At 36.1% G+C, this 140,940-nt stretch overlaps 5 protein-coding genes across 5 annotated transcripts; 2 read left to right on the forward strand and 3 right to left on the reverse strand.

Annotated features, from left to right (window-relative positions):
• Nucleotides 1-23,082: 23,082 nt before the first annotated feature.
• On the forward strand, nt 23,083-50,485 carry LOC137400343 (regulator of G-protein signaling 7-like). The gene is made up of 11 exons (XM_068086672.1): nt 23,083-23,212; nt 30,525-30,624; nt 33,000-33,209; nt 34,683-34,824; nt 37,645-37,726; nt 39,425-39,487; nt 43,228-43,349; nt 44,035-44,178; nt 46,299-46,469; nt 47,457-47,571; nt 49,884-50,485. Exons 1-11 carry the CDS (start codon nt 23,183-23,185, stop codon nt 50,055-50,057), a joined length of 1,353 nt encoding a protein of 450 aa, XP_067942773.1. The 5' UTR covers nt 23,083-23,182; the 3' UTR covers nt 50,058-50,485.
• On the reverse strand, nt 23,328-23,927 carry LOC137399622 (guanine nucleotide exchange factor subunit RIC1-like). The gene has a single exon (XM_068085803.1). It carries the CDS (start codon nt 23,925-23,927, stop codon nt 23,328-23,330), a length of 600 nt encoding a protein of 199 aa, XP_067941904.1.
• A 2,605-nt stretch (nt 50,486-53,090) lies between the features above and the next one.
• On the reverse strand, nt 53,091-103,248 carry LOC137400342 (tetratricopeptide repeat protein 27-like). Its single transcript, XM_068086671.1, has 15 exons — nt 103,197-103,248; nt 95,423-95,618; nt 93,799-93,925; nt 93,557-93,700; nt 88,167-88,305; nt 87,249-87,377; nt 85,388-85,676; nt 83,067-83,136; nt 77,850-78,059; nt 77,312-77,434; nt 72,487-72,660; nt 72,167-72,372; nt 58,067-58,232; nt 55,953-56,150; nt 53,091-53,821 (listed from the first exon to the last, which is right to left on the reverse strand). Exons 2-15 carry the CDS (start codon nt 95,569-95,571, stop codon nt 53,525-53,527), a joined length of 2,421 nt encoding a protein of 806 aa, XP_067942772.1. The 5' UTR covers nt 95,572-95,618; nt 103,197-103,248; the 3' UTR covers nt 53,091-53,524.
• On the reverse strand, nt 78,215-81,465 carry LOC137399623 (tigger transposable element-derived protein 6-like). The gene is made up of 5 exons (XM_068085804.1): nt 81,452-81,465; nt 81,053-81,257; nt 80,292-80,796; nt 79,956-80,138; nt 78,215-78,252 (listed from the first exon to the last, which is right to left on the reverse strand). The coding sequence occupies exons 1-5, from the start codon at nt 81,463-81,465 to the stop codon at nt 78,215-78,217; spliced, it is 945 nt and encodes a 314-aa protein (XP_067941905.1).
• Nucleotides 103,249-103,395: 147 nt separating the features above from the next.
• Nucleotides 103,396-118,988, forward strand: LOC137399554 (prolyl hydroxylase EGLN3-like). The gene is made up of 7 exons (XM_068085726.1): nt 103,396-103,614; nt 104,341-104,564; nt 106,237-106,442; nt 108,995-109,231; nt 109,848-109,967; nt 111,657-111,793; nt 118,363-118,988. Exons 2-7 carry the CDS (start codon nt 104,354-104,356, stop codon nt 118,454-118,456), a joined length of 1,005 nt encoding a protein of 334 aa, XP_067941827.1. The 5' UTR covers nt 103,396-103,614; nt 104,341-104,353; the 3' UTR covers nt 118,457-118,988.
• The last annotated feature ends 21,952 nt before the right edge of the window (nt 118,989-140,940 follow it).

The raw sequence follows: 140,940 nt of genomic DNA on the forward strand, positions 1-140,940 counted from the left end.
GAGATTATCAGTAGATCAGAGTGGCATCAGTAAGACAGCGTGCTTAGAGTTTGTTGTGCTATTGATCAGGTACATGTATGAGGGCATTGTCAAATGGCTGCTACTTGCTTATATATGTTTCATAATGATAGATTACTAAAGGGTGTTATTGTACGCATAGAAGTAAACTCTATTTTATGATATGAGCCTTAGAAGCATGTATTGGTGGATAGAAACAAGCGGATGAATGTTGACTTAGGCCCTTACAGGTCACGAGATAGAAGGAGGGGAGCTAGGCATTGTTACTAATTGTTCAAGTTGAAATGTTTACAGTCAAAAAAAGTTTTGCGACTAAATTTTCGTCACATGTATTTTGTAGGAGTTTTTAAAGTAGAAACATCACTCATGGGTTTATTGATGATGGTGCAAATGAGTCAGAGACTTACTGTCAGCGCTGACACTAGGAGTTCTTGAAGAGAAAAGTTCACTGCCAGTTTGTACCTTCAGGTGAAGCTAATGTTAATGCAGCACATATGTTAAACTCAAGATAACAATTCTAAAGAAAGATAGCAATGTTTGTACCTGTATATATAAATAATATAATATATATAAAATAATATAATAATATAAATTTATATATATAAATCTATAATATAAATCTATAATATAAATCTATAATATAAATCTATAATATAAATCTATAATATAAATCTATATATATAAATCTCTATGTCTGTTGTTCGGTCTGATCAGCTATAGCTATTAAAATATAGAAATGAAAGATCCGATCCGTGCTGGATTTGACTTTAGAACCTCCCGTTCACTAGGCAATAACCTAACCAATTAAGCTACACAAGGTGCAAAAGATTCATGAGTCGCTATCCCGGTTAAATTATGCATAAAACTCTGCATTACGCAATCTTACTAAAGCTTGCTCTCACGGCTCTTATTAGTAAGTTTAGCAATACGGATACAGTAGACGCTCCTATAACATATACCCTTATAACGTAAATTCCAAATAACGTAGAAAATTTTGCAACATTTTTCTTCATACTACGTAAAAAATTCCATATAACGTAAAGTGTCAAGTAAGGGCAACTTATCAAATTGTATTTGAATGGTAACATATCTCGCCACATTTGTGAGAAAAAATGACGCAGGTACAGTTATATATCTACTATATATGCAGCTTTCATGCCATTTTAGTTTATCGTGGTAGATCATCAGATGTGTCGACAAAACAGAGAATAGGTAGCTGCACAATTGTTCATAAATACTTAAAAGCGATGGATTGGTACAGGTGTTACAGTGTCGGTTTACTAATCTGCATGTCACAAGTTGAAAAAATCATTCAAGGTTTTCTTTCATCCTAACCTTGACCCTTTGGATACAGATTAACGGCGAACAGTTAGACATCGCTCTTTTTATAGTAAACAATTTTTTGTTTTGTCTTATTTTTGGAGTATAAAATATTTGTTACTAGTTTTACTTTCCAGAACAGACTTTGCTGTCTAGAAAAATGAACAATGCTGAAAAATTACCGCAATCAGTCTATAAAATCAGTGTAATTGATTAGAAAAAGGAAAAACATTTTCGATGCTAACTAAGAATACTGCAGTTACAGTGCAATCAACAAACTAAAAACTCAAATCATTTTTTTTGTATCGCCAAAGGGGTGGCTTTGGAAAAATCTTAGACCGGATTAGGTAATTTACATGTATTTTACTGTTTTTATAACGTAAATTCCCTACAACATAAACGTTCCTGGAACAGAGTACTTACGTTGTAGGCGCATACTGTACTAGCTTACTCAAATTAACCATTGGCAATGTGCCAGGGTAATAGCAAGTAGCAGGCACCTACGTTACCTGCCACTGCTTATAAGCTGTTTTTAATAGCCGCGCAACGCTGGACTCCGGCTTTTCTCTCTACAAAGCTGAAGTCTAACGCTTCGATGTCTCCAATTGCATATTTAGTCTTCAGCTGAAACCAAGTATTACCAATATAGAAAGGAGCTTTGAACTGTAAACGAGCAACAGAAGAATATTTTACTAAATGATGTCATATCTACATGAGTTAAGCCTTAAAGGTCAAAATCAACAAGCTTACTAATTCAAGTTTTTGATGTTTCCAATCGAGATTCTAATCTTCAGTGTAAAACAAGCGCTAACAATGCAGGAAACATCACTGAGCTATAAAATAACTATATATTGCTAAACTCAAAGCAATATCAGTATCTTGAAAAACTTAATGTTTAAGAGTTTTTACAAAACATTCCAACCAGTTCATCATCCATAAATTATTGAGCTGGGAACATTTATACTTTTCTAGGTAGTGTGCTGTTTCTGCTAGTATGAGCATTAATACCGTTTCAAATACTGTACTTGAGGGCTATACCTTCTACACATGACATTGTAATCTGAAGAGGAATATTCCATATCATTGCCATTTTGATAATTTTGAATTATAGAGAAACGACAGAAATGATGTTAGATTAATGATTTACAGTTAACTGCTTTTGTCAAATATTTAAATCAACCTTTATACACGAATTGAGTATATTTGAAATGAAAGGCATCATTGTGAAGGAGAATGACAGCAAACGATTTGATTAACTTGTTTACATTTAAATTAAGAGTTGTCTTTTTTTATATTTAAAGAGAAGACAAATCTTTTGAACATCGCTACAAGAATTTCTGAGGGTTTAAAAAAGTTATCAACCAATCTGCTCATTTATAGTTTTATCTATTCACCCCTTTTAAACCCAAAATACTCTTACTCAAGTGTTTCTAACAGATTTTAATAAAAATACATGTCTAAATGATCATATTACAATGTATATCTTTACAGCCACCAGATTATGATAATTTCGACAATCACAAATACGTCTACGCTATTTCTGCTTAACAGAAAATTAAAGATACACTCAGACAAATTTTTTCAGAATATTCATGTATTTGTACTGCTAAAGCCAAGTATTTTAAAAATGAAAAATGTTGTTTTGCAATTGTCTCTGGCCAACTTTCATTTTAATCTAAAGTTTGTACACCAGATACAATTTTTATTAAATATTTTTGGTAATAATATGCGTTTATTTCCATCAGTAAGATTTCTGAACACTAGATTCTTAAATCTTTTATGGAGCAAACTTTAAATTCTTGAACTGTATTATATGTATTATGTATTATATCTTGGTTGAATAAATTCCATCAGATTTTTCATATGGTTTTTTGTACTGTTGAGAGCTGTATTTCTTTACACGCAGGTTTATGCTATGTTTTTATAATGTTTTTTTGTCAATATGTTTATATTTATGCTAGTGCATTTTATAGGGAGTTTTTTAAAAAGCTAATCCATCATTTGCATAATCATGTGGCTTGTGTAGCGGTAAAGTTTTTTTTATTTTTAAAATTAGAATTCATAAGGAAAAATAAAAAAGTGTAACTAACTGTAAACGTGGAAACATGAATACGTGTTTTTTGTACTAGATATTCGACGGTACAAAAAATAATTATTTGTTAATTGGCTTATGACTGTTTGTAAGTTTTTTCCATTTTTTAATTAGTTGTTGCAAAATTACAGTTTCCCCGAATGTCATTTTTTTCGTGTCTTCAGTTTTTGCTTTTTTCTCTTCAGCTACATCTGCAGCTTTGGGTCGCAAGTTCGCTTGCTCCAAAATAGTCCTTCCTTCACTTCCATAGTCGACCATTGTGAGGATTGCTTCATTTGCTAGTTTCAACAGCTCTTTCCGTTCAGCCAAATTCTCCTGCCATACAATAAAAAGTGTCGTAAAAAATAAAGCGTTAACAAGAAATGGTTGTTGGGAAAAGATGCTATCTAGTATGAAGAATTTAAAAAGATCTTGAGAGTTGTAGCAGTTTTATCACTCTGAAATGACATGGCAAGAAGCCAAAACCTTACAGACAAAAGTGCAAACCATATATGTCAATGGCTACATAAATGGCAACTAAATTCTCCTAAACAACAGTTTGCTTTTCAGTGGTAGCATAAAACTCACATTGATTATATTGACTTTCATTCCAGCTTATTGAACAAAGCATTATAGGTTAGAGAAAAGGGTTGAAAGTGGTGATTCCCATTTATGTTCATCACTGAACCCCCTATAACTGACGAAGGTCTATGACTGACTCCCTATGACGACCCCCTATGACTGATGAAGGACTATGACTGACTCCCTATGAACCACTTGTTTTGGATGAAACAAAAAGGCTCAAAAAAATGAAAAACAGACATGGTCGCAAAGAAACATATTTGGAATATATGAAAACAATATGTTATTGAAGGGGTTGTTGATTCTAAGCAGAGTCTCACATTTTTGCACAGCAGCAAAATTGGAAAATAACACAGTTTACAATCTTAGATTTTTTTTACTTCTTCGACATTATCAAAATGTGTTTTTTTACCTGGTGAGTGAAATGCAGAGGTCATTTTCAGAATTATTGCATTGCAATAATTCTTTTTGATATACAAAAGGAATAAAAATCTAAATTCACATAAGCAAGTTGTTGCAATGACAAATACACTTTTTCGCTCTCATCGCAGCTAGCACCTTCACGAACAATAGCTCCGCGCCGCTCAGGTGTGCAATCAGGAAGAGCTGAAATAACGGTAAAATTTAAAAACACCTGCCTGTAGGTGCTCCAGGGCTATAAGATACTGGAAGTAACTATCTGCAGGCCAGTTGGTTGTCGATCCCAGCTCAGTCAGGTGCTGATATAGCAGTTTTACATCCTGGTGCCATCTCCAAGCATCCTTCAATTAAAACATCAGCTATCCATTACAAGCCAATAGAATAAATTGAAATACAGCTAAAATTTGTTAACTTTTAAAATTGGATTTTGGTTAAAAGTTTTACATTCTAAAACAAGTTTCTGAACACTTTTTGAATTTTTTTTAAATGACTTCTACAGAGTATATGACAAAATTTAGTCACAAACTAAAAAAATCTACCGGCTTATTATAGCTGATAAGTTTATGAGAAAGCTGCCTAGAGCTAAAGTCTGCAGACTTTGAAGTAATGGAGTACGGAAGCAGTTGTGGTTGGATACCTTCCCAACACCACCAATGGTTTTTGTGTGCCTCGTACCATCAACCTACTGATCGTGATTCAGCCCCTATCTTACTAAACCACAGTTGCCCCTTTTCAACCAAAAGTTTAAAAAGAATTATTTTAAACGTTTTAATTCACAAATGCTCACGTATTCGTCTTTGCTTTTTTTTTGATCTCTCTCATCATGAACACTGTTGGAGTCACCTGCCCTCTCCATCTCATCTTCTTTGATTAGACCTGTAAAATCAGAAAATGCAATCACATTTGGTGGTGCACCTGTGGACAGTTAAAGCTTTGGTTTGTTACACAAGTTAGCAGTAAGATATAGAATTAAAAAGCAATCACTTTATGTGCAATTTAAAATGTAGACAACACGTTATTCAGTGGTTAAGGAGATTCCGATCACTAGTTGTTACCTCTTAAGGTGATTGTAGATTTTGCTTTCACCGATGTTCCTTTATCAAAAGTTTCCAATCTCGGGTAGACAGAATTGCGAGATAGGTTGAACAAAGCACTTTTCTGCTTGTGGTAAGGTTTAGTTTTCTCCTGAAGTGAATATCTGTTACTACGAGTTCTGGTAAACCCATTTTGGTCACTTTTACTTTTTCCAAATCTACCCATAGCTAGTTGGTTCAGGTTTAATCCACCTTGCACCAAAACCTTTTCTCTGTCGGTGTCACTTTTCTTGATGTGATTCTTTCGAGTTTTTCTCTTGTCATGCTCATCAACTTTGTCGATTCCATGTATATCAATTCCATCTAAGTCAATGACAAGCCTCTCACTTCCACCCATGCCAGTTACCTTTTTGTTAGCACTAACTTTCCCATTTGCCCCTTTGTCAGCACTCACCGTGTTAGACTCGTCCTGTTCCGTTTCTATGGTAACTCGGATTCCATTAAACATGCCACCTGGAGGTAACTGTGTCTCATTTTCTATGTTTTCCTTCTCACTGCCTTGGGTTATAGCTTCGTCAACATCAAAATAAGTTTCTTGGATTTCTGATGTTTTCTTATCCGCTGGAGGCTCCACAGCATTTGTTGAATGGTTGTAGTCAACCAGACTGATCTCTCGTAGTTGCAGCTTTGACCCTGCTTCTATTAAAACTAAAAAAATGCATTTTATATATTGACTGTTGAAGCTTTTATTATTTATAACTCACAAATTTAATTATAATTTTGTTACCCAACATAGACCGAAGTTGGTGAAATCCAAGATGTTCCTGACGGCTCATGATGCATTATGTTATTTGATGGATGAAAAAATTTTATGATAAGACGTTGTATAGTTTTACATTGCAGGCCTCTTCAAATGAATTGTTTCATTATGATTTTTGAAAAAAATGATGACATTTCTGTTTGCTAAGAAATTTTAGTTGGTTAATAATTTTGTAGCTTTTAATAGGCTCTGGTAAAGTCCAATTTAAACTTAGCTTCAGTTTTCAAACTTTCATTTCAAACAAAAAGGTTTAAAGGTTTACTTGCAACAAAATTCACATTACAGTTATTTGGTATCAAAAGATTCACCATGTCTTACTCTGCTGTGTTGTAGGTGTGAAATATGTGGAAATGTGATTACAAGCTCTTAAAAGCTAAAAAACGAACAGTTAATCGCAGCCACACGAGACCGCCGTAGTTTGGATTCTCTTTCCAAAACGGCTCAAATGGGACGTAGTTATTACAGAATGGTTTCTGTTTACACTTTCATGCAATCTCAATCGTCGAAATATTTTCACAAATATACTTCATGCGTTCAATAAAACCATGTCTATTGTCCTTACGTGTCTGTTTAATCATTATTGTAATGCTGTCACTTTTAGCACTGATATCTTATAACTTACCGTAAAAATTCATTTAATTTTTTAACCTTACATCGAAGGAGTACATATCATTGTCTGATAATTAAGATGAGCCTGTTGGTCACCTGTGATAATCGAAAAGTGCTGCAAAAATTATTTGCAAAGTATTGGGTATTGTAAAGTAGCGAGCATCTATATTTGATACGGGCTTTTCGGTAAAACCCAAAGTGTTTATCATAAACTCGTGCTACGAGACATTTTAAATTGAGCCTTTTATTGGGCCTTTTATTTCGTTTTTGAGCTTTTAAGAGCTTGTAATCACATTTCTACATATTTGGCACCTACAACACAACAGAGTAAGACATGGTGATTCTTTTGATACCGAATAACTGTAATGTGAATTTTGGTGCAAGTCAACCTTTAATGAAAGCATGAACTTTTACGTCAGGCTAAGCTTTTAAGCAGATTATATTCAGCGATTTATATTTCTATAGTATAACATATGTGAGCGTATATTGTAGTAATTTATACTTTTATATGTGAGCGTATATTGTAGTAATTTATACTCCTATATGTGAACGTATATTGTAGTAATTTATACTTTTATATGTGAGCGTATATTGTAGTAATTTATACTTTTATATGTGAGCGTATATTGTAGTAATTTATGCTTCTATATGTGAGCGTATATTGTAGCAATTTATACTTCTATATGTGAGCATATATTGTAGCATATTATGCTTCTATATGTGAGCGTATATTGTAGTAATTTATACTCCTATATGTGAGCGTATATTGTAGCAATTTGTACTTCTATATGTGAGCGTATATTGTAGTAATTTATGCTTCTATATGTGAGCGTATATTGTAGCAATTTATACTTCTATACGTGAGCATATATTGTAGCATATTATGCTTCTATATGTGAGCGTATATTGTAGCAATTTATACTTCTATATGTGAGCGTATATTGTAGTAATTTATGTTTCTATATGTGAGCATATATTGTAGCAATTTATGCTTCTATATGTGAGCGTATATTGTAGTAATTTATACTCCTATATGTGAGCGTATATTGTAGCAATTTGTACTTCTATATGTGAGCGTATATTGTAGTAATTTATGTTTCTATATGTGAGCGTATATTGTAGCAATTTATGCTTCTATATGTGAGCATATATTGTAGCAATTTATGCTTCTATATGTGAGCGTATATTGTAGCAATTTGTACTTCTATATGTGAGCGTATATTGTAGTAATTTATGTTTCTATATGTGAGCGTATATTGTAGCAATTTATACTTCTATATGTGAGCATATATTGTAGCAATTTATGCTTCTATATGTGAGCGTATATTGTAGCAATTTATACTTCTACATGTGAGCGTATATTGTAGTAATTTTTACTCCTATATGTGAGCGAATATTGTAGCAATTTATGAACTTTTTGTGTTTAATTCCTCATTTAGATGTTTTCCTTGCTTTATAACAACAACAATAATAATAGTAATAAAACTGAACGCAGGTAGAATGTTTTCGAAAGCTATGGTTATGCAGAAGCCATTAATTTGTATATATCTATTACCAACCTGGTTTTCTCATTACTTTGGTCAGCCCGTCTTTTGGAATTCTTGCGTAGATCTTTTTGTGGTCCAATTTCCTTTTATCTTCTTTTTTTGGCTTACTTTTTTTTAGAGATTTTCTTTTCACCAGCTGTAATTTGTTTCCTTTTTTGGCTTTGCCTGCCGTTTGATTTTGTTTATGTTTTTTTCTATCGTCGTAAGTTACTGCTATCGCTTTCGGTGCTTGATGTTGTCTCTCCTAAAACACATTATTTTTTATTTTATTAACACTTTTGGAAATATATTTCTACACACCGGTTCGATGCTAAATTCAAGAAAAAAAGAAATTTGTACCGCATTGGATTTAGGAATAAAAAGTAAAACCTAAGTTCTTTGGTTTTAATATGATACTATGAACTTACCTTGCAAGCAATATCTTTTTGATTTTGCATGAATGTATTGACAAGAACGCTGATGAACATATTTCCTATGATAAAAGAAGACAGAACGATCCATCCAATGATGTAAAGTACAACTTCATATTCTTCTACAACCTGAAAATGATTCGACTTTCAAAACATCTCTGTAGTTTTATATTCAGAATTGTATCGTCACATCAGATTAACATTTCAACTTGTATTCATCAATTTAATTTATGCATACTTAAAAATTAACTATTAAGTTACCGTTTAAAGTCAGTCTATTAGTGATTATCTTACCTTGGTCATATCTTTATATATATTTAGCCAGCCATCAAGAAGGAACAGGCGAAATAGAAGGATTAATACTGACCCAAAGTTTTTAAACATGTGGTTGTACTTGAGGTCTTCTCTCATTGAAAGAGCATAGGTCTAAAATATTTGATTGTATTTTAAGTACTCTCTCATTGACAATACATAGGTCAAAAACATGTTTAAAAATCGAAACCTTCAGACCTGCAAACAGGCGAGTCAACCCATTAGACTATGTGTTCATCTGGCCATATCAATTAATAATAGTGCAAATATTTGTTACATTGGTGAAAATAGGCACGCATAAAACGCTTGGGAAAATACTATTGGCTATTAACTAGCACGCTTGGTCATTACGCGTAGCGTAACGATTATTAAGCTGGCTTCACACACAGCTGTTACCATAGTAAATATTTTTTTTAGATTACATTACTAGCTTACTAGGTAAGTTACTCAAATTTATTGGGTAATTATTTTATTACTCTTGCAATGCCAGGCATTCAGCTAGTTAAAAAATAAACATACATGTATAACAACTTAACACCAAAGCGAAATAAGTAGTAAAATAATATCATTTGTTTTCGTACCTCAAATAAGCTGATGCCAATGACTGCTGTAACAATAGTAGTGATTAGGAATAGCAGAGAAACCATAGCCAGAGCTCCGGCAGCATTAGCTATCACTTGGAGAGGCTGCCGTATCTTCACCACTCTAAAGCAGAAAGATAGTAGATATTGGCATTAATAATTATGATTAGACTAATATTGTTAACACTCCAAGGTGTGCCGGGGTATTTTAATAGTCCGTAGTACCTGTATAGTAGTTTAATAGTCCATAGTACTTTTATAGTATTTTGATAGTCTATAGTACCTTTATAGTATTAGAATTTGTAACTCATAATGTTAAAATAGGAAGCTTTTACTAATAAAGTTCTCTAAAATACAGTTATTTTATTTTATTTCTTACTTTTCAACTTTTTTATTTTGAAATTACCACTAAAAGTTAACAAAATTATTAATTGTGGAAACCAGCATTTGCAATCGAGCAACACATGTTAAACTTGGCATACATAAAGACGTTGTTTCATTTAAAAGGTGCATCTTTTGTAGTGTTCATATGCAAACATGAATTTGGATTTACCTAATAATTTGGATTTCGTTCAGCCGTACCTTTGTGTCTACTTCTAGCAGAGACGTTAGTTTCTCAAGTGTCTCATGTATTGAGAAGAATGAGAGCTGTTATATAGATACTTACCGTGTGCAGAGCTTCATGCAGACAAAGACCCGGAGTATAAAAAGTGTGTGCTGAAAGCTGACATTTGGTGGAATGTAAAAACCACCCATGGCAAGCACAAGACTCGGAACAATGGAAACTAATGTCACCACAAAATCGACAATATTCCATACGCTCCTCCAGAATTCCTGCAACAATTTGCTGATGCTGTATTAAAGATTACAACACAGTGTGATAATCTAACCTGAATATTATGTCTTTGTTGAGACTACTGCATTCCTTGGTTATAGTACTGGTTTACGAGTTGAACTTGGTTTTCAAGGTCAGACAACTCCAGTTTTCAAAATGCCTAAGCTCACAAATGTGTAGCTCTAGGAGACTACATGTATATAAGATGATGTTTATGCGCTAATCCTTTTTTCAAACTAAGTGAAAGTGTATGATTGTATTAAAGAAGTATATTTTTCTATATATCTATATTTCTATTTACATTGTATTCATCTATCTATTTATCTATCTACATGTATCTATTTATCTATTCATCTATCTATTTTGAGTTAAGCTAACAGAGATGGGCAAAAGGTAAAGCATGCTATGGTCTTTATGTGTAGCTATAGCATAAAGACTATAGCTACACCAGTAGGCTGTAGATTACATACAATTATAGCATGAAGGCTATGGCTGCACATGAAAAATGTATATTCATGTGTAGCTATAGCCCGATGGCTATAGCTACACATAAAGACTATACATGTAGATTCATGTGTAGCTATTGCACAATAACTATAGCTACACATGAAAGCTCAAGATTTATGCTTAGCCTTCATGAATTTATAATTTAAATTAGAAATTTAAGGCAAAACTAAAACAAAAGTAGTGTGATATTACGTCTAATTCAAATATTTTCAAAAATGTTGTCCCAAAATTTAAAACCTAGCAAACTCAATAACCTGAACTACTACATAGCACAAAAGGTCGGCAGCATAATGCTTTATAATGGCTTCACAAATAAACTATATCTAGTCTGGTATGAGCCTTGAATACCTAGTCAACTTATAATAACTGACTATATTAATACAATGATTAGCTTTAGTTCCAATGTTTGACAAAGCGTATAAATGGTAGTCACCTTGAAATTATCAAGCCAATTGATGACAAGGTTGAAGATGAGGAATACACAGACAGCGCTGTCTAGAATAATTAAGATAAAGCGTATACCTCCATCAATCTTTGTTTGGTTGGGGAGGGTTTCCCCAAAATCTGTAACGTGGTTGAGAGAGTGGGAAGATGAGAAATGCAACTGCGACATCTCTTTAGAATGAATAGTTGTATTTTTAAAAGACTTGTTTGAATCCATTTCATCGAACCAGAGTGATGTTACGTGTAAAATTACCCTCATCAGAAGCAAGTAAAAACTTTATAGTAAAGATATGAGGTGTTGGAAAGGCAAATTAAATTACAACTGCTAATAAATTTGACAAATCAAAATTTTTCTTTACATCATGCATTTACTCTGATTGGTTTTTTCCCATTATTGACAGTCTGATTACAAATTGTCTTTTAATCATAAAGTAGAGCTAATTCTAACTTAATAGAGCCAACTTGTCCAATCCATAGAGTTATCTGTGCTTCCTGTTTGTTTATGGGCACAAGTATTCATTTTAAAGGTTGACTTGCAACAAAATTTACATTACAGTTATTTGGTATCAAAAGATTCACCATGTTTTACTCTGTTGTGTTGTAGGTGCCAAATATGTGGAAAGGTGGTTGCAAGCTCTTAAAAGCTCAAAACGAAAAGCTGCCGTAGATTGGAAGCTGTTTATTTATCTGGCGTAGTCATGAAATTTGGTTATCGTCTTGTCACGTGATGTTCTCACGTGAATTGAAAGGCCAATAAAAAGCTCAATATAAAACTTATCGTAGCACTAGTTTATGACAAACACTTCGGGTTTTACCGAAGACCCCGTATCAAATATAGATGCTCGCTACTTTACAGTTTTGTTTCGGCATTATCTAATTGTGAAGTCGTAACCTGATCATGTGACCCAATACTTCGCAAATAATTTCTGCAGCAATTTTTGATTATCACAGGTAACCAACAGGCTCGTCATGATTATCAGACAATGATATGTACTCCTTCGAGCTAAGATTAAAAAGTTTAACGAATTTTTACGGTAAGTTATAAGATATCACTGCTAAAAGTGACAGCATTATGATGACGATAAAACAGACGCGTAAGAACAATAGACATGGTTTTATTGAATGCGTGAAGTATATTTGTGAAAATATTTCGACGAATGAGGTTGCATGAAAGTGTAAACAGAAACCATCCTGTAATAACTTTGTCTCATTTGAGCCGGTTTGGAAAGCGAATCCAAACTACGGCGGTCTCATGTGGCTGCGATTTTCTGTTCATTTTTTAGCTTTTAAGAGCTTGTAATCACATTCCCATATATTTTGCACCTACAACACAGCAGAGTAAAACATGGTGAATCTTATGATACCAAATAACTGTAATGTGAATTTTGTTGCAAGTCAACCTTTAGGTTTTTTGTTGAGCAAATACTTTAACTCTATGATTTTTTTAGAAATTGTAATTATCAGTAAATTTCTCTTACTAGCCTGTTTGCGCAAGCAGCTCAAAACTTTCATTTCTAAAATTTACATAATGATTTATATAATTAGTAACTAGTTATTTATCTCAGCGCACATGCACACACACGCACACACCCACACACGCGCACACGCGCATGCACACACACGTGCACGCAGATGTAAGGCCAAAAAATGACACTTACCTAAGTGCACTCCAATAATCGCAGCATTCAGGGCAACAGAGAGAATAGTAAGGGTGGCAAACAGGCGACTCTGCGCTACCCAGTGTGCCCAGCGGTTTAATGGCGTTCTCACAAAATGGCGATTTTTCATCTTTGCCTCTCGTCTCAGTTGCTTTTGATGATGCACAGAAAGCTTTCCTTCTCGCAAAAGTTTACGAGTGCTAAAAAAATGTAGTAAAGTGTAAATGAGAGCTAGCCTAATCTCAAAATTTTTTATTACCTAAAGAAGCCTGTTGAGTTTTTATCTAACCAAATGATACTTTGAACAAATTTTTGATATACATGGATTCTGAATGTTGACTCTTCATGTGTATAAGAAATAGTTATGGTCTGAAATACAGTTTTTCAGTTATTTGTGGACAAACAACTAAAATTACAGGTGTTGATATTATTATCACTCTCTTCTACTAGGTATAGAAAACATCAGTTTTCAGTCCGTTTATCTGTCTGTCTGCTTATTTATTTATTTGTTTGTCTGACTTTCAGCTTCCATGTCTATCAGTCTGTTAGCATTTCTGAATGCTATCCCACCTGCTGTTCATCTGTTAGCCTTTTTGCCTATTTGTGTAATATATAAAACTATCTAAAAGTATGGAGACAGAGGCTAACCCTGCCTGTCTGCTTATTCGTATATCATTTGATCATTTGTTCAGCCAATTAGTTGGACTGCCTAGTTTTCTGTCTGTTTGTTTGCCTGACTGACTGCCTGTCTGTTTGTGCATCTAATTGCCTGCCTGCCTGTCTGTCTGTCTGTCCATCTGTATGTCTGGTTGACTGCGTGTTTGGTTGTATGTCTGTTTGTCTGTCTTCTTTGTCAGTTTGCTTGTATGTTTGTTTGTCTGTTTCTCTGTATGTCTGGTTGATTGTCTGTCTGGCCACTTGTCGGTCTGCTTGGTTGTTTGTCTATATGTTTGGGTGTCGTTCTGTCTGTGTGCCATTTTGTATGTCTGTTTGTCTATTTGTTTGCCTGCCTGTCTGTCTGGTTGTCTCTTTATATGTCTAATTATTTGTCTGTTTTTCCGTCTATATGTATGTCTGGCGGTCTGTTTATCTTTTATCGTCAAACTGTTATGCGGAAACTCAGTTTTCAGCGTTTTAGATGCCACAATATTACTGCTACAATATCATTTTAATGTGTGTACTGATTAACATTACTATTTTAAATCTCTTCAAACTTGAAGCCATAAAAATACGCTTGATTTTTAAATAGAGCAATTACTTGTTTAACTTTGAAGAGTCAAACGCAACAGGCATGTTGGGATATTGCCTGAAGAGCTGTTGTTCGTCATCATGATATACATCATTAGCAAATATCTTCTTCAATAGTAGCCGCTGATCTATATTCGTGAGCTTGAAATCTTCGATGAGTTTCACGCGAAAAGATAACCCTGAAAATTAAGAAAATATAAGTTATCTAGCGTTTAAACATATATCATTTAAACATTACAGAACCGTGGGTGAGAAAAAAAAATAAATGCCTGAAGTAGATTTGAACTAAACTTGTCTTCAATCAAAATCTGATCATAACAAAATTGAACTACAAATATTACAAATTTATACAGTTATAGTAAACATGGAAACGTAAAATTTTATATAAAAGTAAATATTTATGTTAATAAACCCCATTTAATATTTGTGTGTCTGTTAGTCCACTTAACCATTATGCATTTTTATACTTTTGGCCAGTTTCTTCCAAACTTCACTCCCTGCATTTCGCCAGGTCAGTAAAAAGATGTGGTTTTAAAATTTCATCTGATTCTTGAGAACCTGTAAGCGACCTGTAAGCTATCAGATTGCAAATGAAATGAATCTCAGACAATGCCGGGCTTTCTGCCAGTACATGTACAGCAAAAAAGTGAGTTAATGTTTTTTTAAAGAATATTTAGCAGTTGGTTTGTAAAAATATTTAGCCTATTTTAATAATAGGTAGTAGTTGGTAGTAGTCATAATGTAATAATGGTTATTATCATTGATCATCAGTTTCCTATTAGAAGTGACTGACTTTTATGAACATTACACTATTGCTTGCTAGCAGTGATACTTTGCAATCAATCAACAGACTTACTGTCAGTTTTCAATAATTTAAAATTTTTAAAAATTAATAATTTAATTAATTAATAGTGATTTAATAATTAACTCACACGATGTTCACTATAGACATAGTGCAGCAGCAAACATCTGTCACTGCCTTTATGCTGTTTGTTTGTATTCAGTACTAAGTACACAATTTATTATTTTTGGATAGGAGTTGTCTGGTGGATTCATAGGTCACAAACAAGAGAAGACAACCTTGATAACAATCACTACTTATTTCACTGAGGAACAGACTGAACTAGCCAGACTGGGAGACTGTTGAGATGACCACTCTCCCAACAGCTTACTGTTGGTAGAGGAATGGATACTACGAAGTGACAAAAAGTATGGAATATCTAGAATAATATCAACAATAGCTGCTACATTAGCCAACCAGAGATTAGATATACAAAACTAATAATAAAATATTATTATTAAAATGTTTAAAAATTCTCCAAATAAAATAATATAATAAAAAAACACAAACATCGACATTGCTTTGCAAACTTTATCTTCTGTACTCCAACGATGTTCTCACTATTTGATGATCAAATGATCAATTTCCTATTACAGAGACTGTGGAGTTATTTTTAAGCGCATCTCCTGTAGCGGTCATGTAACTTTTAATCTGATGCAATCATCTACTAGTGCATGATTACATCGTCTGCTAGATTATATGAGGCTTATAGCTTACAGACACACATAGATACATATGAGTCACTATACCACAGCATCTTTAGATATTTAAAAAAGCAACAGCCATTAGTTTACCAACCGTGTTCTGATAAGAGTCCTAGTTGCTGACTTTCAGTAAACACTTTCCCATCCCAGTCTTTGTGATCCACCATTCTTCTAGCTGAGTTTAATTCTTTGTTCCTTTTCTGAAAGTTACGCTTAGCGCAATGCTCAACACGACGACGACGTGTTGTTTGGGTAGCAACTGTATGGTCAGACATTATTATGTGTCAGGCGTTACTAGTGACTAGTTTTCTTGGCAGTCTAGTGTACTGTGAGAGATTGTCAGACAAGCCTATAAAAACAGAGAATAATTATGAGCGTAACTATTCTAAATTGAATGAAGGTGAATGGTTAATGCAGGTGGTAGTGTGCCGGGCTGGTAAGTTAAAAGTTGTGTGTTTGAACCCTTTATCCGGCAAATGGGTGGACATTTTGAGTTAAAGATTATCGTTGCCATGCCACTCATAGCTCTGTACTGACTCTAACTTTTAAATTAAAATCAAAATACAGCTCCACGATGTCACCATAGGTAAGTATTGCTGTTTGCAATATATCACCTAAACTATAAGTTTTATATATGAAACTTTTGATGTGTATTTCACTTTGGTTTTAACATGCTAATTTATTCATGATTTCTAAAAAAACTGGCTTATTGACTGATGGTTAGCATAAGTACTTTCAGAGCCCGGAGACAGATAGACTGCCTGTGGGTATGTCTGCCTAATTAGGTTTTTATTAGTTCACCTAGACCGCTTGTACTGGAAGCAATAAGTAACTTTAAATACTGGCTGTTAAAATAATTTTATATTTTATTATGAATGCCAAAAAAGAACTGTTTTTCCCGGTGTAAGTTCTACTCAAATAATGTAAGATATCAACAACATAAAAGGGCAAATTAAGGATGTAAGGTTTGTATATAATATTGCATGTTGTCATTCTCACTGGGTGCCTTTATACCACCTTCTGCCTAATTCAATCCAATTTTAATGTACTTTATTTTATTGAAAATAACTTTATTTCAAACTGAAATGTATACCAAATTATGCCACTTAAAAATTTAAAAAAATGGCAACGCCTAGTCAGCTTCCTAAAATGAAAATGTGCAATATTTGTCAGCAGTTATATGACAGTCCCGTACATGATATAGGAGTCAACCTATAATACACTGATAAAACTGTGAAGTCTTGTGTACCAAACACGACCATTTAGCAATTAGCAACAAGTGGAAACAAAGTTAAAAATTAAAGCTCCAAAATTTGATGGAATGAAAGAATAATAATTTTACCAAAAACAGTTTTATACATAAAAAATGTCTCACTTATTGTAGACTTTTTTTTATAAAATTTCCGTCTGCTTGAAGTTCGAGCTTTCTGTTCATCAGAGTTATTAACAAAATGATTTAAGTTCTGTCATAGCTTCTTGATATGAAAATAATTCATAACACTGTTCACCAAACATTCAAACAATTATTGTAAAACTTCCATTTTACAAATGTGTAAAATTTTACAATTGTACAAACTTTACAATTATGTGAAACCAATGATATAAAACCTCCCCACAGTGGGGGTTTATATCATTGGTAAAACTGCTATTTTGCAAAAGCATTTACATAATTTCACGGAACCCTTTTTTCAATTTAAAGATTACCTCATAAAATTTTTTAATAAATTCTGTCAAAAAGTATTGGTATTTTTTATCATCTGCAATTGTTTTTGATGTTTGAGGTTGTCTGATTGCCAGGATGTTTAAAGGTTGACTTGCAACAAAATTCACATTACAGTTATTTGGTATCAAAAGATTCACCATGTCTTACTCTGTTGTGTTGTAAGTGCCAAATATGTGGAAATGTGATTACAAGCTCTTAAAAGCTCAAAAACGAAAAGCCGCTGTAGATTGGAATCTCTTTATTTCGATGACGTAGCCACGAAATTTGGTTATCATCTTGTCATGTATGTTCTCACGTAAATTAAAATTCCAATACAAAGCTCAATATAAAACTTATCGTAGTACTGGTTTATGACAAACACTTCGGGTTTCACCGAAGACTCCGTATCAAATATAGATGCTCGCGACTTTAAAGTTTTGTTTCGGCATTATTCAATCGTCAAGTCGTAATCTGATCATGTGACCCAATACTTCGCAAATAATTTCTGCAGCACTTTTCGATTATCACAGGTGACCAACAGGCTCGTCATGATTATCAGACAATGATATGTACTCCTTCGAGCTAAGGTTAACAAGTTTAACGCTTTTTACGGTAAGTTATAAGATATCAGTGCTAAAAGTGAAAGCATGACAATGACGATAAAACAGTCGCGTAAGAAAAATAGCATAGTTTTATTGAATGCGTGAAGTATATTTGTGAAAATATTTCGACGAATAAGGTTGCAAGAAAGTGTAAACAGAAACCATCTCTCACAACTACATCACATTTGAGCCGTTTTGGAAAGGGAATCCAAACTACGGCGGTCTCATGTGGCTGCGATTTTCTGTTCGTTTTGAGCTTTCAAGAGCTTGTAATCACCTTTCTACATATTTTGCTCCTACAACACAACAGAGTAAGACATGGTGAGTCTTTTCATATCAAATAACGGTAATGTGAATTTTGTTGCAAGTTAACCTTTAAGCTAGGTTACTAATAAACCTGTTTTTTTAAACCTTTAAAGATTAAAATCGATAAACTTGATCGCGATTAAAACATCCAGATCAAGTGAAAGTGTGATTATAACATCTGTAGTAGCAAAGAGACTGACAGAATAGAAACGCGTAATGCTTCTACTTGAACACAATTAGCGATATCAACTATAGCAACATCAACTACTGCAACTACTGCAACTAATGATGTCAATTCCCACAAACTTTTTTCTGGATGCTTTAACCGCAATCAAGTTTTGCCGATTTTAATCTTGAAACATCCTGGCTGTCAGATCACTTCAAACATCAAAATCAATCGCAAATGATAGAAAAAAGTGATAGTTTTTGATCAAATCTGCTAAAATTTTGTGTAGGTTCATCTTCAAATAAATCACCGCTTTATAAAGAGTTGTCTGCTCTATTTGACCTTCGACTTAAACACAAGTTGATGTTGATTAGTTGAGTCAAGGCTGTTGATGCATTCAACTCTCTCTGTAGTCTATTTATCGGTCAGCGCTGCCTCTTACTTCATTTCCTGCATCAATAAATATCAATACTAGCTGGCAGAAGTAATATGAGAGTGTGTTTGTAGAGTTAGGACTACCGGTAAAGATTTTTAGTTTAGTTTCTTCTTACAGAAATGGTACAAATGCAACCCAATACTAACATGCAATTTATCTGCATGGTTTTTATGTTTATACATTGTTATAAAACTGTTGAATACTTTTTTGGTGTTGGCAGCATAAATGATCCACCATCTTGGATTCAATCTACCAGAATATTGACAATATCAGTCATGAGACTCTTGGCAGCGAATAAAACAACAAAACAACCAGCAGGTCCAACCGTTCTCTTAGCTCAGAGACTATACTTGTTTTCACATTGATATGACTCAAAAGTTTGGTGAGGCTTTATCAAAAATTTGACAAAAAAGCACGTATATGGTAATATATCAACTACAACAGATACAATAGGTATACATATGATTCCTCAAACAAGGTTGAAATATATTGTCTTCATCTATATATATATATATATTTCTCAAAGTATGTCTGTGGATCTGTAGATCTGTCATTCCAGCTATAGCGCACGCTGATTATTTTACTGATGCGGCCATGCGTTACGACGCCCCTGTTGTGAAATATTTTTTATAAGGTTCGGTTACTATATCTGGGGTCAAGGCTAATTCTTCTCGCGCGAACAATTATATTTTCCCCGTACCGTCGTATTCAAAGTTTTAATGGATAGCTTCTGCTGGAACAGTAACCTTTTTCATACACACACACTTCTATGCAAGAATTGCTATTATTAATTCAACATATTCAGGATTTTTATTTTGTTTTCTCATTTTGTATTAACCGTATCATTACTGAATCATCTTTTATTGTAATAGTAGCAAAACTGACTTAATTTAACTATTACTTGCTAATTATTTCAGATTTACATCTAAACCTTTTTATAATCATTTTATTTTTTTTAATTTACTTGACTTGCATGAAACATTTTCCTCATGATATGAAGTTTAAAAGTTAGAATGGCAAGTGTTGTTATTTGTTAAATACAAATATACTTGCTGACCATAGACTTTTTATTACCCGGCAACGCCGGGTAGCACAGCTAGTCGTTTTATATTGCTACAATAACTACACAATACTCCCTACTTTCAGTCTTACTAATACACTAGCAGTTCCATGGGAACTTTAGAGATCGTCATGGGTAACCACTACATTCATAACTATTTTGCCATGCAGAAAGGTGATTGAGCCGCGTACTGGTAGTATACTTGACTTTGAATCTGAAGCCCTCGGTTGGAATCCTTCACAAGACAATGTTTTTACCACTCTTAGTATGGCTTTGGACAGACAGTGTGGCTTCGGACAGGGCTCTTATTATAGTAAATACTAGCCAAATGCTCGGCATTGCACGGGTATTAAAAACAGCCTATAAACAATGGCGGGTAATGTAGTTGCGTGCTATTAGCCTGGCACAATGCCAATGGTTAATTTGAGTAAGCTAGTATCCGTATTGCTAAACTTACTAATAAGAGCAGTGAGAGCAAGCTTTAGTAATGTTGCGTGTAAAGTAACACAAAGTCACTATGCGTATTTTAACCCAGATAGTGACCCATATCGCCCAATGAATCCATTGCGTCTCGCATAGCTCAATGGGTTAGGTTATCGCCTGATGAGTGGTAGGCTACAAGATAAAATATTCTGCAATACAGATTCTTCACTGCTAGATATTCATCGCTATAGCTGGACAGGCTGAACAGGCTGAACAACAACAAAGGTTTATAGGTTTGAGGTTTATAGTTATAGGTTGATAGTACCTATAGATGCCGGTTCAAACAGAAAATCAAAGATGTTACATGATAACCGTATAAACACTCTGGAAAGAACAAAGAACATACCAATAAAGTTCATAACACAAATGTTGTACTGTTATGATAATGTTGTACTGTTATGCGATATAACAAGTAGTTCACTATCGGTACAATTGACGTAGATTCTTCATATACAACCTATCAAATTTTAGCTAACATTTTATAGGTTTGAAAATGTTAAAGAATTGAAGGTATTGTAAAACTTTAATAATTTTCAAGAATATAATTTTTATATTTTTACAGAATATAAAACTCAACACTGTTGCATCGAAAAAACCGTAAACGGTTCTCAAACAAATTCTGATGATATTTCGTTAGATAGTCATGTTCATTGCACTTATAATCACCTGCTTATATATTATCACTTATATATCAACTGCTAATTGCTTTACAAAAGGAGTAAATGCTGCTTCTGATTTGCTCATGGTATTTTGACTTACCTTGAAGTATTAGCTTAGAGTAGACCAATTGGCTACCTTCAAAAATGAATTTACACAGAATTTTAGTACATTCTATTAGAAAGAATCAGTATTTTTGCATCATTTGCGATCATTTTTGATGTCTGAGGTGATCTGATAAAGATCTGATAAAGATCACCTCAAATGTTGGGATCCTGTCAGGACGTTTTAAAATTAAAATTGACAAAACTTGATCGCGATTAAAACGCCCAAAAGAAAAATCGGGGCCAAAATGATGTCACTAGTTGGGTGACTGCTCACCTCTCCCGTTGTTGATATCTCCCGTTGTGGATATCGACTATTGCATTCAAGTAGCAGCACTACGGATCTCTATTCTGTTAGTCTCTTTGCCAAAGTGCAACTTAGTCGTCATAATTGCACTTAGGCTATAATATGAGCGTTCCAAGCAAGGATCTCATTCAAACTATTATATCTCTAGACTGGGATGGTCTACAAAGACAAACATCACATCAATATAAAGCTTGTTTTAGCTTTATATTGATATGATGTTCACATGCATCACTGCAACGATGTATGTTCACCTTTAACAACAACAACTTCAACATAAATCTCTACAAGAGCAAGCCACAAGTCCCAATTATTATGATTTTGAAATTCTTAGTATTTGAGGAAAAAAACAGCTAGCAAATTGTCTTATATTATTCAAAATCAACCCTCAATGAATTTTTACAAGTCTGTCATTTTTAGATCTGAAAAGTTCATTTTAGACCATGAAGTTAATACGATCCAACAAAAACTGAAGGTCACACAACTCCACAGTAAATACTTTTGTGGCTTGTTCGGTACTGTAGAATGGGGTAACTTTGGCCATTTCGGGCTATATTCTTCTTTATATCTTCAGTTGTTTTGACTCTAATATTTAACTTTATTTTGTAAATGAAAGTTGTCTGTCAGGGAACAGCATGCAAAAATAAATCAAAAGCTAATTTATATTTCTTTCTTTGTTTTAAAAAAAAAATAGAGGACAGCTAAAGTTACCCTGGATGCGGGGGTAACCTTGACCGGCAAGCTGTTTAACCCACCGGCCAATCCGATTGTGTGAAAAAAGACTACTTTGGCCGCCACCAAAGTTTTTAAAAATGATTGAAACTGTTGAACATGTACTTGTACTAAATATTTATGTGAAATAAGGCAAAATGACATACGACGCACTGCAATATAAATACACAACTAATATCATTGGTATATAATACCAGCGCTTGCATTACACAATATAATCACTATAGATTTAGTGTCAACAAACTCAACAAACGTCATGAGCTTATGTCTAAACCGCCTAGCCTGACATGACAACAATTATATAACGTGCGGGCTCAGTTAATTGGTATTCTCTAGGCTTCCTGTTATAGAAACAACAAGAAAAGCCAACAGTCCTAATAGCTGAAATAGAACGCGTGAAATCGTTATCTACCGACTTCTACACAAAGAGAAATAACCCATTAGTGCTCAGAGCTGAGGTTCAATCAATGCGCAATTAATTATTGTATCTGAGTCGTCATGGGGATGGATTAGTAAAAGCAGTGACTTCAGTCATGAGTGGATGGATTCTGCTCAGTAAGATAAGAAGTGAGGATACCTCTTTACATCTGATAGTACAGCGCTGCCTGCGAAGGGAGAACAAAGATATAGTTAATCTACATCAAGAGAACTGGAGGTACCTGCCATAAGATGTCATGCCTTCCTTACAACTCTGATAAGGTATGGTCTTTAGCTAGTAGAAAATGATAAGGAGTGTTCAAGGTTAAGCATGGATTGTGGTAGCTTAGGCAAAAGAGTTCTTCACATATAATGTTTCTAGATCATGAATTCTTTACTACATCTGAAGACAGGCTTTAGCTGATTTAGCAGCTTCTGGTAAGGTATGCAAAATCTTTGCTATACGTACATGCGTATAGATAGCTGGGCAGATAGAGAGATAGACAGATATACAGATAGGCAGATAGACAGATAGGCAATTAGACAGATATGCAGTTAGACAAATAAACCGATAGGCAGATAGACAGATTGACAGATAGAGGGATAGACGGATAGATGGATAGACAGATAGACAGTTAGACAGATAGACAGATAGGCAGATAGATAGATAGATATACAAATAGACAGATAGGCAGATAGACAGATAGACAGATAGACAGATAGACAGATAGACAGTTAGGCAGATAGACAGATAGACAGATAGACAGATAGGCAGATAGGCAGATAGACAAATAGAGAGATAGACAGGTAGACAGATAGACAGATAGACAGATAGGCAGATAGAGAGATAGACAGATAGACAGATAGACAGAGAGATAGACAGATAGATAGCCAGATAGACAGATAGGCAGATACATAAATACTTAGATACATATATGGATAGATGGATAGGTAGATACATGCAGGTATGAACTTTATTTTCGCTGGTCAATGCCATTTAAAACGAGCTAGATGATGATACAGAAAAACAAAGAATAGTCAGATAGTATAAAAACAGTTGACATTCAATGTCGTGGAGCTACATAATGCTCACAAAATTTTAGTGTAGATATTGAACTTAAGCACTGTAATAGAGGTTTTTAAGTGAGCCTGGGATTCTACGAATGCATTTGAGTTAGAAGTCACTGGCATACCATACATAACAGTTAATTTGTTTTATATGTACTAAAGATGTTTAAGAGCGTATGATTCGACATGCAGCTAGAAAATAAGTTGCTTAAAGCCTGAAACTCTACCATGTAGCTTCATGTGACTGCTGCTAGACACGCTACAAATCTGTAGATGCAAGACTATCCAGTCGGCCCTCGTCTGTTTGAACAAACATCAACTTAGCCACCTCCGGACAATAAAAAAGTCCGGACATTGAAAATTGAGTACTTTGCTGTACATTAGACATCCTGTATTGTCCCGTACACATGCTCTCAGGCTACAATATGGTACAATATGCATATACAGTATACGTGAGAGAGTAAATTATAGTTATATTTGCAATTGGGTTATAATATCAATAGCAGTAATCATAAGAAACAAAACATACAGTACAATACTCGCTCGGGTGTCTGTGTTGCTCGGGTCATCTGTCGCGAGAGCCACTTATCGGTCAAGGTTGACATTCTTTGGACAGACAATAGCCTCGTGAAGCCATTGTCCAGACTACAGATGTTGACTGGACAATTGAAAGTGAAGAGAATTAAAGGCCAAAGAAGCGGGTGTCGACTGTAATGCCAGTTTCATTGACTAATCATGGTAAAAGCCAACAATCTAATTTTTTTAACAAATAATTTCAGAGCCTGAGCTTAATGTCTATGCTGTATTTGCATTTAAACTTTTCTAAGCAAGCCAAACTCCAAAAAGGCATGATTAGTTTTTTAAATATCCTTCATTCTTTAAATTATTGTTTTTCCAAAGCTAAATGAAAATAATAACAAATTGCACTATCTTGTTTGTAAGTTCTATTTTAGCTTAGCACAGGGGTTCCCAACCTTTTTCATTCAGTTCCCCGTAAGCCTTTTCATAAATTTAATTCCCCTCGCACTTTTAACTCACATGACTAAAAACAATCGATACAATTTATAATTCCATTTTATTGTACATATCTAAACATATAACAACATATTATTAATTTTTATACAGCATGCATACAACACACAACAATAGATGACCTTCGGCATGACGATGAATTGGTTGATGACTAGATTAACTTACTATCCAATCAAAATCTGGATGGATGTGTTCACATATATTTGGGTTCTGACTAGTAGCTCATTATTAGCAACTATAGTGTTATAGATAAAACCAAAATGTTAAATGATGATACCCAAACTCACACGGCACTGCAGGACATAAATTAAAAATTTATCAAATCAGACACCTCTCTGGTCCCCCTTGTATATTCAAAATTCCCCTCTAGGGAAAATTCCTGTCTGGTTGGGAACCCCTGGGTTGGCAAATGGGCCAAAGTCTGTATTCATATTTTTGAAAAAGGTTTGCACAATATCTCATTATTATTGGCCAAAAATGACCTTAGAATAAACATAGATACGTGGATATTAACTTTGTTTATACTAGACAATGACACTTAAAGCAAACTAGACCATGAAATAAAAATAGTAAAGTAAATATAAAAAAAACAAAAACAAAAAATAGTAAAGTAAATTATGTGTATTGAAAGAAAAAGCTATTTAATATTTAAAAATATTTAAAAACTAGAATTTTATATTTTGATCATAAAATTTATGGTTTGTCGCAGTACAATATATTTTTTGTATTATAGTAGCTTAATGTATAAAGCTTTTATTACATATCTGTTTGTGGGTTAGCTAAGATCCTTGCTTTAACGGAAAAAACAGGAATTTTTTGTTCGACTTTAGCTTCTTAAGTAGCTCTCTATTGTGTACGAACTGGTCAAAGAAAGGATAATAAACCTCAACACAAAAAACTTTAAGATACTGAACCAAGATTCTCATCAAAATAGCAAAAAAATATAACAGCAAGCAAAAACTGTAAAAATGAACAAAAAAATTTATTGTCAAGGAACTATTTTACGCTGTTTTACAATTGGTCACTTAGAAGAGTGAAGAAAATGTAGTGTTTCTATGAACATAATGTACATATGCTTTAAATAAGAAACAGAAATATTTCAGTTATTCTACCTTTTTTAATAATCTTCCACCTAATATCCGTTCTCTTAACAGACAAAATGTTTTGAACACTATATGTAAAATGTTATATGTCAAAACATTTATTTGATATTATTAACTAACTATTGCCCTTTTCTATGATTTTTGTATGACATAACTTTAAAATGTTTCTGTTTAAACTGAAATTATTGCCAATAAAGTAATAAAAATAGATAAAGTATGTGTAATAATACATATATAGATTATTTTCGGTATATGTATAAAATTACTGATTAAAGAAAAATATGTATGTATGTAGTTACATCAACACACAGGCATTTGATAGAAATTATATGCAACAAACTTCCTCCTAAAAATAATAACAAATTTTTACTATAATAAGAGTCATGGCTATTTGTCTGTCCAAAGCCACAATAAAGCCTGGTTCCCATATACGCCGCAAAACACCGGCGACAGCACCGCTGGATATTACGGTGAAATGTGAACCTACACGGCGAGTATCACCAGTAGTTGCCGGCGGTCAACGCAAGAGTTTAGTGCTGATCAAATCTTGCGAAAAGCCGCAGGCAAAACCTTCTCAAAATGCACTGTACAGGTGAAGGTCACCATTGTCGAAATGGCATGACGAGCGAACATTTTCCTGCGGTTGTTAGCAATGAAGCTTTATGGGAACAGAAGCCGCCGATCCTAGTGTCGATCCTAGTGTCGCAAGCGTTTTGCTGCGCAAGATTACCGCGGGGTCTTGCAATCGATATGGGACCCAGCCTTAGTAAACAAGGTTGCCTGCCACAGTAATTGAACCTGGATATTTTGATTAAAAGTCAACCACTCCACCACTGAGCCACTAAATTACCGTTCCAAACTCATAGATAATCTGCACATAATAATTACACATGGTGACCTATCACATCGCATGGGACTGCCAGCGTAGTAGTAATAATAACTATAATATATATGAATCTCAGTATTTGTCTGTCATCTGTCTGTCGTTCAGCTGTCCAAATATAGTGATAAAGTTAAAGCCGCGGAAAATCACCTTTGTAGTGCATTTGAACTGGTGACATTCAAATTTCAAGTCTGCTGACAAGCGCGGGTAACCACAAGGCTAAACCATTCTTATTGTTTTCATCACTCTTACCATATAATGGATATCCTTTTTTAGATATTCTAAAGGTTGCACTAGAGTATTTTGTAACCAAGCCAGAGTTCTGGTATCACCAGAGGAATGTTCATGGTTCGGCACAGTATATGCTAAATAGAGACTTGCAACTGGTAAACCAAGATAATAATTTTTGAAAAAGGAAGTCCACTGAATTATAATTAGATGTTAAAATGCATTTCCTAGCCCTAGGAGTTTATTCATCTAAGGGGAAGTCTGTACAGCGAGCAACAGTTAGAGAGCTCATACATTGGAACTATGGAGGCTAAAATAGACAGTGTTTGCTTGTTCAACTCAGAATCAGTTTGTTCATCTCTTGTGTTGTGAATACGAGTTAGAAACCTGTCAGTGTCTATGGTTAAGAATGTATAGCTTGCTGATTTCTTTCTCAATTCAATTCGAAAGGGATGTACCCATTTTGCATGTTTTTTTTCCAGAGCATTTTAACTGCGATCAAGTTTTTTTCATTTTAATTTTGAAACATCCAACCGTCAGATCATCTCCAACATCTAAAAGAATTGCAAATAAAAAAAGTATCAATATTTTTTGATAAAATATACTAAAGTTTTGTGAAGGTTCATCTTTAACTTTTTTTTTTAAATACACTAATCATGTTGACAGCACGGCTGGTGGTCCCATCACCTTATAAAATCGTGTTAATCAGGTTTCTATTGGGTGTTCCCTCAAGCTTCTGAAAGACTTTTTTAGAGTAAAAACTTGGATGAAAAAATATAACTAGTTTTCACGCATAAACAACATTACCAATTCAAAAAGCTCTCTGTATATATTTGAGTAGAGCTCTGATAGGTTAACTGTTTTGAGATAAGTTCAACATAGAAATGACGATTTGAGTCTAAAATACCAAATTATCAAGATGTTTCTAAGTTAATCTTCGCAGATCCTAGGTCCTTCATATTAAACAGGCACACATATGTTCCATACGTCTACATAGAAATATATCTAAAGCCGTATTTCTTATTGATTGAGTGAGATGCCAAGTGGCCATTGGCACTCCAGAAACATCCATACGACGCCGTCATACGTGTGTGATATTGATCTTCTAAGCATCTGGATTGGCAATGACCTTCAATGTAGAGGTCATGTGGAATGCTGTATCGGTGTATGGTATTACGAAAACTCACACAAGCTAAATGTTATAATTATATGTACTTACTAAAGCATTAATAGTACCTACCTTAAGAATACATCACTGATGTAACGGTATGCAGAGAGCTTGCATAAGCTGGTCAAACTGAAAGCAGACATATCATCATTATTAACACTTATACATGTTTATGTTCCATTATCCATCAATCAGTCGATTTTAGCTTCTAAGCAATTTGTTAGCAGAGCAAAACTTTTACGTGTTGCTATTTAGAATACTTTTCCCAGAAATAATGCTGAACTTTTTAGCCACATGCGCGCTTAAGGCAATATTTATCCTTAAATTTCCATCATAAATGTTGAGCGGTTTGTCATATACATCGAAGTATCAAGACTGCTTTAAACTGCATGAAACAACTGCTAGCCTGATACAGTTATTAACTATTTCCGTGGTGCTGCTTCCAAAGTTTTAATGAAAAACTATAATGCTTTGGAGTTAGAAAATGGACTTTGATATGAACAGCAACGACGAAAGAATTAATTGTTATTGATGTAATCAAATCATTGTTAGTACCATTTTATGGACAATGTTTTACTGATCACTTATGGGTTCGAGAAGGTTAAAGAATGTCAAAGTGGTGCTCAAATAAAGGTGGTGTTCAAATAAAGGGTGGCACTCAATTTTTCAAACCTTCTGCTATAGTGGCGTTCAAATAGAGGTGGCATTCAAATAAGGTGGCGTTCAAATAGAGGTTTTACAGTATGTTTATCCACTGCGGCATTGAGAAGGTTTTTAATCTGTTATTCTTATACCATAACCCTCTGGCCAGTCTAATAGCTGTATCATAACATTTGAAAAAATTGTGAAATTTTAGTAGCTTTAATATACAATGTAGCTAAAAGAGAGATGACCGAAGAAGATGAACAAATGTTGACAGAGTTATGTGAATCCTTGAAGCACATAACTTCACAAGCTACTCTATCTGGTATTTTAGGAATTCATATAAATCATTATAGATTAATTCATCTGCAGTTTTGGAACAAATAACATCAAAAACACAGGATTTTTTAACTTTACACATTTCTGCTAGAGAGTTGAAAAGTGTTTCAAGTCCAAAAATAAACATCCTTTACTACAGTAGAGAATAACCTTGATTTACCTAATTCGAATATGGTAGAAATAACTCTCTGTATTCACCTTACTCAAATATTGTAGATACAACTCTCTGCATCCACCTTACTCCAATATTGTAAAGACAACTCTCTGTATTTATCTTTTTCAGACATTCTGGAGACAACTCTTTGTATTTACCTTATTCAAATATTCTAAAAACAACTTTGTATTTATCTTATTAAAACATTGCAGAAATAACTCTCTGTATTTACCTTACTCAAACATTATAAATACAACTCTCTGTATGTACCTTATTCAAACATTAAAGACAACTCTCTGTATTTGTTCTCAATTACGCAGTTTAGCAGTTTAGGTTGTCATGTAAGAGCCTCATAACCTTTACCCATAATTGCCAAGATATAGTGGTGAAGATTTATGGAGATGTGTTTTCAAGGAAAATTGCCTTGTATTCTTGACTTAATTACTTTCTTTAGCGCAATTCATCTGGAGGTTGATAAAAAGAGTTTTTTTAGCTGTGGGCTAGTGGACTTGTGGTTTAAAACGCCTGACTTGTAAACAAAAGGTCAAGGTTCAAAGCCCAAAAAGGCTACTGGTGGTGACAGGAATAACATCCAACATTAATTTGCTCTCCCAATTTGGGCATGTCTCCTGTCATGGAGGTTCCCTTGCTACTGAACTCAGAGCCGTTGTTTGTGCAATAATACTTTTGAAGAAATGAACATCTTCTGCAAACATCTTACTCATTCTTCAAGAGATTGATTCATAGCCATATCAGCAGAAAGAATGAGCATAAATGTCAAACCAGCTGAATGACAAATACATCTATTATATAGTATCATGGTGTTCATGCTCAGCCATAACCAGCAAAAGTCTATATATACACAAAAATTCAAGTTTTCTTATGTGGTCTTATTTTAAGATCTCTTTCTAATTTCTTAGCTACAAGACTAAGCTCTGTTTTTGATATATATTTAGTAACTTAAAGTCCTGTTCTAGATGACGCAGTTGATGATGATGATGCAAGAGAAGGAGACAGGCATTTCCATACGTAATGAGAAAAGCCGGTTTACAACAAATTCACCTTCCGTTTTTACAGGTAGGCAGTGTAATATTAATAGCATTCTTTTAAATGGCTTCCTTTCATCTTGTAATGAAGTTGAGGGTCTCATCGCCGCCAAGTTCAGGATCCTGTTTACCCTCAAACTGATCAAGATAGATTCTGTTATGACCTTTAAATGAAATTAGACCCGCTATTCATGGCTTCAAAATTTCACAAATAATTGTCAATGCTCTACAATAATAATTTTTGTTGCTACTTGCTGGTTGAATTCCTGCGGTTACTTAATTTGCATAGTATAAGTCAAAAACGCCTAAACCTAGCGGTGCTTTTGCTAATGATAAAATGCTCTATGAGTGTTACACCTGGCTGCACATGCAGTTTTATATGTCTTTGCTAAATGGAAATGTTTGTAAATTGTTAAAAGAGTCTCCAAATCATGTCAGCTCTGATTGAAGCGAACAAAAATCAAAACAACTTTTTAAAACTCACATCTTCAATGATATGTATGACAGTGTGTTGGTATCAGCTTCAGCTCTGCCAATCGAAGAGCCACATTGTATCAGACTAAAATATTTTACACGCAAAGTCCATGTGTGAAGAGTAAATTACATGTATATGCTTTATTTGTGACGTGTATAGTAAGCTTATATGAAAAGATCTGTGAGCGATAAACATCTATCTCTTCTTTGGCAGTTTTAGCAAATTTTGCAGATTTAAACGGGATGTACCGATTTGTTCATAGAACAATCCACAGAGACTTTTGTAATAGAGCAGTAGTCTCCTTCCATTGTAGCAGCGAGGACTGGCTAGCTGATCTCTTCTTGCCAACTGCTGTAATATCATTCAATTGTGCTCTGTGCTTTCGTAAATAATAATAATGTTGTTGGATAAAAATTTTTGCAGTAAAGTATTTTCAACATTTTTTCTTGTGTTGTTGAATACTACACACGGTTGAGGTTGTTTAAGATGATAATAGAATTAGTTAAAAAGTTAGAAAAAAGTTAATTTTACATTATTTCTATTTCATAGAAAACACAGACACGCTTAAATCAATTTTTGATATCTGTTCTGTTAACAATTAATTTACCTATTAGTCAATTGAACTGTTATATCACTACCAGGTCATCAACTATCCTATACTAGTACCCTGGTAGTCCGGTGTACTGTGGGAGATTGGCAGGTGTGTCAATACAGCATAAACAATAAATATTATGTACATTATATCTACAGCAAACTAGGGTTGGTGCAGGGGTTAGCTAGTTCATCTACCAAGCTGATGAATGCAAGTTCATATCCTGTACGATGCAGTTGTTTTCCCATTTCGCATAACTAATATCAACCTTTACTTTGAAAGACACAGGTCTTATTATAGTAAAGATATAGTAAAGATTAACATTCGTAAACTAACCTATATATATCTTTCTATGTAATGGTAAACGAGATGAAAAGTTATGGTGACAAACATAAAACTACTCTAAAATACCTTTCTATTTAGCTTTGGCTCAGAAGAAAAATCAATAAATGATGCAAAATATTTTCTTGTTTGAATTTTCTACCTGATATCTGTTTTCTTAACAGAAAAAGTTTTTTTACACCCTATATGTCGAATCATTGATTTTGTTGACAAACTGTTGCCCTTTTTAGGACTTCGCATCGCATACTTAAAAAACTTTTCTGTTTGAAATGAAATTATATCGAATAAAATATTGCCGTAAAAAAGGTGTTATCTCCATCTCCTCCAAGAGTAAAGTTAGAGTGTGAGACAAGTACTAGGATCTCTTCAGTTCTTTTCTCCATAAAATCTTCTAATGATATTTAAAACTTATAAAGATTTTCTACTTGTTTTAAAAGTTTTGTTGAATTTCTATTCAGATGTTGTACACAAATAAGGCATAGTCGAAGTAAAGCAAATTATATTACATGTGCGAGCAGTTATGAGTCGGTGGTTAAGGGTGCTGACTTGTAATCAGAAGGATATTGGTTCAAATCACACCTTTGGTGGTGTTAAGAGAGGCATCCAATCGCTACTGCACTACATCAGTTCAAAGTCTGTCGACTCCCTCAAAAAATTCCCAGGTGGCTTTGTTACAGTGTATTGCATTATAAGTATTTCCTGTTTTTTTACATGTAAGAAAAAAAATCTCATTTATTTCAATCTTACTCAGAACAAAATATTTTACAAATTTTATGAAATCCTTGTTCCTAAGTCCTAAGAACTAGCTACAAAAAGGTAATTTTAGTAAAAAAGGTCATGATACCGAAATATCCAATATTATCAACTCCTGTCTTTTTACCGTATCATATGTAAGAGAAAAGTATTAACTGGGTACACTGATTGCTCTAGCGTAAAGGAATGGAATATTAGAACCTATGTTGTACATTTTTATGCACACAAACTGATATTATTACAGGTGCGGAGGTGATCAAATGGTTAATAGACAATCTAGAAGTGGCTGACGTGAGGGAATGCTTACACATAGCCCATCATATATCTGCCAATGGTTATATCTTCCCTATTGATGATCACATTCTTACAGTCAAAAATGATTCAACATTTTATAGATTTCAAACAAAATGTTATTGGCAGAGCCGGTGTCACAAGGTCGAAGAGAGTCATTATGGTAAGTGTTTGATATTTACCAGTAGGTACATTCCTCATGGTGTATCACTCTATGGGATATAAGTTGACTCCGACAATTGGTTAGCTGTGAGAACAATCTAGATAAGAGGTGGTAAAAGATTATACTGTGGTAGATGCATGCTGATAAATACACGCTTGGACAATATCCGCTCTAAAACACCTTGGAAAGTACAACTAGTATGCAAATTAAGATGACAATGGAACACAATGGTAAAAAGTCAAAAAACTAATTTGAATAAATGAAGATGAACTTTATTTACAAGCTGTGCATGAAGCCAACAAGGTCAGGGAAATTATGATAAAATAATAAAGATGTACCAATTAATGCTTAAAACTCATATTTGGCCATTTTTTGAAAGTTTTATAGTAAAAAGGGATTTTTCCAAGTCAATAAGTTAAAATTTTGCTTTTTAACAATTGATTTCTAGAAAAAAAGTGAATCTATAGTTTTTTATTCTTAGCTTGTTAAGAACAAAAAGTATTCTGCTTGTGCTTTTATTCTATTTATATTTATTTATTTTTATTTTATTTCTTGATTTATTCACCTTTTTTCACCTAGTAATTCTATAATAATCCCTAACAACAGGAATCTTTCCGATCAAAATGTCGATAAGGACATTTTTGTAAAGTGTAATGCTATGAACTCTGATGGATATTTCCCATACATATCTGCCTTCATGTTGGTCTTTAGGCCAATATACGGAAAAAATAAGCTATTTTTTGGTCAAAAAGTAAATTTTTATATCAAAATTAACAAGTCTTCAAATCAAAATGTGAATTTCACTATTGATGGTCTATGGCAACTATATTTTGAAAGAGTTATGTTCTAGCTAATATTTAGCATAAGAAATCTGTAGTAAGTTCCTTTTCATAGTTAGACTACAAGGGTTAAACTATTCCAGTACGCCATGGTGAATACTCCTGCAGCGCAAGCATTCTTTTGTCAAAGAAGGATTCGCCTTGGAAAGCGCAGGGGTGACTTTACCGTGGGCGTCGTGTGGAGCGCAGAGGTACTGCTGAGTTTTCTGGCATGTGCCCAAACATACTTGGGTGATTCACCAGCGAGTGGTAAAGCAGGCACATTCACAAACAGCCAATAATATTATGGATAATCAGTTTTTTCGGAGATGTTAATAAATAAATACCGGTATAAGTAAATATGGTGCCTTCTAGACAACGACATTAACAACTTTAGCAGTGCAGTGCATTCTGGAGAAAAACAACCAATAAACATTCATCACACATGTGATAGAGATCTGATTGAGCATGTCTAGCGTATCGCTCAGCATCAACTTGCCCCGATCAGATTGGCACCACGGTGGCACGATATCGCGCTACATATCGCCTAGCGTGTTTGCAGTTTAGCTGTTTCATGCTTTGTTTCATTCCATCTCAAACAGTGAAGTTATATCATGTTCATATATGTAACATATTTATGGTTGATTTGATACAGCAACGTACTTATGCAAACGGTTATTGAAGAAAAAAGACCGCCTCAGATTAGCTCCTTACGAGGCTGAAACCCTTCGTGAACTGCAAGAGAAGTTTGCAGACACTTGGCAGTTTATATACACTCGAGCAGAAATTGAATCCAAGTAAGTATTTTCCAGAAAACTAAAAATAGTTATTATAAGTTTTTATACAGATAGTGTAGCGACACCTGGGTGCACCATTGCCGAAGTGCTATGCTGGACCGACAAGCAGATCATGCTTTCATAGGGTGCTGTCGTAGAGCGATAGGGTGTCAGGGTGGCCTAGTGGTATCATCTTTGACCGCCAACTAAGAGGTTGGTGGTTAGAGTCTTGCTTAATGCCGATCTGACAAAACTCTCTCAGCAAGCTTTCAACTCTAAATTGTTGAGTCTTTTGTATCTAGACCATAACTTGGAGCTCCCTTGTATCACACTGACATTGTGGGCAAGTTAAAGATCCACTTCTGTCCTTCACACATCGGGCAAGTTAAATTGCTACCTGGCTCTGTCAGACTGGACGTTTTGCGAAATGCATCTTTTCAGGTTAATCTGACAGTTCCAGAAGTGGTAGATACTGATAACAGGGTCACCTTTACTTTACCATACTGCTGAACCCAAGCATGCATCACTAAGATGCAAGTTCTTGTCGATTTTGAGAGACTGACAGAAAAGAAATAGCAGAGCGATGGTTGTGTAAATCCTTATGTCAAGGCATATGTCTGCATATAAAACAACAGGAAAGCAAGAGCTATGCGCACACACAGGTGTGACATTATTGGTCACTAATGTCGCTTCTATGGCACAAAGATGGTGCATCGTCCTTGTGTTTCGCTTCCAAACACTTACATTAAATTCCGACAGACTGATTGCAACACGGCTGTTTTCATGATGTCATTGCACCGCCATATGGAGGTGTGTCGATATGCTATCGCTCTATGGAAACTTAGCAATTGTCATACCATCAATAAAAGGTATCTAGTTCCTTATCTCTCAGCTTACTACATGCCAGTAGAGACATGGGAGGTGAGGGACATCCCTTAAAGATTGACTTGCAACAAAATTCACATTACAGTTATTTGGTATCAAAAGATTCACCATGTCTTACTCTGCGGTTTTGCAGGTGAAAAATATGTGGAAATGTGATCACAAGCTCTTAAAAGCTCAAAAACGAACAGTTAATTGGGGCCATCACAAAACGGCCGTAGATTAGACTCCCTTTCCAAAACGGCTCAAATGGGACGTACTTGAACGAGATGGCTTCTGTTTAAACTTTCATGCAACCTCATTCGTCGGAATATTTTCACAAGTATACTTCACACATTCAATAAAACCATATCTATTGTTCTTATGCGTCTATTTCATCATCATTGTAATGCTGTCATTTTGAGCACTGATATCTCAAAACTAACCGTAAAAATTTGTTTAATTTTTCAACTTTAGCTTGAAGGAGTGCATATCATCCTCTGATAAACAGGACGAGCCTGTTGATCACCTGTGATAGTAGAAAAATGCTGCAGAAATCATTTGCGCTGTTTGACAGAAAGTATAGGTCACATGATCAGATTACGACTAGATGATTAGACCAAGCCGAAACAAAACTGTAAACTAGTGAACATCTATATTTGATATGGGCTCTTCGGTAAAACCCGAAGTGTTTGTCATAAACTAGTGCTACGATAAGTTTTATATTAAGCTTTTTATTGGCCTTTCAATTCACGTGAGAACATTACGTGTCAAAACAATAACCAAATGGATTGATTACGTCAGAGAAATAAACTAATTACGATCTATGGCGGTTTCGTGATGGCAGAGATTAACAGTTCGTTTTTGAGCTTTTATGAGCTTGTAACCATATTTCCACATATTTTGCACCCACAACACAGCAGAGTAAGACATGGTGAATCGTTTGATACCGAATAACTGCATGTGAATTTTGTTGCGAGTTAACTTTTAAGATAATTACTGTTATTAGAGCAACAAGAAGTAGCAACCATCTCTCAAGGTCAACAGAGGGCAGTGCAACTGATTATGTTACATTTCATGTATATACATACTCTTCTAATAGAGTGATGCTGGAAAGGGGCCAAAAACGTAATTGCTAAAATCCCGTATTAAAAAATGATCTAGATTTGGGTCTACAAATCTCATTTGCCGGTTCGGCTGATTGTTCATGGCGTAAGAAAAGTTTTACTTTTGTATTTCTCCACACCATTCAGAGGTTAATTACTCCCAGTTTTTCAACAAAAAGAGCAGGAGGGCACCAGATTACTAACTGCTGGGTCAAAAAGGTGCTCAAAGCGTTAAGCTACCATAGACCCCATTCTCTGCCACATGTTGACACAACAATAGTGTGTGGCACCCAGGTTATAAAGCCTGCTCACTAAGTGCACCAAAGGTTATTTGTGCTCACTGTAAAGACCACCATTGTTCATCTACAAACCGCCCACAACTCTTTCTGTTCCAATAGCCAGTGAAATCTTCTTTGCGTATATGTTACCTTATTTAGGCTTTGTTGCTGGACTCCTCTTTGAAACACTGGTCAAAAATCTGCATTTAGGTTTGATGAAAAGAAGGTACATTGATGCTCTAAGCTCAATTTGAGTTTCTAGACTTGGTTTTTTCAAGTTCTACTGTGAGTTCTAACCATTGAAGTCTTCGCTGCCATATCTTTTGCTGACTTGTAACTTAGCAGGTCTGAGTTGGGAATGGAAAGATGAACACATAGTCAGTAAGACACCAACAGTTCATGCCTACAGCAACATAGTAATAGTACAAGCTGTAGCGGTGTTAGTTACAGAAATCAATTACTAGATAATAGTGTCACCCTCTAGACATGAATTCGAGTTTTGTAGCCACTAGGGATGTACTGAGTCACAAGCTGAACTCATTCTCATACTGATATGAATCTGTACATTTTTCGCTTACATGTTCAAACCTTTGTAGATTAGACAAAAAGCGGCCAAAAAGTGAACAAAAGATCTTGGAAAGTCAAGAAAGGGCATTCTGGGATGTGCACTACCCAGCGGTACGTGTGTTAAAAACATTATCCTAACTGTTTAAAATGTACATCCGTTACAGAGATCCGTGGTCTTATCAACATTTCCTAGAGCCATGTCCACCATCTGTAGCCACGCTTAAAGGTTAGGTAAAAAGATTGCTTTCAATGAGTTTGAAGCTCTTGAATTTCAGCTTACTAGATTGACACTCTACCACCTACACCAAACAGCCACTTTGCTGCACTTGGGAATAATTGTGAAGTTAGTTATTGCACCTGATTATCTCTCGCAGTACAACAGACTGCCAGAGTACCAGTAACAATAACAGCTGATTCACCAGCACAGGTGTAGGATATAGCGCAACTTGGTGTTATTGAGTGTAATTTTCTTGGTTTGTAACATAGGCTTTTTCATACCTACACCACAAGTATTGCATGTAATTATTATATGTATTATTTTATATGCTTATATGCTTTATTTTTTATTTAATTATTATATGTATTATATGTAATTATTATATGTATTATTGTATGTATTACTTATTATTATATATATGTTATTGCTATACCATGGCTATATGTTTATATCCTATTGCTTACTATTATCTACAATACTTACTAGCTGAATCCCCGATGTTACACAGGCAATTAAATAGTTAACCACAGAACTTGAGTAACTCACTTCGTAAGCAGTAGTTTAAATCTTTACTAAAACAATCGCTGGTTAATAATCGTCTTATTGCATAACGTGCAATAATCATCATGTCCAAGCCCTTCGAATGTGAGTATTTTAATTTATGTAATAATGTCATCACAGTTACGCCACTTGGGTTTCATAGTGTAGTGAAATAGATTTATGATTTAAAGACTGGGAAGTTCTGGGATCAAATCCTCTGTGATGTGAATTTTCCATCCTAGATTTTAATCAACTATAACTGAACAGACACACAGACTGAGATGTATGTATATAGACAATGTGTGTTTGCGTTTACTCAGTTGAAACGCAGTGCTAGAATGAAAAAAGATTTAACTCTATTACAACATACCAAATTTGTAAACATTGTTTTTAAAAAGATAGTAAGATCATTCATACTTCGTAGTATTAGAAAAGTACTATTTTATAATATACAATAATTATTTGTAGAGCTTCTATTTCTACATCTTGTGATGTTTATTTTCTAAGTTAAGTTTAAGTTAATTTATTTGATGTATATATTTTAATTATTAAATATAGTATACAACTATACAAACAATATATATAGCATACAAATATGCACATATTATATACACAAATATTGCATATATACAAATATACCATTATTTTAACCGGTAATACTGTACATATAATATTGTAATATATAGATATTACTTTTATTGGGCAGTGCATTATCATTTTTATAAAACGAATTTTTAGTGTATGGTACCACAAAGCGTCAATAAATAAAAAGGTATTAGCGTGCAGTATTATGAACGCAATACCAAAAATTTACACAAAGAAGATTCAAAACTATTAAGTTTATTTATACATCTTGACTCTTTTGACAAAATATTAAAAGAATTATCAATACAATGGTTCAGTGCATCGCTGGGTAAGTACAAAATAAGAACATTTACAGGGTGAATATATGGTCCTTGAGCATCGAAAATATAATCTAGTTTATCTCCAATTTCAATTTTAATCCACTGAGTTAAACTGAATTTAGCATTTATACCTAAACTCTGTTACAGCCAGGATGCATGAATACAACACAGCCAGACTTGCAAAAGGAAGGTCGAATCAGCAGCCCTTCTGTATGTATCAACATCTTCTATATATATTTCTCAACGTATGTTTGTGTTCTGTCTGCATTCCGGCTATAGATACTAAAATCTTGATATTAATGTTCTGATGGATTTGAACTCACAACAAATGCATCAATAAGTTTCTCTTCAGAACACTCTATCACTGAGCCATACCAGCCGTACAAATTACATACGTTTTCCTATGCACTATAACGTATGCTATAACACGCTAATTATTTTATCACGGCGCCCACGCCTTATGATGTCCCTGTTAAGAAATTTTTTGGGACCCAAATATACTCAACACGATGCTTTTTCATATTTTTTTGTTAGGGCAAATTTGTTCAGCCCCACGGTAATATTTTATCTCAAACCTAAAACTTGGCGATTTGTGTAGTGATCATATAAAGTACGTTATTAAAAGATATACGTCGCTGAACTTGCCATGGTGATTTATCGTATCCGTTATACAGTGTATCCGGTATCCGTAATAATAAAAACCCTTCACAAACAGATTAATAAAATTTATGTTAAAAGTTTGAAGTTCACTAAAATGCATACTAAAACCTCCTTCATGTATGTGTTTAATAAACTAAATTCATTTTAGTTAGATTCAGTGTTTATGTTACACGTCTGTCTCGAAAGTAAGAACTCTCTACGTAGTACATTGTAATGTTATATTATCTTGCAGATCATAACCACAAAGTGCACTAAGGTCATTGTAGATACCTTTAGTTACTAAGTTTAACATAGTATTTTGGTACTATTTTTAATGATGATGATTTTTACCAAGAGGTGGTTGCATTAGATAATGACTACCCCTCTATGTACGTCTATAGCCTATGATATCTTTGCGTGCCAAAACTGAAATGAACTGAAATAATAATTGTATACTAAATAATTTTTTATTGTAATTGTAGCGAAATAGACTACATGTACATTTAGCCATTATTTGACAATGATTTTACAGTTAAACGCCTTAACATTTTTATTTTTCCTTCTAATTTATTTCAACGAAACACTTCTTTCAAGTTACAAAATTTCAAACTTACAGTTGCTTAAAAACCTTTACAGTTGTTTTATTTAATTTTAATTTAGTTATCCGGCACAAAACCTTTTCCTCGTGATATGAAGTTCAAAAGTTACAGCTGTTTGACAAGGTTTGAAAACCTTTACAGTTGTTGTATTTATTTTGAATGAACTTGTACAAGTGTACAGTTGAATAGAAGAAGTCAAGCTGTGCCATCTTCAATATATGTAGATATAAACAAGCATGTATACTCTTTCATTATACTACCAAAGGTCTTCAATATTATAATAATATAACATGTCACTTTCAAAGCATTCAAATTATGCCGCTTTTGTAAGGAAAGCTGAACAGTTGCATTAAATTAAAAATAAAACATAAATAGCACAAAAATACTAGACATTATATAATCCAAGGCAGTTTAAACTTTATCTATAATATAATTATAATATTATTATAATTATAATACCTTTAGTATAATATAAAACGAGTCACATTGCGTACCCCCATTACATCTACCTCAAAACCTCTAAATTGCCAAATTTGCATTTCTATTTTCATGATGTATAGTGAAGTATTGATGAAAACTTATTTTATTTTAGTTAGATAAGTTGGATACGTGATCTAGTGGATAGAATGCCTGTCTGCAGACCTGGAGGGTCTGAGCTCATATCCAGCGCAAAGTGGATTTTTTTGTTCCTAAAACTTCATCGTTATAACTGGACAGGCAAATAACAGAGAAACATACACTAAGATTTATATATTTATAAATAGATACTTATTAAAATAATTTTAATCTTTATATAATTTAGTTGCGAAAATTTACTCTTTTTACTTCTATATATATATATATATAAAATGCACTAAAATGCATGTAAAATGCATGTAAAATCTATATATATATATAGTTATATATATATATATATATATATATATATATATATATATATATATATATATATATATATATATATATATATATATATAGTTATATATATATATATATACATGTATATATATATCTCAAAGTTTGTGCATATGTATGTGTCCAGCTAGAGCTATTGAAATCTTAGAATAATGAATCCATATTGCAGAAGATTTGATCTCGGACCCTCCCATTCACCAGTCCGATGCCCTACTAAGTTAGCTTGATAGATTCGCTAGGCGATATAGGTATGTCGCTATATGGGTGCAAATACTCTACCGCTTTAGGTCACGACCCAGGGTGATTGCTTAACGTCACGAGAAGCGGGTAGCTTTTATTAGTAAGCTTACTCAAATTTTTCATTGGCAACCTGCCAGGCTAATAGCAAGTAGCAGGCAACTATCATTACCTCTCATTGTTTATAAGCTGATTTGTTATACCAGGGCAACGCCGGGTAGCACAGCTAGTAGATGTATATAATACTCAGTGTTTGTCTGTTGGTCACTTGTCAATCGTGTGTTCAGTTATAACGATAAAATTTAGGGAGCGAAATATCTGGTTCGCACTGGATTTAGGCCAAACAGCTACATTGCCATAGAATAGAATAATTGTGGTCATATTCATTATATTGGTTAAAATACACATACTTGAAGCGCATGAGAAATTACTATTGGTTGATACTAGCCTGCTTTAAGATCATGATTACAAGAGAGATTATTAAACTGGCATCAGACATGGCTATTATTATAGTAAAGATTTAGACTAGCTTAAGTTACTAGCTTAAGTTATTCAAATCCATTAGGTAATTATTTCAATACTTGTGTAACACGGGGCTTTGCCTGCGTAGTTCAGTCAGTCAGAGATTAATATCCATATGATTGAGATCTAATACATATACAATTATATGGCTGTACTCGATGGTTTGCAGACTGTCCTATATCATTAATAAAAGAACTTGTGCAAGTGCTCAGTTGAATAGAAGAAGTCAAACGGTGCCCTCTTCAATATACGTAGACATAAACAAGCGTCAGTGCCTTTTCACTATCATATTCACTAACAAATTTTCACAATGTGACAAAATGCTTGTGTAAATATTTGCCCCCGACATCCAAAGTAATTTCCGGTACACGATACGTTTTGGGAATCCCGCAGTTTTGTTAATCAGTGCATCAGTACTCAGTTCTTCACATAGTTTGGATCTTCAGTCGATAAACACATTTAGCCCTACCTTCCTTTTATAAGTTTAAAAACATGATCCCGAAAAGACAGGCTTGAGCGGTATTATTGGAAAAATGGTGTTATGTAGAGCTAAAACTAGAACTCATTGATTAACATGAGCAAACATTTTAAAAAATCTAAGTAATTTTTATATAATACAATTGTTTTAACCCTTTGCATATTTACCTGAAGTATTTGTAATTGAATTTTAGGGCAGTAAAACAATTACATAGAATACGGTGTGTGCTTGCTGGATTATACGCTCGAACATATGGCAGTTTTTTACATATATGTAAAAAAAATGTAATATTTTATACTTTATATTTTATGAGGACCGCTTTATATATAGAGCGGTCCTCAGAGCTAATTAACATTTTTGTTGTTTGACTGTCTAGACAGTTGGATGTACATGTAGGTCTCTATGAAACTGTAGATGTCTATTTATAAATGTAGTTATTTCTAGAGCTATCACACTGAGGTATGGGGTGAATTTAAAAGCAGTAAGTGAACTTTATGTATTTTTTTTTATTTATGTATTTGTGTTGTATTTGCACATCTTTATATTTTTATTGATGACAGGTTGTAATAAAAGGCTGTCCTCGCACTAAACAAAGGCTAGGAGATATTCTTTTGGAACAGAAAACATTTCTTCAAAAACAGGTTGCAAAGAGAAGACAAAAAGTTTCCAAGGTTTCTGAATCGTAAGTGCAAACATATTTAGCAATAAAGTTCAGCTCAGAAAAATAAGTGTAACACCACAGACTTATTGCTTCTTGACCGGAGCCATATATTGTCCATTCTGTCATAAGCTGCTTCCAGCTGGTATCTCTGTATATCAAAGATTGATAAAAAATTAAAATACGTTAAAATTTAGAGCCTTCAAAAAACATTTTAGATTTATGCTACCTGATATGGACATCTTTTAAATACTCTTAATGCTGATGAGCTAACTGCTTTATTAGATATTTACTGTTTAAAATGCTCATATCACATCTCCAATCTGCTTGACCATCCACTGCATTTCTACCTCCTAAGAAAATCCACTACACTTTATACCAAACACCACAACTTTGCCAATTCACATTATAGAGCAGTGATATGCAAAAAAAAATTTTTCAATGCACAATTATATTTTGCTTTTTTTTGTGTTTGCTTTTTTGTTTCATTGCGTAATTTGCTTCAAATAGCATTGGTCGGTAGTAATAGTTCATATCTACCTAAAGCACAGAAATTAATAAGTAAGTTAATTAAGATAAAATAAGATATTAATTAGTTGTGTTATCATTTCTTGTTTTTCTTTTTCTACTTAATAGTTTATACTTGCTTATGTTTTTATGACGCCAAAAAACCACATCAGTCAATTTTAGTTGCAATCATTTTATTTAGACTGATTTCCCATTGGAAGATGCACTCTCAGTTCGATGTTCTCGCATCCTCCCCAGAATCTGGCAGTGTATGGCACAAAGAGAACACAGACTATTGGGACTCTGAAACGCCAATTTCTAGCATAGACCGGTACAGCTATAAGAGGTAAGTGGTGTCACAGCAGTCCCACTTTCAACTATTTAGGCACTATTTTGAGGTTGGTATTTATTAATTTTTCTTTCAGCTGCAAAAATGAGCTGCATGAGCTACAAATATGGCTTGCAAAAAATACTATTTTTAGAGAAAACTTTTTTACAAATTTAATTTATATCAAAATTCTCTGTTATTAGAATTTCTATCTTAATGTCATCAGGAGTTGTTTTCACAATTAAAACTATCAAAGCAGTCAAACATTTGTAATATTATAGTGCCCGACAATTTTCTATATATTTATGTATCTAACGCTTGCTTTGGTTTGTCAAATCTCTATAATGACTGTCCAGGATTGTAGTTAGTCAAATATTTTATTGTTTAATTGGGCTTCCTATTTATTAATTAATATTCAGTAAGTGATATAACTCATATATTGGAATCCTAACATCTGCCGTATCAGCCGTATCAACCAAATCAGCCACATCAGCCGGCAAATACAGCTGAGTTCATTTCTTGATGACACAGGATAGTCTGCAAACCATGGAGTACAACCATATAATTGTATATGTATTAGATCTCAATCATATGGATACTAATCTCTGACTGATTCTACTTCCGCTTCTCCTCTAAAATTGGGGCTTCCTTATATATCATAAAAAACGACAGATGCCAGCCGATATTGGCAGATCAGCCGATATCTGATATCTGAGAAGGGCTGATCTGCCGACATTGACAGGCTACCGTTTTTATAATATATAAGGAAGCCCTAATTTTAGAGGAGAGGAGAATTGGTAGTAGAGTCAGTCAGAAATTAGTATCCATATGATTGAGATCTGATACATATACAATTGTATGGTTGTACTCCATGGTTTGGAGACTGACCTATATCATCAATAAAAGAACTTGTACAAGTGCACAGTTGAATAGAATAGAGGTGGAACGAGACACGAGACATCTCGAGTATCGACCTGTCTCGTCCCGGATCGATCTCGTCTCGACCTAACTATTGCCAAACTCGAGACAGGAAATAGAACTGAAGCACCTGCGCACGGCTGTTAAAATATGGCTGCAGAAGAAGGAAAATAAAGTATCAGGAAACAAAGTAAGACCTATTCAATAGATGGTAGAAATATACATGTACAAAGCAATATGTTTATAATAATTATTATCAATCAAGCTCAAAATTCTTAGAAATATATGGCTTCGCTATTTTAGAGCGGTTTGTATCACTTTTGTTTACAAAAAATACATGCATATTGCTATTAAAATGTTGTATTCAAATTGTTTACACCAAGAGAAAATTCAATTTAAAAAGGGGTTTATCAATTTCATATATCAAGTGCGCTAGTCATTGTGTAGTGAAATCATCACCAAATACTCATTAGTTTACTGTCTTGTGTCTCGAGTCTCGAATTTTTACAAGACAGTGTCTCGAACTTAAAACACCTGTCTCGTTCCACCTCTAAAATAGAAGAAGTCAAGCTGTGCCATCTTCAATATAAATATAAACAAGCGTTAGTACCTTTTCACTATCATATCCAGTAACAAATTTTCAAAATGTGACAAATTGCTTGTGTAAATATTTGTCCCGACATCCAAAGTATTTTCCGATACAAGATACATTTTGGGAACCCCGCGGTTTTGTTAATCAACGCATCAGTACTCAGTTCTTCACATAGTTTGGCTCTTCAGTGGATAAATACATTTAGTCCTACCTTCCTTTTATGAGTTTAAAAACGTGGATTCCGAGAAAACAGGTTTGAGTGGTATCATTGGGAAAATGGTGTCATGCAGAGCTAAAGCAAGAAATTATGGATTAACACGAGGAAAATTTTTTAGAAAATGTTTTAATTTAAGCTGCCTCATGGTGAACAATGGGAAGTGAAACTAAAACTAGTAAAATTAAAGGAAATTAAAAATGGCGACTTTTACAGCAAAATAAATAAAATCTACTAAGGACAAAAATATACAATACATTTACTACTCTTACCTAAAGCAATTTTACCAGTTTTTTTACAACTTGAATGTCAATTTTTCAGCAAAACAAGCAAATTTTCCATGAAATTAAATTTGTTGTTTAAGAAGTTAAACAGCAAATCTGTTTCAAAACAACCAAATATTGTATTTTGAAGGTGGGAGTTTAGTGTCCTTGACCTGCTCAAAGATCCAACAGGCAGAGAAGAATTTCGCAAATTTCTCCAAAAAGAATTCAGCTCAGAGAATTTGGAGTTTTGGCTCGCCTGCCGAGACCTAAAATCGAAACCAACTCGAGAAGTAAAGACAACAGTAGCAGAAATCTATGTGTGAGTTAATCTAATAACAACCATATAATTGTTTATGCATGCCTATGCATGCCTATGCATGTCTATGCATGTCTATGCATGTCAAAGCATGTCTAGATGTGTCTAGGCATGTCTAGGCATGTCCAAACATGTCTGAGCATGTCTAGGTTTTTCTAGGCATGTCTAAGCATGTCAAAGCACGTCCTAGCATGTCTAGACATGCCTAGACATTCTATGCATGTCCACACATGTCTAAGCCTGTCTAAGCATGTCCTAGCATGTCTAGACAAGCCTAGCATGTCTAGACTTGTCAACACATGTTTAAGCATGGCTAGACTTGTCTACACAAGCCTAAGCATACATAAGTTGGCTGCACAACTGAGAGCTTATTAAGTATAGATAGTCTCTGTTAGAAAACCATGTACTGTAGGTAGTGAGTATTTGTTACCAGACTTATCTACATAAATTGAATATGACTTACAGCTTTTAGAATTATTGGGCAGCGTTCTTGTATGCAAGCAATATGTAAGTCAATTGTTATGAATCGAACCTCAATCAACTCTCATAAAAATCAGTTCTAATAGAATGTAATGCTGAGGTCTACTAGCTTCATTGTACATGTCTATAAGCATGTATGAATCTATTGAGGATCAATTCTTTACTAAAATATTTGCATAATTGCACTAGATCGAGTCTAGAGTATGAGCACCTCTAACGTACTATTAGAAACTCAAGCTATGAAATGCTGAGGGAAGCTCATGTCCAATATGGAAGATATATTAGAAGTTCATCTGCTAATCTACACTGCCATTATAGCCTTTTCTCTGTGACTCACTAATCCAGTTGTGACAACCTTGAATCCCTGATAGCTTCAGAAAAACCTATGAACTACGGATTAGTAAACATGATTTGACAACTCTTAAATCCCAATTTCCTAGTAAAATCTGTGGTTAGGAGACGATTAAAATTAGGCAGCAGTAAAATACAACAGCATTGCTTGATTGACAGAGATTATCTTGGTGAAGGTGCCAAAAATGCTATCAATGTAGACGCCAGGGTTGCAGACATTGTAAAAGAAAAGGTTGTCACAAATCCGTCCCGCTACACATTCGACTCCGCTGAGGTAAGGCTATAATTATTTCAGTCTCCTTTTCTCAATATTAATATTAGCATCTAAAAGCTGAGATTTATGATGTTTGAGAACAAATACAGTAGACGATCATATAACCTAAATACCTAATCGATACGTTTTACGTTATAGAGATTTTACGCTATATAAACAGTTAAGTAGATGTAAAATATCTAATCAGTTTCAAGATCTTACCAAACTCACTCTTTTGGCCTTTCAAAATGAAAAAAACTAAACTTGACTACTTAATTTAATAACTGCACATTAACTGTGGTAGTATTGGTTTGTATCGACAACTTTTTTGTTTTTTTTTATCACTTTTCCTTGGTTAGAGCCCATGATTACTGTAATTTTACATTAACTTCAATGGAGTGCTCAGCTTCGAAATCATTTTAAATTGACTTTTTTACTTTTTTTGCACGACAAGGTTTATGCTGCAAATAAAAATGATTGCATATTTTTAAAATAAGGTAAAGCAAAAATATATTTTTACTATAATAAGAGCGATGTCTGTCTGTCCATCTTTTCCAAGCTAGGGTTAAAGGTTAAGATAAAACATTTATTTCAATGAAACTCCAACTCGTGACATTCACCTTAATAGACCGACACTCTAACACCTGCACAAATCGTCCGCCTTTATGTATTACTGAATAATTGTGCAGTTATTAGCTGCGCTTTATCGACAAACCTGACAATTTCTTACGATATACTAGGCTATCAGAGTACTAGCATATATAATCGAGATATCCCTATATATTGCTTTCTTTCTTAAATGCAGCAAGTGAAAAAACTAAATTTTAAGGCTAACTAAGAGGCTCGTTATTTGAATCGAATTTGAAAACTTTCCTTATTTGACTCTTTACGTTATATGAAACTTTTTTACATATTACAAAGCAAAAACTTTACATAAATCTTTTACATTAAGGTGAATAAACGTAAAAAGAGGTTTACGTTATATGGGTGTCTACCGTAAACAGGTTTACGTTACATGGGTGTCTACTGTAAACAGGTTTACGTTATATGGGTGTCTACTGTAAACAGGTTTATGTTTTATGGGTTTCTACTGTAAACAGGTTTACGTTATATGGGTGTCTACTGTAAACAGGTTTACGTTATATGGGTGTCTACTGTAAACAGGTTTACGTTATATGGGTGTCTACTGTAAACAGGTTTACGTTATATGGGTGTCTACTGTAAACAGGTTTATGTTTTATGGGTGTCTACTGTAAACAGGTTTATGTTTTATGGGTGTCTACTGTAAACAGGTTTTTAAGCTCTTATACAAACATTTCTAGCAATCAAACCTGCTGCATTTCATTAAATAAGATGGGTCAGCACTCGACAGACTAAGTTAACCGAATTGGCAGTTAGATAAATTTAGTAATATTTTATTAGCACTATATAAATAGTAAATTAGAGTTGTCTTTTCTTATCTTTTCATAACTCACTAGATTGATTATGCAATTCTAATAGCGGAAAAAGAAAAATCCTAAAAGAAACTTCATCCTCGATGAGTTTGATGGTTGCTATATAGAAACAAATCACTAAAGTTTTAAGCAATATCACGGTATCCTCTATCCATCAGTCATCTTTATTTTAACATGTAACGAAAAACATCCTTTTATTGATGACTAGCGGAATGCCCGGCTTTGCACGGGTATTAAAAACAGCTTATGAACAGTTGCCTGCCACAAGCCATTAACCTGGCACATTGCCATTGGTTAATTTGGGCAAGCTAGTATCTGCATTGCTAAACTTACTAATAAGAGCCGTGAGAGCAAGCTTTAGTAATGCTGCGCTGTAATGTAATGTAGAATCACTATGCGTATTTCAGCCCTGATAATGACTCATATCGCTTGACTCATCTCGTGTAGCTCAATTGGTTAGGTAGTGACCAGATGATCGGGAGGTTCCGAGATCAAATCCTCTGTGTTATGGATTTATCCATGTACCAATCGCTATAGCTGAACAGACTGAAGCACAGAAACCACACAAAACACTGAGATTTATATATATAGATTAATATCTTTGTTTTTACTATAATAAAAACCCTGTCTGTTCATTCAAAGCCACGTTAAGAACATTAGAGGAAAGGGCATTGGATTTGAACCCAGATATTTGAATTATCAGCCCAGTACGCTACCATCTACACCTTTATACATCTAAGAATAGCTGTGCACATAGTTATTACACACGAAGATCTCTCAGGTGCATAGACCTGCTAACGTACTAGTACTAACAAAAGGTTATACACACATGCATGTCTCTGGGGCAAGTAATTGCATATCACATTGTTGTTGCACTAGGAGCACATATTTCAACTCATGAAAAGTGACAGCTATCCAAGGTTCCTTCGGTCGGACCAATACAAACAGTATGTCAGAGGAATGACGGAGAAGAGATCCTTTTCAACTAAACTTAACTTATTCGGAGCGATCCAGCTGCTGGCGAGTCCGGAGAAAGAGCATAAGCAGGAATAAGGTCGAAAGCCTAGTTCATAATACCTCATTGAACTGCTAGTAGAGTTAACTGTGGTAACATCATAATGTATACAGTGGTTCCAGCGAGGCCTGACGTAATGCTTGATTCACTTCCTTTCATTACCCATCTGACTTATGATGATTGATTTTCTATATTGCATACAAAGGTATGTGAAAGAGTCTATGTATGATGGAGTCTTATCCTTCCTACCATCAACCAACTGTACCAGTTTTAATTTTCGATGCTCTGAGAAATTTGCTTTGCGAACATTCCTATTCAGTTTAATTATTTCCAAATCTGAATTTGTTAGCATCAGTATCTTTAATCAACCATTGTCAGCCAAAAGGCAGCTTTAGTCTGTTTTGGATACAGATATACATGTATATATATATATATTTCTTCAACTGTGGCAATCATCACAATATTGTACTGCTGATCACTGTTAATATATGGTTCGGTTGTGACTATGAAAGGTTACAATGTACCAAGTTTAACAGTATGTACTATAATAAGAGCCTTGTCGTGTCACTACGAGTGGATTTAAAAAAAATGATTGGATTACCCAGGCCTTGAACTCTAACATGCAGCTTAGCAGTCAGTAAAGCTACCATCTGTCCAACTCAATCACCTGCTATATTTAGGAATAATAGGACAATGTTATGTCTAATATGAAAATAACTAGGTGAATTCCTAGCGTTGCACGGGTATTAAAAACAGCTTATAAACAGTGGCAGGTAATGTCATCGCCATTGGCTAATTTGAGTACAATTATAGTATACTGCTAAACTTACTAATAAAAGTTGTGAGAGCAAACTTTAGTGATGTTGGGCATAACACAGCACCGTTATGCGTATTTTAATCGATGTAATGACAATCTGGCCAATGTATCAAGGCTAGCTTAATGGGGTTAGACTGTTGCCTTGTGGACGACCAGTTTGAAGTTCAAATTCAGTGTGATGCAGATTATTTGTTACTAGATTTCAACTGCTATCGCTGGTCATATGCACAACACACAGACTTTGTAATTTGTATATATATAGATACATGCAATAAGGCAATACATGTACTTAATTAATTTGTATTGTTTAATGTATGAATGCAATATGAATTTGCATTGTATGAGACCAGAGACTATGAAAATTTGTATTGTGTGATGCGTGTGAGGCACCATTGTGGTAATTTAAATTAAATAATACGTGTGAGGCAATACTATGTAAGGTTGTATTGTGTAATGAATAAAAGGCAATATTTTGGTAATTTTTATTGCGTAATGCATATAATAAGGCATTATTATATAAATGTGTATTTGTGTTATGCATGTAAGGCAATACTATGTGATTTGTATAATAGATATAAGACAATACTACATTAACCTAAATTGTATTATGCATATGAAACAATATTACGTTAACTTGTATTGTGAAATGCATAAAAGGCAATGCTACGTTAATACGTTTACATATTACACAATACATTAATTTGTATTGTGTAATGCATGTAACAAAACAATATTTTGTAAACTTGTATTGTGTAATGCATACGAGGCAATACTTTATTACGTATTAAGAATTCATTAGTGATTATTTAGTGATTACAATTAGCCAATGACAGAGTGAGAGAAACAACACAAGTTGAGAACTCGCAGCAAAATGGGAAAACTTGTTCCATCATTGTATCCAACCAATGTTTTCTTTTTTTCTTATTGATATCATCATATCTAATGCCAACACCAAGACCAAAAGCTAAAGGATATTTTTCTGTGTTTGTTTAGAAAAGTTATCTTCCTCGTTCTATTTCTGACCAGATTATCAATTGTATTTATCGTAAAACCTCTATTTCAACTCCGCGACGCTCTATTTTTCAACAGATCCCCTATAGCGGTGTTTAATTAAAGGTGGTGTTTAATTAGAGGTAGCGCTGAAACAAAAGGTGGAACTTTATTTTTCGACTAGCTCATAAGATTGTTGGGAAGATAAATTTAACTCTTTTACGGGCGAAGCTAATGTTGCCTATATTTTTCATTCTCCTTCGGGCGGATCAACATTAATGCCATCAGCCTCACCATTTTTGCTATGCAGTTTTCATATACGTCGAAGTATCAGGCCGAGTTGAACAAGGGACTACTTTGAATACAATAGATTAGTGATAGTGTTATTATTTCGATGGTGCTTCAAAGTTTAAAAGAAAACCGAAAAGCTTTGGAGTTAGAAAACAGACATTACGTTTTCAATTTTTAAAGACATTTTCAACGTCTTAATGTCAGAATACACCATAACAATGGCGGCTATTACATCGTACAATGTAAGTCCTTAAATCGTAAAATTAGTCTTCAGGAAAGATTGTAAACTCCATTATGGACGAATCTTAAAACAATGGATATGATTTAGACTTTGGTGACTTCATATCAGAGTGTAGTTCTGATGATTGTGTCGATTGATCTTCTCAGATACACTGTCACTAAAACCATGGAACCACTACAGCAACAACGGAAAAATTAATTGTTATTGATGTAACTGAGTTATTATTAGCAATATTTTCTGGACACTTTTCTACTGATCACTTTCTATTATGGGTTCGCAAAAGTTAAAGAATGTCAAATTGGCGGGCAAATAGAGGTGGTGTTCAACTAAAGGGTGGCACTTTGTTTTTTAACCCTTCTTCAATAGTGGCGCTTCATTAGAGACGCCTATTACGGTATTAGTATCATAGAGCTGCCCATCACAGACATCCAATTCCGCTAACAAGAGTGACTGACGGTGAATACGTATTTTTATGCTATAATCACAGCATATTAATATTAAGCAGAATAGCTGAAATTTTCAAGTCAACTTTTTGATTAGGTTCAACATTTTAAGCTTTAAACTCCTTAAAAGGTTATAGTTGACACCCTGGCCACTTGGCACATCTTGTCACTTTAGTATACTTTTGGACAGACCTAGTGCTGAGAGTGCATTAGTCAATCAAACACGTGAGGCTCCTAACATATCTCAATCTGACGAGATAACCAAAGTAAGCAGCCTAGAAAGTGCTGCTGAAGACATCATCAGTTGCTGTATGTACATTGAACGAAAGAAACCAGCCACAAATGCAAACATCAATAAATTCAATCAATACATCAATACATTCCTTGTAAAACTAATTTTTCAAAATTATGGAAAACATATTTAATGGTTTGCCTAAAAAGACAATATAATTTACATATTCGCTAGACAGCAAGAGCCAAAACTAATTCAATTTTTGGTGCAAGAATGACACATATATTGCTTCACAGCAGTGCTCCTCTGTGTACATGAATATGCTATGTACAAAGTCTCCTTCCTTTTACCGATATGACCGCAGCTAGTCATATCATTAGAAATCATTGTTAGACATACATATGTATTCCTCATTACAGTCTTGAACTATCACAAAAGAGGTGTGTATGCTGTAAAGAAACAATTTGACCTACATATTAACTTAATGTACATCATGACAGCGCCCCACTGAGTGTTAACAGGCTCGCGTTGAGAGCCTTCAACAGGTTTGACACATTTTCGTTGGTAACCTCCTTAGTAACAGGATCAGTGTAAGACTTGACAAGCCTACTTATATGAGACTTGACCTGCAGTCTGCCAGTGGACAAATACTTCTTATTATCCAACAGCATGTACGAGTCTATCAACTCTAAAAGCACATCCGTAGCTACGACACATTTCTCCTCACTCTTCTCCCAGTTGGCACCATTGATGGAGCATCGATAAGCCTTCTGCAGACACTGGATCCCCTGCAACAACACCAGTACATCTCAGCATATGAAACATTACAAAGTGTTTAGTGCTGGATAAGTTATCCAGATGTCAAGCAGCCAGCTAAGGTTCAAACCCTGGTGACTACGAATCGACAGAAAAAGCATATTCTATGGCTATCAACAACAGTAACAGGTGGCTCGGCAACAGTAAAGGACATCCAGGTGGTAGCCATTATGTCAAACTATGAAACTATAAGACCATAAAGTCTTGTAGCCCTGATTAGCCCTTGAGCTCTACCTGGGATTAGCTCAGGTTTTAAAAGGGAGTTTAACGAGCATGCAATAGGATAGGTTTCAGTTTACCTCTCGCACCAACTTAGGATCCAAGGCCTTCATTCCTATATGCTAGAAGGATTAATGACTAGTTTATGAAATGCTTTGTTAGTAAGCTTAAGGAACAGTTTGGCGAATGGGTGGTGAATATGTATTGAATAATTTTAGCACAATGAATGCAGAGTAGGAATTGCTTTCCTATTCATTCTGATTCACACGGAGAAAAAAAGCATACAACTCCTCATACCACGTGATGATATTTCATTGATGTTTAGCGAGCTTATGGAAATTACTGTTCAAGCAAATATCTTGAAAATTGTTCAGCTCGTTATTTCAGTAAAAACATGTGACATTTTTCCTTAATAGTACCTTAAAGGTTGACTTGCAACAAAATTCACATTACAGTTATTTGATATGAAAAGATTCACCTTGTCTTACTCTGTTGTGTTGTAGGTGCAAAATATGTGGGAATGTGATTACAAGCTCTTAAAAGCTCAAAAACGAACAGTTAATCGCAGCCACACGAGACCACCGTAGTTTGGATTCTCTTTCCAAAATGGCTCAAATGTGACGTAGCTGTGTTAGATGGTTTCTGTTTACAATTTCATGCAATCTTATTCGTCGAAATATTTCACAAATATACTTCACGCATTCAATAAAACCATGTCTATTGTTCTTACGCGTCGGTTTTATCGTCATTTTAATGCTGTCACTTTTAGCAGTGATATCTTATAACTTACCGTAAAAATTCATTAATTTTTTAACCTTAGCTCGAAGGAGTACTTATCATTGTCTGATAATCATGACGAGCCTGTTGGTCATTTGTGATAATCGAAAAGTGCTGCAAAAATTATTTGCGAAGTATTGGGTCACATGATCAGATTATGACTTGCTGATAAGACCAAACCGAAACAAAACTGTAAAGTAACGAGCATCTATATTTGATACGGGGTCTTCGGTAAAACCCGAAGTGTTTGTCATAAACTAGTGCTACGATAAGTTTTATATTGAGCTTTTCATTGCCCTTTCAATTCACGGGAGAACATCACGTGACAAGACGATAACCAAATTTTATGACTACGTCAGAGAAATAAAGAGATTCCATTCTACGGCGGCTTTTCGTATTTGAGCTTTTAAGAGCTTGTAATCACATTTCCACATATTTGGCACCTACAACGCAACAGAGTAAGACATGGTGAATCTTCTGATACCAAATAACTGTAATGTAAAGTTTGTTGCAAGTCAACCTTTAAGAAAAGTGAATGAGTATCCAATACATGCCCTTTGCATCCTGAAGTGTGAAGAATGTATTCTATCAATCCAGTGAAGTATTTATGATTTACATTGTTTTAAAGTTTGTTTAAACAGTTGTCTTCCCTTTCTCTGTGAAAAAACTATCAGCTGTATTCATAAGTACCATGGAATTGCGCATCACAGACAATTCTAGCCCTGAACACATTTTTATTTATTCATGGAATAGAGCGGCTAGAGATGAATTGGCATTTTGAATTGCATGTACATTTTTTGAAATATAATACACCATTTTAATTCGAAACACAATGGCTTAAATTTTCAAGTCAACTTGCTGTTAGATGTCAATATTTCAGCCTTTATCTTGAACTCACTATATTGACTCCTGCAAATAATAGACAGCTGGTTAGCTGATTTACTAGATTCGAATTTAATTTAATGAACCCACATACTTCTAGAATTACGGCGGTCAGAAAGAAAGACACACTTTTCTAATGCTAGCGTATGCCAACTGCAAAACTTGACACACCCACAGACAGTTTCACATATATATACCGCAACTAGATGGAAATGTCAATCTCACCCGCTCCACGTTGTCACTGCTGTTCTCCTTACTAGTCAGAATGAGACTCCCGTAACTTCTCCAGAGCACGCAGCAACTCGTAACCTTTGAAGTTGCATGGCCAAACAACTTTAGCAGAGCCTCTCTATGACAGGAGGACGGTCTTCCCCTGCCATCTGGAACATCCTGTATGACCAACTTGGTCAGGTGCTCTATAACCTATAAAAAAAATACAAACACCTACTAAGTATTCTTATTTATATGGAGGTGCTAACTGTTGGTATGGCAGCAGCTGCTGAAAATGGATTCTTTTATAGAGTTGACACTCATGTCGAATAAAAGCACATAAGTGAGAGCACTTGTAAGAAGTTGTCAGCATACACTACAATTCTACGAGGTGAGTATACACAAAGAAAATTAGTTCATTGAGATATACAAATAAGTGATTGCATCTAAAGAATGATCCGATGACATCTTCTAGTTTTTGACAATCCCCGTGTTTCCATTTTGCAGATGATGTGGATGATGAGAATTTGGAATTGTGCGCACATCGAGTGCACAAGTAGCAAGTGATACAAGTGTTTCAATGAACATACACTTGTTGCTGATCAACGCAAGCGCTTTGCTAAAACGCTTGTTTGATCCATCAAAGAGCACTTGCACTTTGTGATCGAGCAAATATCTGAGTTCACATCCTGTAAGAGGCAATATTTTGTCCTAACGCTTTTACGTGGCTTCATATGGACAGACAGACAGACAGACAAAGCTCTTATCATAAAGTAGATTATGATTATATACTGTATGTACATTGTAATTATACCTAATTCTATGGATATTTACTCTGTATGTACATTGTAATCATACCTAATTCTATGGATATGTACTCTGTATGTATATTGTAATTATATCTAATTCTATGGATATGTACTCTGTATGTATATTGTAATTATATCTAATTCTATGGATATGTACTGCTGTCTATCAATATGAACAACATTACACTACTATTGCAATAGCTCAAAGGTCAGCAAATTTTAATATCAGCTGAATTGTTTTTTAGACTTATTTAAATGTTACAAAAACAGCACACGCAAAATCTTTCGTTTTAGCAGCAGTAAAATTATGGCAACAGCACAATTTTCAATTGATGTACTTTTTCCTTGGCAGATAACAACTTGTAGTTGTCAGCATTTTAATGCCTGATCGCTTGAAGGTCAGACCAAGGGAGGCAAATCTAGAACTGGTGTTTGAGTTTTTGATTCGCATCTGCTTTAAGCTGCGCAGCAAGACCAGCATTTAACATATAGAAATTGAATAGAACAATTGCATCGACTAGATGACAATAACTAACATAGAATACTACTATATCTGCAAGTCTACAACTGATCTTCAGAAAAATAATCAGCTAAATAAGTCATCAGGGAGCAGCAGAAGTCATTTGTTTTTACGCAAGAAACAACCTAAAGCAACCATCTTGCAGACAACAAGTAGCTACACAGCTGCAACTGGAGGATCAAATGTAAAAACATTGCTGCTTACAAACACAGAAGAGCAATACCACTTCTGGTGTCTCCATCGCTAATAGCCCAAATTCACACAGAATGTGACCAAGAGATTAATTTAGAATTTGTAACAAAGCTCAATTTTGATCACTTCATCTTTTTTTTTCGAAATAATTAAATTTGATAAAATATTTGACTCAGCATCTAAAATACATACACAATAAAGTTTTTTTTAAACAGCTGTTGTGTGAGCCAGTACATATGAATGTAGTTCTTCTTCATATATTTAGCTCTCCGGCATTCGAATAACACTAAACAGATTTTTTCTTATGGTTATAAAATCATGAATTTTGAAAAGACCAGTTTAAGTGCTAGAATTGATGAAAAAATAATTACTAAAACAAGAAATTATAAAAAACATGGACAACCATTTTTAGAATAATTATTCTCTTGTAAAACTTCTAAAGGCAACTAATAGTTATCAAGATGAGAAAAAATATGATATTGAAAAACGTAATATGGGTGAAAGTGAAAAAATGGACTTTTGGCCACTTTGCATCGCAATTGCTAGCTACAAAATATCTCTACACACCTGCCTTTTGTGTCACCTGTCAGCCACCAACATTGACTAACCTGCTCATCCTGCCACTTGCCAGTCAAGTCAAGAATCCTATGAGCACCCTGTATTACTTCAGCCACCTGCCCGCAGTCGCAGCCAATAACAGTGTAGTTCTCCCAAATCTTCCAGTTGTCAAAACTGCATTTGATTGCATCTTGCAGCACCGTGAAAGCCCTCTGCCTGCGCAATGATGAAAAGGCTTTGTAAGAGATATAGAGAATATTGTCTATTTATAGAGTGAACACAATTCAGCTCTAAGCCGAGCAAGACATTTCTAACAGTAAGATAACACAACACACATACATATATGTATTACTTTCTTGAAAAACTAAATTCATTCAAACATAAGTCCTGGTTTGGTATTTATTATAGCCTTTACTATAATAAGAACCGTGTCTGGCCGTGCAAAGTCCCGCTAAAAGCATTAGCAAAAAAGATTACCGGATGCGGCAATTGAACTTGGGTATTAAGTTCTGCAGCCATGTTTGCTACAAACTGTGTCACTCAACCACCCTTCCACACTTAAGAATAATTGTGCACAGAGTTATTAAACATGACTTGGTCCTCGTCTTTACGATAATTAGAGCCTTGTCCATTTATCTGTCCGAAGGTTGGACATTAGGGCAAACATATTGCATGGTAGAGAATTTGAACTCGCAACCATAGACTTGGTATATCAATACACTACCACCTGTGCCAATCATTGATGTTGTAGAATTATTGTACACATACTTATTCTCTGTGCTTTATGGACACATATTATGATCGATCAGAGCATGCTGGACTGCCAGGGTACTAGTAAAAACTCAGTTATGATCGTTTACAAGTAGCTCAACAATAAATCCTCTGTTCAAATTGTTCCAAAAAAGTTGAAAATCATTTGTCAAATATATATATATATATATAAATATAACACAATAAATAATGGTCATAATAAAGCAAGAATTAGTGCACAGTTCTGAACAGCATGATTTAATTTATGAGAGTGACTGTAATAATGGGGATCCAAAGCTAAATTTTACAGCTCTCAGTGTGGGACCACAGGGTATCCTGCAATTGCTGATGATAACTCCTCTTTCATGGGTAAAGTAAATAGGTTACTATTAGTAAAATGAGCCCTATCTTGGCTAGGCCTTGTTTTTATAGTTTTCCTTAGACATTTATATATGGTCATAGGTGCATCATGTAGCCTCAGTACCTAAACTATCAAAGTTGATGCACTATAAGCTCTATGGTCATAGGTGCATCATGTAGCCTCAGTACCTAAACTATCAAAGTTGATGCACTATAAGCTCTATGGTCATAGGTGCATCATGTAGCCTCAGTACCTAAACTATCAAAGTTGATGCACTATAAGCTCTATGGTCATAGGTGCATCATATAGCCTCAGTACCTAAACTATCAAAGTTGATGCACTATAAGCTCTATGGTCATAGGTGCATCATGTAGCCTCAGTACCTAAACTATCAAAGTTGATGCACTATAAGCTCTATGGTCATAGGTGCATCATGTAGCCTCAGTACCTAAACTATCAAAGTTGATGCACTATAAGCTCTATGGTCATAGGTGCATCATGTAGCCTCAGTACCTAAACTATCAAAGTTGATGCACTATAAGCTCTATGGTCATAGGTGCATCATATAGCCTCATTGCCTAAACTATCAAAGTTGATGCACTATAAGCTCTATGGTCATAGGTGCATCATGTAGCCTCAGTACCTAAACTATCAAAGTTGATGCACTATAAGCTCTATGGTCATAGGTGCATCATGTAGCCTCAGTACCTAAACTATCAAAGTTGATGCACTATAAGCTCTATGGTCATAGGTGCATCATGTAGCCTCAGTACCTAAACTATCAAAGTTGATGCACTATAAGCTCTATGGTCATAGGTGCATCATGTAGCCTCAGTACCTAAACTATCAAAGTTGATGCACTATAAGCTCTATGGTCATAGGTGCATCATGTAGCCTCAGTACCTAAACTATCAAAGTTGATGCACTATAAGCTCTATGGTCATAGGTGCATCATGTAGCCTCAGTACCTAAACTATCAAAGTTGATGCACTATAAGCTCTATGGTCATAGGTGCATCATGTAGCCTCAGTACCTAAACTATCAAAGTTGATGCACTATAAGCTCTATGGTCATAGGTGCATCATGTAGCCTCAGTACCTAAACTATCAAAGTTGATGCACTATAAGCTCTATGGTCATAGGTGCATCATGTAGCCTCAGTACCTAAACTATCAAAGTTGATGCACTATAAGCTCTATGGTCATAGGTGCATCATGTAGCCTCAGTACCTAAACTATCAAAGTTGATGCACTATAAGCTCTATGGTCATAGGTGCATCATGTAGCCTCAGTACCTAAACTATCAAAGTTGATGCACTATAAGCTCTATGGTCATAGGTGCATCATATAGCCTCAGTACCTAAACTATCAAAGTTGATGCACTATAAGCTCTATGGTCATAGGTGCATCATGTAGCCTCAGTACCTAAACTATCAAAGTTGATGCACTATAAGCTCTATGGTCATAGGTGCATCATATAGCCTCATTGCCTAAACTATCAAAGTTGATGCACTATAAGCTCTATGGTCATAGGTGCATCATATAGCCTCAGTACCTAAACTATCAAAGTTGATGCACTATAAGCTCTATGGTCATAGGTGCATCATGTAGCCTCAGTACCTAAACTATCAAAGTTGATGCACTATAAGCTCTATGGTCATAGGTGCATCATATAGCCTCAGTACCTAAACTATCAAAGTTGATGCACTATAAGCTCTATGGTCATAGGTGCATCATGTAGCCTCAGTACCTAAACTATCAAAGTTGATGCACTATAAGCTCTATGGTCATAGGTGCATCATGTAGCCTCAGTACCTAAACTATCAAAGTTGATGCACTATAAGCTCTATGGTCATAGGTGCATCATGTAGCCTCAGTACCTAAACTATCAAAGTTGATGCACTATAAGCTCTATGGTCATAGGTGCATCATGTAGCCTCAGTACCTAAACTATCAAAGTTGATGCACTATAAGCTCTATGGTCATAGGTGCATCATGTAGCCTCAGTACCTAAACTATCAAAGTTGATGCACTATAAGCTCTATGGTCATAGGTGCATCATGTAGCCTCAGTACCTAAACTATCAAAGTTGATGCACTATAAGCTCTATGGTCATAGGTGCATCATGTAGCCTCAGTACCTAAACTATCAAAGTTGATGCACTATAAGCTCTATGGTCATAGGTGCATCATGTAGCCTCAGTACCTAAACTATCAAAGTTGATGCACTATAAGCTCTATGGTCATAGGTGCATCATATAGCCTCAGTACCTAAACTATCAAAGTTGATGCACTATAAGCTCTATGGTCATAGGTGCATCATATAGCCTCAGTACCTAAACTATCAAAGTTGATGCACTATAAGCTCTATGGTCATAGGTGCATCATATAGCCTCAGTACCTAAACTATCAAAGTTGATGCACTATAAGCTCTATGGTCATAGGTGCATCATGTAGCCTCAGTACCTAAACTATCAAAGTTGATGCACTATAAGCTCTATGGTCATAGGTGCATCATATAGCCTCATTGCCTAAACTATCAAAGTTGATGCACTATAAGCTCTATGGTCATAGGTGCATCATGTAGCCTCAGTACCTAAACTATCAAAGTTGATGCACTATAAGCTCTATGGTCATAGGTGCATCATATAGCCTCAGTACCTAAACTATCAAAGTTGATGCACTATAAGCTCTATGGTCATAGGTGCATCATGTAGCCTCAGTACCTAAACTATCAAAGTTGATGCACTATAAGCTCTATGGTCATAGGTGCATCATATAGCCTCATTGCCTAAACTATCAAAGTTGATGCACTATAAGCTCTATGGTCATAGGTGCATCATATAGCCTCAGTACCTAAACTATCAAAGTTGATGCACTATAAGCTCTATGGTCATAGGTGCATCATGTAGCCTCAGTACCTAAACTATCAAAGTTGATGCACTATAAGCTCTATGGTCATAGGTGCATCATATAGCCTCAGTACCTAAACTATCAAAGTTGATGCACTATAAGCTCTATGGTCATAGGTGCATCATGTAGCCTCAGTACCTAAACTATCAAAGTTGATGCACTATAAGCTCTATGGTCATAGGTGCATCATATAGCCTCATTGCCTAAACTATCAAAGTTGATGCACTATAAGCTCTATGGTCATAGGTGCATCATGTAGCCTCAGTACCTAAACTATCAAAGTTGATGCACTATAAGCTCTATGGTCATAGGTGCATCATGTAGCCTCAGTACCTAAACTATCAAAGTTGATGCACTATAAGCTCTATGGTCATAGGTGCATCATGTAGCCTCAGTACCTAAACTATCAAAGTTGATGCACTATAAGCTCTATGGTCATAGGTGCATCATGTAGCCTCAGTACCTAAACTATCAAAGTTGATGCACTATAAGCTCTATGGTCATAGGTGCATCATGTAGCCTCAGTACCTAAACTATCAAAGTTGATGCACTATAAGCTCTATGGTCATAGGTGCATCATGTAGCCTCAGTACCTAAACTATCAAAGTTGATGCACTATAAGCTCTATGGTCATAGGTGCATCATATAGCCTCAGTACCTAAACTATCAAAGTTGATGCACTATAAGCTCTATGGTCATAGGTGCATCATGTAGCCTCATTGCCTAAACTATCAAAGTTGATGCACTATAAGCTCTATGGTCATAGGTGCATCATGTAGCCTCATTGCCTAAACTATCAAAGTTGATGCACTATAAGCTCTATGGTCATAGGTGCATCATGTAGCCTCAGTACCTAAACTATCAAAGTTGATGCACTATAAGCTCTATGGTCATAGGTGCATCATGTAGCCTCAGTACCTAAACTATCAAAGTTGATGCACTATAAGCTCTATGGTCATAGGTGCATCATGTAGCCTCAGTACCTAAACTATCAAAGTTGATGCACTATAAGCTCTATGGTCATAGGTGCATCATGTAGCCTCAGTACCTAAACTATCAAAGTTGATGCACTATAAGCTCTATGGTCATAGGTGCATCATGTAGCCTCAGTACCTAAACTATCAAAGTTGATGCACTATAAGCTCTATGGTCATAGGTGCATCATATAGCCTCATTGCCTAAACTATCAAAGTTGATGCACTATAAGCTCTATGGTCATAGGTGCATCATGTAGCCTCAGTACCTAAACTATCAAAGTTGATGCACTATAAGCTCTATGGTCATAGGTGCATCATATAGCCTCAGTACCTAAACTATCAAAGTTGATGCACTATAAGCTCTATGGTCATAGGTGCATCATGTAGCCTCAGTACCTAAACTATCAAAGTTGATGCACTATAAGCTCTATGGTCATAGGTGCATCATGTAGCCTCAGTACCTAAACTATCAAAGTTGATGCACTATAAGCTCTATGGTCATAGGTGCATCATGTAGCCTCAGTACCTAAACTATCAAAGTTGATGCACTATAAGCTCTATGGTCATAGGTGCATCATGTAGCCTCAGTACCTAAACTATCAAAGTTGATGCACTATAAGCTCTATGGTCATAGGTGCATCATATAGCCTCAGTACCTAAACTATCAAAGTTGATGCACTATAAGCTCTATGGTCATAGGTGCATCATGTAGCCTCAGTACCTAAACTATCAAAGTTGATGCACTATAAGCTCTATGGTCATAGGTGCATCATGTAGCCTCATTGCCTAAACTATCAAAGTTGATGCACTATAAGCTCTATGGTCATAGGTGCATCATGTAGCCTCATTGCCTAAACTATCAAAGTTGATGCACTATAAGCTCTATGGTCATAGGTGCATCATGTAGCCTCAGTACCTAAACTATCAAAGTTGATGCACTATAAGCTCTATGGTCATAGGTGCATCATGTAGCCTCAGTACCTAAACTATCAAAGTTGATGCACTATAAGCTCTATGGTCATAGGTGCATCATGTAGCCTCAGTACCTAAACTATCAAAGTTGATGCACTATAAGCTCTATGGTCATAGGTGCATCATGTAGCCTCAGTACCTAAACTATCAAAGTTGATGCACTATAAGCTCTATGGTCATAGGTGCATCATGTAGCCTCAGTACCTAAACTATCAAAGTTGATGCACTATAAGCTCTATGGTCATAGGTGCATCATATAGCCTCATTGCCTAAACTATCAAAGTTGATGCACTATAAGCTCTATGGTCATAGGTGCATCATGTAGCCTCAGTACCTAAACTATCAAAGTTGATGCACTATAAGCTCTATGGTCATAGGTGCATCATGTAGCCTCAGTACCTAAACTATCAAAGTTGATGCACTATAAGCTCTATGGTCATAGGTGCATCATGTAGCCTCAGTACCTAAACTATCAAAGTTGATGCACTATAAGCTCTATGGTCATAGGTGCATCATGTAGCCTCAGTACCTAAACTATCAAAGTTGATGCACTATAAGCTCTATGGTCATAGGTGCATCATGTAGCCTCATTGCCTAAACTATCAAAGTTGATGCACTATAAGCTCTATGGTCATAGGTGCATCATGTAGCCTCATTGCCTAAACTATCAAAGTTGATGCACTATAAGCTCTATGGTCATAGGTGCATCATGTAGCCTCAGTACCTAAACTATCAAAGTTGATGCACTATAAGCTCTATGGTCATAGGTGCATCATGTAGCCTCAGTACCTAAACTATCAAAGTTGATGCACTATAAGCTCTATGGTCATAGGTGCATCATGTAGCCTCAGTACCTAAACTATCAAAGTTGATGCACTATAAGCTCTATGGTCATAGGTGCATCATGTAGCCTCAGTACCTAAACTATCAAAGTTGATGCACTATAAGCTCTATGGTCATAGGTGCATCATGTAGCCTCAGTACCTAAACTATCAAAGTTGATGCACTATAAGCTCTATGGTCATAGGTGCATCATGTAGCCTCAGTACCTAAACTATCAAAGTTGATGCACTATAAGCTCTATGGTCATAGGTGCATCATGTAGCCTCAGTACCTAAACTATCAAAGTTGATGCACTATAAGCTCTATGGTCATAGGTGCATCATGTAGCCTCAGTACCTAAACTATCAAAGTTGATGCACTATAAGCTCTATGGTCATAGGTGCATCATGTAGCCTCAGTACCTAAACTATCAAAGTTGATGCACTATAAGCTCTATGGTCATAGGTGCATCATGTAGCCTCAGTACCTAAACTATCAAAGTTGATGCACTATAAGCTCTATGGTCATAGGTGCATCATATAGCCTCAGTACCTAAACTATCAAAGTTGATGCACTATAAGCTCTATGGTCATAGGTGCATCATATAGCCTCATTGCCTAAACTATCAAAGTTGATGCACTATAAGCTCTATGGTCATAGGTGCATCATGTAGCCTCAGTACCTAAACTATCAAAGTTGATGCACTATAAGCTCTATGGTCATAGGTGCATCATGTAGCCTCAGTACCTAAACTATCAAAGTTGATGCACTATAAGCTCTATGGTCATAGGTGCATCATATAGCCTCAGTACCTAAACTATCAAAGTTGATGCACTATAAGCTCTATGGTCATAGGTGCATCATATAGCCTCAGTACCTAAACTATCAAAGTTGATGCACTATAAGCTCTATGGTCATAGGTGCATCATGTAGCCTCAGTACCTAAACTATCAAAGTTGATGCACTATAAGCTCTATGGTCATAGGTGCATCATGTAGCCTCAGTACCTAAACTATCAAAGTTGATGCACTATAAGCTCTATGGTCATAGGTGCATCATATAGCCTCAGTACCTAAACTATCAAAGTTGATGCACTATAAGCTCTATGGTCATAGGTGCATCATGTAGCCTCAGTACCTAAACTATCAAAGTTGATGCACTATAAGCTCTATGGTCATAGGTGCATCATATAGCCTCAGTACCTAAACTATCAAAGTTGATGCACTATAAGCTCTATGGTCATAGGTGCATCATGTAGCCTCAGTACCTAAACTATCAAAGTTGATGCACTATAAGCTCTATGGTCATAGGTGCATCATGTAGCCTCAGTACCTAAACTATCAAAGTTGATGCACTATAAGCTCTATGGTCATAGGTGCATCATGTAGCCTCAGTACCTAAACTATCAAAGTTGATGCACTATAAGCTCTATGGTCATAGGTGCATCATATAGCCTCATTGCCTAAACTATCAAAGTTGATGCACTATAAGCTCTATGGTCATAGGTGCATCATGTAGCCTCAGTACCTAAACTATCAAAGTTGATGCACTATAAGCTCTATGGTCATAGGTGCATCATGTAGCCTCAGTACCTAAACTATCAAAGTTGATGCACTATAAGCTCTATGGTCATAGGTGCATCATGTAGCCTCAGTACCTAAACTATCAAAGTTGATGCACTATAAGCTCTATGGTCATAGGTGCATCATGTAGCCTCAGTACCTAAACTATCAAAGTTGATGCACTATAAGCTCTATGGTCATAGGTGCATCATGTAGCCTCAGTACCTAAACTATCAAAGTTGATGCACTATAAGCTCTATGGTCATAGGTGCATCATGTAGCCTCAGTACCTAAACTATCAAAGTTGATGCACTATAAGCTCTATGGTCATAGGTGCATCATGTAGCCTCATTGCCTAAACTATCAAAGTTGATGCACTATAAGCTCTATGGTCATAGGTGCATCATATAGCCTCAGTACCTAAACTATCAAAGTTGATGCACTATAAGCTCTATGGTCATAGGTGCATCATGTAGCCTCAGTACCTAAACTATCAAAGTTGATGCACTATAAGCTCTATGGTCATAGGTGCATCATGTAGCCTCAGTACCTAAACTATCAAAGTTGATGCACTATAAGCTCTATGGTCATAGGTGCATCATGTAGCCTCAGTACCTAAACTATCAAAGTTGATGCACTATAAGCTCTATGGTCATAGGTGCATCATGTAGCCTCAGTACCTAAACTATCAAAGTTGATGCACTATAAGCTCTATGGTCATAGGTGCATCATGTAGCCTCAGTACCTAAACTATCAAAGTTGATGCACTATAAGCTCTATGGTCATAGGTGCATCATGTAGCCTCAGTACCTAAACTATCAAAGTTGATGCACTATAAGCTCTATGGTCATAGGTGCATCATGTAGCCTCAGTACCTAAACTATCAAAGTTGATGCACTATAAGCTCTATGGTCATAGGTGCATCATATAGCCTCATTGCCTAAACTATCAAAGTTGATGCACTATAAGCTCTATGGTCATAGGTGCATCATGTAGCCTCAGTACCTAAACTATCAAAGTTGATGCACTATAAGCTCTATGGTCATAGGTGCATCATGTAGCCTCAGTACCTAAACTATCAAAGTTGATGCACTATAAGCTCTATGGTCATAGGTGCATCATGTAGCCTCAGTACCTAAACTATCAAAGTTGATGCACTATAAGCTCTATGGTCATAGGTGCATCATGTAGCCTCAGTACCTAAACTATCAAAGTTGATGCACTATAAGCTCTATGGTCATAGGTGCATCATGTAGCCTCAGTACCTAAACTATCAAAGTTGATGCACTATAAGCTCTATGGTCATAGGTGCATCATGTAGCCTCAGTACCTAAACTATCAAAGTTGATGCACTATAAGCTCTATGGTCATAGGTGCATCATGTAGCCTCAGTACCTAAACTATCAAAGTTGATGCACTATAAGCTCTATGGTCATAGGTGCATCATGTAGCCTCAGTACCTAAACTATCAAAGTTGATGCACTATAAGCTCTATGGTCATAGGTGCATCATGTAGCCTCAGTACCTAAACTATCAAAGTTGATGCACTATAAGCTCTATGGTCATAGGTGCATCATGTAGCCTCAGTACCTAAACTATCAAAGTTGATGCACTATAAGCTCTATGGTCATAGGTGCATCATGTAGCCTCAGTACCTAAACTATCAAAGTTGATGCACTATAAGCTCTATGGTCATAGGTGCATCATGTAGCCTCAGTACCTAAACTATCAAAGTTGATGCACTATAAGCTCTATGGTCATAGGTGCATCATGTAGCCTCAGTACCTAAACTATCAAAGTTGATGCACTATAAGCTCTATGGTCATAGGTGCATCATATAGCCTCATTGCCTAAACTATCAAAGTTGATGCACTATAAGCTCTATGGTCATAGGTGCATCATGTAGCCTCAGTACCTAAACTATCAAAGTTGATGCACTATAAGCTCTATGGTCATAGGTGCATCATATAGCCTCATTGCCTAAACTATCAAAGTTGATGCACTATAAGCTCTATGGTCATAGGTGCATCATATAGCCTCAGTACCTAAACTATCAAAGTTGATGCACTATAAGCTCTATGGTCATAGGTGCATCATATAGCCTCATTGCCTAAACTATCAAAGTTGATGCACTATAAGCTCTATGGTCATAGGTGCATCATGTAGCCTCAGTACCTAAACTATCAAAGTTGATGCACTATAAGCTCTATGGTCATAGGTGCATCATGTAGCCTCAGTACCTAAACTATCAAAGTTGATGCACTATAAGCTCTATGGTCATAGGTGCATCATGTAGCCTCAGTACCTAAACTATCAAAGTTGATGCACTATAAGCTCTATGGTCATAGGTGCATCATGTAGCCTCAGTACCTAAACTATCAAAGTTGATGCACTATAAGCTCTATGGTCATAGGTGCATCATGTAGCCTCAGTACCTAAACTATCAAAGTTGATGCACTATAAGCTCTATGGTCATAGGTGCATCATGTAGCCTCAGTACCTAAACTATCAAAGTTGATGCACTATAAGCTCTATGGTCATAGGTGCATCATGTAGCCTCAGTACCTAAACTATCAAAGTTGATGCACTATAAGCTCTATGGTCATAGGTGCATCATGTAGCCTCAGTACCTAAACTATCAAAGTTGATGCACTATAAGCTCTATGGTCATAGGTGCATCATATAGCCTCATTGCCTAAACTATCAAAGTTGATGCACTATAAGCTCTATGGTCATAGGTGCATCATGTAGCCTCAGTACCTAAACTATCAAAGTTGATGCACTATAAGCTCTATGGTCATAGGTGCATCATATAGCCTCAGTACCTAAACTATCAAAGTTGATGCACTATAAGCTCTATGGTCATAGGTGCATCATATAGCCTCAGTACCTAAACTATCAAAGTTGATGCACTATAAGCTCTATGGTCATAGGTGCATCATATAGCCTCAGTACCTAAACTATCAAAGTTGATGCACTATAAGCTCTATGGTCATAGGTGCATCATATAGCCTCAGTACCTAAACTATCAAAGTTGATGCACTATAAGCTCTATGGTCATAGGTGCATCATGTAGCCTCAGTACCTAAACTATCAAAGTTGATGCACTATAAGCTCTATGGTCATAGGTGCATCATATAGCCTCATTACCTAAACTATCAAAGTTGATGCACTATAAGCTCTATGGTCATAGGTGCATCATATAGCCTCAGTACCTAAACTATCAAAGTTGATGCACTATAAGCTCTATGGTCATAGGTGCATCATGTAGCCTCAGTACCTAAACTATCAAAGTTGATGCACTATAAGCTCTATGGTCATAGGTGCATCATATAGCCTCAGTACCTAAACTATCAAAGTTGATGCACTATAAGCTCTATGGTCATAGGTGCATCATGTAGCCTCAGTACCTAAACTATCAAAGTTGATGCACTATAAGCTCTATGGTCATAGGTGCATCATGTAGCCTCAGTACCTAAACTATCAAAGTTGATGCACTATAAGCTCTATGGTCATAGGTGCATCATGTAGCCTCAGTACCTAAACTATCAAAGTTGATGCACTATAAGCTCTATGGTCATAGGTGCATCATGTAGCCTCAGTACCTAAACTATCAAAGTTGATGCACTATAAGCTCTATGGTCATAGGTGCATCATGTAGCCTCAGTACCTAAACTATCAAAGTTGATGCACTATAAGCTCTATGGTCATAGGTGCATCATATAGCCTCAGTACCTAAACTATCAAAGTTGATGCACTATAAGCTCTATGGTCATAGGTGCATCATATAGCCTCAGTACCTAAACTATCAAAGTTGATGCACTATAAGCTCTATGGTCATAGGTGCATCATGTAGCCTCAGTACCTAAACTATCAAAGTTGATGCACTATAAGCTCTTTTTCACTGGAAGCAGAAAGTAACAGTACCAATTCCTTCATTCTTTACTTCAAAAGCGAAAAAAAACTTCTGACCTTGATTGTAACATTCCGAACAAAGGTACAAAAGTAATTCCTCCTAAACGCATGGTTCATGCATGTTTTCCCATATGGTAACGGCAGAACTAAAAATGCATGTCTGTGACCATACAAATGTTTAAAGAGAGGCATAAAAGACAGGATGTACAACTTGCAGCCATCTGACTCTTCACAGAAAAGATAACTCACATAACCACCTACGAGCAGTGCTCATGTTCAAACACCTTGTTACATGTGAGACATCGTGCAACAGGTAAAACACCGAACAACAGGTAAAACATTGTACAACAAGTGAGACATCGTACAATAGGTAAGAATGCTTAGGAGATCCACTAAAACAGGTTTGAAGATGCTTTCCAGTTACCTACGCCTGTAGGTAACCATACGTATGGGGTGTGCGTATGGGGTGTGCGTATGGGGTGTGCGTATGGGGTGTGCGTATGGGGTGTGCGTATGGGGTGTGCGTATGGGGTGTGCATATGGGGTGTGCGTATGGGGTGTGCGTATGGGGTGTGCGTCTAGGGTGAATTTCAACTGCCTAATCTTCACTATTGCATACTAATCACAATTGTAGAAAGTTTATGGTAGTTTTCCCTTTCACAATGATTTCGTCCATTCAAGGGTTTTCTTTGGTAGTGTATGTCTCTATATGTTAGTGAATGAAATAGGTAGCTTAAAATCTTCATTAATCTTCATTGTCTATAGGCTAGCCTAACTTTCCTCTTATAGTATCAAAGACATGCTAAGCAAATACTAAAATCCAGTCAAACTCGGATAACTCGCACTCGGATAGCTCGAACACATGGTTAACTCGAACGGATTTGTTTGGTCCGCTCCCACGCAATGATAAATTGCTTTAGATAACTCGACCTTAACTTTGTTAACTCGAACAGTTTTTTGCCCAACGGCTACCGAGATGGTTGTTATTGCTTTAGAATATCACTTTATTCCAAGCCATAGAGATAAACCTCAACTTTTAGTAGTTCTTAGGCGTCCTTATTATAATCATCAACAAAATATTTTTGTTTATATTATGTTTATTTTTATTTATATTTATATTACTTTTACTTATTACTTTTCTCAAGGCAAAAAATCAAATTTTACCAAACATCCGCTTTGCGATGGCCCTTCAAAAGCAAGGAAAAGCGAGGTAACTTTCGAATGAACTTAATGTAAAGTTGGCAAATTTGATCTTAGTTAAAACGCTCAGGAGAAAAAGATGTCTTTTTTTTTGAGCGATTTAACTGATAAATTTTTGCAAATTTTAACCTGCAAACGTCCTGGCAATCACATCACCTAAATAAAACAACAAACAATTCTCAAGTGATAGAAAAATATCTATACTTTCTGATAAAATTTTTAAAACTTCACATGAGAGGCCCTTTAACTTGCAACAAGCAATCTATGCTTTTGATTCATATATAGTTGGTATATGTACATGTATCTACTGATAAATACATGCACTTGTGACAGCGCTCTGATAACTCGAACGATATGATAACTCGAAAACTTTCACTCGATCCCATGAAGTTTGAGTTATCCAAGTTTCACTGTATTTAACAAATTCTCTAATCGAAATAATAATTGCCTTGTTGACCATATATCAATAAAAAGGGCGTAAAGAGGATAACTCTTGAGTTTATGAGCAGGTGTACGCTTTCACAATAGCTTATCAATTACCTTATTAATAGATATTTTTATGTTTTTCCTAACAAAATGCATAGGGGTACACATAGGTGTACACATAGGTAAACATAAATCCCAATTCATAAAGGTATGAATTGGGATTCCAGGACCACCCAAGAATGTACACCTTCTTACTTCTGGTTGCTTCGCACATATGCCGCTGCTAAATTATTCCATGCCTCAAAGTTGTCTTCTTCAAGCATGACGCAACGCCTGAATGCAGTTGCAGCTTGTTCATACTCAGCGGCAGCAAGACAGGAACAGCCATAAGAGAACCAGCATGGCAGCTGGAGAGGGTTTATGTCCAATGTTTTCTTAAAGCATTTCATCGCTTCCTCATACTGGAATTACACAAACTGAATATTATGTCAGAAGAACCAAATAGAAAAGAACATGAAGTGTCAACATTTGACAAGTCAATTCAGACTGGCAGACATTTACTACCAGGTACTTACATTGCAGGCCCTGAGATGGTGATAAGCAAGGCCACGCATAGCTCTAGCCGAGCGATTGCCTGAGAACTCCCAAGCCTTGAGGTAGTACTGCTCTTGTCCAGTAACATCAGCGAGGCTGCAGTAGAGAGTAGATGACTCCTGTATTAAGATCCTGGCTCTGATTAGTTCTTCAGCCTGCCAATGATATGCAGTCCAAGTAAAAATAAAATAGAGGTGATACTCCGTAACTTTGTTTGACATTGTGTCGATTAAGTGCAGACCAGGTTCAATCTGAGATATTCTCACACTGCAGAGTGTAGACAGATCTACTGATAATTCGCAACTAGACTTGGAAAAGGCTTTAAGTATTGCCAACTAAAATCAAGCTGAATATTTTTGTAAAGGAAATAGGCATAATTATCATTATATTTTGTGAAAAAATACATGTAAGTGTTGATTTATTATATTTTCCTGAAAATAAAAAATTACAAAAATAAAAGTTACTATATTGTCGTTACTCGAATACCGATCACTAAAGTCAACCAAGAAACAATAGAGTTATACAACGGTGTGTGCATTCTGTTAATATTCGACTAACAATCAAGAAACAATAGAGTTACACAACAGTGTGGGCATTCTGTTAATATTCGACTAACAATCAAGAAACAATAGAGTTATACAACGGTGTGGGCATTCTGTTAATACTCGACTAACAACCAAGAAACAATAGAGTTATACAACGGTGTGTGCATTCTGTTAATACTCAGCTAACAATCAAGAAACAATAGAGTTATACAACGGTGTGTGCATTCTGTTAATACTCCGCTAACAACCAAGAAACAATAGAGTTACACAACGGTGTGGGCATTCTGTTAATATTCGACTAACAATCAAGAAACAATAGAGTTATACAACGGTGTGTGCATTCTGTTAATACTCGGCTAACAATCAAGAAACAATAGAGTTATACAACGGTGTGTGCATTCTGTTAATACTCGACTAATAAGAAAGAACAGTAATGAAAACTAGAATGCTTCAAAAGGCAGCATTTATTTAAAATCAGCAAGCTTTGTTACAATACACTCAGCTATTATTCATATGTAAACCTTGACGTGGCTATACAGATATGGATGTGATATGTTTCATATCATAAGCTACTGCCAACAATTAAAATATGGGAGCATCATTATTTCTATAACTATTCAGTATTCAGGAAAGTGAAACCACAAACCACAAGTTCATGCTTTTACAATCCCAATACTTGGCAATTGCCAATTGAATTACACATATGCTATTTGCATGTTATACAAGCAACTGGCAACTACACTGTGCAAATGACTGACAATTACACGTGATTACTTGTGGTACATGTAACTGCTTGTGGTACATGTAATTGTTTGTGGTACATGTAATTGCTTGTGGTACATGTAATTGCTTGTGGTACATGTCATTGCTTGTGGTACATGCAATTGCTTGTGGTACATGTAATCGCTTATAGTATACAAGCAATGTTTGCAACTTGTTCTAGCATGGAAACAGGAAGTAAGTTGTATTATATAGAGTGCGATCCAAAAGGCAAATAGTTGTGAAAAGCTGTCAAAGCATCCTTAGATCTTGTATAACCTTTTTATAACTCAATGCAGGTTTGCTAAATACATTTATGGTATTGCCAACAATTGCCAAAAACTGAAGCTCAAAAGTTGGCAAAGAAGCGAATAACAGAACAGTGTCAATAGCAAAGCTCTCAGCGCACATTAAATATTCAATAGAGCAGCAAAAAACATTGACTGTTGCATTGAGAGAGTTATGGCCACCTGTTCTCCTTTTGTAACAGTTATGGCCACTCATTTTGCTTATTGAGAGTTATGGCCAACTGCTTTGCTATTTCAGACTTGAGGCCACTTATTCTGCTTATTACGAGTTATGGTCACCTGTTATATTTATTAAGAGTTACGGCCAATTATTCTGCTTATTAAGAGTTATGGCCACCTGTTTTGCATATTGTTGAAGTGCTAAATTTGGCTGGTGGTAAATACTCCATAAGATTATCTATCCACTAAAGTTCCAGTGGTTCATTACTGTCAAACCTTGGCTTATGATTACCTCTGAATATGATTTGTCTGATGTACAGACTATAATTTGAGTAGATATATACTCAATATACAAATTAATTTCTAGCATATTCTCGAACTATTACAGTTCTGTCAGCAAAAGCAAAAAAACTGATAGGAATTAATAATACGACCAAAAATAATCAAAACATAAATTAAGTTAATTTAAACTGAATTTAGTGCGAGAGCAAATTAACTTATGCATTATATTGCATTATATGCATTATATTACTGTTGCATTGCTATTATTCTCCCTGTACCAACAAACTTACACTTTGGCCAAATTTACAGTTCCACACAAGTGTCTCCATGGTGAAGTGAAAATAAAATTATTTATGCAAATTATATTCTACTAATAATACCCTGACAGTCCAGTAGGTCATGAGAGATCATCAGGTGCGCTGATAAATCACTGAGGATGACAATTTAAACAATTATTCAGTAATAACTAAAGGTAATTGATTGTCACAGGTGTTGGATTGTCGGTCTACCAAACTGAATGCCACGAGTTGCAGTTTCATTGAAATCAATATTTTATCCTAACGTCTAATCAGCGACATGTTGGTCGATTGGTACGGGTGTCAGAGTATTGTCTACCTGGAAGAAAGTCGCGAGTTCAAATCACATTAAATCATTTATCTCAACCTCCAACCATAGCAGACGGACACATTTCTTATTATAATAAAGATTGATTTAGTCATATAATATAATTTGGATTGTATATTTAAGTTTTTACATATTTTAACGACTGCATTTGTTTTAATGCTGAAAACATGTGTTATTTTTTAACCCTGAAAAAAATTAAATATACAGTAACATGTTTTATAAAAGAATATTTGCTCCAACATATGACAATTGTCACACACGACAAGAATATGAAGATGAATTAACTTCATATGTCAACTAAACTGTATATTAGCTATTTGCAGTCAGTGATAAATTCGTTTTCAATTTTATAGCGACCTACAGATATTAATAAGTAAATATTAATAGCATGTAAGGGCATCTTACTTACTGAAGACATCATAGTAGAACTACCACTTACTGAGGACATCATAGTATAACTACCACTTACTAAAGACATCATAGTATAACTACCACTTACTGAAGACATCATAGTAGAATTACTTATTTGCTTCAGTAAATTCGTCAAAACCATCAGTACTCTGTCACTAGTGAACATAGAGCTACTCACTAGTGAACACAGAGCTAATCACTAGTGAACATAGAGCTACTCACTATTGAACACAGAGCTACTTACTAGTGAACATAGAGCTACTCACTAGTGAACACAGAGCTACTCACTAGTGAACATAGAGCTACTCACTAGTGAACACAGAGCTACTCACTGGTGAACATAGAGCTACTCACTAGTAAACATAGAGCTACTCACTATTAAACACAGAGCTACTCACTAGTGAACACAGAACTACTCACTAGTGAACACAGAGCTAATCACTAGTGAACATAGAGCTACTCACTATTGAACACAGAGCTACTTACTAGTGAACATAGAGCTACTCACTATTGAACACAGAGCTACTTACTAGTGAACATAGAGCTACTCACTATTGAACACAGAGCTACTTACTAGTGAACATAGAGCTACTCACTAGTGAACACAGAGCTACTCACTGGTGAACATAGAGCTACTCACTAGTAAACATAGAGCTACTCACTATTAAACACAGAGCTACTCACTAGTGAACACAGAACTACTCACTAGTGAACACAGAGCTAATCACTAGTGAACATAGAGCTACTCACTATTGAACACAGAGCTACTTACTAGTGAACATAGAGCTACTCACTATTGAACACAGAGCTACTTACTAGTGAACATAGAGCTACTCACTATTGAACACAGAGCTACTTACTAGTGAACATAGAGCTACTCACTAGTGAACATAGAGCTACTCACTAGTGAACATAGAGCTACTCACTAGTGAACATAGAGCTACTCACTAGTGAACATAAGCTACTCACTAGTGAACATAGAGCTACTCACTATGTTTCCATTACATACACGAAGTTACTCCGCAAGTTAGCTTCATCCGCAAAATGGAAGCGGCAAACATCCGTAAGTCAAGTGAGTTTTGTTTCTGGCAAATTTTTACTGAATGTTTTATACTTGCGAAAGATGGAAACGGCACTTAAAATTGATGCGCAAGAAAATACCGCACAAGCGATTCCATTTTAAACATTTTTTACACTTCTACACTGAAGTCATTCTTATTTCGATTCGAGCATTTCCAAATGATCGGCTATGACATCTGGGGTAGAAATCCTTATATTTAACACAAAGCACTCATGTTACTCTACATCATGCGAAGGTCTATTGAAACATCACTAAGTAACTAAATCTGCGCGTAACTCCAAATCCACATCATCCACACAATGAAAACATAGTGGTAGAGTGCAGGATATCATTTGATATTGGGATGCAAATCTTGCATTAAGTAGACAACTCCTACTGCATGTGATGAACGAGATCAACTACCTGTACTATATTCTCCCACTGAGGTATGCAAAACATTCCAGATAAGATTACAATTCGCATAGCATTGCCAAGCCTGCCACTAACACTACACTGCCACATACATGACAAGCTTAGCAGGTACCTTGTCAAGCATGACACATCTACAATGGCATGAATGAACAGACAAGCGTAACAAGCACCTTTTCAGGTTTGTCACTGACACATATGAAAATGAAGTAACAAATGTATTATGTACCTTTCCAAGCCTGCCACTGCGCTGACAGCAGAGAATGAGTGGCTCATAGAGAAAGAGTCTATCAAATATTTCAAGGGCTGATGCATAAGCACCGATCTCCATCTGCAGCTCACCTAAGCTTTTCTGCAATCAAAGCAAATACCTTTAGATGGTAGCAAATAGAATACACAATGTACTAACAGAAATTGTGGAATCACATTCCTTAACTGTATACATATAAAATCTGAAGTAACCATGCATTACAAAATTAATTTGATGCATAAATGCTGGAGTTTGCAGTCATTCTACTCGGGGTACTATGGCAGCTCTTAATGATCGAGCATTCAGCAAGGCATTCAGAAACGTTTCGATGAGTAGACAATTCCTATATCCTTGGACAAAATTTCATATGAGTAGCTTGTCCAAATGTAAGAAACCACAAACAATAACAATGTAATAAAACAATAAAACTTTACCATTTCAAAGAAATAACACATGATTTATTCTGCCAGAAAGATAACAAGGTGGCTTGGTTGCACAAACGGAATTCTTCACCGACCTTCAGCTGCCAGATTGGAGGCAGACCACTAGTATAGACACCTCGCAATCTTTCACTTTCACAAGGCTCAGACTTTGTATTGAGAGAGCATAACTCCTCAAGTTGCCTCAGAGACCGTTCGACGCGTCTGCCACTCTTCTTCTCAATCAGACTACGCATGAACAGGGCTTTGCACTGGACACTCCAGTCCGAGGGAGAAGAGAGAACAAACTGCAACAAGATGTCACTGGCCTTATAGCTTATATTCGAGAGGAACATCTAGCCTTTGGTTACTATAGATATAAGGCTTATCTTGAAAAAAGCATTGCAGAAACCATGATTTGAACCTAAACTTTCCTGCAACACTATGACAATACCCAGTCTGATCATAGGAAGTTTCCGACAAAATACCTCTTTGCAGGTCCTTCAATGTACAAGCAATCTCAAATAACTCATTGACATGACTGGTTCAAAATTTATAGAAAACTATTGCAGATAAATATGTAGATTCATCACTGTTGAGTATAAGAAATTTCTCATAGAATGATTCATTGGAATCAGCTCCACAGGCTAATCAGCCTACACTTATACAGCTCCAACTCTCTGGTCACTGCAATCACCGATTACCGCTTCAACGGTATAAAATACTTCCGCTACCGGCACAAAACAGCGGTAGTGCGCAACAAAACATTACATTTTAACCTTTAATATATTGAAAGTGGGTACAAACTAAAGATCAATATTCACAAAACATGATAAAAATTTTTAGAACATGCATTATTAGCATACTAATCTACAGTATTTGGTCACATAGAAACTACATGACTCCTTTTAATGAAGGCTCCCCTACATGCTTCATCAACATGAAACTTAAGAAGCTAGCCTTGCTCATCAACCTTATCACACGAGTTTTAAGGCTGAATTTAGATATTAATGGATTTTAAAACCCCCATCTCTATTATTCTAAATCGGTCTAAACATACCTACGTAACTTCTGTTCCTAAAAAGCTAGGTTACGTCACGTATTTATGGGCGGAGCTTGTTATGCCGATCGTGTTGTTTTCGAGACTGATATTAAAACGCTATAAAAATCCTTCATTACTCTGAAAGTTAGTGGCCTAATCTTTATTTTGATTACAAAATCGGAATCAGCGTGTCTGATTTACCTAGTAAATACGATAAAAGTTGTTTGTGACAGTTATGGTTTAAGAAGCTAGCCTTGCTCATCAACCTTATCACACGAGTTTCATAGTCTGAGATTTGTCTTCTCTTCCATATAGCAGGGTTATTGGAATAGAGACCTATGGGTGCTTTTGGATTTCCTACACATATTGCTCACAATTGTAGGGAAATTACAATAGTATGTGTTGAGTATATGTATACATGTTGAGTATATGTACACATGTTGAGTATATGTATATGTGTTGAGTATATGTATACATGTAGAGTACATGTATACATGATGAGTACAGTGAAACATGGATAACTCAAACTTCACGGGACCGAGCGAAAGTGTTTGAGTTATCAGAGCATTCAAGTTATCAGAGCACAGTCACAAGTGAATGTATTTATCAGTAGATACATATACAAACTACATGTATATATAAAACTAAAGTATAGGTTGTTTGTTGTAAGTTAAAGGGCATCTGATGTAGAGTTTTAAAGTATTTATCAGAAAGTATAGATATTTTTATACACTTGAGATTTGTGTGTTGTTTTAGGTGATGTGACTGCCAGAACTTTTTCAGATTAAAATTGGCAAAACCTAATCGCGGTTAAAACGCTCAGAAGACATTTTTTCTTCTGAGTGTTTTACTCGAGATCAATTTTGCCGATTTTAATCTTAAAACGTCTTGTCAGTCACATCACCTAAAACTGCAAACAAATCTCAGCCCAATAGAAAAATATCTATTCTTTTTGATAATTTTTAAAACTGGACAAAAGTAAAAATTTATGACCAATGCAAAAAAGCATGCTTCACATCTGATCAGTTGTTTCATTTAAAAAACTTATCGAGTGTAGTCTGTGACAAGGTATTTTTTTGACAAAGATCAACAGTGTGACTTATTGTAGAAATAGATTTTAAACAGTTATTATAGTCCTTGCACTCTCTTGTATCTATAAGACGTCTGAGGACATCTAAAGCGTTGTTTGCATCAGCCAAGGTAGGTGGATCAGGTTCAACAATCTCAGCCTCATCCTCTCTATCGGACTCATCGAGAGTACCACAATATGTCACGGGCTGCACAATCTCTGCATCACTCAAATGCTCAGCAACAGCAATGTCTGCATCAACCACTAAAAGCTCATCTGCAAAACCAAACTAGAATTTAAGCTAAAGTAACACTATTTTTAAAACATTTGTTAGGCACCTTAGACAGTCATAAATTTAGCCCTTTATCGGGTCGAGTTCATAATAATGTAACAGCATTGGCTATTTCAAGATTACTTACTTGCTGTCACATTTGATGTAGAATCTATGGTGTGTAGTAGAAGATTTAGATTTCTCAGTGTCACTTTCTTCATTATCATCAGCAGTTGAAGTCGCATCTGTTTGATCAAGATTGGTATGACCAAACCCGTGGTGAAAACAGTTGGCAATCGTTTCTTTTGTGACACGGCTCCATGCTCTGTCCACCCAGCGTATTGCTTGCAAAACATTAATAGAAGCATCTGGCTTCTTTCCATGAGTGTCAATGTAATCAACAGTGAATTGCAAAACTTGCTGACGATAGTAAGATTTAAAAGTTCGAATGATTCCTTGGTCCATAGGTTGCAGCACGCTTGTGGTATTGGGTGGTGTAAATAGAAGCCTGATTGACATAAGCCCATTCATATTTGGGTGTGCTGGACAGTTGTCAATGATGAGAAGCACTTTTCTGTTTTTTCTGGTCATCCGGCGATCAAAATCTCTTACCCATGTTTGAAAGATGTCACTCACCATCCAAGCCTTCTTATTGTGGTAATACTGACATGGAAGGTTAGTAACATTTTTAAAACAGCGGGGATTTTTGAACTTTCCTATTACAATAGGAATTTCCTTCTCGGTGCCCGACATATTAGCGCAAAGTGCCAGTCAGTCTTTCTTTTGACAACTTCCCTCCACTACACTTCTCCCCTTTAAAGTGCAACGTTTTGTCGACCATGAGCTTGTAAAACAACCCGGTTTCGTCCATATTGAATATGTCATCATAAGTGTACGTTTGAAGTAATGGAGTAAGCACCTCTTCTTTCCACTTTTCCACTTCTCCAACATTAACTGCAGCTGACTCTCCAACAACTATCTGACTGCCAATAGAATGCCTTTTCTTCCACCTGTCGATCCAACCGCGAGAAACAGTAGTATCCTTTCCTAAATCCTGTAAAAACTTGTTAGCATTTTCTAACAAAATTGGCCCATCGATAGGTACGCCTTCACTACGCACTTGTCTAAACCAAGTCAATAATACACCATCCAAATCATCGTGCGACGTTGAACGATCTCTTAGCCTTGATGAATTTTGGTCACATAACGATCTTATTCTTTCTTTTTGTTTAATCCATGTTGACACTGTACTTTTTGGAAGATTTTCTCTTTTTGATAATGCTGATAGCTTTTGTCCTGCTTCGATTTCCTCGAGTACTTTAAGTTTGTCATAAGGTTTCCACGCTTTTCTTTGCTTGCGTGATGCTATCGTAAAGTGGATGTCTGTTGTAGCGGGCGCCAAGCCACGAGCCTATTTGTGACATTTTATCTTTATGTATCCGCATATAATCACTGTTACAATATGTATTTTGCATGCTGTGTCTATCTTTATTAAATTTTTATCGCTAATACCTTCTAACGTTTATAGCTTGGCCGTAACTAAGCGAACGTCTTAGCGACCCTATTAATCATTTTTATACGATTTCTTTTTCGGTTCCATTATACGGTACGGGGAAATTATATATACACTATACGCGTATAAAAAGCGCTTTCGTTAAGAAAGCAGAGTAGTCTCAGCTCCGCGACTAGTGGGAACTCCTTCGAAATAAATTGCACGGAAACCACGTTTGTAAATTCGGCAAAACACTGTTCGAGTTAACGGTGCCGAGGTCGAGTTATATAAAGCCATTTATCATTGCGTGGGAACGGACCAAGCAAATCCATTCGAGTTAACCATGTGTTCGATATATCCGAGAGCGAGTTATCCGAGTTTTACTGTTTATGTATACATGATGAGTATATGTATACATGTTGAGTATATGTACACATGTTGAGTATATGTATACATGTTGAGTATATGTATACGTGTTGAGTATATGTATACGTGTTGAGTATATGTATACATGTTGAGTATATGTATACATGTTGAGTATATGTATACATGATGAGTATATGTATACATGTTGAGTATGTGTACACATGTTGAGTATATGTATACATGTTGAGTATATGTATACGTGTTGAGTATATGTATACGTGTTGAGTATATGTATACGTGTTGAGTATATGTATACGTGTTGAGTATATGTATACATGATGAGTATATGTATACATGTTGAGAATATGTATACATGATGAGTATATGTATACATGTTGAGTATATGTATACATGATGAGTATATGTATACATGATGAGTATATGTATACATGTTGAGTATATGTATACATGTTGAGTATATGTACACATGTTGAGTATATGTATGCGTGTTGAGTATATGTATACGTGTTGAGTATATGTATACGTGTTGAGTATATGTATACGTGTTGAGTATATGTATACATGTTGAGTATATGTATACATGATGAGTATATGTATACGTGTTGAGTATATGTATTCATGTTGAGTATATGTATACATGTTGAGTGTATATTTACAAGTTGAGTATATGTATACATGTGGAGTATATATATATATATTATATATATATATATATATATATATATATATATATATATATATATATATATATATATATATATAAGGTAAAACCTACTATTGTTACTCTCATAGCCCTCAAGTAAATGCCACCCACTAATCGAACATTCACTGCACTGTACTCAAACATTGGAAGAGACGCGAAATTTGCCTGAAATTTTTGTTCTAGTCAGTATAAAGGACTTTCTTTCTGTAGCTGAGAGGAAGTTAAAATGGAAGTAGATCAAAAGAAACTAATGGCAGATGACTGCTTGTAATCGAGCTGGTTGGAGCTCTGCTGTCATAGACAGTCTTAGTCACCTCGACTGATTGCAAGAGAGAGAGTCAGCACACTTACTGCAAGATATGCACTCGTCTCCTCATCTGTAATCTCTGTGTCAGCACCCTTCACGTATCTTTTCTCCTCACTGAAATCAATAGATTTTATTTCGTTCAAACGAAGCTCGTAATCATCTAAACCTTTCAGATCATCGATTAGCCTTCAAGGAATGCTGAGAAACAAAGAGAGCACAACTTACACTCCAGCCTGTACTTTACTATTTTACCAAGAAGTGGCAGGCTCCAGTTAATGAACTGAAGAAAGCCATTTGAAATCTTTTTTAAAAATCGTCACATACATTTTACTAATTTCCCTTATATAATACAAAAGACTACGGTTTCTTTGCCAAAGGCAACTATAGATGGCATAATCAAACCTTCACTTGAATTTGAGTGTTTTAACCGCGATAGAGTTTTGCTGATTTTAATCTTGAAACATCCTGGTAGTCAGATCATTTCAAACATGAACAACAATCGCAAAAGATAGAAAAATACCGATATTTTGTGATCAAATCTACTAAAATTCTGCGTAATTTCATCTTTAAGATATTGCAATTACGCTGTAGAATATTTTAATTTTCTTTAATTTTAATTTAATATAATTAGGTGCTAAACACCTAATTATATTCTCAAAGCTGCTGCAAGAGCCTATTTTAATTTGTAAAGACTTATCCAACAGTAGAGAGTTTATATGCAGGATTTTCATAGCTAGATACTTTTACATAGCTCACAACATAGTTCATCCCGATGTCTATTTCATTTTGAGCTCACAAACCTGCCAGTAAGCACTTCATTGTTACAAACAATTACCATTCAATAGAGAATTGACTGAGATATATTGTAACAACAGGCCTCCAAGAAAAGAAACAGATAGTTAGCATGAATAAATCATCTCTCTAGAATATTTAAAATCTTGGCCTAGTTCAAAACAAATGCATGCGCTGTCATTTTATTCTAAGCCTATAAACCTGGCTCTGTTCCTAAGGCCAAACTCACATAGATCTGTTTAATTGCCTGGTCTCCATGACCTTGTCTCAACAAACTCAAGTTTGTGACCTAGTTACTATATTACAGGCTAGATAAACCAGTTCAGATAGCCCAAATGATAAGATACATTTCCCATTACCAGTTTCCAATTAACCTGTTCCTATGTCTCATGACCCACTTCCAATGACCTATTTCTCATGACCCACTTCCAATGACCTATTTCTAATGACCCACTTCCCATTACTGTCACATTATTTTGAGCCAGAGTATGTCGATCAGAGTAGCCGGATTGACAATAGACGTGCTAAGGTGAATATTCACTCACGGCCTTGAAAGACTTCATTTCTTTCTCTTATTTTTACATTTTTTATGCTCATGCTAACTTATTCAGACTTATTTTAGCTTGTTGGCATTGTCAATAACTCCTATGTTTGTGTCAGATTTAACTTATACCAGAGCTATATTGATAATTAGTTTTCTTTAGGATCATATAAATAGTCCGCCCTCTTTTCACTAGAGGGCAGTAAACTCTTGATATTCAGAATGTACACATCTCAAGCTTGTATGCCCACATTACTGCCACTTATGTGAATAACATTTTAGTAAACAGGATACAGACATAAATACCGTAACACCAGTTGCTGGCACAGATGAACTTACAAAAACTTTAGTATATCTTATCAGAAAGTATCGGTATTTTTCTATCATTTGAAAACAATTTTGATGTTTGAGGTGATCTGATTGCCAGGATGTTTCAAGATTAAAATTTACAAAACTCGATCGCGGTTAAAATGCTCAGATCAAGCGAATGTGCGACTATGAAATCTATAGTTGCAAAGAGACCAACAGAATAGAGACATTTAACGCTGCAACTTCCACGCAATAACCAATATTTACTATAGCAACGATAGACGTCATTTTGTGTGTATGCTTTTCTCATTGTTTGAATCATGATCAAGTTTTGTTGATTTTAATCTCGAAACATCCTGGCAGTGTAATCACCTCAAAACATTAAAAACAATCGCAAATGATAGAAAAATACCGATATTTTTTGATAAAATCTACTAACAAAAGTTCATCTTCATCTTCAAGACATTAGGCTGCATGTCACTGGAATAATAGTCCTCTGACTACTGGAATTATCTCAACTTTTCACATAGGCATTTTGTGAATTGTCACTATGAGCCATTGCCCAGTACCCACTACTTATGTACTTCCTATGACCCATTTGCCATAATCAGTATATCATGACCCAGTTACCACACAGCCCATTTCCCCAGACCAAACTGTAATGAAGCAACCCTATAAGACAGTTGGCATGACCCACTTAGAGGAAATCCAACTAAAGCATACCAGAGAGCAAGGACAAGACACTGCTCGACCCAATTGAGGTTAACAGGTGAAATTTTTGCCCCTTCAGTCTCCATTTTATCAAGAACTGTGTCGTCATGCATGAGCTCGTTGCGAGGAACTGTGGGTACCTTGGACACAGCATGAGTCTCACGGAAGGGACAAACTAAGCTGGACGAATCGGCTGTTTCCAAGGAGTTAACCTCAGGAAAGTCGGAGGACATACGTTGTACTTGGAGCACAAGCTGTGGAATGCTCTGTTGCTGATATCGAGTACGCTTGCCCTTGACACCTGCGTGTAAACAAGAAAAGACTTTACGTGATACTGTTTGTAACAAGCTAAGGGCTCAAACCACAGACACTGATATTCAATGCTGCTAGGAAGGGCATCAGTTTCCATTATCTGGTGATGTCACAAGCATTATTAACCTATTCCGGAAGGAACAATATCCAGATCAAAATGCCAATGAAATTCAGAAACGAATGCGAATTAAAGGTGAAATTTAATAACATACATCCTAGCCTTGACTTATCATCGCCGCCATATGCAAATTTTTGAACACACGGCATAAAACTTGAGCAAATATTTGTCTCAAAAATGCTCAAAAGACATTTCGAGACAAATATCTGCAAAATGCCTTTTGAGCATTTTGCAAATATAAATATTCAAATGAAGTAATTAATAATTCACAATGTAAAAAAATTTCCAATACAATTTTGGAAGTAAAAATAGAAAATATGTAGTAATTAAAAAGAAAACATAAAATAAAAGATATATATGTTAGTTTAAAGTACTACTGGTAAAAGTAGAGTAAGTTAGTTACATCATTGATTTTTATTCCACCCTTCACCATTAAAGGTGAAGGGTGGGAGCGGCCACAATTCTCTAAAAATATTCCCTCATTTTTATAGATCAGTCTAAAAAGCTGAATGATTTAAGATTTTGTGTCAGCAGCTACCTGCAGTGACAGCAGCTACCTGCAGTGTCAGCAGCTACCTGCAGTGAAATGTGGTTACAAGCTCTTAAAAGCTCAAAAAGGAACAGTTAACCGCAGCCATTACGGAAACGCCATAGGTTGGAATCCCTCTCCAAAACGGCTCAAATGGGACATAGTTGAACACGATGTGTTTCTGTTTACACTTTCATGCAACCCCATTCATCGGAATATCTTCACAAGTATACTTCACACATTCAATAAAACCATGTCTATTGTTCTTACGCGTCTATTTCATCATCATCGTAATGCTGCCACTTTGAGCACTGATATCTCAAAACCTCGCCTAAAAATTAGTTTAATTTTTAACCTTAGCTCGAGGAGGTGCATATCATCCTCTGAAAAACATGAGGAGCCTGTTGGTCACCTGTGATAGCAAAAAAATGCTGCAGAAATTGTTCGCGCTATTTGGCAGAAAGTATGGGTCACATGATCAGATTACGACTAGATGAACAGACCAAGCTAAAACGAAACTGTAAAGTGGCGAGCATCTATATTTGATACGGGCTCTTTGGTAAAACTCGAATTGTTTGTCATAAACTAGTGCTACGAGACATTACATATTGAGCCTTTTATTGGCCATTCATTTCATGTGGTAACATCAAGTGTCAAAACAATAACCACAATGTTTGAGAACGTCAACAAAATAAAGAGATTCCAAACTACGGCGCCTTCATGATGGCTGCGATTAACTGTTTGTTTTTGAGCTTTTAAGAGCTTGTAATCACATTCCCAGATATTTGGCACCTACAGTACAACACAGCAGAGTAAGACATGGTGAATCTTTTGATACCAAATAACTGTAATGTGAATTTTGTTGCAAGTCAACCTTTAAACTTTTAAAGTAACTCTGTGTCAGTTATACTTACCATCTAGGCAGACGTTTAACTGCGAGCAGGTGAGCGCCTCATTTAGCAGTGTCACACAAGTTTGGTGCTCAAAGTAAAACCTAGAGAGGGTGGCTGCTTCAACTCTCCAACCCATCTCAAAGTCTTTATCTGCGAGCAAGAGATAAGCTAGTACATTGGGATGACAGCTCCAACATCATTAATGTTAGCAAATACTAGCAGGAGATAGGGGTGCATTTAATGAGTAATCTAAGCAATGACAAAGAAAGTAAATTAAAATATTTTAGAAAAATCTGGTTAGCTAAATACAAGTGCATGAAACTTGACTGCTTGCTTAGCAAACCATATGGAAGATCAGGACTGTAAAAAAAATTCATTGCACCGACCAGAGACTTGTAAGGGGCCAGATGATGGCATTGACACGCACCATGATGTTGTTGACACGCACCATGATGTTGTTGACACGCACCATGATGTAGTTGACAGCCACCGTGATGTTGTTGACACCCACCATGATGTTGTGGACACACACCATGATGTTGATGACACGCACCATGATGTTGTTGACACGCGCCATGATGTAGTTGACACGCACCATGATGTAGTTGACAGCCACCATGATGTTGTTGACACCCATCATGATGTAGTTGACACACACCATGATGTTGACACCCACCATGATGTAGTTGACACACACCATGATGTTGACACCCACCATGATGTAGTTGACACACACCATGTTGTTGACACACACCATGATGTAGTTGGCACGCACCATGATGTAGTTGACACACACCATGATGTTGTTGACACACAACATGATGTTGTTGACACACACCATGATGTAGTTGACAGCCACCATGATGCCGATGACACGCACCATGATGTTGTTGACATACACCACGATGCTGAAGATAAGTGCCACTACTAATGTGATACCTCCCAACCCAGTGCTGTCCTCTCCCAGACTCATCAGTTGTGTAATGCAGTTCATAGCCGCCCTCTTCAGAGAGTCACATTTCTCTCCTAGCATGACTTGATGAACCGCGACGGCTCTCAACTGCCACAAAAGCCAGTCCTACAAGCATACACATGACTGACATATATTTTATACATATACACTTGTATGTCTTATATATATACATATATATGTTATATATATATATTTTATATACTCATGCTACAGACAGTACTGTTTCGGCTATTGAAGCCTCATCAGCGCAGCTCAGAGCCGGCAAGGGTGACCAATCGACAAAAGGTGAAAATTGTATATGTATATAATATGTAGGTAAAACGCTATACGCACTCGTTTTTTCTTCTGCAAGTGTGGCAAGTCTGGCGAAATAGATTAATGTTCAAATAGAATTTGAGAACTCACCCGACTTAACATTTTACGTGATATGGAATTTTTATATAGCAGGAAGCAAAAACTTTCCATAATTTTTTTTACGTTATCTGAAATTTACATTATAGGAGGTATACGTTATAGGAGCGTTTACTGTTTATATATATATATATATATATATATATATATATACTAGCTGTGCTACCCGGCATTGCCCGAGTATTAAAAATCAGCTTATAAACAATGAGAAGTAATGAGAGTTATTAGCTATTAATATAAGTAACTCGCTATTAGCCTGGCAGATTACCAATGGAAAATTTTAGTAAGCTAACTAATGACAACCACTTACTTATGCCATCATCCTGTGTGGTATGCAAAGGTATGCATACCCAACATACCCAACCATCATACCCCTTGAGCAAATACCCAACATACCGTTGGGTATTTACTGCCATATAGCGACTTATATCGGGATGCTAACAACTCATTCTCTGTGGCCTATCGAGTAGGGCATCAGGCTGGTTAATGGTAGGGTCAAAGATCAAATCTTCTTCGGTATTCTTTATTCCAAGATTTTAATAGCTATAGCCAGAGGGACATACACACATATCCACATACTTTGAGAAATATATAGACATACCTCCAGTATACCTCCAATAATGTAAATTCCATAAATAATATATATATTATTTATGAAATTTACGTTATTGGAAGTATACTGGAGGTATTTATTAGTATATATATATATACTAATAAATTATTTAAAAGCAATACTTATCTTTTTTTCTCAGCTACTGTCAATCCTGTCTGAACACAGTCTGAATTATCAGGCTGTGTTGAAACACAGCCTGATTCAACACAGCCTGATGAATGAGCAAGTCATGAAACTGACAGTAGCTGAGAAAAAAAGATAAGTATTGCTTTTAAATAATTTATTAGCATATAGCTGCTCCAATATATTGTTGAGCACTCTAATTTTAGTAATACTAGTTCATAATTCTTAGGAATTTATAGTTTATATATATATATATATATATATATATATATATATATATATATACAGTAGATGCAGTATGAACAGTCTCTTGCATGAAAGTGCTCAATATTAAAATAGAGCGATGTAAAATTGGGTAAAAATGAAAGTTAAAGTTAAGTTTAAAACAACTTTATTACTAATAGTTTCATATTGCCATGCAATAATCATCAGATAAAATTGTTAGCACTGAAAACGACTTATATATAGATGGAAATAAAAGCGTAGGTCTTAAAATACCTAAATACACCACTGATACGTAGGATTAAAATTAGCAAGCAACACGATTTAAAGCCTCAACAATGCAGAAGTTTAAAAGTTAAGTCTTAAAATTGCTTAAAAGGAATTTGCCAGCATGTCTACATGTTGAAACTAGTTCACAGCGTTTGTTTAAGGTAGCAATGTTAGGATTGTATATAATATAAAATTTCTCATACAGACATAGGTTGCATCTGCCTGTGGTCTTGTTGTATGATGTAGCTCTTTTGACTATGCTCCACTTGATGTTATATTCTATGCCTTGGTCTTTTAAGGTCCATATGTGCTTACTGAGCTCGGTGCTTGATCTTTTCTCTACATTTCTAAAGGTTGTCATATGATTGTAATATCGTTGTTTGAATGTGGTGTCAGTCAATCCTATGTAATGTTCGTCCGCAGATTGATCATTGGTGGTGACTGTCGCCTTATATATAATTGACTTGCTCAGGCACTTTCCTTGTAGTGGGCAGCCATTCTTATGTCGGCAGTTGCATTCTCTTGGTTCTGTAGTTATAGGGGTCTCATTGTGATGCTGCAGCAATCTGGTATTATGAGCGCTAATGATACTGCTCACATTGTTCATACAGCTGTAGCTTAATTTCACAAAGTTTCTATTGAAGATCTTACAAAGAGCGTGTGATTTAGGGAACTCTGTGTCCAGGATATTAAAGAAAATCTTGCCGATGTTATTAGCTACATTATTAGCTACTCAAGCAGATCCAAGATGAGATAGGCAACACTTTCGGTTTATATCGAGATGACGGCCTAGGAATAACCAACAAGACCCCAAGAGAAGCTGAGAAAATTAAGAAAAAACTCTGCTCTATCTTCCACAAGAACGGACTACGCATAACTGTATCGGCGAACAAAAAGGTGGCCAACTTCTTAGATGTAAACCTAAACCTGACGACCGGTATACACAGAATTTACCACAAGCCAAATACACATCCACAATATGTACACGCCAAGTCCAATCATCCACTTGGAGTAATAAACAATATACCACTAGGTATAAATAGGAGACTGAGCAGCTTGTCATCAGACAACTCCACATTTACCACCAAAACTGACATATACCAGCAGGCACTCAATCTAAGCGGACACAAACACAAGCTTGTGTTTCAGCCTGCCCCGACAAACAATGCGCAAAACAGAGACAAGAATACCAGACGAAGACCGATACTATGGTACAACCCGCCATTCAGCAAAAATGTAGCTAATAACATCGGTAAGATTTTCTTTAATATCCTGGACACAGAGTTCCCTAAATCACACGCTCTTCGTAAGATCTTCAATAGAAACTTTGTGAAATTAAGCTACAGCTGTATGAACAATGTGAGCAGTATCATTAGCGCTCATAATACCAGATTGCTGCAGCATCACAATGAGACCCCTATAACTACAGAACCAAGAGAATGCAACTGCCGACATAAGAATGGCTGCCCACTACAAGGAAAGTGCCTGAGCAAGTCAATTATATATAAGGCGACAGTCACCACCAATGATCAATCTGCGGACGAACATTACATAGGATTGACTGACACCACATTCAAACAACGATATTACAATCATATGACAACCTTTAGAAATGTAGAGAAAAGATCAAGCACCGAGCTCAGTAAGCACATATGGACCTTAAAAGACCAAGGCATAGAATATAACATCAAGTGGAGCATAGTCAAAAGAGCTACATCATACAACAAGACCACAGGCAGATGCAACCTATGTCTGTATGAGAAATTTTATATTATATACAATCCTAACATTGCTACCTTAAACAAAGGCTGTGAACTAGTTTCAACATGTAGACATGCTGGCAAATTCCTTTTAAGCAATTTTAAGACTTAACTTTTAAACTTCTGCATTGTTGAGGCTTTAAATCGTGTTGCTTGCTAATTTTAATCCTACGTATCAGTGGTGTATTTAGGTATTTTAAGACCTACGCTTTTATTTCCATCTATATATAAGTCGTTTTCAGTGCTAACAATTTTATCTGATGATTATTGCATGGCAATATGAAACTATTAGTAATAAAGTTGTTTTAAACTCAACTTTAACTTTCATTTTTACCCAATTTTACATCGCTCTATTTTAATATTGAGCACTTTCATGCAAGAGACTGTTCATACCGCATCTACTGTATATATATATATATATATATATATATATATATATTAATGAGGGTATCAATGTGATATATAATTAATGTAATATATATATTATTTATGGAATTTACGTTATTGGAGGTATACTGTTTGCATATGTATATATATTTCTCAAAGTATGTGGATATGTGTGTATGTCCCTCTGGCCCTCATTATATATAGTAGATATATATAATGATGGTATCAGATATGTATGTATATATCTGATACCCTCATTATATATAGATGTATATATATAATGATGGTATCAGATATGTATGTATATATCTGATACCCTCATTATATATAGATGTATATATATAATGATGGTATCAGATATGTATGTATATATCAGATACCATCATTATCGCATCAAGATCAAATGCACGGTGACCATTAAGACCACGTTAGCAAAGTCGTACCAATGAGCATTCATGTACTTATCTCTATATCCAAAGCTTGAGAGTGCATTTGTTATACTTACATTTATATTAATTAATACCGAAAATGAAACTACAATCATACAAATAAAGTAACCATTTCCTCTATAGAGAGTGAGAAATGATTTATTGGGTTCGTTTTTAGCAGAGAAAAGTTTGAACTGACTTATCTTAGGTGACTGAAATTAATTTTATCATCAAGGATCAAGCCTTGAATTAACAGTATAGATTTATGAAAGCATTCTATAACCATAGCAACATTTATCAATAACTATTGCCTCGTTTGTCTTGCAGTGAGCATAGCTAAGGCAAATAATTACAAAAGCAATGCGGTGAGGAGTTGGATGGACAGGATGCTTTAGCCTTCCGAAACCAAATAATATAACTAATTTCAGTGACAAGATGGACAGTTCTCTGTCAATTTATGAATTACGTCACAACGGGCTGCCCTCATTGGCAAATGTTTACCAAGAATAGTTTGACAAAAATCAAGCTTGAGACTTTGGCCAATCATCTTCCCTTGAACATCTTCAACTTGTCAATGTTATGGGTTAAATTATCAGAAACGCAACATGGACATTTAAAACTTCTAATTTTAAATTTTGTTCTTACTTTACTAACCTCATACATCCAAATAAAAGTAAGTGGACCACACAAAAGAAAAACAATGGTGGTAGACAAATGTTGAACAGCATTCCAGAACAAGTTGTCCGATGTGATCGTCGAAAAAAACTAGTGCAACAATATAATAACAATATAATACAACAATATAATAACAATATAATAATAATATAATACAACAATATAATAATAACATAATACAATATAATAATAATATAATAGAAAAATATAATAATAATATAATACAATATAATAATATAATACAACAATATAATAATATAAAACAACAATGTAATAATACAATACAACTTATAATAATAACAATATAATACAACAATATAATAACAATATAAAACAACAATGTAATAATACAATACAACTTATAATACATGTAATAACAATATAATACAATAATATAATAATAATCTATAATGTTTTACAACTTGAGGAAAGAGACAATGGTGTAACGATACGACAGTAATACTTACCGGTGACTTGCGCTCCATCTCTTCTTCGTGGCTCAGCAAATGCCTTGCAATAGACAACAACAATGGAAAGACAATCCCTTCATACACTGTCTCTCCATCAACTGCGAGCTGTGAAAGAGCATTTTTGTGTGCCTCCGCGTAGCCCTACAATTCACCACCAATAGTATACGTACCACCAAATAGTACCTGAGCTCAAGACACCACTAACTCAAGTAACTGGAACACGAAGAAGAAAAACATACTTTCTCATCAAGGGAGCAGATGCGTTGGAGTTTTTCTAGAGAGAAGTTTCCAGGACCAGTCCAGTTTTGTTCAACAAACAGCTGAAGGCTGGCTACTGCCACTGACAGCGTGACACCATCACTGTTCCTGTCAGAGGAGAAAAACACACAAATCAGCAATATAACTTATTAGTCACAGCTAGAAGGTTTGGACGCTGTGATATGAAACAGTCAAGTCATTATTTGAGCAGTTTTCTCTAAAAAGAGGTGATAACTCTTAGTTAAAACATCTTGAGCGCTGCTCTGGTACTTTTTATACTGACTTACACATTTGTCTGGCATATCTATTGTTTGTTAAGTTAAGATATACAAAATGAGACAGCATGGCCAAAGCAAGTAAGGAGAGCAAAACAAGACAAACGCTGAAAGGAAACAGACAGATTTCCTGTCTGCTTCCAAAACAGACAGGCTAGAGGTATAAGGAACGAAGCGATGCTATTTTTCATTACCGGAACAAAAGTCTCTACTTTAAATAGAATACTATAATTATATAAAACAGAAAGCATGTTTGTTGTATACTTGTAAGTATTTTAAACTTTTCAAACAAGATGAGTCCTTATAGAAATAGTCATATTGTCTCTCATTATCACTTTTTGAGGTTGCTTAAAATTTATCATTGGTTGCATTCACAATTTGATAGTCATTTTCAAATAATGGTTAATAAGCTAGTGACACTATCAGAATGACGCTTCTAATAAAACACAAATATTATATTTGTGCTTTAATAAATATTTGGTTTTAATACATGTTTTAATAACATATAATAAACAAAACACAAACACAATATTAACATTTGATTAGAAAAGATCACTCCATGATTATTATATGGTCTTCCGAGACCTATAATACTGGGGTACAGTTTTCCAAACTGTAAAAGTTCAGTTTTATTGTCAAAGCAGGCAGTCGGCAACTTATCCAATTTCTATTAAAATTGTAACTTGCAACATGCTATCAAGGAGTGTAATAAGTTAAATAGAGAGTAGCAGCTATGACAAATATACAACAGCAGCAGCGAGAATCGATGATGCATGTTAGCTTCTACTTAGTTCAGTTATCATGTTACAACTTTTGTGACTCATCAGGTTCACTGACATCCTAGCATTAAAACTATCATCTAGTCATGTGACTCATCAGGTTCACTGACATCCTAGCATTAAAACTATCATCTAGTCATGTGACTCATCAGGTTCACTGACATCCTAGCATTAAAACTATCATCTAGTCATGTGACTCATCAGGTTCACTAACTTCCTGGCATTAAAACTATCATCTAGTCATGTGACTCATCAGGTTCACTGACATCCTAGCATTAAAACTATCATCTAGTCATGTGACTCGTCAGGTTCACTGACATCCTAGCATTAAAACTATCATCTAGTCATGTGACTCATCAGGTTAACTAACTTCCTGGCATTAAAACTATCATCTAGTCATATTCTTCATCCTACTACACAGTTATGCATTTCCTTATACCCAACTTTTTACATTTCTAAAACCAGCTTCTTCAATAATTACGTGATGTTAACAATGAACCTCCATCTATCCGTAAGATCACCTTTTTAAGTCAGTAGGTAGAATTACATACCCAAGGGTTGCCCCATCTCCTTTTTCGGTTATACGATCTAGACAACAGCTGATGACTTGAGAAGCTTCAGATCCCTGGAGTGTTTCCAAGTAAGACTGTGAATTGGTGTTTTCACAATTTTCTGGCTTAGGCTGGTCAACCGAGTCCATTTTACTCAATAATTTGGGTTAGCTCCACAAATATAAGCCTACATCCCCTGTGTCAGAATATATATTAAAATGTAACAAGATTACCGCTGGTCAAGTTATGTTATGCTCCTTGAAACAAACCTATTGAACCTATCTGTAAGAGAGAAAAAGTGTTCTGACTTGCAAAATTTACTATAGAGAATTAATTTTTTAAATATTAAATTATCGCTGTGATAAAACAATCTTCCAATGGGTGTGAGCAATCAATAGAAGATTGAGTATGACCTCTGACCTCTGTCTGCTTAGTTTACTGCAAGCAGAGGCTGTACGTGTTTTCAAGAGTATTGATGTGCAAACAACAGCACTGAGACCAGTGACGAGGGAACCTTGATGGATGGAGACATGCCCAAATTGGGAGAGCAAATTAGGGTTTGATGCCATTGCCATCACCACCAGTGGCCTTTTTGGAAATTAAACCCCAACCTGTTGATTGCTGGTCAGGAGTTCTAGACCACTAGGCTACAGTTGCTCTTAGTTCTATTTTACAATAGAGTGACACTCACAAATACAACATGTAATACCGATGTATAAGCGGATTTAGAACACAAGCTCTTTAGTCTAGTGGCGGTAATCATAAAATTGAACTGCCGCAAAGTGAGCTTGTCAGCACTTTGCGATCTGGCAGCAAGTAAACTCGTGTCGAGTTGTCCCTCATGGCTGAAAACGAGCATATTCATATTAGATGTGATCAAAATGGAATGGTTTTATTTAGCAGTTTAAAGCTCAATACTTTGCGACAGATGAAACCTCAAATTTTGTTTAGGCAGCATACTGAAGCCGGTGTATTGCCAAAATTTGTGCTTCAGCAAAAGCTGGTCCGATCGATGCGGTTGATTATGCAAAGTATAAATACAGTAGACATTCCTACAACATAAATAATCCATTCCAAGAATGTTTGTCATAGGGAATTTACGTTATACGAACAATAAAATACATGAAATTTGCCTAATCCATTCAAAAACATTTTCTAACTCATTCTTTTGGCCAAAAAAACTAGACTTAACTTTTTAATCTGTTGGCTGTACCATAACTGCAGTATAATTGGTTTGCATCGACAACTTTTCTCCTTTTTCTTAACACTCTCACTCGTTTTATGGTTCATGATTGCGGTAATTTTACAGTAAGTTAACAACATTTTCGATGTCCATTTACAATGATTTTTTTATCCATTTTAGACAAAAAGGTCTATTCTGCAAAGTAAACCAAATAACAAATATTTTATACATCTACAATAAAGTTAAAAAAAATATTTTCACTATAATAAGAGCTGTGTTTACTTGCTCTTCGTCTATCTTTCTCTAGGGTGTCAAGGTCAGAATAAACTATATCATTCGACGATTCTCTAACTCGTGACATTCAAATTGGTAGACTGCCTTTAAAGGCGGTTGATCGCCTTTAAAGCCAATTACAGGATTATCGTTATTCAAATGAAATTTGAGAGCTTGAACTGATTTGACACTCTACGCTTTGTGAAATTTTTTACGTAGTACAAAGCAAAAACTTTGCATGATTTTTTACATCAGGTAGAATTTATGTTATAGGAGGTATACGTTATAGGAGTGTCTACTGTACCAACTTGCCAGTTTCAGTAGGTAGCCGGTTTCTTAATTTATAATGAGCGAAACCAAAGGGGGAGCATATTCTTTCAATGCTTGTACTTTGGTTGATTGCAATAAAAAATTTGATGTCTTGTGAGAAGATTGTACCAGTTACAGTTGTTACCTCGCAATTAATCCTGGTGCAGTGTACTAAATAAACTCATAGGTACTAACTTTAAAGGTCCTCCCATAGCATTGTACTACATTTGCAGTCACTCATCTCCATCATACTTGCTCATTCAGCGCAGAGGATTGTTAATAAAGTTGTCACACTCCCACGAACACACACACATCAAAACAAGAATCTCTGTCAAAACACTGATTTTTTCAAAGTTATGAAAAAGCCGTGATGTTTTTTTTGAAAAAAAATCATGATTTAAATCAACGATTTACATCATTGTTTTTTCATGTTCTCTAGAATCCAGAATCTATTTAAAGTAGATATTCAGAATGGTGTTCGAACGTTAATAGAGAAGCTAAACAGCTAAAGACTGTATTTTGAAGTTGAAAATTACTTAAAGCAGTCAGGTCCATCTATTGTCTTCTGATGTAATCGAGTAATACTCGACTTTAGATAAAAAGCCCCATGCATGGCTAGTAACTTTCTACTTGCTATATAAGTTTCCTTGGTAGCATCCTTCGTGCACTTCATGATGCCAACCTGATACCTTGCCACATGTACGCCCTACAAGTTGATGGTATTGACTTGCGGGATTGGGCTGATTTGTAAGGATCAGGTGAATGCTGTATGATTGGGTTGTGGAGCAGAGGCTACATCTACATCTGAGGTCACGGCAGTTGTGAGTAGTCACAGTAGGTACGATAAGTTGATGAAGCCAGGGTATTCAGTTGTGAAATAGTATATAAGTGATTGAAAAGGGAGATATAACCCTTCTTTGAGATTCTCACATATAAGTAACTTCTTTTCATACAACATGACACAGCTGATAAAACTGTAATTTTTTTGAAAATAGGCTCAAAATATTTTTGAGCATAGGCGGTAGTGGTTGTTCAAGAAGAGCATTTTTAGTACCCTTAAGCGAGCATGCAGGTGAGTTGTAGGAGAAGTGTCGGTGCTAGAGAAATGACAGTGCAGGAGGTGTCGGTACAGGAGAGGTTTCAGGGCAGGAAGGGTGAAGGTACCAAAGTGCAGGTGAGGTAAAGATATTCAATTTATTTATTATTCGTAAAAAGGCAGGTAGGAAATAAAAAGACAACAAACTGGTGGCGCAAAAAAGATTGCGTTGTGACACTGACGTGAGGTGGGTAAGTGTAGTTAGTGATGGAGTGTGGTTACCTCAAGCTAGTTTTTGGTTAGCATGATGGTGGCTCGCGGAAAAGGTTTGTTGAGGAGACCAAGTTGTATATGAAAAGTGCAGTCGTGAAAAAAGGCTAAGAAGGTTTCTGTGTGCAGAGCTTTGAATAGAGAGTATAGTAACAATAGGTACATAGATAGTAGTAAAAAGAGAATTTCCTCGAGATATGGAGCAGAAAGTACAAAACATATACGGAAAGAGTTTGCTACAATTGCAAGCATAGTAGTACTAAAATAAGGAGTTGTACCACCATTAAATCTTTCTCTTGTCAGATGAAAAGTCATCTATCCAACAACTGCCGAAATAGTTATAGTTGTGAGTTCGGATAGAAGCCGGGGTAGCAGCGGCGGTATGCATTTTTTAGCCGTAATAGCAGTTATGAGAGGTATGGTAGTCGAGAAGGCAGTAGAGACGGGTTTAGTGAGGTGCGAGTTAATAGTATGGAAGGTTATATGGGCTGAGACAGTTCTAGTAACGGAAGAGATAAATGGTAGTAGATCTGGAGACTACAATATGAACAGGTATGAAGGAGTAATAGCAATGAGAGAAGCAGACGGTATGAGAAGCAAGGCACGAGTAAATGTGAGGAAAGGTATGGCGATTATGGAAGTGGTAGAAATGTATCTTCTAGGAAATGTAGTGATAGTGAAGATAGATGCACAGCATAAGTGCAAGATTTTACCGCTCTAAAAAATAAGTATGATGAAAGCCAATGGCTAGACTGGAAAATTGTGCAGTGCTTAGAAGTGAACAGAGAGAATGTTCAGTTTAAGTTTGATACTGGAGTTGAGGTTTCATCGTTACCAAAAAACAGTGAGTAGATTACACTCGCAATTTGAGGAGCCATCAACTAATTTGGCAAAAATAGGTTGTGAGTTGAATGCAGTTGGTATGGCAGTAGTTCAATTGCAAAGCCAATACATGATTATGAAAGCTAAGTTGTATGCACTAAAAGATTGAGAACCAATTTTTTATTAAATTATCAATTTTAAATTTTTTTTTTAATTTTAAACTAGAAATTCCCCTGTCATACAGCCCACGACCAAAGTGATATTGGAAAAAAGAAAGGGTACTGATGGTTGAGAAATGCAATATTAGCAGTCAAATGGCACTGCAGTGCAATAGGATAACTGCAATGGTAGCTGTAATGTACTGAGTGTGGGTGTTATTGTATACAACAAACAGCAATAATGAAAGGAAAATATTATATGTTTATATCTCTCCCCCTGCAATAGGAGAAATGCAATATTAGAAGTAAAATGCACTGATATTATTAGAACAACCAATATTATTAATATAGTAATACAGTAATAATAAAAAACCAATGCACAATTTTGTTTACATCTCAAAATGTCATAGCTAACAATATCAAGAAGTTGTGATATTTATATAGATTTTTAGAAAATCTATTTAACAAAACTATTTAGAAAAAATAATAACAGTAACATATTGCCCATCATCGATGTTGTTAGTGTGACTATAACACTTCAATAGTCATCCAAACTTATAATTAAATATTGCAATAATCTCATAAGAATCGTTAGAAAAAAATATCATCGTCATTTCCTTTACTTTCACTGCTTTGGACATCAGTTAAGAATACGAAAGTACTCAAAAGTTTCCAAAATGTCAGTTACTTTGAAATCGGCAAAAAAAGAAATGATTATATTTCAGTACTTCTATGTTAATAACAGCAACCTTCGGCAATTCGACAATGCTATAGACTGGTGAAATGTGCATGTTATTTTTTCGTGAAATGCACACGACATAATGGTTCTATTCTCTGTCGCTCGGCGGTTCGTTTGCCGGTCTTAATTTTGATAAAAGCAAAGCTTGGCAAGTTTTAATAACGATTTTCAGCCAAATTAATCTGTTTATTTGTGTATAATCCGATCAGATGGGTAAGTTTTAAGATACTGTCGACAATTTATAAAGACTTGGTAACATATTTGAATATGTTTTTTTGTGTTTTGTATCGTAATTATACTTAAACGACTCTACATAAAAATGGTTAAATTTGTTGATGAGATTTCGGTGCAAGGGTTTGCGACGTTGTTGATGAATAATCTTCATGAGTTGTGTGCACATGCATTTATTATAAAACTCTCAAACATTCGCTCCGCTCATTTGGTCGTGGAATTATTGAGTTGTAAATGTGTTATGCAAGAGCGCTCTTGCGCCTGTTGAAAAGATTTACAGCTAGTTACATCGTTTTCGGCGGGTCCCATCACTAATCGATTAAGTTGTCATGTTTCAGATGTCAAATGCCAAAACCTGACAAATAAGTCGGACAGAGTGAAAGCTGTTGAAAAGTCTGTACAGGTCAAGAGAGTAGATCGGTGGAACCGATGGAAGTGGAGTGACGAATATAGAAATTGAAGTGATCGAAGAATAAATTGAAAACCAGCAAGAAGACAGCGGTGGAGAGAATAGTAGTCAAGGAATGACAGTCTAAAGGTCGAGTCGTGCGAAAAGACCTATGGGCCATGATGAGTAGAAGAGGGTATGTTCAGGAGTTGCCCTAGTCTTAGTGATGCATGCAGAGTTAGCAATATCTGTCACTGGCTGAAGAACCAAAAAGTTTATTTAGAACAGCCTACCATGCAGTTGGTAGTGCTTCTTACAGGAACCAAAAGAAGTGGTGAATGAAGAGTTAGGCGAAGAAGTGCAAACCAAGTCACAAAAGAATGTCAGATCTGCAAGTATCTTCAATAAAATAAGTTATGCTGGGAGGAGTGGGAGTGCAGGGAAAGTAGCTGAACCAGTAGGCATAATGGGAAAGGTATACGCTTTAGTTAAATAAGGTGTCCAGTGATGAAGTGTTAGACATAGATGATTATGAGCGAAATAGAGTTGAGAACGAGAGAAAGGATATACAGAGGAAGTTTGAAGAGGATATGGCTAGATTGAAAGCCAAGCGTGAGGCAGCAAAGTTGAAGAATGCCGAGAGGATGGATATAGAGCAGTTGACCAAAGTTTAAAGGAGCATCTTTAAACTGGAGGTGAAATTGCATCCTGTCATGGGCAGGCTGGAATAAGTAGGTCTGAACCTACTCTAACACTCAGGTTTCTGGTGCCATTTTCTGTGTGATCGGACACAGCCCAGAAGATGCATGCCCATGGGATGCCTATCACACCCACTTCTCCTAGTGAAAGCGTGACACAGATGAAAGAGACAGTTGCTCTGGTTGAGAAACCATTATTGACCCAGCCGTAAGGATCTAGGTTAGTCAGTAAAAATGGTGGTACCAGTGACGGTCACAGTAGCAGTCACGGTGGTGATGTGAGAAGTATCCGTGATGGCAGTAAAAAGAAAGATGACTTTGGCATTAGCCTGGACTCAAACGAGCCAGAATAATATCCTATAGAGAAGAACCTAACGATGTTGGGTAACAAGATGAGTTCCGTCATGAGCGATTAAGATATGTCATCACCAGTAATGGGCGAGTCAATATGTGCAGTTACATGTATGTCTTTATGGGCAGTCAATCAAATTCCTTAATAGTTTTGATGCTGCAAAAAACGAGGTTTTTGATTTGAAAATAGAGAAAAAGGGCACGCTGTATGATAAGGGTTGTGGGACCCAGGCTACATTGAGGTCTGGAATCACAGTAGTTGTGAGCGGTCACAGTAGGTACATCAAATTGGTGAAGTATACAAGTATAACAGTATATAAGTGAATAGAAAGTGAGTCGCACTTCTTTCTTTGAGACTACCACATGTACATAGCTTCTCTTAATACAACATTCGAATGCATCTTTTGATAAACCTCAATCAGATCTACCACCTTAAGTTATGCTCAAATACTTGTATCCTTTCTATGTCTTTGATGCTACTTGTAGGCAATGTGTATAAGCTTAAATGCTCTATCATCATTATAAAATATAACAATATTAGTCTATAGTTATTTTCAGTAATAGACCATATCATACTTTCTAACATTTTGTAAGCCACGTAGTCTTAGATCGGTCTACACTTAGTTTTGGTTTTTATGAACCTACATTACTGTGATTTTTCATTTTGTATTTCTACACTTCTTTAGTTCTAATTACTGTTTTTATGTACTGTAATTGCTTTGTCGTTGATGCTTCATAGTATGTTACGTTATTTTGTTAACGCATAAAAATGTAAGCTAATAAAGATACTGCAATGGATTCGTGCAGATGACCTGCAAGGCTTAGCTGCGCAAATCATCATTTTGTGATTCTGGGACTTATTATCCATTAGCTCGTTAGTAATTTTCAGGGGAAAAGGGACAAGCTCCTTCGTTTAGAAACGTACCAATTACGCAGCGAGAACGTGCCAGTGCTACCCTACGTAATTTTTTATTAATAGACACACCTTTGATAATCGCGATCAGACAGCTAGTAATCGATTTCATACAATAGTGGTCATGGGCGAATTTTACTTCAATATTGTATAGCGCATTAAAAACAGATTTTTAAGATGTCCCGATCGATTATTAGTGTCGCAAAAACCCATGGGCTAGGAAGGCCTGGTGATCAGTTCATGCAATATTTGTTTCTTCAAACATCAACCAATCAGCCCTCCCTTCTAAAAAATATCCTATTTTTGGTTAATACAACATCGTTGTCAGAAAAGCAAATAATCATCGTTGTGTGTCATCAAAATATCAATCTTTATTTAACCTAGTGCGACGGTTCATAAACACCTCATCCACTAATCCATTGTGGAGAATGAACAAAATCACGTGTGACGATTCCTCAAGTGAAAACAGGATACAACTAATATGATGTAGCCTGTGATTTTGAAGGGAAGAGAACGAGTAACCAAACGGCAACCAGCCGGCATACTAGTTATCACAAATAGTTTAGTAGCGAACACACTAGCGTTGTTTATGAGTAATAGTCACGTAGAATTACTTGCAGGAAAAGCACCGACCTAAGTCACGTACACTTAGATAACAGCTGTCTGTAAGCTGAGCAATATCAAGCCAATGCGTTGTGACACCGACGTTGATAAACACATTGTTTAAAAGCATATAAATTTGGTGCGATAGTGTTTACGAGCGCAAGAACGTGATCACGGAAACGCAAGTACCAGTCTGCCCAGAGCCCTCATCAGGCTTGGTAAGCAGTTGGATAGCATTAGCAGAAAGGGTATACATTACTTTAGTACTTTTAGTTTTTATTAGCTAGATTTTTTGCCTGTTTTGTAATTTGCTATTTTTAAACTTGACGATATTAAGTCACTAAAACCAGGATATAAAATATGCGTAAAAAGACTTCACACAGTTTCGATGTAAAAGATTTTTAATATTTTACATTTTTTAGCCTTTTGGTTGCCGATGCTGGTTTTGGTTGAGAAATTCTAATATAATTTAGAATGAGCATCTCACTATTGTCACTTTTAGAACAAGTTGTTGTAGTAAAATACTCACCAGATAGCATGAAGATATGTTGTATGATTGTAAATGTTTAAATAGAGTGTGTGTATGAGAACTGGGTTAACTTTGATGTATGGCTTTGAGAGAAAAATCAGCATGCAAAGTGTACCTACGCTGATGCATCAGAATGAGAGTGTTTAAGCAAGCACAAAAGCGAATGATCGCAGCAGTGCTTTGTTTAGGGTTTCTCTCTAAGGCAGTCATGTAATCAGAAGGCATCAATCAATACACTAAATTACAAACAAACTTGAAGTACTTGGGAATAAACTAACAGGGAACCGCTGTAATGTTAGTCCCTGCAGAGATAAATATGTACTGCATCTCTTGTAGGCACATTAATACCAAAGTTACTACACATTCATAATATATGCTGCACATAAAAAATCAATCAGTCCATAAATATTTACAGAACTCAGCCTACAATGAGTGAGGATGGTGAGAGGGTGTGTGTTGTGTGCCAGTCAAAAGATAAGCCCAAACTCTGTTCATCCTGCCAGTCGGTATCCTACTGTTGCAAAGAACATCAGGTGCAACATTGGAAGATACACAAAGCCAGTTGTGTTAAACCTAAGCCTGCTGATTTGGGAGCACTAGCTTCTGCCATGGCCACACTAGATGTATCACCTCACAGAGGTCAGTGTTGCATGTTCGCTCCCGCTATCAATGTTGCTTGCACTAAGAGGATGCCACCATTTCTGATAGTGAATGATGTTCACAAGTAGCCATTTTAACAATGGTTATGCCATCACAAATAGTCATTGTAATAGTGGTCATGTGACTTGGGAATGACAGCATATCAAGAGGAGTTTCCTCTATATTTAGTGAGACAGCACTTCAAACTACAAGCGTCTCCTGTCCTGAAGGTAGTTTTTGTGTTTATAAACATCGATTTAACCAGCGTTCTAATGTTTTTTTAATGTTAATTTCTATAACTAATCATGTGCAGGTGATATTCACTTTTTAAAAAGTCTGTTCTAGATAGTAATTTTTTAATTCAAAATGGTAATAATACCCAACGGTGTTTATACAAAAACTAACATAATTTCTCCTGATTTTAAAAAATTGTGGAAGGTAAAAGGTTTCAATAAGTTCAAAAATGGAGCTTGCTAGAGTCTATATACCAAAAAGTGAAGCATAAACTCACTTGTGTATGAACTCTATAATGTTTGCTCTCAGGCTGGATTTTGAAATGTGATCTGTACAATAAAACACACAAAGTCTGTTATCAATATAAGAATTGACTTGCTTAGCTGATAGCATCTTACCCTTATGAATGTCTGGTGACTGCTTTGCTCTGCTCTGCTTGCCTTGAGTTCACTCGAGGTATGTCCTAATCATCGGAGATGGGTCGGAGTCGGTAACCTACAGATAGCTTGACTGGGTTAAAGAACTTGCTGCGCTTCACTTACAATTGAGTAACGTCATATATGCATCTATTCGTACTGTCAGAACTTTGCTTCTGGTAGCTTGAGCACTTGCCGTGCAAATCTTAGAAAATGGCTTTGAACAAGATCTCTTCTGGAGATTCGGTTAAACACCAGGATTCTATGCTTTGGTCAGTATCACCAGCTGCGTAAGGTAAACAGCTTGTGAGAATTGGGGCCGATGTCATTTAAAAGTGGGCCTATCAGAGCTTGTATCGAAATGAGACACGCATCATGCAACCACTCTTTCACACAAGGCTCTGTGAGGAAGTCAGCTTCTGTTGGTGTCACGGAAGATCATGCAATGTCACATCATAGGCTTGAGACCTGAATTACTTATAGTTACAGAATGGGAGAGTAAAGCCTCATTTTGAATAGTTGAGACATGTTTCTCTTGAAAGTTGGTGCCGGTGAGAAAAGAACAATAGGGAGGCTGGAGTTCATTACCCACTCCTTGCAATTCATTTTCATCAATACTTTTTTTGACAAGTTATTTATGCAAAAAAGTGATGTTCGGTGTCCCAATTGTGTTTAATGTCATATAATCATTTTTTGAGTTGATATTTTGTGCTGAAACTGGTTCCGGTGAAGTCCAACAATTTGAAGATGCCTTTTTTCTCTCACCATAAATAATAGGTCAAGAAATTAGCTCACCAAAAATTCTGTTTAGTACAGGAGTAATTGCAGCTAGATCCGTATCCCTCCCTAACCTGACTAAAGACGACGAGGTCATCAAGGCTATCTGCATCTGACACTTTAGACATGAATTTTCTGTTTTCGCCCACTTCATTCGTTGTCATACCGCTTGATGATTGTTTCTTTTTTCAGGATTATTTGCCAAGTTTTTAAGGAATTGCATTATTGTTTCATTTCGTCTGTAGGGCAGAACGAAGCTGACCGTCCAAATAACCACTTGGCAGATGCTCAGACCATGAACAGAAACTTACCCCGTGATTTGCCACCCCATATTACTCACACTTGGATAATGAAGATGGCTGATACCCTTATCTCTTGTCTTAACAAGTATGGCATCGCTGTCGTGGACAAGTTGCTCGGCCTCGAGCTTGGCGAAAAGATTCTAGAAGAGGTAAGACCCAAATTTAGAAATCATAAATATGTGTGCTGGTTCCATAATGACAGCATGCCTCTATATGACAGCGTGGTTCTATTCATAATGGCTGCTTGCCTTTATAAGGGAAGCATGTTTCCATAAGAGCAGCTTCCATCCATGACAATACCATGCCTCCATAGCAATAACATGCTTCCATAAGAGGGATGTGCCTCCATAAAGGAACATGCCTCTATAAGGGAGCATGTGTTTATAATGGGAACCTGCTTCTATGAGGGGAGTATGCCTCCATAAGGATAGCATGCCTTTATATAAGGGGAGCATGCCTCTATAAGTATATCATGCTTCTATAAGGGGAGCATGCCTTCATAAGGGAGCATGTGTCTATAATGGGAGCATGCCTCCATAAGGAGAGCATGTCTCTATAAGGATAGTATGCAGCTATAAGGGGAATATGCCTCTATAAGGGGAACATGTCTCCTTAGGAAGCACATGTCTCTATAAGGGGAGTATGCCTTCATGAGGATAGCATGCCTCTATAAGGGGAGCATGCCAAATTGCCATCCATAAATATCATCATATTTTTTCTGCTGGCAGAGGAATAGGTAGTTGTGAAGCTGGTGCCAGACATTTCATTTTTGTTCATGTGCTATAGAGTTGGCAGTTCTGGCTTAATTTTATCACTGTTAGCCAAAATGTGATAGGTCATTATCTACGTGATCAGTATCAGCCGGACTTCCGTGCTTTACAAACTGTGAGACTTGTAAATATTCTATATAAAAATAGACAATTATGTCATTAATAACTTGTGTTTGCCATGGAATGTAGTTGGCTCACAGCTCATCTCTGATTGGGTTCATTTGTACCTAAAGGTGTCCAGCTAAGAGAACCATTCAATCCCATTGCTGCACAGGCTACGCAAGGTGGTGAGACCAGTCTAGTTTTGCTCAGGTCATGCGATAAGAGATAGTTCCTTCTTTTCTTTTAATTCGCGGCGAGATGGGCCAGCAGCTCACTACATCTACTTGGTTCTTTGGTTTATTAGGCACTTCAGCCAATGGCTGCAAGCACTTTGTAGTTTATAAATCATGTTTGAAATTCTATCTTTCGGACTTTTAAAGTTGAAAAAAGAGTAAAACATTACACTGATTTATTGCTGTATGATATAAGACATCGATCCACAATGCTCAATGTTTATATTAACAACATCTTTATGTCATTATTGGATCCACTCAGAGTCTAAGAGTTACCCACTCTTTGTAATATTTTACTAGTTAGTAGCTCTTCTGAAGATCTGTTAATCGATACCTCCATCATGCACAATGTACAGTAGCTATGAGTATATCACTGTTTCCATGAAGCGGTTAATTCACTATTTTGCGCCATTCGCAAAATGGAAATAGCAATAAATCTGCCTGTCAACCGAAGTTTGATACTCTCGAATTTCTATCAAAGGTTTCATACTTGCGAAAGATCGAAACGACACTTGTGGATGATACAAAACGAAAATTCCGCGCAAAATATTTTATTTCTAACAATTTCTATATTTCGGTCATTCCTATTTTAATTTCAGCAGTTCTAAACGAGACGGTATGACCTCTGGCATAGAAATTCTTATCTTTTTTAACAAAGTGCTCGTGTTAAAGGACAATATGCGAATGTCCATTGAAACACTTATCGCCTGGTAACTCAACGAGCGCACAACTCCAAATCATCCGCCCAATGGAAACTTAGCGAATGTTCAATGAATACCTGCGCCATTACCTGTGAATGATCACAGGTGATGGCGAGCCTAAAAAATACCATAAGTAGCAGCTTGTAGCATTTTAGTTGCACATTCAAAAATTGAAAACAGCTCTAATTTAAATTTTTTGTTGTATACTCAATTCAAATGTGTACTGGTGGGCATTTCAATATTCCATCACACTAAGGACAGACCAAGGGAGATGAATCCATAATCTCACCAAGGGAGATGAATCCATAATCAGCTTGAAAACAACTCCAAGCATGAAGATGTTATTGCTGTAAAAAGTCGTTAAAATATTTGTGTCACACTTCCTTCAAAGAAGCTTTCTCATGTTTATCGAATATTTAGCTGTATCATGTCTAGCTTTAGCGCATCCACTTATTGCATTTTGTGTGATTATACTGTTCGGTATTTGTAGGTAATGTACATGTACTTTCAAGCATGCTCTCTTTGGTACCTTCTGTGCCAATCGAAATCATTTTTATTATTATTTAAGTTGCAGCAGACGTGAAAAGAATGTTTACAAAGAACTATTTTCAAATAGTCCCTTTACGTCAGTATTAGCCTCAAAATCTTTTAAATGTTTGACTTCCGGGCAAGAGATACAGGGGATCTGTAAGAAACAGGTGTCAACTGTACTTTTCCATTGACAAAGAGTATCATATTAAGTCAGCTGCCTCATTGAGGTCATGCGTGTCACCATGTTAGTCTTTAATCTCCCCCACCCAGTTGCATGTTTTATATCTGAAAATGACAAGATTCTGGCAAGTTTCCAATGTAGCAGTTTTAGTGTGACCTTGACCCTTTAGAGTTTGCTCTGTAGGCGATGCTGCTGCATGACAGACATCTTATGCATGACGGGCAGACGATAGCGCCAACCGCTGAGGGAGAATCATCGGAAGGACAGACTCGGACCAAGTACCGACTCGATAAGATATCATGGGTGGACGGTTTGGAGGAAGACTGCCTCAACATTGGCACTCTCGTCACCCTTATAGACTCTATAATGCAGCATGTCGGAGCTAAACTGACTCAATATAACGTTAAGGGGCGTACTAAGGTAGAGAACAGCTCTAAGGCTACAATTTCAGTCGGAGTTATGTCTCATACGAATAATAAGTGGTTCGTGAACAAATGGACACTGGTCATTCATGATGACTATTCAGCATTGTTTTCCACTGAAGTATTTATGTGGGTCAATGATCTATGTCAGTGTTCGGGTAGTTTGTTTGCATCGCAGTCAGTTTCTATTTTTAAACTGGTTATCAGTAACGATTGAATCATCATTTCGGATGCCTCTGTTAGGTTAGCTTACAGTGCTAGTTGCGTAACCAACTAATATACTGGAGGAGAGGTGTTTGTGACATGAATATGTGAAGCAATCCCTCTAAGACTGCAGAGGTTGTGCATGTTTTTAAAGAGCTCTTGGCTGGGTGTTTAAGTCTAGTAGCAAGGGAACATCAACGACTATAGACATGTTTAGTTGAGGGCAATTCAAGGTTGAATATCATTCTTGTCAACACCAGGGACCTATTTCGGGAATTGAAAATTACTCGCAGTCAGGCGCTCTAGACCACTAGGCCATGCCTGCTCTCATGACTTGATTAGTGCTATTTGAAGCATGTCACCTGCAATATATGTCAGCTCCATCTAGACATATCTGGCTGATTTTTCAGGCGATGGTTGCATGCTACCCAGGTAGGGGATCAAACTATATGACACACGTAGACAACCCTATGCGAGATGGTCGACTCATTACTTGTATTTACTATCTTAATAAGAACTGGAACTGCAGTGTAAGTATGTACTTAACTCGCCAATCGTCTCTCATCGACTAGGAGTAAGTCATTAGACTGATTGTTGTTGTATAAGCTAATACGATACCATTCATCGCGGCCATCTGTGAACTTATAAATTAGAAATATGTTTGCCATAAGTAAGAGGGTTAATATAATCTTCATTCTTTTGGGGATTCTTAGTTCATTAAACGCGCAATTATTTGCTGGTTGAGCAGATGACTCCAAGATACACTTTACTTGTCTAATTTGAAAGTGTGTGCAAACAAATTCATTCTTTTAAATATTTTAGTTCATAAAACACGCAATTATTTGCTATTTGAGCAGATGACTCCAAGGTACACTGTACTTGCCTAATTTGGCTACGAAGGCTACTTTGGTCATGTGTCTATCCGTCTGATGGCCTGCATGCTACGAAAGGCACACGATCACAGTAGATGTTATTTCTCTAGGGACAGTCATCGGAGTTGAGCTAATAGTGTAGCAATCACTGTGTTTCCATTTCTTGTGTACGTGCGATAAGTGTTTTATTAGACATTCACAAGTTTCGGATTAGCGCGGGCACTTTGTTACAGAAGATAAGGACTTGTACGTCAGAGGTTATAGCGGCGCTTTCGGAACTGCTCAAATGGAAATAAGAAAGACTGAAATGAGAAAATTGTTTAAAATGGAATAGCTTGCACCAGGGATCGCTAAACATATTATGGAAATGTTTACTTTTCCATATCCATAAACATAAATATTTCCATAATTTTATGGAAATGGATATGGAAATTTTATTTTAGAAATATGGAAATGTTATGGAAATGGAAATAATATGGAAATGAATTATGGAAATGTTATGGAAATGGAAAAAATATGGAAATGAATTATGGAAATGTTATGGAAATGAAAATAATATGGAAATAAATTATGGAAATGTTATGAAAATGGAAAAAACTATGGAAATGAATTATGGAAATGTTATGGAAATGGAAATAAATTATGGAAATGTTATGGAAATAGAAATATTATGGAAATAAATTATGGAAATGGAAATAAATTATGGAAATGTTATGAAAATGGAAAAAACTATGGAAATGAATTATGGAAATGTTATGGAAATGGAAATAAATTATGGAAATGTTATGGAAATAGAAATATTATGGAAATAAATTATGGAAATGGAAATAAATTATGGAAATGTTATGGAAATGGAAATAAATTATGAAAATGTTATGGAAATGAATTATGGAAATATTATGGAAATATTATGGAAATGGAAATTGTGACAAACACGTCATCCCTGGCTTGCACGTTATTTTCTTGCGCGCCATTTGAAGTGCCGTATCCATCTTTCTCAAACATGAAACATTTGATAAAAAATTTTGGAGTAACAAAACTCGCTTGACTTGTCGATTTTTGGTGTTTCCATTTTGCTGATGACACAAACTTGCAGATGAACGGCGTCATGGAAACATAGTGATAGCCTTTCTAGTCAGCGCTGTCGGTCATAAACAGCGACTGTTTTCTCTTTGTTACATTTAAGCATGATGTAATATCTCTACTGCCTCTTATCTCTGCCCCGGTTGAACTTCTGCCTAGCCTACCCACTTAAAAATTTATTTTTAGAAGATTTGTCTAAATATAGGCAATGTTTACCAAGTAATTGTAGCTTGTGTAGCCTTAGTATAAATGCGTTTGTCACAGGTTGATGGGGGTATGTTAAAGATATATCCCCAAGGCACAAGTACGGTCGCTCAAATAGAGCCTATCATGGACAGGCTTGCCGTCTTCTGGTCAGATTCCCGAAATCCGCACGAAGTTATGCCATCTTATAAAACAAGGTTGGTAGACGTTGTCATTGTTATTCTTTCTTCTCGTATCGCTGCTACCGCAGCAGAACTCAGTCAAGTCATGGAACAGCGATAAAAATCTTTCTCTCTAGTCTGTATGTTGTGTTTATTCAGCAAGTTGAAGGCCTTGTAATCTTTCAACTACTGCCATCGTAGAAGTTGCTAGAACTAGCAGATTTTACATGGCATGAGCCATTAATAAATTTTGAAAGAGTTTTGTTACTTGGATTTAGTGGTTTTTATTGTAACTGTTAAGCACTGTAGGTCAAAACTTGTTAGGTTGTTATTTATCATAATATTTGGATATTACGATAAATATTTTATGATACCAACTTCTACCTGAGCATAATATCTGGAAATTATGATAAAATCGCTATTACAAAACAAAATTAACACGTGGTCGTCGGTCGACAATGTTATCTTATAGATTAAAGAACAACAGTGCATGGCAGTTTTCTTTTAATCTGTAGAGTAACCCACTAGTGCCGTGACAAATCAGGCCCAAGCAAAATGGCGTCGGCCTTTGTATTATTCCAGAAATTGTTCTCATCATTGCGCGATAAGTAGCTGCCTTAGCCCTTACCATACCATACACTAGCAGACCATACACTAGCAGACCATACACTAGCGGACCATACACTAGCAGACCATACACTAGCGGACCATACACTAGCGGACCATACACTAGCGGACCATACACTAGCGGACCATACACTAGCGGACCATACACTAGCGGACCATACACTAGCGGACCATACACTAGCGGACCATGCACTAGCGGACCATACACTAGCGGACCATACACTAGCGGACCATACACTAGCGGACCATACACTAGCGGACCATACACTAGCGGACCATACACTAGCGGACCATACACTAGCGGACCATACACTAGCGGACCATACACTAGCAGACCATACACTAGCGGACCATACACTAGCGGACCATACACTAGCAGACCATACACTAGCGGACCATACACTAGCGGACCATACACTAGCGGACCATACACTAGCGGACCATACACTAGCGGACCATACACTAGCCGACCATACACTAGCGGACCATACACTAGCGGACCATACACTAGCCGACCATACACTAGCGGACCATACACTAGCCGTATATCTACTAGTAATGCTGCTAGTTGCATGCGCAAGTTAACAGAAGATAAGGTGTTACTGGAAGTCTGTCTGAAGGATGTAATGTGTTGAAAATCATTGTGAATAGTGAGTAAGCGGGTGGTTTGTGAAAACTTCTCGACAAAAAATCATCTAAGTTTACTTTCCGCCATTATTAATTTTTATGCATAAAAAGGATGTTAGTATAAATGCATAAAAATATGTTTTCTGCTCATTTGAGGAGATGATCCTTTGGTCGAAAGTGTGCGTAAGTATTTAGCTGTAGGTACTTTTTGTGTACTGCAATGGGAGCTGAACCAATGTTGCAGCTTTTTACTCATAAGAAATTATATGTTATACAAATACATTATCACGGTACAGCCATTTTATGTCAGAGTTATGTTCCCATGAAGATTTGCGATTCAAGTTCCTGCTAAAATCAAGATTAGTTTGTGCTTGTTTTTGTACGCGTCCGGTTAGCCAAGATGAAACATGGTCCAGTAGACACTCCTATAATGTAAACCTCCTATATTGTATATTCAACTTAAATGTTGACTTGCAACAAAATTCACATTACAGTTGTTTGGTATCAAAAGATTCACCATGTTTTACTCTGTTGTGTTGTAAGTGAAAAATATGTGGAAATGTGATTAAAAGCTCAAAAACGAACAGTTAATCGCAGCCATCATGAAAACGCCGTAGTGTGGAATCTCTTTATTTAGATGACATACTCAAACATTTTGGTTATTGTTTTGACGAAAGGCCAATAAAAGGCTAAATATAAAACGTCTCGTAGCACTAGTTTATTACAAACATTTCGGGTTTTACCGAAAAGCTTGTATCAAATATAGATGCTCGCTACTTTACAGTTTTGTTTCGGCTTGGTCTAATCATCTAGTCGTAATCTGATCATGTGACCCATACTTCCTGCCAAACAGCGCGAATAATTTCTGCAGCATTTTTCGATTATCACATGCGACCAACAGGCTCGTCATGTTTATCAGACAATGATATGCGATCCTTCAAGCTATGGTTAAAAAATTAAACGAATTTTCATAGTAGGCTATAAAATATCAGTGCTGAAAGTGACAGCATTACAATGACGATAAAATAGACACGTAAGAACAATAGACATGGTTTCATTGAATGCGTGAAGTATATTTGTGAAAATATTTCAACGAATGAGGTTGCGTGAAAGTGTAAACAGAAGCCATCTTGTACAACCACGTCCCATTTGAGCCGTTTTGGAAAGAGAATCCAAACTACGGCGGTCTCGTGTGGCTGCGATTAACTGTTCGTTTTTCAGCTTCTAAGAGCTTGTAATCATATTTCCACACATTTGGCACCTACAACACAACATATTAAGACATGGTGAATCTTTTGATACCAAATAACTGTAATGTGAATTTTGTTGCAGGTCAACCTTTAATGTAAAAAATTTATGTAAGGTTTTTACTTTAATAACTTTATATTACGTAAAGATTCCATGTAACATAAAGCATCAATTAGACGAAAGTTGTCGAATTCAATTTGAATAAAGAGATTTGTATAGTTGGACTTGAAATATCATTTCTCTCTTGCCTCATTCCGGAGAGAACATGATGAATAGGGTGACAGTGCGTGTTCCAGCTAACTTTACGTAAAATTATCGTAATCATGAACCCTGAACCAAGTGAAAGTGGTAAGAAAAAATAGAATACCACAGTTACTGTACCATCAATAAACAAGTCAAGTTTAGTTTTTTTTCTTATTTAAAGAGCCAAAGGTGTGAGTTTGGGACGGCCTTGGAATGGACTCAGTGATTTGCACGTATTTTACTGTTTGTATAACGTAAAATTCCTATGGCGCAAACGTTCTCGGAACAAATTATTTACATTGTAGGAGTGTCTACCGTGTATAATTTGAAAGCATTGGCATTCTGGTAAAATTTTATGATAGCAGCACCTGATAGTAGCCCGAGTTCAAAGAGCGCTTACTAGCAATGCTATACGCTTGTCTTATCTCTCCGTATCACATTTGCTCTTACAGTATGGCCTGATGGGTCTTTTGAACTGAAGCCAGCAGGTATGTGTTGTGGTTAGTCCAATATGATGTTGCTACTAAAATGTTCACTTTCCATATACAGTCAAACATGGATAACTCAAACTTCACGGGACCGAGCGAAAGTGTTTGAGTTATCAGAGCGTTCGAGTTATCAGAGCACTGTCACAAGTGCATGCATTTAACAGAAGATACATGTACATATACAAACTATGTATGAAGCAAAATCATAGATTGCTTGTTACAGGTTATAGGGCCCCTCATGTAAAGTTTCAAAAGTATTTATCAGGAAGTAAAGATATTTTTCTATTACTTGAGATTTGTTTGTTGTTTTAGGTAATGTACTGCCATGAGGTTTTCAGATTAAAATTGGCAAAACTTGATCGTCGTCGAAACACTCAGAAAAAAGTCCATCCTTTTCTTCTGAGCGTTTTAACAGGAATCAATTTTGCCAATTTTAATCTTAAAACATCTTGGCAGTTACATCACCTAAAACTACAAACAAATCTTAGCTGACAGAAAGTATCTAAATTTTCGGATAATTTTTAAAACTTCACACTAGTAAACATTTACAACCAATCCAAAAACGCATGCTTCACATCTGAGTAGTTGTTTCATTTAAAAAACCTATCGAGTGTAGTCTGTGAAAAGGTGTGTTATCCTTATATATCCACATATAATCACTCTTACAATATGCATTTTGCATGTTGTGTCGATCTTTATTAAATTTTTATCGCTAATACTTTTTAACGTTTTTAGTTTGGCCGTAACTTAGCTGACGTGTTAGCGACCCCATTAATCAGGTTTTATACGGTCTCCTAATTGGTTCCATTATACGGTACGGGGAAATATATGTACACTATATACCTATAGGGAGCACTTTACTCGCTAGGAAGGCAGAGTAGCCGTAGCTCCGCGATTAATGTAAATTCCTTCGGATTTAAACAAACCAAAGTTTGTTGTAAGTTTGTTCCTTCGGCAAAAATCTGTTTGAGTTAACCGTGTTAAGTTCGAGTTAAATAAAGCAATTTATTATTGCGTAGGAACGGACCAAAGAATCCGTTCGAGTTAACCATGTGTTCGAAATATCCGTGGCCGAGTTATTCATGTTTGACTGTATATGGATTATGAATTATGGATTGAAAGCTATACCTGTGTGGTATGAGTCGAGGGGACGTAATTACGGTAGGCAGTCATAATCTATGCTGTTACCACAATTATAGTCGTCCTCGCTACTCCGCTGCTCACCTTTCGCGGTTTCAATACTTTGCGGTTAAAAAATGTTCGTTAATAAATTAAAAAGAAATTGAATTGAAAAAATACCTTGAAAAAATAAAATACATAAATATACATACAAAAAACTTTAGAAACATGTGACTTCTTCCTTCTCACAATGAATCCAATTAATCTCAAGTACAAATATTCAGACTATGCCTGGACTAAAGTTGAAATATGCACTGGAAATCAATCAAGATAACTTCAATTTATTCACTTATATAGGAAATAAATACAATATGTTTAGAAAGCAGTTTAAGTGTTCTGTTGCTAAAATTTGGCTCATATGCTTTAAAAATTAGTTTCTATTTTTTGGATTTTCACTTATCGCGGGGATGCCAGTCCCCATTAACATTGAGAAGTGAGACATGGCTGTACACGCACATCTGTCCTTTTAGCTGTCAACACGCATCCATCATGAGCTATTAGCGACTGCCTAACAAGGCACCAACTGTTTAGAATTCAATTTTTATATAATTTTACATGATATATAAACATAGTGAGCTGAACATTAAGATGATCAGTTATAATATCCTGTACCAGGTGTTCCAGGTGACATTTGCAACAAAAACCTGCTAAAAATGTTATTACTGGACAGCATTAGACATGGTTGACCTCGAAAATAAATTTTCCCATCTAGAAGTTGTTGGGTTGCATTATAGTTAAGGATATTATATCGTATGTGAAATATGCTTCGAGCGAGTATTAAACTTATGATTCCTCGAGTAAAGGATTAATAAGCTTAACCAAAACAAGGGTCAACGCTGTTTTTGGTTTGAAAGACTGAATTTATCGATAGTAAATCAGTATTCCAATTGGTTAAACCACAGTTTTACATGTAATGTAAATCACATGTTAAATTTGGTAAATTAAATGCTTGGGCGTAAAGATCAATAAGTTGATACAGATATAATGTCATCTATTCTATTCAATATTTGAGACTAGCAGTAAGCTCAATGATGCCCGGGATCTCTTTCATTTTTAGCCAGATCGTCTGCAGACTAAAAATGGTGACATTTTGAATTTGGAGGCTGGTTCTCAGGATCCAGGCAGAGTTTCGAAACGAAATATTTTGTCGACCTGACATATATGCGTGCGGTTTTTGAATAAAATCGGCCAAAAAATGTGGCATCACACTGCGTTTACGCAGACAAACGGACAGATAAACAAACAGACAGATAGACAAACAGACAGATAAACAATGACCGAATGAGATTTATTAATATCGATTATAGAATATTGGTACTCAGTTCTTCCTGTGAGTTTCTTTGCTGCACCCGCTAGTTATTGGCAATAGATTTATCTGCCCTTCATTCTAGCTTGTTAGTCGCATTTTTATGTGCATTCGTTATTCTGTACGGATTACATTACTGATGTACACACTTATGTATGTACATTCCTTTTTAAAGATGAGCTTGCATAAAATTTTAGTAAATTTTATCAGAAAGTATCAGTATTTTTCTATAATTTGTGATTGTTTTTGATGTTTGAGGTGATATGACTGCCAGGATGTTTCAGGATTAAAATCGACAATACTTGATTGCGGTGAGAACGGTCAGGAAAAAATGTGTACGAAATGATGTCACTAGTTGTTATCATTACTATAGTTAATATCGGCTATTGCATAGAAGTTGCAGCGTTGCAGGTCTCTAGTCTGTCGATTTCTTTGCAGCTATAGACGTCATAATTGCTCTGAGCGATTTAACTGCGTTTTGTCAATTCTAATTTTGAAACAACCTGGCAGTCAGATAACCTCAAACGTCAAAAAGGTCACAAATGATATAAAAGGGATACTTTCTAATAAAATTTATTAAGATATTTTTGCAATTTCATTTTTATAAAACCTTTTAAATAATTCTTCACATAAGGAAATCTGTTGAAGCTCAATTGTTACCTATACTTTGTTTCAAGCATGACACCAAAGAATTGTTGCACTAGGCTGTTTTTAACATTAATGTATGACAAATTTTGTGTATCTGTCTGTTTGTCCGTGTAAATGAAAATGGCAGGAAAATACCGAGACTTCTAGATAAAGTCTACAAACACTTTGTGTAAGTTCCTTAACATTGTTCTAGGTCAAGGTCAATTCAATATCATGATTCACTAATGTCTTTTTAATAGATTCGCTGTGACAACATGGTATTTCGACTTGAATGAAAGAACTCAGGCTATGAAAGAACAATTACAAAAACAGAAACTAAAGGAGGCGAGATGAGCTCTTCTAGTCTGTTTTTGGAGAATCTCTGAGAGAGTCACTAGTATGCATGATATTGCTTCCCTATCACAACCCACAATAACAGCATTTGTATGGGTGCTCAGTCTATCATCCAGCATTCTCCTTATACCTAGCATGAGTGCTAGACTATTTTCTGCTCTGTATGGTTATAATCAATCGCATCGTAACCATAGGTTTTCGGTTTTCGCCGGCTTCTGCTTTTATTCCCATATCTTTGTGATGAATACCAGTATGCTACACTCAGTCCAGTGCTATATTGTTTCATATTACATTATTTTAAATATAATATTTATCTTGTTATTTTCTTAAATAACGCGGAATTGATTTTTATGTTTTGTTACGACTGTGCTTGTCTGCCAGTACGCAATGACATATCTCGTGTTTTTGTTAAGTTTTGAAGGCGTAGAGAATGAAAATTTACAATCCCTTGATCAGAGGACGCGTGACTGGATGGTAAATGTTTATTTATTACATATGTAGATGAAATAAAGATACAGGCAATGCTAGGAAACGTATAATGAGTTCTTGTCAAGGGAAATATCTGTTAAGGTGATTTGCCAAGTTGTATTCATTGCATGATAACTATGAACCAACGCTGTCTATATAGCACAGGCTACACATCTGTGTTAAGACTACCAGAACTAGAGTAAGACCATCCAACGAGAAGTTACGAGTGAACTCAAAATGTCTGATTAAAGACGATTGTGTACAGCAGAAGAAAGACGACTGTCTACAGCCAATTAAAAACGACTGTGACCATATGCTTACATTAGATTATAGGATGGAGCTTGTGCAGTAACTGCATAATTCATATTTACTGATCATTCGACGATATGTTACTGAAACCCAAATATCAAAGGAAATGAACCAGCCAATGAATATCCTAGCATGACACAAGTTCACAAACTGCAAGTCATGGCTCAATTATGTCCTAGTTGGTGATAGTCATCTCTTAACAATAAATAAAATCTATTTTAGCTGCATGGCGCACCCAACATGAGCCAGCATTGGTTGATTAAAACCAAAACAGTTTATTAAACCTATTAGCACATTTATCATCGTCATGTATGGTGGAAAGAAAAATTGCGTCTAAAAAAGTTTCAAACAGGTTTTTCCTCTTCTATCTATACAAATCTCAGTGTTTGTCTGTCATTCATCTGTCCAGTTATAGCGATAGAGTTTAGCAACGAAAAACTATGTATGTGGTGGATTTAAAGTCGTGACATTCAAATAGCAAGTCTACAAGCAAGCGCGCGTGACCACAGGGCTAGCTATTATTATCATTTTCATTAATCTTACCATATTGTAAGCAGAAATTCGCAGTACCAAACTGCTAGTGGTGACACACCAAACCTCCCTTGTGTCACTCTTACTCTAATTGTGTGACTTCCCAGAAAACACCGTAGTGACAGACTACTCTAAGAAATAATATAACAACGAGTCACCATGATCCAAACAGACAAGAAAAGAAAGTTGAACTGTAACACAGTGAAGATCCTAAATCATGAGCTATCCGAACAGAGCCCTCTACCAAAAAAACAACACGGCCTATTCTCCCTCCCCCCTCGGGTGGCGCATGCCCACGAGTTCCCCTTGAGAACCACGTGACTATTGACTCACATCTCCCCCAGATTCTCAACAAGCTCACAATTTATCCCTCGTAGTTGTTTAAATACTGAGGACGTCGTCGCACCAGCTGCGACCACCTGAGCATCACTGGCTGAAACTTGGGCTCACTAGGATCCAAATCCTCAGGCAGAGCCTCAGCAGCTTGAGGCTCGCTCTTCATGGTTAGAACTCTTTCCTCCTTAGTCTGAGGACCATCCTTCGCGTCCTCCTCCAAGACCTCAACTACCTCACAGGGGTGTAGCTGAGGGGGCGGGGAGCGACAAAACCACCTAATCTATCCAGATTAGGTCGGCTATCTACGACCAGTTCATGCTGTTTTCCTTACTACGGTCAGTGGAAAATCGCCATTTACAGACATCCTCACATGCCTAGGCATGCTATTCATACACATGCTGTGCTTTGAGATGACACCGGTTATTGCTGCCGGTGCCCATTGCCTAGTACATGAAGAGGGCAAAGGTTTCACCCACACTTCATCACCAACAGCAAATTTGCCTTCACTGACCTCGTCTATCTCGTGTAATTTTACATCAAAAGACGCTCGTCATTGATAGCGATACAGATTATTTGAAGGTACCAAACCCCTACATGTACTCTTGCGGGCGGTGACACTATACCAAAACGTCGCCTTTTCGTGGCTAATCCCTCTTCTCTCGGCAATCCTCTTGATTGTCCGATGATTTCTCTTGACGATTCCATTGCCATTCGGGTGTAGGCAGCACGAAACCTCAAAAAAATCTCCCACTTGTGAGCAAACTGTGCAACAGTTGCTGACCTAAGCGCTGTGGAATTGTCCATTAACAATTTGTCACATGGCCCTCGCTCAATTACAACAGTGCTTAATTGGGTCACAACGTGTGCCTCCGATTTGCTTGACAAGCGAGGTTAGATAGCGAAACGTGACGGCCCACAATCCACCATGGACAAGAACACCTGGCCGCCATAGTGAGTCGTGTCTATGGCCACCCAGTGCCAGTTCCTCGCGACAGCCAAGTTGCCTGTTTCCACAAGGTTCTCACTTCTTAGAGCCAGGTCGACGTGCTGGCAGGCTTCACAGCCAGCTCATGCTTAACCTGCTCTCGCGACTAGTCACTGTAGACTTGCTGTGCAAGATACAGCGTCGTTTCAACGCCCAAAGGGAGAGGCAAATGTGCCGCCCATATAGCGTCCTCAAGACTCTTGCTAGTGAAGGTGGCAGGAGACATACTCACAGCATCACCTTCACTCATCACTCGATACTTAAGCCACTTCTTGGGCACCCTTGTCCTTCTATCAGCCTTGTTCTCTACTGTAGGAACAAGGCGCATTGTAGCCGATCGGCCATAATCAGTGATCGTGTCGCAGATCACCCTCAGCCGACGCCTCACTAACATCTCTGCTGCACCTTTTCTGCGAGCACGATAGCGTGCGTCAATTGTATTTGACATCCAATTGACAACTATGAGAGAATCAATTGCCAAAGTGAAAGTCTTAAACCTCCATGCAAAGGTCAGGTTAATACCTCGTCCCACAGCTTCCACTCAGCAACATTGATGCGCGAATGGTCTGACTCCTTCCTCAGCCACGACGCATCTTCAACAATGCTGCCATCAGCCTCAACTGCTACACTGAAGCCCAGGGAGCTGGCATTTGTCCACACAATGGCTGAACCATTTGGCCTTATGTGCCAAAGACCCTTAACAGGGTCCTCCCGAAATACCCTCATGAAAAGCTCACTAGCCAGCATGCCGACCTCCTTTTTAATGGGGGCATCCCAAGTTCCGTTCCATCTCAGCCACTTCAGTAAGCTGCAATAGGGCCGCAACCACCCAGCCCCTGGGTGAAGACTGACCAGTCGGCCACAAAACGAGAAAAGCTTTCTTTTTGTCAGCCTAGCTTGTTCAAGATATATTCCAAAGAGTGCAGCTCCCCTCGACATTTGCAGATGTCCTATAGTATCTCTTTTCAGATAAATAATCAGCAACCAACCTCCATCAAAGCCCTCCAACTCTTTCGTCGCCAATCCATACTTAGCAATGTGCTTCCTCAGTTCTTTTACGCCGAGTACAGACTCCTGCAACACTATATCATCGATATATTTGTCAGTCTTCTATCGAACTCACTCATTTAGCGAAAGAACCTTGCCTAGGATTTTGGTCATTATCCTACGTGCAAACGATAGTCCAAAGCCTAAACGTGTCAACGCATAAGGGTCCCCCTTATACTTCACAACCTGGTATTTGCACGGGTCTTTCAAAGCGTGGACGAGGAGGTACGTGGACTTAAGGTCGATTACCCAAAGTTCGACACACAACTGTCTCTACTTTTGAAGTTTCTCGTCACACACAGCGACTGCGTCATTCCCTTTGTGACTCTCAACAAACGCGTTCAGCTCGTGGTAATCCGTGACTAGTCGCACTTTGTCCTTCGTTGGTTGAAACACTGCCAAAAGTGGAATAATACCCTCCACGGACCTGTTCTATTTTTTTAACCAACCTTTTGAGATCTAGCTCTTAATCTCAGCACAATACCATTCATGCAGATTACGTTCCCGAGTACACTTGTACTCCGCGACCCGGACCATCTCCAGACCACCATCAGCTAATGATTCACCAGCCTTGGGCAAAAGTGGCAATGAAATCAGGGTCATCAACTTGCAGTGACACCAAATCACCGCCCAGCCCCAACGACGGCGCCACTTCCGCCACCCCACATGCATAGCTAACCCGAGTATCCTGCCCTGAGGATACTCCACAGCCACCATTCAAATAGGGTTTCTCCTACTTGACAGAAGACTGCATCACTCCCTCTACAGACAGTGATGCCTCCCATGTGGTCGATGATGTTTCCACCCAGCAAACAGTCAACTCCAAATCAACTTGTCCATCACAAGTGCTGTAACACCAAAACAGAGTTCCTGCACACCAACAACCACTCGACACCGGCCCTTTACATGAGAAGCTCTACCATCCGCTGTCAAAAGCGGCTGGTTCAGCTTGAGCCGGGTCGAGCCTGCCAGCACCTGTGGACTTACTAGGGTCCACTCCAATCAAAATTGCTTGAACTGCCAGCATACGACTGCTTGTCATAGCCTCGCTGGCCATCAAAGACTGCCCCGCAATACACTCCTACGGCTTACATGTGACCTTCAGTCTTCTCCCGTCACCAGGTCTCCTGTCACTTCTCTTGTCTGGGTCCCCATGATGTTATGAGATCCCATGTAAGCCGGGTTTACACAGCGTCCATCTGGGAGGGCGTGGTGGCCCAAGTTGCGTCTTTCTGATGGAAACCCGGCTCATCCTCAGTGATCCCCGCCGCAGCTTCAGACAGTGACTGCACATAACAGTCCTATACAAAGTGATCCATGTGACTGCACTTAAAACACCCAACCTTCTTACCAGAAGAGGTTTTTGCCATCCTCGTACCAGACGGAGGCCGTTTAACTCGTGGGCAGTCTTTCACTTTGTGTGAGCCCCCACATCGAAAGCAACTCTCCTTGATTTCTAGCTGCTTGCTAAAAACAGCCCCTAACTGCTTACCAGAAATGGTCACCAGCCGGTTACCAGAACTGGCCATTAAGTTATTTGCTGAAGGGCGACCCTCAACAGCTTTCCGGGAAACCAACTTCCTCCTCACTAGGTTCAGCACAGAACCCAAGTCGGCAGGATACGCTTGGTCATGTGTCACTGCCCGTTCGTAGACTAACTCGAGCAGCCCCTTGTAAGACTTGGTTCTGAATACCATGTCCTTGAGTATTACCCCCAGTCTACCACTGAGCCACTTCAGGCAGTCCAGGTATACATCAGCTGTCTCTCCGGCCTCAAGCCGGCAGTTGACGAAACGATGCCATGCCTCCTGTCGAGGCATGACATACTCGGCAGTCTGCACCGCTTTCACGACATTCCACTGAAATGTCTCACCTATCTGGAGTTATGGGAAAATGTCCCATTTTATTATTTAAAAAAAACTAATGTCACAAAAACGTCTAATGCACATAATATTTAATAAACCACCACTAACTTCATTTTGGTTCCTGTTTGTTCAGCTGTCTGTGTTGCCTGTTGATAAACGTTATCAGTATTAAATTCTCATGATAGCTCATTCAAAATTTAATTCAAGTGATGACGAAACCAAAAACGATTCACGCAATAACACCAGATTTTTAGAAACAAACCTACCTTTACCATTATTTTATACTGCTTCAGGTCAAAAAACAATCGAATACAGAGTACCATCACAATGGAACAGTCTTCCAATAGACTTATGCAAAACCGCTGCATTTATTAGTTTTAGACTTTATGTTAAAAATCATTTGTTAAGCTTAGATTGATTCAGACCTGCTGTTTGAGTTTGCCAACTTCTTTAGGCCCAGCGCCTTAGCTAGCTGCAGTGCTCCTGCGCATGTAGGCCTCATCACGTCTCAACGAGTAGGAACTAAGCTTTAATTTATTTTGTTTGACTCAATATTATATGACTCAATGAATATTATAACTATATCTTCATCTTTGCCTAATGTTATATTCCCACTATTGATGAAATAAAATATACACACACCCTCATGTGTCCATGCACTCTGGCAGCAGTGCCAGAGAGCATGGACCTCAACCGCACCATCACCGGTAAATGGCTGAATCTACCGGCGCAGCCTTTCCAGTATAGGCCCTCGTGCCTGGTTGACCAGATTATCCAAAAAGGCAGCATCGAGCACCAAAGTCACTTGTCCAGCACCCCCAGCCGCCCCTGCGCCCTCAGGAGACTGAACCCCTCATCTATTCTAAGATGACTCAGTCTTCTGGCTGCCTCCGGGTTCACTCATAGCCTTCCTCCTGCTTGCCTCAGCCCAGCTGAGTAGCACCACCTAACCCACAAAGAAAAACAATAGATCCAAAGTAGCTTGTAAGTAAAAATACGCAGTTCCAGACTGCTAGCGGTGACACTCGAAACTTCCCCCTATGTCACTTACACTCCAGCTGTGCGTCTTCCCAGAAACACCGTAGTGCCAGACTACTCTAAAAGATAATATAACCACGAGTCACCAAGACCCAAACAGACAAGAAAAGATAGTTGATATGTAACACAGTGAAGATCCCAAATCACGAGCTACCCAAACATAGCCTTCTACCAAAAAACAACATGGTCGATTCCCCCGTCCGGTGCCGCACGCTCACGAAATTTTACGAGCTCCGCTCGAGCACCACATGACTGTTAACTCACACATACAGTGTATATTCGTTTTGTACTGCAAATGTTAAGTATGCACTTTTTATTACACGGTTCACCCACTGTCATACGATTTTTTACGTCTTGCAATGTGGAACAACATGTTTTTTGCCCTCTTATACATGTGCAACACTATCTTCTTCATATGGTATCAACAAAAATTTATCTCGAAATTCAAGTTTGGCAGCCGGATTGCTGAATACGTCAGAATAACAATAACAATGGTGCCGATATGCTATTTACCGTAATTCCTCCCACAACCCAAAAAAGAGATACAACACACTCTCTCTCAATCGCTGTCTTTCGGTCCAGCGTTATTTGCTACAAGTTATAGTGAAAACAAAACGAAAGTTTTAGATGATGACAAAGTTGAAGTTTAGTTTAAAATACATAGTAAAACTTAGCTTCAAGTATTTGTTTAATAAGCTAAATTCATTAAAGTTAACTCAAAATTTATGTTATACATGTATGTCTGTCTCGAAAGTAAGAGCTCTCTACGGAACGTTCTGCAATTAGTGCATTGTAATGTTACATTTTATTGCAGATCATAAATACTAAATACACTAAAGCTACTGTAGGTAACTATAATTACTATTTTAACATATTGTTTTGTTACTAATTGTTAAAATGTACAGAAAATATAAAAAGTTTGACCATTTTAACTGGGGTTGTTTGCATTAAATACTTGCGATGCGTTTCTGAACCTCTCTATGCAACATTTTCACTTTGCAATGCCAAAACTAAAATGAATTAAAATTGTGTAGTGAGGGTCTACACATGTGTTTATTAATATTACTTTTTGTATTTGCGTTTTTTTTCTTTTTCATTATTGAGGTTTTTTCCAATGATATTTTATTTTTTCAGTTTGTACTTTTTAAATGTGCCGTTTGTATTTCAAACACATTTTCATTTCTCCACATTCTTACTCGCTTTGGTCAGACAAAGTATCAGATAAAGAAAGTCCGATATCTCATCTTTACGTTTGTACCAGTGTCAAGAGGTACCAGTATCAAAAGTTACCAGTATCGAGAGGTACCAGCATCGTCTATCAAAACCTTGAATACAATGACCTTTTGCTGCAACAGTAACCTTTTTTTTACACACACTTTCATGTACTTATTGTTGTTTTCTCTCTTAATTTATTTGAACTGCACAAAAACACTTTTCATAATATTAAATTTAAAAGTTAGAATGGTTAATGTTGTATATGTTAAATAAAATTAAGTTCTTGGGTGCAAAAACTTTTTTATTACTCAAGCAATTATTATAATTGTTGCCGAACATTCACCTAGTCTATATGTAGTTTGTTTTCATTTGTCCGTTTGTTTGTCCTCCATAGGAACTAACTTCTAATTAAACTACCCATCCTAAAATTTGTATGTAGTTTTTTAGATTCAGGCTCTTCCAGGTTTTAGGAGCAAAGGTATTTTAGGGTCACCAGCATTAACGGGTGCCTTGGCCAAAAATAACGGTTTTTTTAATAAAAAGGATGCTAATGAGATGACAAAAAATGTTGACCAATACAGGGCTTGAACCCAAGACACTCTGCTTTAGACTGATGCTCTTAGCAAAAAAGCTAAGCATCCTTCATTCAAAGCACCATCTTCATAAGGAAATAGTCTCTTTGATTCACAATTTGAACTAGGATTTCAAGTAATGTCTCTAAAAATTATGATTTTATACATGTAGTACGTTTAATAAATTGTTCGATAAAGCTATGGCATATTTTGTACTATTACAACAAACTTTCAGCTGTCAAAATTTCGGCTGTCAATAAATTATGTGGCTGATTTACGGGAAGTGATGTGTCAAAACATAATGTGACTAGTAGTGACAAGTATGATGTAATTTTTTGACAAGAGTAGTAGATTGGGGGAAACACTCTGAACTGCCAAATAGAACATTGTTGGAGAGAGCCTTGCTATGAGATACCAAAAAGAGCAACAAGTAGAAAAATTGCTCCGGCACGTCGATATGGCTATGAAACATGATGACCATGTTGTAAAAGCTGCTCTATCCTATAACAGTAAGAACATATGAATTTGTTAGTAATTATACAATATACGTATGCTATAAAGTGTAGCAGCAGATAACATAAACAAGTTTTGACAAGTCTACAACAATTGACATTGTTAGCTCTTACAGTGTTTCATTAAAAAAATTTGATTCTTCGACATGTATTTGTGAACTAACTTCAAATAAGTAAACAGTGAAGGAAGCTTTGGACGGTTCGAAACGGTCAGTGCTTCACGATTCACATTAACCAAAACTGCTTATGCTCGTTTTTTGAAAAAAAACAACTGCCCATCTAACTAAAAACTTTGTTAGTACTATTGTTTTCTTATGCTATTTTACAAAATAAACAATGTTCTCTGACTTGGTTTAGGCACTGTCGTCACTCTCTTCACAGACTCTTTCAACTATGCCTTGCAGTACATCAGCCACTCCCTGCCTTTCCAAATCTTCCAGTCTCGATTTTCCTTGATGTTCAAGCGACAGAGCAGCAGTACGCGCTTGTTGTCTTGCAGCCTCTTGTAAATCTTCCACTAATGTAGACACACAGTCTCTTTGACTGCTCGACGCTTCTTGTCCGGAGAAAGCTCCCTCGGCAGCAGCGCGTTGTCTGTAGGCCTCTTCCAGTTCAGCATTTCCTTGTTCTCTCATAGCATCTCTTAATTCAGCTATCGCATTTTGCGTGGCCATTTCTTGCTGTATCAGAGCTCTTTGTAAAGTGACCCCATGTAGGACATCAACTGGACATTCCAAATCAGCTGGTCTAACTGGGACAAAGCGTAGACCCATTGGTCTTACTTCATAATTGTCCCAAAGAGAACTCCAGCGCATTTGTTGATCTTCGTGGACAAGGGCTTCCTGAAAAGCAACTACTGTAGTAATAGATCTAAACCCTTGACTACTTCAGAAACACATCTAATTCTTTTAAAGAGAAACTTTGAAGCGCAATAAAAAAAAGCTGAAATATATTTTTTAAATCTAACAATGGTGATGTGAGTTGTTTTTTCAACTACAATAAATTGCTTTTTCTTACTGAAGATCATTTTTATTGGGGTTATAAAACTGGCAATATAAGAAGCTGTTGATAAAATGCAGGTGTCTCTCTCTTTCTCCCTCTCTCTTTCCACCTCTCCCTCTTTTTCTACCTCTCCCTTTCTTTTTCTATCTCTCCCTTTCTCTTTCTACCTCTCCCTTTCTTTTTCTACCTCTTCCTTTCTCTTTCTACCTCTCCCTCTCTCTTTCTACCTCTCTCTCTCTTTTTCTACCTCTCTCTTTTTCTTTCTCTCCCTCTCTCTCTTTCTACCTCTCTCTCTCTCTTTCTACCTCTCCCTCTCTCTTTCTACTTCTCCCTTTCGCTTTCTATCCCGCTCTCTTTCTACCTCTCTCTCTCTTTTTCTACCTCTCTCCCTCACTTTTTACCTTTTGGTCTTTCTACCTCTCTCTCTCTCTTTTTCTACCTCTCTCTTTTTCTTTCTCTCCCTCTCTCTCTTTCTACCTCTCTCTCTCTCTCTCTTTCTACCTCTCCCTCTCTCTTTCTACTTCTCCCTTTCGCTTTCTATCCCGCTCTCTTTCTACCTCTCTCTCTCTTTTTCTACCTCTCTCCCTCACTTTTTACCTTTTGGTCTTTCTACCTCTCTCTTTCTACCTCTCGCTTTCTATCCCGCTCTCTTTCTACCTCTCTCTTTCTATCCCGCTCTCTTTCTACCTCTCTCTCACTTTTTATCCCTCTCTTTCTACTTCTCTTTCTTTCACTTCCACGCTCTCTCTCTTTACCAAATCAACAAACAGGTGAGTCTACTGTAACCACCTGTAGCCACCTTCTATAGCCTAAAATGAAGTAATGCAAACTTAATTAAATCTTTCCGTTTTTCTCTTACCCAGCCGCCCTTTCTTTCGATCCAATCGTCAATCCGCCAGCTTTTAAACATGCCAACAGTCCAAAGAACCAAGTTTCTTGCTTTCGTGTTTTCATCGCAGCTGACAGCTAAGTTGGCACACTCAACTAGCCCAACTACTACCTGAAATTGTGTTATAAGCAACTGGTTTATCTGAAAAACTCTGTGATTTAAATCAAACAGCAACTTATTTTTACCATTCATAGAATTTCGTACAATGCGTGTTTCAAGACTGAGCCAAAACATGGTTAGAGAAAGGTTTGTTTGTCTCACTTGCTATTTTAACAGCTACTGAATCCTGGAGAAGGCGTTGTGTGTAGCAACATACTTGCTTTATGTATTTTTTAAACACTTTCCTCACTCACTTTACAAATAGTTACAGCACTATTTAAGAATATATAACCCAATTTTTTGTGGCCCAATGTTGCTCTTTTAAAAAATGAAAAGGTCACTCATTTCACTTTGTCCATAGACTTTTGTATCACAACCTAACTTTTAGGATGTTTTTCAACCCTAAATGAGATAGCGTAATTTGCACATGCAGTACAACAGATCATAATAACTACTAGATTACCATAATTATTGTTGCCCAGCTGTACACGGGTCGAGAGAGAGACATTGCGCCTATAAGTCGTTTAGCAACAGCATCGATATAATTTTGTCGTTCTACTTCATACGCTGCTCTAGCCACCTTTGTACCAGGATCAACAAACGTCTCAGTAGCTAGTTGCATTAGCAAGTTGCACAGATGAGGATTGGCTCGACATTGCATTTCTAAAACAATGAGACTACGTAATTAGCTAAAGATTGACTTAAATGAACTGTGATATAGCGCAGAAGGCATTATAATACACAGCGCAAAATAGTTTAGTTTTGGTAAGCTAAATATGATGCAGCTCTGTATACTTGTTTGGTATTTTTGAGAATATAATTTAAGATAATCAATTGAATAACAATAATGAACTACATGTATAACTGCTTTTTCTATACAGATAGAATGTTGTGTTTATTGCAGTGTTCCTCAAAAAGTGAGATTCACCTGCCCTCTTTCCTTTAGTGTCACCCCCTCCCTTCCTCCATCTCCCACCCTCTGCCTCTGCCCCTCTTTTTGCCTCCTCTCTTAGAAGGAGGGGGCGCAAGGCTCCATAGTGGGATAAGGGCGTGCGTTTGACCTCAGGGAACATGTCGCTATTTTTTTTTAGATTAAAGGGCAGCTGCGCTTTCGCTACATTAGGGCCAGCAGTGCTCTCATCAGACTATGCAGGGAGCATCTGCTCAGTGGTGTAGAGGTTTTGTTAGCACTGAGCATGCTCGTTGTGCCCAGAGCAGGAGTATGAAGTGTTAAATCTCGTCTGTTATAATTAATAAACTTATTGTTTGTTGTAAGCAGGTCTATATTTTTTATACTTAAAACATGTCCAAATGTAACACAGTAGTACATGAAAGTTTATTGTTCTAAAAATGCAAAAAAGTGGAATCATTAAAAACTGCACTGCTAGACATGAAATTTGCAAGAATTTTATTCAAATTATAGATAGATGAGAATAACTTTGATGGAGTATGATATTGTAAAATTGAATTTCATTTTTAATATTGATGTCAGTTAGATAAATTATAAAAAAATTCCCCTAAGAGCATTATAGTTGTTTTTGATTTGAAGTATTTCCTTAGCATTTTCATGGGCAGGAGTGTAAACTTTTTAACAAGACCATTATTATTATGATTTCTTACGGCAATCTGTACTGAGGCTTTTGTATAATTGATCACATATTCCAGCTTACCACACTTCCACCAATCACATCACAAAACCCTTGAACATTTTGCCTTGTCCCAAACTTACTTGTTTCTGCAATTGCGCTAAAGGTTTCAAAATCTTGTGTAAACTAAGCCCATAATATTTGTATTTATACTTCCACATATATGACTAATATTGCTTTCTATTTCGTGATAACAAAATACTACATCCGCTATCCTAGGCTTCAGTTTATGAACTTTCCATTACTACAACCTTCAATTGACTATCTCGACTCTACTCCAATACTATTAGACTACCACCTTTTTCAACACGTTTATTCAACTCATTCAGTATTTCCTGATTTCTGTCTTTTTGTTTTGTTTTTCCTTTTGCTTTTTTTGTTTTATTTTGTTTTATTTTGGCATGTAATCAAAAGTTTCATATTTCAGTGGTTACCAGAGCCAACAAAAATTTAAACATGCATACTTACATGCCATCATTGTCATTCAATTTTAATTTTAGAACAATTATTAAAAAGCAACTTTTTATTTCATAGACTATTTAACTATAGCAAAATTTGAATGTTGATATTAAATGACAATTTGAATTAGGTATCCCAAAGTATTAACATAGATATGTGTTTCCTTATGACGAGAAGTTTAGCAAGAATGCAATTCTATTGTTTCACATAAAAATTATTTGGCTTTGCCAGCAAACATAGTATATCAGAAAAATTTCTTACCAGCATGAAGAAGGCTTTGAAAGACTGGATGCAGCTTGTTCTTTATATAGCATGTATAGTTTAGGTTCATCGCATGGTAAACTCCTGAGGCCATTTCAACCCTGTAGAACAAACCAAATCATGATCTCAAGATACACTGCGTTGTTGGTTGCCATGACAACATAAATTGTTTAATTGGTAAAACCATTTGCATATTCACGGAAGTTTGTACCTACTCAATTTAGAGCTATAATCATTTTCCTATGTGAGACAGATTAATAAGTGGGACAGATACGTTGTTATGACCAAATTGCTATGTGGGACAGATACATATTTACTTCCAAATCGTAGAGCAAAAATATATTCAAGACTACATAGCTATGTGGGTCAGATACATACATGTATTTACAACCATATTGCTATGTAGGGCAGATACATATATATAGCCATATTGTTATGTGGGACAAATACATATTTACAGGTATATGCTATGTAAAGCAGATACATATTTATGACCATGTTGCTAGGTGAGACAAGTACATATTTTTTGCCCTAAGAAGTTTTCTCAGCTTTCATAGTAAGTAATGAATAGCAATTTCGGTGGTGTGCTAATAATATAAACATTAAGGTAGACTTGGGTCTAAAAATAGTTTCAGTGAGTGCTTATAGGGTGCCAGCAATAACTATCCTTTCTGATTTATGTCACTTTTTGAGAATAGTCTCAAATTTTTAGGACAATAAATTTTACAAAATACCTTTAAAATAAAATATTCTATTTTATATAAATAATCAGCAAACTAATTTATATAGAATAGATAAATATTATTATTAATATTCATTATTAGTATAATTATTCTTTATTATATTAATAATGAATATTTATTAATTACTAACTAGATGACCTGTGTTGCACGGGTAATAAAAAACAGCTTATAAGCATTGCATTACCTACGTTATCTTATCTACTACATTACCCTTACACTGCATTACTTGCAACTGTTTATAAGCCGTTTTATTACCTGTGCAACTCTGGCATTCTGCCGTGAGGCCAGCCAATAATCTTTGTGTGACGCAACATCATTTTATGTAATGTACATTCTAACCGATGTAATGAATATCTTCACTATTATTAATTGCCATGTTTAGCTGAACTCGTAGTCTAAAGGGTAAGTTTGTTGTCTCCATAACTGGAGATGCCGACTTTAATTCCAATACGAAGCGCTTTTGTCATTTCTAAAACACTCTCGTTTTAACTGGACAGACGAGCGACAACCGACTGACAAGCACTGAGATTTACATGAATATATCTAGATATCTATTCACTATTAATATAATAATTATTCATTGTTATAATAATAATGAATATTTGTTAATTATAAATTTTCTAATTCTATGAGCCCTTATTATACTTTTTATTCAATAGGTTACTGATGAAAAATAACGCAGCTTTTTTAATTGAATGGAGCAATGGAGTGAATTAACCTTTTGACTGCAGCGACCTTTAGATTGAACTCGACCTTTAAAAAAGAATTCTTTAAAAGTGTAAGATATGCTGAGACCTTGCTACTAGATACGTGTTCAAGACGGACGATGTTGAGATAGGATTCTTTGGCATTTCATCAGGTTGGCTATGTTGTTGAAAGGGTGGTGGAGGAGGTGGCATCAGCTGCCTATCATTCAGATTGGAATTTCCCGCCATTGTTTCTAATTTGGAGGCCTGCCTCTTTCGCTTCACTTATAAATTTTCCGAAGAATTTATAGAAGTTAAGAATTCAAGTAGTGCATAACTGAAATTTTTTGTTTGGATTTTGTAAAATATTATTTAAAAATTTGAAATTCTTTTAACTTTATGCATTTTAAAAAGTGGCTCATCAAGGCCAGCACTAAATCCTGCAGTGACAGAACTCTATGCTTGCAATTAGAGTCATATTTTTAGGTTCCCATTTTTTCTCCTCATGAAACTATTATTATTGCCGATGTAATCATGGATTGTATTTCTTTCATATTATAAATTAAAATTTATAAAAAAAGTTCATCAAAATATGGCCTTTTTATAAGCTACATTCTAAGGTGGAACTGCCATGTTTTGAAAATGTTCTTTGGTCGCTCATCTTGGTCGACCATTGATAAAAGTAACTCACTGCTAGAAAGGGTGAAACTGGAAATCTGGAAAACAGTCGGCGGGAATAGAAGCAAAAATGTATGAGAGTCATTAATTGGCTACAAATGGGCTGATTAGGCAGCAGTATTTTTTTAATAGAGATATGAGTGCTCAATCACTGGTTTAACTACAGATCTGCTGCATTTTAAGGATATATTTTAAAACAATTTTCAATTTTGCAATTTTAATGTTTTTAAACTGCACCTGTAGTTTGAAGATGTTGTAACACATTCATCAAGGTCTCCGGGTTTACTGTGTTCACAAGTGTTCGCTGTAGTTTTCTAGCTTTCAATGAACTCTATTCATTGTTGGAGTGCTTGCTTCTTATTATTATTTCAAATACTTTGTATATTTTGTAAAGCATTTGGTAGATACTTTGGTAAATCGTTATAATATTGTATGAATGAAAACAGTTTCAAGGATTTTGCAATAGTCAACATTACATCAACAAAGAAAGTGACTCATGTTAGATGTCATTTATTTAGGATTGAACATTAATTGGCTGTTCACAAATCAGGTGCTTCAATTCAGCATCACTTAAATCCATCTAAAATATAATTGAAGTGAGCACAACGAGTGTTGTTTTTTACCCAGATTCTATGAAAATGAGCAGCTCTCTGCATATCATGTGTATTAGTAACCTGACAGTGCGGTGTGACATGACACATCATCAGGTGTGACTATAAATCACAGAGACTAAGAATACGTCCTATTCTGGTAACGGTATGCTGGAAAGTGGATGATTGCTGTGAAGAGTGATTTTCTGCTGCTGAACATTTGAGTTTGAATTATATTGAGTTAATTAAATTGAGTTCGAAATATTTGTTCTTAACCTCCAATGGCGGCTTCAAATAGACGAGTGGATACAACTCCTATTATAGTAAAGACTAGTAGGCTGTCAGTCCCGTGCACCATGAGAGATCATCATGAGTGATGACTATACATTTTCACATGTATCTTCTATCCTATATAAACCTCAAAATTTGTCATCGTCTGTCATCATTCGATGCCTGACCAACTATATCAATTAATATCTAGCGATGAAGAATTCGTGTCGCAGGAGATTTGATCTCCGAATCTCCCATTCACAAGGCGACAAGCTGATCCATTAAGCTATACGAAATACAATGAATTCATTATCGATATAAGTTATTATCTTTGAGTTTAGCAATACATAAACTAGCTTACTCAAACTAGCAAATGGCAACTACATGTACATTACCTGCTATCAAAGACCGGTGCGTCATTTGCGACTTGCCATGGCATATAATTTGATATATATGATACCCTAATATATATTATATATGATAATATATATCATATATGATATCATATATTTATTACTCTGATACTCTATTACTCTTATACCTGTCTATAAATGCCCTTGAATTCATCATCATTATCAACGTACTAACTCCTCGTCGCCAATGTCTTAAACGACTTCTCAAAGTCTGCTACTGACACAGGAGTTAATACGTGGATTATGATGATGAATTTAAGGGCGTTTATAAACAGATGTAAGTATATTTTAGAGTAATAGATATATATTATATATTATCATATTAATCAAATTATATGCTGCTGGCAAATGGCAAATGGCAAATGGCGCACTGGTCTTTGATACCTGCCACTGTTTATAAGCTATTTTTTAATATCCATGCAACGTCGGACATTCAGTAGTAATCACTGCAGTCATAATTATTCTGTGATGCGACAAGGTGATTGAGTGGTGGCAGTTGATTTTTAAGCTGACTATTCTATTTATTAAGATTCTCCTGCGGTGCAATTGTTTCATGCTAACTCTTTCAGAGAGACTTCAGACAAACAGGGGGCTTATTATAGTAGAGGTTGGTAATGACTGGCTATCTCTGCGCTGAATCCAGATAGGTTTGTGATGTAACTACAGCTGTATAAAGATCTTACAAAAAATGATGTGCCGTTGTGTTTTAGTTTTCAGCTTTTAATATCTGCAAAAAATTCCAGTTGTACATATGATTCGTTTTTAAGGATATTGTGCAGAGGTTAAAGTTTAATGAATATTTATTTTAGCTGCAAATGGGTGAAAGCTAGCTAAAAGTGTAAATATGTATAAAGAGTGTAAACATTTTTTACATATTTAAAATATATATTATATTAAAATTAAATATTATTTATAAATATATATATTATAGATAAATATACTTTTTATTATTTTAAATATACAGTATTTAAAATGTATAAATATTCATTCAGAAATTTTAAGTATTAAGTATTTAAATGTATACTAAGTATTTAAGTATTGTAAATATATATTTAAAATGTATAAATGTATATTTATACATTTTAAATATCTTTAATATGTATAAATATGTATAAATATGTTTTTATACATTTTAAATATATATTTACAATACTATATACTGTAAATATATCTTTAATAAGTATTAAATAGTTTTATTTAATTACTTGAATGCGTACTTATTTAAGTAATTAAATAAAACTGTTTAATTACTATTACCTATTTAAATAATTAATTAAATGCACATGTATTTCTCTAGTTTTTGCATGTACACTGTACTAGTACAGTGTACATGCAAAAACTAGAGAAATACATGTAGAGATCGTCTTGTGTAATAGGGTACTGGGTGGGTGACTTGTGCAGCTGGTAGGCTGCCAGACTCCCATGCTGAAAGTCGAAATTTCTAATATCGTGTGATGCCATCCCTTTACGCCAACCTCTGACTGTGTTTTTGAATGAGCAGCCAGACACAGCTCTCATTATAGTAAAGATCATGAAATTCTGTCATTTCACAGCATTTTTCACTATTTGTTCCTAAATTTAAACTATGCACTCTTTACAAAATACTGCCTTATTATCTGCTGATTTGTAGGAAAAAACATTTCAAAAAGTCACCAAATACCTTTCAACAACCCTCAGATGTTCTGGACCAAAATGCTTAAGTTCTATGAAAACTAAATACTAAAGTTCAACAAATCATAGTACTCGACTATTTTTATATATTTCCTAGTTGAATGCCCGGCATAGCCCGAGTAATAAAAATCTTCTTGCACAGAAAACTTAGTTTTATTTCCCATATACAACATTTACCATTCTAACTTTTAAGTTTCATAACATGAGAAGTGTTTTTTGCAGTTCAAATAAAGTGAAAGAAAAAATAAACAATGAGTAGGCTACATGGAAGTGTGTGTATAAAAAAGGTTACCGTTGCAGCAGAAGCTCGTTGTGTTCAAGGTTTTGATAGACGATGCTGGTATCTCTCGATACTGATGCCTCTCGATACTGGTACCTCTCGATACTGGTACCTCTCGATACTGGTACCTCTCGATACTGGTACTTCTCGATACTGGTACCTCTCGATACTGGTACCTCTCGATACTGGTACCTCTCGATACTGGTACTTCTCGATACTGGTACCTCTCGATACTAGTACCTCTCGATACTGGTACTTCTTGATACTGGTACCTCTCGATACTGGTACCTCTCGATACTAGTACCTCTCGATACTAGTACCTCTCGATTCTGGTACCTCTCGATACTGGTACTTCTCGATACTGGTACCTCTCGATACTGGTACTTCTCGATACTGGTACCTCTCGATACTAGTACCTCTCGATACTGGTACTTCTCGATACTGGTACCTCTCGATACTGGTACCTCTCGATACTGGTACCTCTCGATATTGGTACCTCTCGATACTGGTACCTCTCGATACTGGTACCTCTCGATACTGGTACCTCTCGATACTGGTACCTCTCGATACTGGTACCTCTCGATACTGGTACCTCTCGATACTAGTACCTCTCGATACTAGTACCTCTCGATTCTGGTACCTCTCGATACTGGTACTTCTCGATACTGGTACCTCTCGATACTGGCAACCTCTCAATACCAGTACCTCTCGATACTGGTACCTCTTGATACTGGTACCTCTCGATACTGGTACCTCTTGATACTGGTACCTCTCGATACTGGTACCTCTTGATACTGGTACCTCTCGATACTGGTATAAATATATAAATGAGATATCGGACTGTCTTTGTCTGGTACTTTGTCTGACCAAACGGAGAGAGAATGTAGAGGCAATTCCTACTCCAGATAATACAATTGTCTACATAAAAAACATTTAGCTTTAACAGATTATCGAAACCAGAAATATGAGTGTAACTGCACAATTGAAAATTACAAATTTAAAAAATAGATTGTTGTGAAAAAATTAGCTTATAGAAATATTCCAAAAACACAACAAATTCAAAAGGTAATATTAATTAATAATAAAAAGGGTTTATTTAGCGTGTGCAATCACAAGAATGATATATAGTGTATGGTAAGAGCGATTGGAATGGTAAAATGGCTTAAACTTGTGGTTAGATGCGTGTGTTTGCAAACTTGCGGTTGCAATCTTCGTGAGTTCAAATTCAGTGCGAAGGGCAGTCTTCATTTTTAAAACTTTACCGCTATAATTGGACAACCGAATGACAAATTTTGAGACTTATATATTTACGGTAGACTAGATGAATGTCTGGTGCCGCCCGAGCAAAAAAAGTCTTTGCACAAAAAGCATATTTTCATTTAACATATACAACATTTACCATTCTAACTTTTAAACTTCATATCATGAAAAAACGTTTTTGTGCAGTTCAAATAAATTAAGAGAACAAATGACCAATGAGTACATAGAAGTGTGTGTATAAAAGGTTACTGTTGCAGCAGAAGCTCATTGTGTTCAATGTCTTAGTGAACGGTACTTGTACATCTTGATGCTGGTACAAACGTAAAAATCAGATATCGGACTTTCGTTGTCTGATACTTTGTCTGACCGAACGGAGAAAGATCATAGAGGCAATTCCTATTTCAAATAATACAATCGTCCATGTGAAAAACATTTAGCTTTTACAGATTTACTGAAACTGAACATGTTAGTGTAATGGCACATTTGAAAATTAAAAGTTAAAAAAATAGTTGATAGTGAAAAAAATTTCAGAAAAATAATAAATGCAAAAGGTAATATTAATTAAGAATACAAAGTGCCCATTTGGCATGCGCAATCGCAAAAAGAACATACATTATCTTAGTATATGGTAAGGTGATGGGAATGATAAGAACGGCTTAACCTAGTGGTTACACCCTCTTGTTAGTAGAATTTTGATTTGAATGTTGTGAGTTCACATCCACTAGAAAGGTGTTTTTCGTTGCCAAACTTTATCGCTATCTAATCGAAATATTTACCACTCGTTTTGCTTTGTCAAATCTTTATACCTACTGTCTATGATTTTAGTTAGTAATATTTTAGGGTTTTAATTGGGCTTCCTATTTTTTTTTAATGTTTAGTAAGTGCTATGACTCATCTTTGGAATCCCTAATATCTGCCGAATTACCCATATCAACCCTATTAGTCGTATCAGCTGTATTGGCTGTATCTGCCGTATCTGCTGTTATCGACTGGCATCTGCCATTTTATTTTATATAAGGAAGCCCCAACTTTGGAGGAAGACATCGGTAGTAGAGTCAGTCAGAGATTGAAATCTGATACATATACGATATCATGTGTACTGTATGGACTGTATGTATGTACTTGTACTCCATGGTTTGCAGACTGTTTTATTTTATCAGCAACAACTTCTATTCACAGTTGACTAGAAGTTGCACAGTTGCGCTCTATGGTTTGGAGACTATCCTGTATCATCAATAAATGAACTTGTGCAAGTGTACAGTTGAATAGAAAAAGTCAAGCTGTGTTATCTTTAATATAGATCTAAACATAGCGCCAGAACCTTTTTACTACAATATGTTGAAGCAAATCTTTATTATTATATTACATTGTGATTCATTTAATTTCCTCTGCAGATCAAACACTCACAATAATATCTTAATGAACATTATTGGTATTAACAGATAAAATTCAAACAAATGCATTATATAAAATTATGTTAAGCGTAAAAATTTAAAATTATCGGTAACAAAATATTTTAATAAACTAATAACCGTTAAAAAACAATTATTTATTGTTTTCTTAACTTGAAAATATTTTAATGGAAGTGTAGGTTTATTGATGCATAAGCTAAAAGGTGAGTAAGTTAATAGAGATGCTGAAGTAACTTACTCTAGTTTAACTTAACTTATCATCTATATTTGCTTCTTGTTCTTATATTGTGTCACATAATAGTTTCAGTTTTTTCCTTCATTCAAGTTTATGAAACTGTAATCAACTTTGAATATCATGTTTACTGAAGCTTTTCATCGAATGGTAGAAAATTTGTAAAGTTTTTTTGCATCTAGAATGTATTCTTTTGGTAATAGCACAGAGTTTATAAAAATTTGGTGTACTTTTGAGTTTCCTATAACCTTTTTTTTAATTGATAACAAACTTTCAACATCAGTTGATGACAGCCAGCTTTTTTTTTTAAAGTTGTCTAATGCTGTCAGAGAAGCACTTGAGAAGCTCTTAGAGAGTATGTACGATAGCCCGCAATACAACTAGAGAACCAGTTCATAACTCAGTCTAAGATGATGTAACACTGAATACAAGACAGTATCAAGCTTTTGTCATCTCAGCTTTATATGACACAGCTCACCTCTTTCTTCTCCTTTGATGAACAAAACTTGCTTTCAGTACAATTACAACTTTGACTTACAGTAAATTCTTCTGTGCAAACAAAAAGGGTGGAAAGGATTTTAATAGAGATAATTCTCATTTCAAACAAATGTTTTTCTAACAACGCTATACAAGGATTATAAAATTGCTATAGGTAGTCAATCGGATATAATACATAGGTTTACAAATAGTGTTTAAATTCATATTTCTGTCACGAGAACGGATATTAGGTGGAACTTTGCTAAAGGAGCTAGCAATAATATAATTCAATATAATTATTAGAGGTTGTGTACTCTGATGTGAATATGCCAGTTGGTATAGTTGATCATAAGACAAGTTGAAACTGTTCCTTCAATGTTTTAATGCCACCAGCGATACAACCTTTACAATCGTTATTAGAGCTCATTGTTTGTAGATTCTATATGCATAACTCTATTAGGTTCACTGAATAAATGTCTATTATTGACTCAAGGTTGATGAGTTTGAGTGACCATAAACTTGGGGTTATTACTTTTAA

This window comes from Watersipora subatra, chromosome 7, assembly GCF_963576615.1.
Source record: "Watersipora subatra chromosome 7, tzWatSuba1.1, whole genome shotgun sequence".
NCBI classification, from domain to species: domain Eukaryota; kingdom Metazoa; phylum Bryozoa; class Gymnolaemata; order Cheilostomatida; family Watersiporidae; genus Watersipora; species Watersipora subatra.

Coding starts and splice junctions, on each gene's coding strand:
- LOC137400342 (XM_068086671.1), bottom strand. CDS start 95,571: ATGGACTCGGTTGACCAGCCTAAGCCAGAAAATTGTGAAAACACCAAT. Junction 93,701..93,798: donor TCTGCTCCCTTGATGAGAAA/GTATGTTTTTCT, acceptor GGTGAATTGTAG/GGCTACGCGGAGGCACACAA. Junction 85,677..87,248: donor GTTAAACGTCTGCCTAGATG/GTAAGTATAACT, acceptor GTTTACACGCAG/GTGTCAAGGGCAAGCGTACT.
- LOC137399622 (XM_068085803.1), bottom strand. CDS start 23,927: ATGGCATTGACCAGCGAAAATAAAGTTCATACCTGCATGTATCTACCT.
- LOC137399623 (XM_068085804.1), bottom strand. Junction 80,139..80,291: donor CCATAGATTCTACATCAAAT/GTGACAGCAAGT, acceptor TTGGTTTTGCAG/ATGAGCTTTTAGTGGTTGAT. Junction 78,253..79,955: donor CGCTTTAGATGTCCTCAGAC/GTCTTATAGATA, acceptor TGTACATTGAAG/GACCTGCAAAGAGGTATTTT.
- LOC137400343 (XM_068086672.1), top strand. CDS start 23,183: ATGTCATGCCTTCCTTACAACTCTGATAAG. Junction 23,213..30,524: donor TTCCTTACAACTCTGATAAG/GTATGGTCTTTA, acceptor GTCCTGTTCTAG/ATGACGCAGTTGATGATGAT. Junction 46,470..47,456: donor ACAGTAGCAGAAATCTATGT/GTGAGTTAATCT, acceptor CTTGATTGACAG/AGATTATCTTGGTGAAGGTG.
- LOC137399554 (XM_068085726.1), top strand. CDS start 104,354: ATGAGTGAGGATGGTGAGAGGGTGTGTGTTGTGTGCCAGTCAAAAGAT. Junction 109,232..109,847: donor ACGTTAAGGGGCGTACTAAG/GTAGAGAACAGC, acceptor CTGATTTTTCAG/GCGATGGTTGCATGCTACCC. Junction 111,794..118,362: donor ATGCCATCTTATAAAACAAG/GTTGGTAGACGT, acceptor TCTTTTTAATAG/ATTCGCTGTGACAACATGGT.